The sequence below is a fragment of the Carcharodon carcharias genome, chromosome 1 (genome assembly GCF_017639515.1).
Source record: "Carcharodon carcharias isolate sCarCar2 chromosome 1, sCarCar2.pri, whole genome shotgun sequence".
Lineage (NCBI taxonomy): Eukaryota > Metazoa > Chordata > Chondrichthyes > Lamniformes > Lamnidae > Carcharodon > Carcharodon carcharias.
In genome coordinates, this window is record NC_054467.1 from 184052619 (window position 1) to 184196797 (window position 144179).

The 144179-nt window shown below is 44.5% G+C and overlaps 1 long non-coding RNA gene across 1 annotated transcript; it reads right to left on the bottom strand.

The window, feature by feature from the left end:
- Positions 1-22251: 22251 nt before the first annotated feature.
- On the bottom strand, positions 22252-100947 carry LOC121285266. The gene is made up of 5 exons (XR_005944622.1): positions 100873-100947; positions 90598-90665; positions 86706-86818; positions 31578-31681; positions 22252-22318 (listed from the first exon to the last, which is right to left on the bottom strand). It is a non-coding gene; the product is annotated as an uncharacterized LOC121285266 (long non-coding RNA).
- Positions 100948-144179: the final 43232 nt, after the last annotated feature.

A 144179-nucleotide genomic window follows, 5' to 3' on the forward strand; every position in this document is an offset into this window, starting at 1 on the left:
AAAACTGGTTTGTCGTCGCCCGCTCTGCCCATCAATGGCGGGCCGTGTTTCCTGCCACCGCACATCGGGAACCTAATTTCAATACTTTAGCATCTCATTATAAGCCCTGCCCGTTGGAATCATCCCCCCGTGCTGAGTCATCAAGCCGACATGTTTCACAACTGTACATAATTGTACCTGATAAGCTGTAATTCACTCAGGACTCGAGGTTTGTTTGCCTACCTTGCTTTGGGCAGCACTTGCAGTCATCAGCGCCAGGCTTCACAGGCAGCACCACATCACTTTTAGGGGGGCTCATGGGCAGGTATCTACCTACCAGACCATTTATAAGGCAGGGGTGGCTTTTCAATAGTTGCAGGGCTAGGGCTTGCTTGGGTAAGTGGGATAAGCGGCCTTAGGCAGGGCAATGGCTGTACTGGGGAAGCGGGGTATCCCTGAGTGTGTGTGGGGGTACAAATTGATCTGTAAGTGGCCTCAAGATGGTGAGGACTGAGGAGACAATCTTCAGAGGAGATGAGGCCAGATGGAGATGTGAGGGTGTGTGTGTGAGAGAGTGAGTGGTGATGTCCCATGATCTGGCAGTGACAGAGATGCCTGTGAATGTGTGATGGGCTTGTGAGTGTGTGAGTTTAGATTGATGAAATGTTTTCCTTACCCTGCAGCATGGATGAGATCATCCATCCTCTTCCTGTACTGGATGGCCAACCTCCTGTGTGCAGCATTGGCACTGACCACCGCTACCATTGTCTCCCAAGCCAGAGTGGTGAAATTGCTGGACCTCCTGCAGCCAGAGCAGGAGTGGAGGACATCACGATGGGCCTCCAAAAGGCATTCCAGTGACGGGTCACTGAAGTCTTCTTGGTTTTTGGGGCCATGTTTTCAACTGGAGCAGTCCTGGGCTGCAAGCATTGAGAACTGTGTGGGAGCTGCAGTTTAAATATGGAGCCCGAAGTGAAGAAACGTGAGGTAACAGCGAGGTGGGAAATTCAGAGGTCACCCACCAGGAAGACGGCTACCTGTTTCCCATGGCTGCATAATTAATGAGGCGGGAAGCAGATGACATGGTGAGAAAAGCCGCCATTGCGGTGGGTGGGTAAAATGTTGTTTCTCACGCCGGCTAACTTAATGCAATTCTGGGACAATTCCACCCAAAGTTTCATCAACAACCCTCAACAACACCCAAGAGAGAAGCTAATAAGAGACTGTCAGTGTGTTATAAAATGAAACTTGTAGTATAACCGTCTGGTATACACAGGGTTAATGTGGGGCTAAGTACTGTACCACTCAGTGATGTAGAAAGGCACATGACCCAGACCGAGGGTCAGTATGGTGTTGGCCAGAGATGTGTTAAGACCTAAGATAGAGATAGCTCCTTACCTGTACCCTTTACTATATTGCTGTATACAGTTACAAGTAGTTAATAAAGACCTGCTATTAACATACGGAAGACTTCTTTAACAGGCACATTCTGTAACCAACACCAACTGATGTCAAGAATCCACTGTAAATTAAAACTGCAGATTTTTTTTATTCTTTCATGGGATGCGGAGTTTGCTGGCTAGGCCACCAGGATTTTGACCCAGTGACAGTGAAGGAATGGTGATACAGTTCCAAGTCAGGATGATGAGGTGCTTTGAGGGGAACTTGCAGGTCATGGTGTGCCCATGCATCTGCTGCCCATGCTCTTCTAGGTGGTAGTATTCGGGAGTTTGGAGGGTGTTGTCAATGGAGATTTGGTGAGTTGCTGCAGTGCATCTTGTAGATGAGACAAGCTGCTGTCACTGTGCATCGCTGGTGGAAGGAGTGAGTGTTTGTGGATGCGGTGCCAATCAAGCAGGCTGCTTTGTCCTGGATGGTGTCAACCTTCTTGAGTGCTGTTGGAGCTGCACTCATCCAAACAAGTGGAGAGTATTCCATCACACTTCTGACTTATGCCTTGTAGATAGTGATCAGGTTTTGGGGAGTCGGAGGTGAGTTACTCACCAGAGCCTCTGATCTGCTTTTAAAGCCACAATATTTATATGACTGGTCCAGTTGTGTTTCTCATCACTGGTAACCCACAGGCAGTTCACAGTGGGGGATTCAGCGATTGTAATGCCTTTGATTGTCAAGGGGGGATGTTTGGATTCACTCTTGTGGGTGATGGTCATTGCCTGGCACTTGTGAGATGCCAATGTTACTTACCACTTGTCAGCCCAATCCTGAATATTGTCCAGGTCATGCTGCATTTGGAAATGGACTGCTTCAGCATTTGAGGAGTCGCGAACGGTGCTGAACATTGTGCAATCATCACCGAATATCCCCTTTTCTGACCTTATGATGGAAGGAAGGTCATTCATGAAGCAATTGAAGATGGTTGGGCTTTAGAAACTCCTGCAGTGTTGTTCTGGGACTGAGATGGTTAGACCATAAGACCATAAGACATAGGAGCAGAAATTAGGCCATTCGGCCCATCGCGTCTGCTCCGCCATTCAATCATGGCAGATAAGTTTCTCAACCCCATTCTCCCGCATTCTCCCCGTAACCTTTGATCCCCTTACCAATCAAGAACCTATCTATCTCAGTCTTAAATACACTCAATGACCTGGCCTCCATAGCATTCAGTGGCAATTAATTCCATAGATTCACCACTCTCTGGCTAAAGAAGTTTCTCCTCATCTCTATTCTAAAAGGTCTTCCCTTTACCATGAGACTGTGCCCTCAGGTCCTAGTCTCTCCTACTAATGGAAACATTTTCCCCACATCCACTCTATCCAGGCTTTTCAGTATTCTGTAAGTTTCAATCAGATCCCCCCTCAACCTTCTAAACACTGAGTATAGACCCAGAGTCCTCAAATGTTCCTCATATGTTAAGCCTTTCATTCCTGGGATAGTTCTCGTGAACCTCCTCTGGACCCTCTCCAGGGCCAGAACATCCTTCCTGAGATACGGGGCCCAAAATTGCTCACAATATTCTAAATGTGGTCTGACCAGAGCCTGATAAAGTCTCAGCAACACATCCCTGCTTTTATATTCTAGTCCTCTTGAAATAAATGCCAACATTGCATTTGCCTTCCTAACTACCGACTCAACCTGCAAGTTAACCTTAAGAGAATCCTGGACTAGGACTCCCAAGTCCCTTTGCACTCCAGATTTCTGAATTATCTCCCCATTTAGAAAATAGTCTATGCCTCTATTCTTTCTACCAAAGTGCATGACCTTACACTTCTCTACATTGTATTCCATCTGCCACTTCTTTGCCCATTCTCCTAACCTGTCTAAATCTTTCTGCAGCCTCCCACCTCCTCAATACTACCTGTCCCTCCACCTATCTTTGTATCATCTGCAAACTTAGCCAGGATGCCCTCAGTTCCTTCATCTAGATCATTAATGTATAAAGTGAAAAGTTGTGGTCCCAACACTGACCCCTGCGGAACTCCACTAGTCACCGGCCGCCATACTGAGAAGGACTCCCTTATCCCCACTCTCTGCCTCCTGCCAGACAGCCAATCTTCTATCCATGCTAGTACCTTGCCTCTAACACCATGGGCTCTTATCTTACTGAGCAGCCTCCTGTGCGGCACCTTGTCAAAGGCCTTCTAGAAGTCCAAGTAGATAACATTCATTGGCTCTCCTTTGTCTAACCTACTCATTACCTCCTCAAAGAATTCTAACAGATTTGTCAGGCATGACCTCCCCTTGATGAAACCATGCTGACTTTGCCCTATTTTACCATGCACTTCTAAGTATTCTGAAATCTCATCCTTAATAATGGACTCTAAAATCTTACCACCGACCGAGGTCAGGCTATTGGCCTGTAATTTCCAGTCTTTTGCCTCACTCGCTTCTTAAACAGGGGGGTTACATTAGCAATTTTCTAGTCCTCTGTGACCCTCCCTGACTTCAGAGATTCCTGAAAGATCACCACTGACGCCTCCACTATCTCTTCAGCTATCTCCTTCAGAACTCTGGGGTGTAATCCATCTGGTCCAGGTGATTTATCCACCTTCAGACCTTTCAGTTTTCCTGGCACATTCTCCTTGGTAATGGTCACCATATTCACCTCTGCCCCCCGACTCTCTTAAACTCTGGGGATGTTACTCGTGTCTTCCACTGTGAAGACTGACACAAAGTACTTATTCAGTTCCTCCGCCATTCCATTGTTCCCCACTACTACTTCTCCAGCTTCATTTTCCAACGGCCCAATGTCCACTTTTGCCTCTCTCTTATCCTTCATATATCTAAAAAAACTCTTGCAATCTTCTTTTATATTACTGGCTACTTTACCCTCATATTTAATCTTCTCCCTCTTTATTTCTTTTTTAGTTGTCCTCTGTTGGTCTTTGTCGGCTTCCCAATCCTCTGGTTTCCCACTGCTCTTCACCACATTGTATGCTTTCTCTTTAGCTTTTATGCTGTCCCTGACTTCCCTTGTCAGCCATGGTTGCCTCGTCCTCCCTTTAGTATGCTTCTTCTCGCTAGGGATGAATTTTTGCTGTGTCTCCCAAATTACTTCCAGAAATTCCTGCCATTGCTGTTCCACTGTCTCTCCTGCTAGGCTCATCTCCGAGTCAATTCTGGCCAGCTCCTCCCTCATGCCTTTGTAGTTGCCTTTATTCAATTGTAATACCGTTACATCTGATTCCAGCTTTTTCCTCTCAAATTGCAGGGTAAATTCTATTATATTATGGTCACTGCCTCCTAAGGGTTCCTTCACCTTAAGCTCCTTCATTAATCTACCCCATTACACATCACTAAATCGAGAATTGCCTGTTCCCTAGTGGGCTCCACCACAATCTGCTCCAAAAAACCATCTCGTAGACATTCCACAAATTCCTTTTCTTGGGATCCACTACCAACCTGATTTTTCCAGTCTACCTGCATATTGAAATCCCCCATGATCACTGTAACCTTGCCTTTCTTAGATGCCTTTTCTATCTCCTGGTGTATCTTCTGCCCCACATCCTGACTATTGTTCAGAGGCCTGTACATAACTCCCATTATGTACTCCCTTTGCAGTTCCTCAAGTATCCCCACACAGATTCTATATCATCTGACCCTACATCATTTCTTGCTATCGATTTAATTTCATTTCTTACTAACAAAGCAACACCACCCCCTCTGCCAAACTGCCTATCTTTTCAGTAGGATGTATATCCTTGGATATTTAGCTCCCAGTCCTGATCCCCTTGTAGCCATCTCTCCGTGATGCCCACCACATCATTCCTGCCAATTTCAATGTGCGCCACAAGCTCATTTACCTTATTTCGCATACTGCGTGCATTCAGATACAACACCTTCAGTCCTGTACTTCCGTCCCCTTTCTCATTGTCATTCCTTTATCTGATGTGCTTGAAGTTGGATTCCTAGCCCTTTCCAAACACTCTGTCCTATTTTGTGTTCTGGAGACTTTAATATCCTCTCCTGGGCTCTCCTTTCTTTTCAGTTTTTTCATAATTTTCCATAAAGTTGAATCCACACCACCACACAATAACCTGCTGCTTTGTTCCCCATTAGTCATACTTCTTGGAGTTTTACCCTTCCCTTCCCCCCCACTTTCTAGCTTAAAGTCCTGCTGACCACCCTATTTACCCTTTTCGCTAGAACATTGGTCCCAGATCGGTTCAGGTGGAGACCATCCCAATGGTACAGATCCCTCCTGTTCCAATACTGATGCTAGTGCCCCACGAAATGGAACCCCTCTTTCCCGCACCAGTCCTTTAGCCATGTGTTTACTTCCCTTATTCTCGCATCTCTATGCCAATTTGTATGTGGCTCGGGTAGTAATCTGGAGATTATAACCCTTGAGGACCTGTTCTTTAATTTAGTTCCTAGTTACTGATAATCCCCAAACAGGTCCTCTTTCCTAGTCTTACCTATGTTATTTGTCCCGACCTGGACCACAATGACTGGATCCTCCCCCTCACTCTCCAATCTCCTTTCAAGCTGTTCAGAGATGTCCCGCACCCTGGCACCTGGCAGGCAACATACCATGCGGGACTCTCGATCCTGCTTACAAAGGATGCTATCAATTCCCCTAATTATAGAATCTCCTACAACTACCACTTTTTGCTCCCCCTCTTGAATGGCCTCCTGTCCCACGGTACCGTGGTCAGCTGGCTCATCCTCCCTACAACCCTGTTCCTCATCCACACAGGGAGCAAGTATCTTGTACCTATTGGACAAGGTCAAGAGCTGAGGCTCCTCTGTTCCTGAACACAGGATCTCTCTACCTGCCTCACTTGCAGTCACACCCTGCTGACCCTGACCACTGACCGAATTTGAGGTACTTAATCTACCAGGTGTGACCGCATCCTGAAACAAAGCGTCCAGGTAACTCTCCCCCTCCCGGATATGCCACAGAATCCAGAGCTCGGACTCCAGCTCATCAATTCTGAGCTGGAGTTCCTCCAGCAACCAACACTTGCTGCAGATGTAGTCACTGCGGCTCGTAATGGGATCTAGCTCCCACATCATACAGCTACAGCACATCACCTGCCCAGCCATCTCGATTTAGTTAATTAATTTACTAATTAGCTTTGCAGTTTTTTTTTTAAATTTGGTGCAGATTCCCTACAAATCAATCAGCTCACAGCTTTCCTGTGATGTCACTTTTTAAGTTTTGGCTTCAGTAACTCTGTGCCCTGAGGACACCGCTCCAGTGCTCCTCCCTCTGAGTCTGCTTCCTAGAGACAAGGCTGCGAATCCCTGAGGTAAGCTAGATTTATACTCACCAGAGACAAGGCCACAAATCCCCGTGGTAAGCTCCGGTGCTCTCTGATAGATGCTCTTCCTCCTGGTGAGTGCAAGAGTCCTTCTGTTTGATTCCCTCCTGAGTCGCGGTGGATGCGATGACTTCTCCCAGAATGCTTCAGTCACTTCTCACCAGCACCCTCTGATGGTTGACCTACAATAACCAGAACCATCTTCTTTTGTACTAGATATGACTCCAACCAGTGGAGTCATGACTCCAGTTTTGCTCTGGTTCCTTGTTGCAACACTTGGTCAAATACTGCCTTGATATCATGGGCAGTCACTCTCGCTTCACCTCTTAAGTTTGTGGGACAACTCTCACAATTTTGGCACAAGCCCCCAGTTGGGTGTTTTTCCTCAATGGTTTCATGGACACTATTACTGAAACTTGCTTTTAATTCCAGGGTTATTAATTAAATCCCAATTCCAGCTGCCATGGTGGGATTTAAACCCATGCCCCAAGAGAATCCGCCTGGGCATCTGGATTAGGGTTTCAGTGACACTACCACTATACCACCCCCAGTCATATTTGAGGTCCTGTGATTTTTAACTCAAGAATCCAAAAATAAATGTCTGATGACAAAAGGGCAATAGGATTATTTTCTACCACACAGTTGTTACCAGCTTTATAAATATAATTCCTTACCATCTGCCAACTAAGAAGCAGAAAATTGGCCTGTAAATTCCGTGCTCCCCAGCATTGGATTTCAGGGGTACCCCAAAGATGCGCTGGGCAATCCCTTTGCCAAGTTCCCAGGTAAGGGGGGTTTGCATGGCAATTGCCCAGAATTGCTAACTTCCACTGGACAATTGCACCGCGCTGGGAACCATCCGAAAATGCAACTTACATCGCAAACTTCGATGGTTCCGTCGGGGCAATACTTATGGTTACCCAGAAAAAGTTAGAAGAGTTAAGTTTTTTTTAACTTCTGGGTAACTATTGTAAAGGCCCAGACTGACCCCACAGGACCCTCCCACACCCCGTCCCCCCAAATGGGACTCCCCCCATCCCCAACCTCCGATAAGCCCACCTCCTCACCCACCCCCATGGGCATCGGACCCCGGTCCCCAACCCCCGACCTCAGACCCTAACTCCCCACACTTTGGAATCACTGCCAAGATCTCAGACCCCTGACCTCCGGATCATCCCCTCCCTGACATCCGGACCCAGCAACTCCGGACCTACCCCCTCAACCAACCACCGGAGCCCCAGACCACTGGGACCCCGACCCCTCCACCCGTCCTCCAGACACCACCTCCGCTCTCCCCCAACATCCCGCACCCCCCCCACTCACCTGACCACCAGACCACTCCTGACCTCAGGACACCCCCCCCCCAACCTCTGGACAGCATCCCCCCACACAACCTGGGACACTGCCCACCCCCCCGACCTCAGGACACCCTGCCCTCCGGCCTTGGGACACCCTGTCCCCACCCGAGACACCCCCACCCGACCTCAGGACACCGCCCCATCCCCAACTTAAGGACCCTCCTACATTGGTGCTAGAAAGTAAGGGGACAGGCAGAAGTACCTGCCCACTCCATAATGGAATTTGCTGGCACTTCATGAATAAGGCAGAGAGCCAATGGATTCAGATTCCATGCCAAATTCTGGTGCCACCAACCTGCATGCACCCAAAGTTTGCCTCAAGAGGGAGTGTCTCAGGTTTTTTCTCCTCAGTCAGTTGTCTGACCTGCACGATAGCCGATCACTATGTTTAAGAGTCTCTGAAGAAAGCTGCTGATAATCTGCATTAGTAGAATTTCTGTTTGCCAAATATTACACACACCCTCTCCATAGGAATTTACTACACATAACTAAATCCAAAGTGTTTAAGCTCAGGTTGTCAAAGCCTGTCTTTGCACCTCCTGAGCATGTCAGAGGTGCAGCTTGAAATTGGTTAAAAATCATGTTAAAATTATGCAACATACTGGTACAAAGCACTGGTGAGCTTTCTGTGAGCTGTCTAGCTATGACCATCCTAATCAAAAGGGATAACGTTTCAGTTATCTGAAGCTGCTTGAGAAGTTCACAGTGTCAGCTCTACCCCACCAGGATCCATTGGGGAAACAGAATAATTGGGCTATCATTAACAATGTTCATGAATACTGTGTATCTGCCTTGTTCAGGAATGGATTACTGAGTCTTTCACACATTTAGTTAGGAATTTCTACTGCCAGGGACCTCATCTTAGAACTATATCAGAACCAAATGAGTCCACTTAATTCCTCCAAGGAGGAAGAGAGTTGGTCTTTGGTCATTGAACAGCCAACAAACCTGGGCTTGAGCCCTTGCTAGATGGATAGCAGGTCATGTGTGGCTAGGTGAGCAACATAATTTACCACAAGATCTCTGTGTGCAATGCCAACAGAATCCTAACTCCAGTTTGAGTATATATTATAACCCACCATATGTGTAATAGACCCCGACAGTTAGGCTTTATCTAACTTAAGCAGCAACCGCTTATTCCTATGTAACCCAGTCCTGGCAGGTAATGGATCTTAGACAATGTATGTTCTCATACCAAGTTTCTAGTTTAATGCCTCAATCATCACAAATCTCAGAACTGCTTCATTAGCTCGATGAGATCTATGACTTAAAGTTGCTGGCATAACATAATTAACCTATCTTGTGTAGATCCTTTGAGCCACATTGAAAGCCAAATTAAATTTTCTTCTTATTTGGTAGCAGCTGTAGAAAGTGAATCAGAATAAGTCTGACCAGTTCAAAATATTGAATGAAAGCAAACTTTTGCAAAGTTCAGCCAAGTTTATAATAGTTGCTAGGTTATCCTCTAAGGTCCCAGTTGAAGTCTTTTAGCAAAGCCCTTCCAAAGATACGACACTGAAGCAATTGGTGACAAATGAGTGTTTGAGCAGAGTTTTCCCAGAATTGCACTAAATGCAGTAGTAGGCGGGTAAAATGGAGTCCTACCTGCCGACAAAAATGGCAGGTTTTCTCACTGTATCATCCCGAACCTGCCTCATTATTTATTCACTCCCGCGAAACATGCCATTTCCATGGCAGGCAAGCTCTGATTGACCCGCCCGCCATCACCCCACTGTTGCATCATGCTGGCCGCCATCTTTAAAAAGCAGCCACCATCAAAGTGCTCATCACCACCAGCTCACCACCGCTGTCCGGGAGACATGGCCACCAAAGGCAAAAGGACTGCAGCCCCCCACTTCAACGACGGGTCCCTCGAATGACTGCTGGATGCCGTGGAGACCCGTCGGGATGTGCTCTACCCCCACCATGGCTACAGGATGGGCAGCAAAGTTCCAACCTGGCTTAGGAGGTGGTGGTCAGCGCAAATGCCCTGCAGAAGAGGACAGCCACACAGTGGTGCAAAAGGATGAATGATCTCCTCCATTCCGCCAGGTTAAGTCACTCTTTTCATCGTTCCCAACTCACTCACTCACAAACCCATCACATCCACAGGGCACTCACTCACTGCTAGTGAAAACGGCATCACCATTCACTTTTTCACACACACCGTCATTGTCCCCATCCCGTCCATGGGACCACTCACCATCCACACAGGCCAGGCATTCTTATCATCTGGCCCGGCAAGTGTCCTGATACACTCTCCCCATCTCTATCCATGCAGGACAAACTGGCTCACAACAGGAGGGAAAGGTCGCAGACAGGTGGAAGGATGCAGGAGATCAAAGTTCTGACAGAATTCAAAAACAGAGCCATCCAGCTGTCCGGCGATGACCAGGACCGGTCCTATGCTGACAGTGAGGTCAGCGCTGCTCTACCATTGAGGATCCAGCAGTGCAACATTCATCAGACAACCATGCTGTGAGTGATGTGTCCTCTTTCACAGGCCACTGCCATGCATTAATTATCTCTCCTTGCTTTCTCAATCACATCTGCCGAACAGTTGACAGAGTCCATGAACCAGGGTGGCCAGTCAAGCCCCGAAGAAATATATGAAGAGGAATCTAATGAGACCCTCCATGAAGACCTGTCACAGCGCTCACCCACACCCTCCACCAGAGCAGAGACACACACCTCAGTGGGGCTTAGCTTTAGAGTAGCCTCGGGATCACAGTCTGGTGAGCACATTGCACTTGCTGATTCACAGCAGGCAGAGGCAGGGACTTCCCAGGCTGAAGAGGGTGCCACTGCCAAACAACAGAATCCCTAAAGCAGGTTGGGGCCAGCCAAGTCTCGGCCCTCCGGAGGACACCCACCAAAGTCATCACAAACAGGGCGTCACAGTCAGCAGGCTGCCTCCACCTCTGCTGTGGATATCCAGGAAATACCAAGATGTAGCGGCAGGGTTAGGAAAGTTAGGTGAAAGTAGTTGCACAGACTGGGCACGAGTGTTGATCACTTGTATATACTGTTCCGTATAGTCAATAAACTGCTAAGAATGTCTCCCTGCCTGTGGCTCCTTGTTCTGATGAGCAGTGTTCTTGTCACTCAGATGTGAAACCTTTTTGCACAAGATAAAAGGCAGGTGTCTCATTCCAGGGCCTTTTCGCTGTGCTCTGTGTGGCCTTAAGACCACAGTGATGGTCTAGCCTCGCATTCCCTGGAAACATTACTGATGCCTGCACCTTGGCAGTGCTGCTCATTGCTGCCAGAGTGGAGTGGGCAGGCGCCACAGAGTTCACTCATACTCTCTTTGTGCTCTCAGCATCTTTAAGGTGGGGCTGGCCCCCATCACATCAGCATCTGTGACCAGTGATGCTATGCATCAGCTTCTGAAGGGCTGAGGTGCTAAAGGTGGACAGAGCATCAGATGAGTCTAAAGTTTCATGGCTGCATCTCTGAGATGGTCCTGATCATGGAGTGCAAGCGAGCTGCTCTCGGCCAGACAGGAGTCAGACATTCTCAGAGGCTGTGTGAAGACCTATGGAGTGTCCTCACTGCATGTTGTCATCCTCCCACTGTGATCAAGTGACGATTGGGACCTCTACTGCATCTGCATGACAAGAGCATTCTCACAGAGGGTATTGGTGCTGCGATATGCCAGACTGGAGTCAATGTTCACAACTGCGATGTGAAGATCTATGGGGACACTTCACTGCATGTCGTCATCATCCTCCACAAATCTGGCAGCTATAAGGGTCTGCTGAGTGCGCCTGCCTCATCTAGCCAGTGCGAGAGCCTCGTCTCCATCGTCATCACCACTGAGTACCCCCTGACCCTCATCCCCTTCAGCGTCCTCCTCATCGGAAGAGACGTGCAGCTCCTCCATCTCCTCCTCAGCCAGCTCCCCTCCCCATTGTAGCACCAGGTTGTAAAGGGCGCAGCAGATGATGATGCGTGACACCCTCTGCGGATTATATTGCAAGGCATCCACCAAGTTGCGAGCTGCAGCATTAGTTTCATTATATCATTGTTCTGCTGCAGTCTGAGGCTGCCGCATAAGTGTCATCAGCCATGGCCTCTGCAGGAAGCCATTGTCTCCAAAGTGCCAACCCTGCAGCCCCTGTGGACCCTGGAAGGCTTGCAGGGACCTGCGAGTGACTCAGGATGTAGGCGTCGTGCACACTCCCTGGAAACCATGTGCAGACCTGCAGGATGTATTTCTGGTGGTTGCATACCAGCTGCACGTTCAGTGAGTGAAAGCCCTTGTGGTTGATGAAGTCCACCGAGTGTAGCAACGGAGACCTGAGCAGACAGTTTAGTCAATTGTACCCTGCACCTGTGGGGATCCCGAAATCAAGGCGAATCCAATGGCCCTTGCACCCTGGCTGTCCTGGTCCCGGGCGAAATGCACAAAGTTGTGTGCCATAGAGAAGATGGCATCCATGGCCTCATGGATGCATTTGTCGGTGGCGGATTGTGAAATCCCACAAAGGTCACCTATGGAGTACTGAAAGGAGCCACTGGCATAGAAATTAAGCACCGCAGTCACTTTCACAGCCACTGGCAGTGGATGCCCTCCAAATCCCATTGGCACCAAGTCCTGCAGTAAGCTGCAGATGTGAGCCACCAGCTCCCTAGACATGCGCAGTCGTTGACAACGCTGGTTCTCAGTCATCTACAGGGATGGCAGGTGGTGTCTATAGACCCTGGGTGTCACTAGGCGCCAACCAGCCCCGGCTCGCTGTCACTCCTGGGCAGCATGTGCGGGACCCCCTGCTGCCCCTTCTTCATGAGGTTGCTGCTCCTGCCTTTGCGCAGCCAAGAGCCTGAGTCACTCTCTCATCTGTCTTCAACAGTCTCTGTAGTTCATCAGACATACAGCTATGTCACCAGGATTCATGATCCTGACATGGTCCTCCTGCAGCATGAAAGAAAGAGTGATAGATGTGGTTATCATGGTTGTATTTAGCATCCTTTCCTGGCCCTGTGTGACTGCCCCCTAATGCTTCCCAGAGAGTGCTGGTAAACTAGGGTTGCACCTCCAGCAGTGACAGCCACATGGCCAGCGTTGGTGAGGAGATTGTGCAACATATGCAGTCCAACTGCTCCACAGTCCAATAAAGTGGTGGCTGACTCAAAATCTATGCTGGACAGGGGGTAGGGGGGTAAGGTATAGAGCACTTAGTAGCCCTTTGGTGCCTCCGCATTGCTCGTGTGAGTGGGCAGGCTAGGAGCTCGATCCCAATCATATCACTGTGGCTGCGCCTGATCTGCCTTAGTTGCAGATGAATGGTCAGTTTATACAGATGGCGCTAATGCGTGGCCATTTCCCTCACTTACTCTGCCCCCCACCTCAGTTGCCTGTGTGTGGGATGCAGTACCAGGGCAGCACTTGACATCAGCCGCTTCCAAGGTTGGCCAGCACTTCCCCTGGACACCACCCACCTCGCTCAGCAGTTGCCCCCACCCCGCCGGCGCCCCTGAGGCCTGTAAACAGCAAGCAAGATGTGGAGAAAGGTGCTGCTCACTCACCTCAGTTCCCCCAAAGTGAAGGCCACCAAGTGCACGTCGCCTGCACCCTGTTGTGAAACATGTCGGCGTGTTTTCTCACTGGTGTGGATGAATGATACAGCAGGGTTCTAAGAGCCTGGCAGCATGGCCTTTTAATCATATGCTGATGGATTACAATTAGCTCCCCGCCAACCGATGGCAAGAAACAGGGCCCACTGTTCGTGGGCTGGGCAGATGATCGCACATCGTGCCGTTGTGAAGCAGGTCCTGCCATATTTTCCACGCACACCACCTATCACACCCACCACCAGCGGGCTCAGAAAATTCCACCTTATGAGTGGAAGTAGAACAAAACTGCTCACATCTGTTTCGCTGAGACATGGAACTAATTTCTCTGTTTCTGGAGCTGAGGGCGATTGTAATTGATGTGAGGCTCTGATCTGCATAATAAAAACTATTACTCTATTTTAGCTTTTCAAATGAATTCTTAGTTTGATCTAAGCATTGGGAAGTTAAAAGCAAGCAGTTGCAATGTCAGCTAACTTCATTTCTGAAAGGAGTGATTGATTTCAGAGTCATAACGAGAGAGTGCACAAGCGACTGTCTGGGATCCAAATTTAATTAAGTCAAACCTTGTTTTGCTCGACTCATTGGGACTAATTTTCAGCTTTAGTGCTCTCAATGCAGAACTTCACATGCCTGGAACATTAAGCTCTTTGCTGAGAGAGTACCATCTACCTCATTGGTTACGAAAGTTGTTAACAGTTGCAAATTCTTTGTGTCTCTGGTTGAGCGCTACAGTAAGCCATGAGGCAGTTCTGAGTTTGGTGTCTTGGGAATTCCTGTAATAAGAGAGGTTATTAACTGTGTTTACACCCACTGGGAAGGCCTCGAATATGGGCCCACTCTGGAATAGTGCATCAACCAGGCAGCAGCTGAAGTGCGGCAAAGCACATCAGAGGAGGTGGCATATTTAAATACAGCACAAAAACCCATGACCACATGATGGATGTTTGCTGGATCGCAACATAAATGGGTCAGATGACCAGGCCTGCTGAAGAAGGAGAGAAAAGGGTCATGGCACCACTGGAAATGAAGACCAGGAGGACTGGATCTGGGAGCCGAACTGAGCAGAACCTGGGAAACTGTCATTTTGGTGAAAACAATGCCAATGCAACTCGGGTGGCGTAATGCTACAATCATACGAACAAATGAACAAGGAGCAGGAGTAAGCCATTCAGCCCCTTGAACCTGCTCCACCATTTAATAAGATCATGGCTGATCTGATTGTAACCTGAAATCTGCATCCCACCTACTGCTGATAACCTATCACCCCCTTGCTTACCAAGAACCTATCACTTCTGCCTCAAAAATGTTCAAAGACCCTGTTTCCACCACCTTTTCAGGAAGAGAGTTCCAAAGACTCACGACCCTCTGAGAGAAAATATTTTGCCTCATCTCTGTTTCAAATGGGCGACCCTTATTTTTAAACAATGAGCCCCTAGTTCTAGATTCTTCCACAAGAGGAAACATCCTCTCCACATCTACCCTGTCAAGGCCCCTCAGGATCTTATATGTTTCAATCAAGTTGCCTCTTACTCTTCTAAACTCCAGCGGGTATAAGCCTAACCTGTCCAACCTTTCCTCATAAGACAACCCATCCATTCCAGATATTAGTCTGGCAAACCTTCTCTGAACTGCTTCCAATGCATTTACATCTTCCCTTAAATAAGGTGACCAATACTGTCCACAGTACTCCTAATGTGGCCTCACTAGCACCCATACAACTGAAGCATAACCTCCCTACTTTTGTATTCAATTCCCCTCACAATAAATTATAATATTCTATTAGCTTTCCTAATTACTTGCTGTACATGCATACTAGCCTTTTGTGATTCATGCACTAAGACACCCAGACCCCTCTGCACCTCAGAGCTCTGCAATCTCTCACCACTTAGATAATAATCTTGTCTTTTATTCTTCCTGTAAAAATGGACAATTTCATATTTTCCCACATTAAAGACCCCTCAGGACAGATCTTTGCCCACTCATATAACCTATCTATATCTTTTTGTAGCCCCTTTTGCCCTCTTCACAATTTATTTTCCTACCTAGCTTTGTGTCATCGGCAAATTTGGCAACCATCCCTCCAATCCCTTCATCCAAGTCATTTATATAAATTGTAAATAGTTGAGGTCCCAGCACTGAGCCCTGTGGTGCGCCACTCATTACATCTTGCCAACCTGATAAAGATCCATTTATGCCTACTTTCTGCTTCCTGTTAGCCAGCCTTCTATCCATGCCAATATGTGACCTTCTATACCATGAGCTTTTATTTTCCACAATAATCTTTGATGTGGAACTTAATCAAAGGACTTCTGGAAATCTAAGCGCAGCCCATCCATCAGTTCCCTTTATCCACAGCACATGTCCCTTTTCCCCACTTCCCTTTGCTGGTTTATAGCTGCTTCTAGGATGTTACTTTTATCCTCTGTAGTGAAAACTGATGCAAAATACCTGTTCAATTCATCTGCCATCTCCTTGTTTTCCATTATCAATTCTCCTGACTCATTTTTTATAGGACCAATGCTCACTTTGTTAACTCTTTTCATTTTTAAATGTTTATAAAAACTCTTACCATCTGTTTTTATATTTCTGGCTAGCTTTCAGTCATAGTCGAATTTTTCCCTTCTTCTTAGTCTTTTAATCATTCTTTGCTGTCCCTTATCAGTCTTCTGGCGTTCCACCAATCTTTGCACAATGATATGCTTTTTCTTTAAGTTTGATACTACCTTTAACCTTTCTAGTTAACCGTGGATGGTGTGTCTGTCCCTTGGGCCATTTTTTACAATCAGTTGAGAATTGATGATTGTATCCTTGAAGAAAAGGAGTTGGAATTTTACCTGAGGATGTTCAGAGCTTTGAAGAACATTGTGCCTGGAATTGGTATCATATATGCTATGTGCACTGCCTAAATCTGTGAGGTCTATCTTTGATGTATCTGCTATTTAATGTTTTAAGGAAACTATTATATTTTTCCTGATATTACTATGGGATACTTTAAAACAGGCTTATGGGTTGGCGTCTGTGTATGGTTCTGTATGTGTGACTAATTTAATTAAACTAGAGACAATTGGACTGCAAGGTTTAAACTATCAAAGGAGTTATGTGTAAAACAGGCATTTGAAATGGAGATGAGTAAAGCTAAGGTGAGGTCAATAGATACAGTGTGAATGGAATTTGCATTTTTAGATAATTGGAGAAGTGTTTCATTTTCAAAGGGACATGGAAAATGTTTACAATTTGCAAGATAAATAAAGCAAGGTTATTACATTGATTTTTCCAAAAAATGCTGGCTATAATGAGAACATGAAATATTTTTATATTCTGGAAAAAGTAACTTCTAAAGATAAGTGGAAACAAGGGGATTTTCAAATCAAAAGTGATGAAATATATTTAAAGAAAGGTGGAAGGCTGTGTGAGGTGTAGCCATGTGAAATCTTGAAAGGTCACTGTGTGAAACAGACTTGGGGGAAAGCCTCTGGCCACCCTGATGACACAAAACTAGGTGAGAATGTGAGTGGTGAGGATGTTAAGAGGTTTCAAGGCAATTTAGACAAGTTGAGTGAGTGGTCAAAGATATGGCAGATGCGGTATAATGTGGATAAGTGTGAAGTTATCCACTTTGGTAGGAAAAACAGAATGGCAGAGTATTATCTAAATGGTTATGGATTAGGAAATGTTGGTGTACAAAGGGACCTGAGTGCCTTGTACACCAATCACTGAAAACAAGCATAAAGGTGCAGCAAGCCTAAGAAGACAAATGATATGTTGGCCACTATGACAAGAGGACTTGTGCACAGGAGCAATGATGTCTTACTGCAGCTGTACAGGGCCCTGGTGAGACCACACCTGGAGTGTTGTGTGCAGTTTTGGTCTCCTTACCTAAGAAAGGATATACTTGTCATAGAGGAGTGCAGCAAAAGTTCACCAGACCGATTCCTGGAACGGCAGGATTGTCATACGATGAGAGATTGGGCCAACTCTGCCTGTATTGAGTGGATTTCAGAAGAATGAGAGGGAATCTCATTGAAATGTATAAAATTTTGAAAGGGCTGGACAGACTGGATGCAGGGCTGATATTTCCTCTAGCTGGGAGTTCAAGAACAAGGGGTGACAATCTCAGGATATGGGATAGGTCATTTAAGACAGACATGAGGAGAAACTTCTTCACTCAGAGGGTGGTGAACCTGTGAAATTCTACCACAGAGGGCTACGGAGGCTGAGCCACTGAGTATATTTAAGATGGAAATACATAGATTTCTAGACTCTAATGACATCAAGGGTTATGGGGAGAGAATGGGAGCATGACATTGAGATACAGGATCAGCCATGATCACATTGAATGGCAGAGCAGGCTCAGAGAGCTGAATGACCTACTCCTGCTTCTATGTTTCTATGTTTCACCCTGCAAAGTTTGATGTTCCAGTTGCCAAAGTTGCACTAAAAGCCTTTGCAAGTCCATTGTCCAATGGGTGCGTGTGGTAATATTACTGGGTAACTTTATAAATTTGGAACCTATCTGGACTGTTGCTTTAAATAAGATGTGTAGTTGGGAGTCTGGTTAAGTAGAAATTTTAGGAACTGTTGTAACTGTGTAACGGTAACCTTGTATGTGCATTTAAGTTTCTCTTCTTTTGTTACGAAATGTTTTAATTTAATGTTTAAAATCTCTGAAGATGGTAGTAGACTCATTACTTCTGACTTCAGTGCACAAGCCTTCTCGTAATAAATACAAACTGCAAAATCGTTGTGATAGTGTGGCAAGGATTCCTGACAGGAGTCATGAGCCATATCTGATGACCAAAAGTTAGCCTGTAATTTTTGAGCCTAGATTTTGGAATAAAGGCAACACAGAGGACTGGGGGACAATGAAAAAGTCAAGACTGCTGCTGGGATAGTGAGACCAAGCCTGCATGATGAGCTGACTGGGGTCACAAACCAGCTACAAATAGAGATGCCAGGCTAGTGATAGGGAACACGCAAGGCAGTCAATGGCATCCTGCACCATAGGGAAGCCTGCCAGTTGGTCAAAGCTAAATACTCTCATCCTGTTTCTCCCTAAATAGGATAGGAGACGTAAGTGTTTCTGTCGGTATAAAGACCTTCAGTGACTTCCCTAATACATTGATGTACTGTGACCTCTGAATGTTGCTATTGCAGTCTGGAAGGAGCCCATGTCTAAAAAGTGGTAATCATTATAGCCACAGGCCATGCTGTCTGTTCCCTGGTTCAAAGCTGGTATTGTGGCTACACCAGGTGCCATAGCTTGGGTATGGTCTCTGTTCAAGAGTTTCCTCCTCCTCCATCTTCTGGCCGCTTCTTCTGCTCAGTGATGTTTTCTTCCAGTCTCAAAAGTATCCCTGTGAGACCATTCATTTCTGCATGGAGCAGCAACACTGAGAGACCAACAAAACCTCTCTGTTCAGACAAAGAACTTTCCAGAGTAATATAACACACCAAAAAGCACCTAGAAATAGTCAAAAATACTAACCCATCACTTAACCTGTAAGTACACCACGATACTGATGAGGGGGGTGTTCCTGCCGTTTAGTGCCATGCCGTGCATATGATGAGTAAAGTGCTGTGCCAATCCAAATTTAAGTCAAGAGTTTAGAGCGTAGACAGTGTGTGCTCCTATTGACCAACTTGACCTCCTCTACCAATATGATGGCTTGTGCACCTACAGCCAGATGTGTGCCCGCACATCCTTCCTGCCATATTTGGGGACTTAGTAGGTGCCTTACGTGCCTGAGAAACAGGTCTTTTGTGACTGAATTTTGAGGTCAACATGTTTCAGGAAGCTCTTTACCCTAATCACAGAGCATTTTCCTTTCACTCCTTCCCCAGTTTTTGTTCATTTAATTTGTAGAACAGGTGCTCTATAACCATCTGAGTCCTGAACGTAGCTTTATCCAGTCCTGATGTAGGCAAATGAAGCACTCAGTCAATCCATGGAACAAATTTTTCTCTCAATGGGACCATCTGGTAACTGAAAAGATAAATGTTTCACTGGATGCTTTGCAGGTTTGCCTGCACAATTACCCTTCCTAAATGCTGGCAGTTATAGTGCTATCTCTGTGGAAGTGTCATGATTAGACTAATGTTATTTCTGTAATACTTTTGTCATTGCTTCAGCTCTAGAAATGAGCATTGGTACCTTATCAGACACATGCTGCATTGACTGATAAACGGTATATTTTGTTATTGCGCATCACTGTTTCAGCCTACATTATGTTACTATCTGTTCCATTTTAATTTGTGCCTCAGTTACCAACACAAGAGTGATTTGTTTTTAAAGTGGTTAGTTACTTCTAAAAACATTTGTTCCACCATTTCAACTTAGTACCTTTTCAAGTAAAGTTTTGAAGTACGACTGAAGAAAAGCAGTGATGGTTATTTTTCAAAAGGGAGATAAATATTACAATATTGACCAGCTACATTGCTTTGATTTTTCTTGTTGTTGAAGCAATTTCAATTCAAGAGTTTTGTGAGATTTACAATTTACTTAGTTAGTTGATACCTCCCTGAATGAAATGTAAAGGTGATTTTAGTCAACACCAATCCAGATCCAACATCATTTCTGCAACACTTTATGAGTTAGAGCAGTGACTAACCATTGTGCAGCAGCAATGCAGACACTGGATCAATTACATTCTGAACAGCTATCAGCTGGCTTCTTTGAGCTCTGTGATTAAAATACAGTGTTGAAGGGTTCTTTTTTCAAAGGGAATATTTTACTTTGTGACTGAGGGGGAAGATTTCAGGTGTGATCCTTCAGTGGAATTAAGCATTACTTTCAGAGGTCCAGCATTCATGGTCTTTCTAATAATCTCAGTTTCAAGTTGGTCAGTGCCTATACTTCAACCCTACATCTTGAATATTTACTCAGCTCTAGGAAATAAATTAGTCATACGTGCTTCTGTTGATGCACTGACTGTTGGCAACCACTTTTACCTTCCTGAACAGACAATAGCATTGAGTCAGCAGACTATTACAATCATTAGTGAGAAAACTATTTACATAGCAGATGAAATTGGCCAGAGTTAATTTCTCCTTTACCTCTTGGGTGATATGCTGCAGATCGCCAGTCCATTATAGCAACTACCCAAAATGGGTAGTTTGTTGCATGATATCTGAAATGTGCACTAGAACATATGCTATAAGTTATTTTGATAAAAAGGGTGTAACTTCTATATTCCACTAATGCATAGAGAAGGTTAGGAAAGCAGAAGTAAATTAGAGAATCTACAAATTTAAAAAAGGTATTTGCTGGGCTGTGGTCAAAGAGTAGGGGATTGGGACTAATTGACTAGCTTTTGAAAAAGCCAACACAGAAACAATGGGCTAATTGATCTCCTATGCTATATGATTCTATGCTGCATCATAAGAACATAGAAGAGCAGGAGTAACTATTTGCACCTCGAGCCTGCTCCACCATAAAATAATGACTGAGCTGATTGTGCCTTTAGCTCCATTTTCCTTCCTACTTCTCCTAACCCTTGACTCCCTTGCAGGTCAAAAACCTTTCTAACTCAACATCAAGTACACTGCTGTCTAGGGTAGGGAATTCCAAAACTTAATGACCCTCTAAAAGAAAAATTTCTTCCCCATCTCCGTCTTAAATGGGTGCACTCTTAGTTTGAATCTGTGCCCCTAGTTCTAGATTTCCCCATGCGAGAAAACATCCTCTCAGCATCTACCCTGTCAAGGCTCGTCAGAATTTTATATGTTTCAATAAAATCACCTCTCATTTTTCTAAACTTCAATGAATATAGTCTCAACATGCTCAAAATTCCCCCACAAAGCCAGCCCCTTCATCTCAGGAATCAACTGAGTGAACTTTCTCTGAACTGTCTCCAATGCAAGTGTATCCCTCCTTAAATACACAGTACTCTAGGTGTGGTCTCACCAATGCCCTGTATGGCTATGGCAAGACTCACACACTGTGATACTCCATTGCCCTTTCAAATAAGGCCAAAACTCATTTGCCTTCTTAATTACTCGCTGTACGTACATGCTAACATTTTGTGATTCGTGTTTGAACACCCAGATCCATCTGTACCGCAGCATTCTGCAGCACCTCACATTTTCCAACATTATATTCCATCTGCCAAATTTTTATCCACTCACTTAAACTATCTAGGTCTCTTTGCAGAATCTTTGACTCTTGCTCATAACTTGCTTTCCTACCTATCTTTGTATCGCCAGCAACTTTTGCTACAGTACACCCTGTTTCTTCATCCAAGTTAAACATATAGATTGTAAATAATTGAGGCCCTAGCATTGATCCCCGTGACACTTATGATGGAATCCATGTTTTCAAAACTTGTATTTTTTTAAGGAAACTATGACTGAACCAGAGATTGGAAACCAAAACTTTGGTGGCGACTAAAACTGGTTGAAAAGGACACAGAGTCATCAGAGCTCAGATGTTGATACTAGTGTTACAGTATAGATCGGCTGAAGAAGGCAGAGGCTAGATCCAGAAGCTGAGAATATGCAAATATATATTTGCGGCAGCTGGTTCTATTACTTGAAGATACCATTGCCGGATCTATGCCATCCAGACCATCATAAGCAGAGTTGAAGATGTTCTGCAGACGTGTGCCATTTTTCGTGAAGACTGTGCCCCAGAGCTCGGATTGGCTGTGCTCTGCTGTCAGCTTGGGATCAGGCTAAGGCCTAGAAGAAGAGGAGCTGAAATTATTTATGAGAAAGTTACAGCTTTGAAGGACTTTGTGAATGAGATTGATGACATACACAGAGTGGACTACTGAGCCAATTTGTCAAATCTGCCTTAGTTTTATGTCATTTAATGTGTAATTTGTAGCTTATAATCAACTGTAATTTGCCAGTTAATTCATGTTTAACTTATGTTGATTACAGATTTTAGAGTCAAAGTTGTTACCTAAGACAGTATTTAATGTTTGCTTTGCATGACTCTTGTATAGTAAAAATTCCTTTGTTTTAAACCGTGCAATCTTGTGGCTTCATTCTTTTAGTAAATAACAGGGATTTAGATTTTTTTTTTTCCTGGTCTCAACCAAGATCATAACACACCCCACTAGTTATAGTTTGCCAAACTGAAAATGACCATTTATCCTAATTCTCTATTTCCTGTCAGTTAGTCAACCCTCTATCCATGCTAATATCGTATCCCCAACACCATGAACTCTTACATTTTGTACTAACCTTTTAGGTGGCACCTTATTGAATGCCTTTTAGAAATCCAAATCTACAGCTGGTTCCATTTTATCCACCCTGTTTGTTACACCCTCAAAGAACTCTAAAAATAGTGTCAAGCATGATTTCCATTTTATAAATCCAGGTTAACTTCTGACTAATAAGATTATGAGTTTCTAAATGTCCTGCTATTACTTCTTTAATAATGGATTCTAACATTTTCCCAATCACAGATTTTAGGGTAACAGGCTTAATAATTTCCTGCTTTCTGTCTCCGTCCTTTCATGAATAGTGGTCTTACCTTTGCAATTTTCCAATCCAAAGGGATGGGATTCCAATGGGATCTTTTGAGAATCCAGGGAATTTTGGAAGATTACAACCACTGCATCCATTATCTCTGCAGCCAGTTCTTTTAAGACCCTAGAATGCAGGCCATCAGGTCCAGAAGATGTGTCAGCCTTTAGCCCCATCAATTTCCCTAGTACTTTTTCTCTAGTGATAGTGATTATTTTAAGTTCCTCAACCCTTTTTTCCCTTGATCCTGACTATTCTTGGAATGCTTTTTGTGTCTTCTACCATAAGTCACAATGAGCTGAAATGCACCCCCCCATCCACCCCAGTCTTGAGGGGTTGTGCGGGAGTGGGTGTGAACCCAAACGGTGCCCCATTTTACGTGGGCAGGCCAATTAAGGCCCTCCCAGTGTGACACTCACCTGGAAACGCTGAGTGCTCCCTGTGCGGGCAGGGCGGGTGGGATTCCTTGAGTTGGGACCTGCGCTCTTTCCTGCGTAGCAATTTAAGGTTTTAAAATTTAAATAAAGGAGAAAATAACTTTTAAAACATGACCCCTCATATGACCATGTCACATGAGCTGGGACATGTCATTGAATTTTTAAAATAATTTTTATTGAATTTTAAAACACTTCATGAAACCTCATCCCTCCCGTGGATCAGATTTTATGAAAAATGCGAAGGCAGCCTGGCCTATTCACCTGCCTGCTAATGTTAAGGTTGGACAGGCAGCTCATTTAACTGTTTTAATTCATTTTTAACAGGCCTTAATAGGCCTTTGACAGTTCAGTGGGCACCCAGCTGACTCAGTTAAGCACCCACCGAACTGAAAAGCTAAATGACATGCGGTGATGTCAGGACACACGCCCGACGTCACCGTGTGTCATTTTATGCATTGGCGAGCAGGCCCTGCTCCCGCTCACCAAGTGGAAAATTCTTCCCAATCATTTACATGTTGATATATGTGCTCTGATCATTTTTTGGTTTTGCCATAAGTCATATCACTGACTCCAGCCCATTTCCTAGCCATTTACAAGATTGACTGAAGCCATCCAGAACCATAACATCTTGCCTAATCTTCAAACCTCACATCCTATGCATCACTAAGACCACCTATGTAGAATTGCCTGCTATCACCTCTACATCTATTTCTAGTTGCTGAAATTCTTGTCTATGTTTTAGTCATCACTATATTTGATTATTTCAGTGTCCTCCTCACTGGCCTCCAATCCATCACTCTGCATCAACTCCAGTTTGCTTAAAATGCAATTACTGTATCTAGACCTACAATAAGATTCACTTGCCCATGACTCCCATTCTCAGTGGCATCAAGTGGCTTTTGGTCCCCTGATGTGTTAAATTTAAAATCCTCATTCTCATTTTCAAATCCCTGCAGGGTATCACCCCACCCACACCATGCGACCTCTTCCAATCTAATGTCTTTTTTCCCCAGCCTTCTATTTTCTGCGTACTAAAGACAGAACTGTTAGCAATCTTGGCCCAACTCCCTGCAGCTCTAAACTCCTTCACCTCAACACTTGTTTCTTCCTTTTTAACCTTCTCAAATTCATCTTCAAGCTTTTGGTCACCCATTTAAAGTCCTCTCTTGTGGCCCTTGTTTCTATTTGCGAAGCATCTTTGGATATTTGTAACATGGCTATATAAATGCAAATTATTGCAAAAATAGAAAATGCTGGCCAAACTCAGGGGTTCAGGCAGCATTTGTGAAGAGAGGATCCTGGGGATTAATATGAATCAGAAACTGAACCCGACTAGCCGTGTAAATACTGTGGCTACAAGAGCAGGTCAGAGGCTGGGAATCCTGTGGCAAGAAGCTCACCTCCTGACTCCCCAAATCCTGTCCACCAAGTCAAGTCAAGAGAGTGATGAAATACTATCCACTTGCCTGGATGAGTGCAGCTCCAACAACACTCAAGAAGCTTGACACCATCCAGGACAAAGCAGTCCAATTGATTGGCACCCATCCACCACTTTAAACATCCACTCAATCCAGCATCAACACACAGTGGCAGCAGTGTGTAACATCTACAAGATGCACTGCAGCAACACATCAAGTCTCATTTGACAACACCTTCTAAACTCACAACATCTTATCACCTAGAAGGACAAGGGCAGCAGATACATGGGAATACCACCACCTGCAAGTTCCCCTTCGAGCCACTCACCATCTAGACTTGGAACTATATCGCTGTTCCTTCACTGTCACTGGATCAAAATCCTGGAGCTTCCTTCCTAACAGCACTGTAGGTATACCTGCACCACATGGACTGCAGCAGTTCAGGAAGGCGGCTCACCACCAACTTCTCAAGGGCGATTAGAGATGGGCAATAAATAGGCAGCGATGCCCACATCCCATGAAAGAATAAGAAAAAAAGAGATGACAGCTTGTTATTTACGGGGATTTCAGAGAGAGGGCATGGCGCAAATGGAAGCATGTCTGTGTTCATGGCTGAATACCTGGAGATGCTGGAAACCCTGCCAAATTTAACAGTGAGCCTTGTTATCATTCTTTTTGCTCCATCTCCTGCCTGGAAGTCAGTCTAATTGAGAGACAGCTTCTCTCCCCATTCTGATCTACTTCAGAACAGCCTCAGGGGCCAAATGGTCTACTTCTGGTCCTGATTTGTATTTTATATTTCTGCCAGGTGGAAATAAGGCTGAAATTCTTGTGCTGATCCCCAGAATTTAGGAAAGATCAGGACAAAGCAATGTGGGTTGGAAGATTGTGGGAAGGCAGGCAGATCATGGGGAGGGAAGCAGATCACAGGATGAAGGCAAATCGTGGGAGGGAGGCAGATTATGGGGAGGGAGGCACATCATGTGGAAGGGTGAAGATCAAGTGTTGGGAGGCAAATCACATGGAGTGAGGAAAATCCTGCGGAGAGAGGCAGACTGATGGGAGAGAGGCAGCTCATGGGAAGGGAGGCACATTGCAGTGGGAAGACAGACAGGTTTCGGTGAGGGAGGAAGGTCACACTGACATTGGCCAGTTGCAGGGGGTAAGGCAGATCACGAGGCACTCGGTGAATAGCTGCAGTGGGAGGTGATGGTCTGCAGCAGATTTGCTTGTGAGCTGGATGCAAGCACTCCTGCTCCTTTGGGCCCACAAGCAGTGCTCTAAACAGCTGCTGGAACAGGCACTTCTGGTCTTCCTTTAACTTCCAGCTTTCCCAAGTCCTAGGAAATTCAAATCAGTTCCAAAATCTGAGGAATAAAGCCTTATTTAAATATTATACTCCTCAATGATGGAGGAGCCCAGCACATCAGTGCAAAAGATGAGGCTGATGCATTTGCTACAATCTTCAGTCAGCTAGAAGTGCCGAGTGGCTGATCCATCTCAGCATCCTCTGGAGGTCCCCAGCATCACAGATGCCAGCCTTTAGCCAATTTGATTCACTCCACCTGATATCAAGAAACGGCTGAAGGCACTGGATACTGTAAAGGCTATGGGCCCTGACAATATTCCGGCAATAGTACTGAAGGCTTGTGCTCCATAACTTGCTGTGCCCCTCGCCAAGCTGTTCCAGTACAGCTGCAACACTGGCATCTACCCAGCTATGTGGAAAATTGCCCAGGTATGTCCTGTACACAAAAAGCAGGACAAATCCAACCCAGTCAATTACCACCCCATCAGCCTAATCTCCATCATCAGTAAAGTAATGGAAGGGGTCAACAACAGTGCTTAGCAATAACCTGCTCACTGACACCCAGTTTGGGTTCCACCAGGGGCATTCAGCACCTGACCTCATTATAGCCTTGTTCAAATATGGACAAAAAAGCTGAACTCCCGAGGTGAGGTCAGAATGACTGCCCTTGACAGCAAGGCAGCATTTGACCAAGTGTGGCATCAAGGATCCCTCGCAATACTGGAGTCAATGGGAATCAAGGGGAAAACCCTCCACTGGTTGGGGTCATACCTAGCAGAAAGGAAGATGGTTGTGGTTGTTGGAGGTCAATCATCTCAGCTCCAGGACTTCATTGCGGGAGTTCCCCAGGGTAGTGTCCTCGGCCCAACTATCTTCAGCTGCTTCATCAATGACCTTCCTTCCATCGTAAGGTCAGAAGTTTGCTGATGATTGCACAATGTTCAGCACCATTGCAACTCTTCAGATACTGGAGCATTCCATGTCCAAATGCAGCAAGACCTGGACAATATCAAGGCTTTGGCTGACAAGTGGCAAGTAACACACAAGTGCCAGGAAATGACCATCTCAAACAAGAGAGAATCTAACCATTGCCCCTTAACGTTTAATGGCATTCCCATCATTAAATCCCTCACTACCAACATCCTGGGTTACCATTGACCAGAAACTGAATTGGACTAGCTATATAAATATTTTGGCTACAAGAGCAGGTCAGAGGCCAGGAATCCTGTGACGAGTAACCCACCTCCTGACTCCCCAAAACCTGTTCACCATCTATAAGGCACAAGTCAGGAGTGTGATGGAATGCTCCCCTCTTGCCTGGATGACTGCAGCTCCCACAAAACTCAAAAAACTTGACACCATCCAGGACAAAGCAGTTCACTTGACTGGCACCAGATCCATGAACATTCATTCCCTCCACCACCAAAGAACAGTGGCAGCAGTGTGTACCATCTACAAGCTGCACTGCAGGAATCCCACAAGGCACCTTGCACAGTACCTTCAAAACCCACAAACACCACCATTTAGAAGGACAAGATAGATAAGAACACCACCACCTGGAATTTCCCCTCCAAGCCACTTACCATCCTGACTTGGAAATATATCACCGTTCCTTCACTGTCGCTGGGTCAAAATCCTGAAACTCCCTCCCTAACTGCACTGTGGGTGCACCTACACCACATGGACTGTAGCAGTTCAAGAATGAAGCTCACCACCACCTTCTGAAAGGCAACTAGGGATGAGCAATAAATGCTGGCTTAGCGAGCAATGCCCACATCCCACGAATGAATTTTTAAAAAAGGCCCCACCTTCCAAAGCTCTGGCACAGTTAAACCATAAGACCTTAAGACATAGGAGCAGAAGTAGGCCATTCAGCCCAATGTATCTGCTCTGCCATTCAATGAGATCATGATTGATCTGATAATCCTCAACTGCACTTTCCAGTCTTTTCCCCATAACTCTTGATTCTCTTACTAATTAAACATCTGCCAATCTCAGCCTTGAATATACTTATTGACCCAACCTCTACAGTGCTCGGCGGTAAAGAATTCCACAGATTCACTACCCTCTGACAGAAGAAGCTCCTCCTCATCTCTGTCTTAAGTGGACACCCTCTTACTCTGAGATTATGCCCTCTGCTTCTAGACTCTCCCACAAGTGGAAACAACTTCTCACCATCTACCCTGTCAAGCCCCCTAAGAACCTTATATGTTTCAATAAGGCCGCCACTCATTCTTCTCAACTCCAGTGAGTACAGGTCAAACCTACTCAACCTCTCCTCATAAGAAACTCCCTCCATACCCAGGAACAACCGAGTGAACCTTCTCTGGACTGCCTCCAATGCCAGTATATCTTTCCTTAGATAAGGGGATCAAAAGTATTCCTAGTATTCTAGGTATGGCCTAACTAATGGCTTGTATAGTTTTAGCAAGTCTTCCCTATTTTTATACGCCATTTCCTTTGAAATAAAGACCAACATTCCATTTGTCTTCCCTATTACCTGCTGAACTTGTATGCTAGCTTTTTGGGATCCATGCACAAGGACATCCCAAATCCTTTTGTACTGCAGCCTTCTGCAGTCTTTCTCCATTTAAATAATATTCAGCTCCTCTATTCTTCCTGCCAAAGTACATAACCTCACATTTTCCCACATTATATTCCATCTGACAAGTTTTTGCCCACTCACTAAACCTACCTATATCCCTCTGTAGACTTTTTGTGTCATCCTCACCACTTACATTCCCACCTATTTGTGTCATCTGCAAACTTGGCGATAGTGTATTCACTTCCCTCATTCAGGTCATTAATATATGTTGTAAATAATTATGGTTCCAGCACTGATCCCTGTGGCACTCTGCTAGTTACAGGTTGCCGTCCTGAAAATGCCCCGTTTATCCCAACTCTCTGTCTTCTTTTAGTTAGCCAATCCTCTATCCATGCCAATATGCTACCTCCAACACCAGGGGCTCTTATCTTGTTAAGTAGCCTCATGTGCAGTACCTTATTGAACACCTTTTGGAAATCCAAATATATTACATCTACTGGCTCCCCTTTATCTATGTTGTTTGTTAGCTCCTCAAAGAATGAATTTGCCAGGCATGATTTCCTCTTCATGAACCCCTTCATGATTCTGCTTGATTGTATTATACATTTCTAAATGCTCTGCTATTACATCCTTTTATTCAACTTCTTTGCCATTTCCTGGTTCCCCATTATAATTTCCCCAGCCTCATTCTCTGAGCAGCCTATGTTCACTTTGGCCTCTCTCTTACCTTTTATATATTTCAAAAAGCTCCTACTATCCATTTTTATATTACTTGCTGTTTACCCTCAAAGTTTTTTCCTCCCACTTTATTATTTCTTTTGGTCATCTTTTGTTGGCTTTTAAAACTTTCCCAATCTTCTGGCTTACCGCTAATTTTTACCACATTGTATGTTTTTCTTTTCAAGTTGATACTATCCTTAACTTCCTTGGTTAACCATGGTTAGTTTATCCGCTTCCTAGAATCCTTTTTCCTCACTGGGAAATATCTTTGTTGTGAATTACAAACTATTTTCTTAAACATCTGCCATTGTTCATCAACTGTCTTTTCTACTAAGCTTCTTTCCCTGTCCACTCCAGCCAGCCCTGCCCTCTTTCCTTTGTAATTACCCTAATTTAAGTTTAGCACAGCTGTTTCCAACCCAAGTTTCCAAATCTCAAACTGAATGTTAAATTGTAACATGTTATGTTCACTGTTTCCTAGGGGATCTTTTACCTGAGATCATTTATTAAATGTGCCTCATTACACAATATTACCCTTGCAATATTACTCTCACCATTTACAGTTAATAAACTGACATCATTTGACATCATTATTATAGAGGTTCTTGTTGTTATTGCACAGTGTGTTGAGTGTATAGTTCCACTTCACTTACCTATAGTCTCTTTGTAAATGAAAATTTTAAGACCTTACGAGAGTAGGGGGCAGAATTACCAGAGTTTTATTTGTTTTAGAGTACGGGTCTCCTGCTGCCAAGCTCAACTGAATCCAGGGCACGAATACTGATTGACTGGCTCATTGTTCTGTCACACATCACAACAGAGGACTGGATAGGGTGGATACTAGAAGTATGTTCCCTCTTGTGGGGGAAACTAGAACTCAGGGACATAGTTGAAGGGTAAGAGTTCTCCCTTTTCAGACAGAGATGAGGAGAATATTTTTTCTCTTATGGGGTCATTAGAGTGTGGAATTCTCTTCCCCAGACAGTAATGGAAGCTGAATTTTTAAATTTATTCAAGGCTACGTTCAATAGATTTTTGTTAGACAAGGGAATCAAGGGTTATGGAGGGAAGACAGGAAGATGGAGCTGAGACCACAACCACACCAGCCATAATCTTATTGAATGGTGAAAGAAACTGAAAGGGCAAAATGTCCTACTCCTGCTCCTAAGCTCTATGTTCCTATTTTGCTATGTTCCTATAATTCCAGGGATAGGATTTGCTGCAGAAAAACATGATTTTCCACTGGAATTGAACTACAAATGGTAAACACTGCTGATGGCACACCTTAAGCATCTTGACAGTCTTATTAAATTTCAATTCTGATAATTGCTGCTAATTGTGAAATGGGTGCATACTTTACCTGTTTAATTGTGCTTCTCACCAACGCAGGAGCAGTCAGGTTCACAGTTTTCAAATCACAAATAGAACCCTAAAATGGATATTCATATTATGGTAATAAAATGACTCCAAAATTATCAGTACTTCTTACTGTAATGCTTTTAATCCAATTTTAATTAAAAATGAAAAAAACATTTAATTGTGTTTTCTTCTTTTCTTTCAGGTACTTTCCCTCTCCTATTTTTTTATTTTGTACTTTAATTTTGCCCTCTACCCAATGAGCACTATGCTATATTTTTGAACATACTTGTTTCTGAGAAGTTATTTTCATGTGTTTTATTTATTTCTTTAATCCTGCTCTGATTTCTACTGTGCAGTTCGCAGGTTGGAGTAAGATTTAAAATGTCAGATTTCATTGGTTGATTTAGAAGCTGGCATTGTAACTGATCAGAAGTCCATATTCAGAAGATTTACATGTTTGCATCATGGATTTGGCAAGGTCAATTTTGATGCATTCCTCAGCATCCAATGGGAAGATGCTTTGAGGTTGAGTAACCTTGACAGTGGCAACCCCAATAATCATAACAAGGAAGTTCATAGCAGTGGTGAAAGGTAAATGCATGAAAAATAAATTCATTCAAACAGCATTCTTCCAGCATTTTGTATTTTTATATATTCAAAGATTATTACTGGAAACCTTTTCAAAGGATTTGAAAGGTGCTTCAACATGAATGTGGCTCCCTGTTGATCAGCAAGAATTCCGAAACCTTTGTTGATGTATCCCATCAGCAGTTAGCGATGCTGCAATTAATAAAATAATTTCACAAGAATAAGTAAGTAGTAATTTAAAGATGGTTTGAGAGCAGTGTACAATAAATTCAACATAGCTTTGATATTGAACCTTTCTTAATAACATTCCAAAGATGTTGACAGAGGTCAAGTCTGAGAAAATTGCGCGTAAGATAAAATGTGCACTGTGGAATTGCTGTTTATTGGATGGAATCTGGTCAGTGCTTTTTTGGCAATAATGTGAAACAATTATACAAAAGAAGACATTTAAAATTTCCCTATGAAGCTCGGTAATAAAGCCACATTTGGAGTATGAGGGTGGATTTCCCTGAGCAGGGACCCCATTTTCCTCTACATAGCAGCCATTTTTCAGGTGCCATTTAGGTATTTAACCCAAGAAAATCCACTGTCCTGTGTCTGAATTTTAACATTTTACCTTCAAAGTTCATTGACAATTCAAAGAAGAGTGATAAAGATGGTTCCAAGGCTTAAAATTCTCCTCAATGGAGAAAGGCAGGCAGCAATTAAATCCTTGCCATTCAACCTAGCTAACCCACTCAAATTATCATGGCACATGAATCTTTTAAAATGCTAAAACATGGAAATAATAAAGCCATTTAATCTAGCCTACAGGTTTGCTATAGCTGCCGGTCTCTGACTGTGGTTTGTACTGAAGTAGGTGACAAAGGAACTAGAGAAAAAGCAGAAAATGCTGGAACCAGCAAATCAAGTAGCATTTATGGAACAAAGAACAAAAGTTTTCAGGTCTTAGACGTGGCTGCTTTCTTCTAACTTTAGATGGATTGAACAATAAGTACATAACATTTTTCAAATGCATTTTGTCCCCAGAATGGAATTGCATTGTACCTAGTGCTAACTCAAGCTTCGTGTGAGACAGCCTCTGGGGGCTATATTACACCGCTTAGAATTTTTTCTCTGCACAAGTAATAGATACATGGTGTGGAGTTCCATCAAAATGACTAGTGGAGGATAGGATTTAAGGTATAAATGCCAATTGTGAACATAGGTAAAACATACAATGAAAACCAGATTTTTAGTCATCCTGACATCAATTAAGTGTCACTTGTGAAATGCAACTGGCCAGAGTGGAATGACATAATTCCTAAGTATATTGATATCCTCAGATTACAGGGGCAAAAGAAACATTTCAGAGATCTATTTTGTGTGTTTTACTTCACTGAGGAGATTAAGTCAACTGATAACAGTTCACGACATTGTAAACAGTTGTAAAAAGCCATGTACTGCACCAGGATAAAAGGGTCTTCAACCTATTGCACATTTACCCCAGGCAGGGCTACATACAAAAGACCGTGGATTGAATTTTCTGGTTCTGTTGTGGCGGGACAAACCACTGGAAATTTGGCAGCCCACCCAAAAGCCCATTGGCTTTTGACAGGACCAGTAGTGGGCAGAAAAATCCCACCCATTGCTTAAAAATAAACAGGAACAATGGTGACGCATCTTCTGGGTGTTGCTTTATGTAGCTAACTTCATCCTCCAGTTTGCTATAGTAGACGAGTCACAGCTCCATCATCCCAACATTCACTTCCTCGGACCATTATGTCTTGGAGAAGGGGTGGTTTCTATGAACTAAATGATCTTTTCACATCTATACATCCTTACGCCCTTGTATACTTTTAAGATAAGATAATAGAAACTTGCAGGAACAATTTTCTAATATGCACACCCAGTTTGCAATGTTCTCCATTGGGACTGTGCGTTTATAAAATTAGCTCTTGGGGTAGAATTTTGCCCTCATTGAGCAGGCTTGGTGGAGGCGAGCAGGAGTGGTTGGGAAGCCAACAGCTGCCCGCGCTTGGGGCCTGAGCTCGATTTCACGCTGGCACGCCAATTAAGGCCCACCCAGCATAAACGCCAGCTGCCGAATGTCCAAGAAGGGGTGGGCGGGGGCAGGTCCAATGGCGACTCGTCGGCTGGTTCAAAAACAGCGCAGGCAGCCCCAAGGAAGCTGCCCACGTTGGAGTTGCAGCCCAGGTGAGCAGCCATGACGTGGTGCGTTGCACCAGGGTGCAGTGCTGGAAGCGCTTCAATGACCTGTTGCTCTCAGGAAGGGTGAGTACTGTGTTGGCATGGGTCAATGTGTCCAATTGTTTTGGGCTGGCCATCCCCCTCCATAGAGATCAGGGGTGTTATGAGTCTGAGTGCCAACTGTCAGTCACGCTGGAGTTGGCCAAGGAGCAGAGCCTTGGCTGCTTGGACTGAGTGCCTTGCACCTTGAGAGCCATGTCTTGGGTCTTCCCTGCAAGGTGATCCTCAACTGGGGTTGGTCAGGCTGCAATGGCGCTGCAGGCAGAGAGTGGACTAATCAATGCTACCCTGTCCTTTCAGGTGGTACATCCCATAAAAATATTGAGAGGTCACGGACTGGCAGAGGACCCCCACACCTCCTCATACTCTCCGGGTACAAGCAGGAGGCCTTGGAGCTCGAGAGGCGCCATGCACCTCGGTCAACAGGCCACATTGAGGCTGGGGTGTCAGATGAATGTAAGAGTGCAGTGCACAGAGGTGAGAGTTTCAGATGCTGCAAACAATCTTGTTCAGCCTCATCATTGATGTGAGCTTCCAGACTAGATTCCCCATTGATCATTGAAAGACAATGGCACTATGATACAGATCTCTATTGCCTCACCAGAATGCCTGGCATGCATAGTGACAGTGTGATGACTTAAACTAATGACATGTCCTCCTTCTCCCCTAGATCTGCCACCAAGCAGCGAAGCACAGAGCCTCCAGGAGCCACCCTGACATCAGAGGACTACCATGCTCCCCAAGCACCTTTCCTTCACACTTGCTCTCTGAAGCAGGCATCAGCACAAATACCAGCACCTCAGTGGGCATTAGTTCGGTGGCTAGTATCTTGGTGCACATTGGTGAGAGCACTTCACACTCGCTTGAGGTGCAGGTGGAGGCAGAGAGTGCCCAGGGCGCTGGCATTCAGAGGACTGCTGAGGACCAGGATGATGCTCGGTTGAAGGCTGATGATGGGTCTCTGGAGTCGTCCATTAGGCAACAGATGCTGGATGTCCAGTGGAATGTGCAGGAGGATCTGGCGAAGATCCAAGAGGGTATGAATGCCATGGAGGAGTTCCTGTGGAGCATGAGCACTGCATTGACCCTCATGGTTGGGCGCAATGCCTCCTCCATGGAGAGAGTGGCGACTCTCATGGAGAGGCTGTTCCAGGAGCAGAATCAGAGGATCCTGGGGTTGGGGTTGAACCTGCAAGCCCTCACACAGGCACTGACCTCAGCTGGTCAGTGTCCATGTGTGAGATGGATAGGATACTGGGCATCCAGTATCACAGTTAGGTGCCCATCCTTCAATGGCAGGCAGGGAAGTCCACAGCGACCTCACGTTGGTGCGCGACCTGCTTGTCGTCTCTGAAGGCTTCTCTCAGGGCGCACTGGGTGGCAGCAGCAGCTCCTCTGCCCCCCTATCAGTGACCGTCACATCTGATGAGACTGCGATTTCTGTGGAGATGCCAGATGTGGCACTGGCCACTCCCTCCTAAGCTGGCCAGAGGATGACCACCAAGGTTATCCATGCCAACAAGACAGCAGAGTCAGCAGGCTGTCTCCAATGCTGGTGCCAGCGAGGCGGGAGCACCTAGATGTAGCAGCTGTAAATGTAAGTTTAAATCACCTTAAGCACAAGAGGGGCTGATCACAGGTTATCTTTTGTTCCCCCATTTTGTTTTTCTTTTTTTAATGGTGTGACCACTAACACTGGATATTGTTCTGTTCAATAATATGTGAGTTCCAGCTTTTGCCTTTGCGTTATTTGCCTGAGTATGCTTCATTTATTTTGTAGGTTCAGTGTAAGCCTTTATGTAATGCTGGATGTGGGTGGCTCGAGCCTTTATTGCACAGGCACTGAGTGTATTTTGGGGGACAAGGAAATGATCATTTCTGTGATCCAAGATGGGGGCAACAGCCCTGTCTTGAGGTGGTAGTTCTTACTTGGCAGCCTAGCTGAAGGAGCATTGGATCAAGGCGTCCCTGGTGTCCCTGCCCCCCTGGAGTTTACTGAGGTCTGGCTTCACACCCTCAGTGTTCTCCTCACCATGCTCCTCTTCCGACTCACTACTGGATTCATCCTTTGTGCCCTGTGCAGCTGCATTAAGGTCCTCTTCCTCCAGTAAGTTCCCCCTTAGCAGTGCCACATTGTGGTAGGCACAGCATACAACCACTATCAGTCACACCTGCCCTGGATGGTATTGCAGTGTGCCCCCCAAATGGTCCAGGCATTGGAAGGAAGACCTATAGTACTCTTTATCACCGCCCATGTGGAGGCATGACTCCTGTTGTACCATTGCTCCGCCTCTGTTATTGGGTGGCGGTGAGGCATCATGAGCCAGCTTTTCAAGGATAGCCCTTGTCACCCAGAAGCCATCCATACAGTCGGGATGGAGCACTAAAGAGTCTCGGCACCTGGGAGTGTCTCAGGGTACACGCATTGTGGGAGCTGCCAGGGTACCTTGCACAGACTTGCAGAATCTGCATCCTGTGGTCACACACCATCTGCACGTTCATGGGGTGGGACCCCTTCCAGTTGATGAAGGCACCTGACTGACCCGCTAGTACCTTGATGGTCACATGTGTGCAGTCAATGGCATCCTGGACGTGGGGGAGCCCAGCAATCGCTGCAAAGCCTCTAGCTCGCTCAGCTTGGCTGGTCTCTTCCATACCATAAAGAATAAAGGTCCTGAACAGTTTCTGTCGCCAGCTTGACACAACCATGGATAGCTATTTGGGAGATTCCACGCAGATCCCCCACTGACCAAAGAGCCAGAGGCATAGAAGTTGAGGGCCACTGTGACCTTCAGGGCCACTGGCATGGAGTGTCCACCTACATAGTCAGAGCTGATCTCAGGCTTGATCATCTGACAAATGGAGGTCACAATCTCCCTTGAGAGGTCGAGCTTCCTTCGGCATTGCACATCAGGCATCGCTGCCTGTAAACCCTGGCAGCAAGGTAGTAGCATCTTCTGAGGCCCCTGCTGCCTTGGACTTCCTGCTGGCCCTGCACGCTTTGTGCCAGCACCTCGCCTCCCACAGGCCCCTCACCTGGAAACGGCATTGGAACACCTGGCCTCTTCTCCCTTCTGCCCCTCTTTTCCTCCTCAGAGGATGTCCCTCTAGCGGAGACCCCTATCCCCATTACCAGGGTAAGGGAATGATGTCTGATACCTGGAAAGGTCCATGCGGTTTGAATCCTCATGGGGTCTGGAAGACACCAATGAGTCCAGAAATAATGCATGGAAATGCTAAGAATGAAGACCCGATCAGAGATTAAGCTGACAAGAACCAATTAGCAACCAGCAGTAAGTTATCTCTAAAACTCCTCACTACTCACATTGACAATGCTGCTGCCCCTTCTTATTGTGCCTGTGGATGAGGTTTTGTAAATTGTCAGCTGCCTGTCTGCCCATTTTGCCCATGCGACAAGCAAATACTCGCATGGGCAATGTTAAATCATCATCAGTTGGGTTGTCAAGGCAAGGCCTTAACTGGCCTCTTAATTAATGGCAGGCATGGGTTTGACTCCTGCGCATGCTTGCCAAATGAAATATTGCGCGAGTGTGCGATGACGTCGGGACACTCACCTGACATCATCGCACTTCATTTTACACTCGTTCAGGTTGGGCGCATGTTGATGGTATTGGATGCCCACAACATGTGGAGCCGTTGGAAGACTGATTCTGCTGTGATGATCCTTGTGTGGAGGTTGATCTGTACATCACCCTCCCTGGAGGTGTTGCATCCTAGGTAGGGGAAGTTGTTGACGTCATCGATGTCCTCTTGCTTGAGGGTGATGGGAAGGCCTTGTTGCCATCCAGTTGTCATTGCCTTGGTCCTCTAGCAGCTGATGCACCACTGCTCTCAAATCCAGTGGTCATGTCTTTGCACATGAGCGATTCTTCAGCAAGGTGATGTCAACTGAACAATCACATAACCTTTGATCTGGTTGCAAACTGCACTAGTTTCTGCTCAAACACAATTACTTCTTCACCCAGACGGTGGTGAGTCTGTGTGATTCTCTACCACAGAAGTCTGTGTAGGCCAAGTCACTGAATATATTTAAGAAGGAAGTAGATAGATTTCTAGCCATCAAGGGGTATGGGGAGAGAGAAGGAGTAGAGTTGAGATAGAAGATCAGCCATGAACATATCGAATGGCGGAACAGGCTCGAAGGGCCGAATGACCTACTCCTGCTCCTATTTTCTATATTCTTACATCATCAAACATAAAATCTGGAATGCACCAGTATAATCAGGCAGCATGTTAGAATGTTAATTACAAAAAAAATGATTTGCTTCAAACCAAATTCCTTGATGTATTTAAGAGTAGTAATTTGGTACACTTTGATTAATACAGCTGAAAATGAGTTTAGTACAAAAAAATAAGCATTTTAATCAGAAGGTCCAGTCTACCACTTGTGATTACCCTGATTTTAAAGAACTCAAAATGACTTTAAAAAGCTATACAGCAACATTTGTTAATTAGATTTGTGTACAGTAGCGAGTTTTTCAGAAATAGACAAATTATATTCAAAAGATTTTAAAAGGTGCTTTTTAACGCCCTCACACCTCAAAATTTCTTAATCATAAGAGCCTCCTCGAAGATTCAGCAAACAAGTGCAATTAGCAAAAACCCACGGTGGTGATTAATTTGATCTGGAGGCATGGTCAGTCTTGTGAATAGGACCAGCTTCGAGCATGATTTTTTTTTAAACTAGCACAAAGATATTGGAAAGTCAATTTGCATTGAACATAATTTAAGCTGAAAATTACACTATCTTTTGTGCTGGTTTGGCTGACTTTAAGCAGATTGTGCTGAAAGAACCAGCAGAACGGAACTGAAACTAGGCCACGGTATTTTTGAATTTAGAGATTTAACTATTTTGTTCTCCTACTTACTCCTTTATTGCAAATACTTGCAACACGATCCCTTCAGTGCAAACAACAGATTAGTATTTTATATCGGAATCGTTATCTGTGATTAGAGGATGGGAACAAGGATATTGCACAAGGATATAACAGGCCACAATTTGCTGTAGGGATCTAATAGCATCTGAAATTAGTATTAGTTAGGCTTACCCTTATATGATTAGATCTCTAATTTTTGTTGCAAGACAAATTGATGAAAGTGTGAGTTGATAATCTCATGGCAAGGGAAATCAGGCACATGGCTCTTGAGTGAACAGGGCAATTAATTGTGTATCTCAGATTGAAGGATTATGAACACACCTTGCCGTATGCCTCACCATTAAAAGATATTGGCCGGGATTGTCCAGCCCCATCATGGGCAGGACCCGCCATGGGCAAGGCAGCACCCCAGCCAGAAGTCCACTGACTTGCAGCAGGACTGGAAAATCCCAATGGCAGGCGGGTGTGGAAAATCCTGCCCATTGAATGGGATGAAGTTGCCATTATTGTGTGGTAGATACAAATTAAACTCGCTCAGAAAATTCAGTTCTGTCCTTTTCAATCCAAGTATTCTTTTTACAATGTGATAAATGAAGTCCAGTTGTTTCCAGTTTTATCTGTTATTAGAGGCTCTTAGAGATTTTTTAAATGGACGATTATTTTTTCTTACAATTTTCTTCCTGTCTCTTTTTTCTCTTTCTCTTAATCCAATCTTTCTTTCCCTCTCTTTATCTCTCTCTTTCTTTACCAGATTTGACATTGACCCACCTTAATTTAACTTCTATTGTCCCACCCGACGAAGAGAAAACCCTGCCCCTAATTTTATATTTTCTACATTGAAACTGTTCAGAAGCGTTCTTTTTGGGTTCAATTACAAAATGATATGGAAAAGGAACTTCATTTAGGTTCTCTATTACACAGAGAACAATCAATAAAAAGCATTAAATCAGGAAATGCATCAGCAAAATAAAAATCTTCTAGGTGGCAAATGGGTGTGGTACTCGGACATCGCTGAAATACCATTCTTATGTTTGCAGTGCCCCTTTGTTGAAGCATGATATTTGTTCAATGTACCTATCCTTAATGAAAAAATAGGACTGTTTGTTTAACTGATTTATTGGCCAATAATACAACAGAGCTCAAAGCCTACTTATTGTTGATTTATTACTGAAACAAGCTTAAGATTTAATGCCACAACAAACCTTTTTGTTCTAATAAAGCTCTGGGGCATGGTATTTCCCTTCACTTGAAAGTGAGGATTTGCTGCTTACGGTTTCTGTTTCCTGGAGCAAACACCTCACAAATTGATGGATCTGTCCTCTGAGCTTTTCGCTGAAGCATTACAGCTTTTTAAAATATTAATATGTGAGTACATTTAGCAGAAAGTAGCTAGTCTGAAAGTCTCCTGTGGATGCTATACAGGTCACCAGAGACCTTCTGCCTCTCAAAGCGAAAGGTTTAGTCTAAGTGTAGTATTAAGCCGAGCTTTTGGATTTTACAAAATGACATTCTTTGCAGTCACATTTTCAGATGAAACTGCAGTAGTATTTTTCTTTTTTTTTTCATTTTGTTTCAGAATTTAGTTTTAGTTGGGAACAGAGATAATGCAGGTTGCGCTATAGCCTCAGATCTTAGCTGAACACTGATTAGGTAGGACTGGACGTCACATCTTGTTACAGAGTTGTATAGTTGCAGGATTCCCTCTGAGAGTTGGATTAGGACATGCACCGATTCCATGGAGACAAAATAACTTCAGATGCAGAAGCACTTGCAGGCAGTGATCAAGGGTCAGGTTATCATTATATTTAACACAAGAACTGATAAAGTTTAAAATTCCAGCGCAGTCAACCTGCAGAAAAGAGCTGTATATTTATTATACAAGCTAGTAACACAAAAATATTGCACTGAGGAATTGAAGAGCTCATAACAGTTGCAAAATACAGGTCATTGGCAGGATTTTCTCTTTGTCAGGTGGGCACGGCAGTCGGGCTTGGGAGCGACGGCAAAACTGACTGCTGCCTGCGATTGGGCCCCAACCGCCGATTCATGCTGGCTGGCCAATTAACGGCCATGCAGCGTACAAGGCGCGCTGAAATGCTCAGTGCTACCGGAGTGGGGGCAGGCGTGGAATTCTGCGCATGCACGGGGGAGCACGTATTGATAGCTCCCTGAGGGCACAGAGCTGTCTCAGGGAGCTGAAGAATTGGGCACTAACCAATAAAGATTTTAAAGGTGATATAAACATGTCCCCACATGTGACTCAGTCACATGAAGGGGGACATGTTTGAAATGATGGTAGTTTTTTTTTACTGATTTTATATTTGCCTGTGGAAACCTCATCCCATCCGTGGATGAGGTTTTGTTAAAAATGCAAAGGCCTATTCGCCCTCCCGCCAACCAAATGGTAGAGCGGGCAGTGAAAAATACAATTTAATGACTTACTCAAGTGCCTTAATAGGCCTCTTAATTGTCAGCGGGCACGCTGCCAACTCTCGGCGCGCCCACTGACCGAAAGATCACGAGAATGTGCGATGACATCGGGGCACTCACCTGACGTAATCGTGTGTGATTTTACGCCCAATTGGGTTGGGCGTGCACCTGCCCGACGAACATAAATTCCTGCCCCATGTTTGCAATCACAACCTGAGGGCACCTATTTTAAAAGCTTTTTCCGGCCAATCACAGTTTTAGATTTGGGTTGTTATTCAGTTGGCTGCAGTGAAATCAAAAGAGTTTTGCATGCACTTGGGTACCTGCCTGTTTAGTTGTTTGTTTTTGTTTTAAGCAATTTATTTATCCTTTTTTATCTAGCGTTGTGGGAATAATTTTAGACCATGCTGGAGCTAAGGCAAATTTAACAACACTTTTAACCAATTTACATCTAGAGAAGAATATCCAATTAAAGTGGTTGTTTTAGGGCGACAAAAAGTGGCAATCAAGCCTGTTGCATATTGTGTGAATATGGCTTGCACTGATCCATATTGGAAGTGGTGCAAGAAGTAACAATTGATTGCCCCTAACTGTCTTGAGTAACAACAAAGGTGATTTGTTCAGCCTACTCTTGCAAAATTGAAGTTGCTTTTATTACTGGAAAAAAATCTAATTATCCAATATTTTAAGTTAAAGCACTTAAATAAAACAGTAGAGAACTTTTGCTTACAATAATTAACATGATCTAAATGAAGTAGCTTTGAGCTGAGACTAGAAAGTAACAGTATTTTACTTTATAAAAAGGTGAGTTGCTTTAGGAGAGATTGGGGATCATTCAGAACTTTGACACCTGGCAGAGTTGAATTCCAATTGTTGATAGAACAAAAACAGAATTACCTGGAAAAACTCAGCAGGTCTGGCAGCATCGGCGGAGAAGAAAAGACGTTTTGAGTCCTCATGACCCTTCGACAGAACTTGCGTTCGAGTCCAAGAAAGAGTTGAATATTGATAGAACTAGTTTGATTTACGTTCCATTGAGGTCTAGAATGAAAATGTCGTAGCTGCTATAAAGGGCTGGCATTCATTCTCTTAGATGCTGCCAGTCAGCGCAGTTGAAAATTATCCACACTACGTCAGCTTGTTTTTTAACTTTATTGTAGAAAAATCTTTTACTTGTAATGCAATATTTTGGCAATGTTATTCAACACTGCCGAAAGACTTCTACAGCACTGACACATATTAATATTAAGTGAAACAAATTGTATTGCAAATTCAAATTATGGTTTAAAATAATAATACCTTTTGGTTTCTCTTGAAACTATTAGTGTGAATACAGGACTGTTTTTATTTTTGGTTATTGGCCCTGAACCTTCTTCTTTCCCTCTTTGCTTGGTGCTGATGATGTCTCAAACGCTGCAAACTGTGCTTATACCAACTCCAGCCGTACAGTACTAGACCCAACCACTTTGCACAAAACTGGAGTGTCGTAACGAGTAGAAAATTTTAAAAGTTTGAGGTCAGGTTCATATTTCTTGTCTGCTGTCCACCCTGCTCAGTCCACTACTTTCCCTGCTAAAACATTAAAGATGTCACAAAATTTCACTCTCATTTCTCTTTGTCACAGTTTCAGTAACCAAACCACCATTCCCACATCCATTTCACAGATCAGCACTCTGAATACTTCCTATAATGTCACTTCTGCCCCTGATCTAGATCTTTAATCATGGTTTTCTCAGCTATGTCATTTCTTCAGATTAACTAAAATTGCCTCTCAAATGTTTCTATCCCTTTCAGATATACAGAATGTCACACTTTGAAAATTTCTGTTCCAACAAATGTCTTCATACTGTAACAATCTTTACATCCAAGATCTCAACTGATAATAACAATGTAGCAATACAAGAATTGCTAGACAAAAAAGATCAAGGTCCATCTAGTTGGCTTTAAACCATGCCAGTAGTCACATGATACAATGATAACAGAGTTGTTGATTAATCATAGCAATCAGTTAGTCTGTGACAGACCCAGGCATGAAGTGAGGAACACCCAAAGTGCTGGAAGGATTTGAGAGACTATAAACCCAAAGTCACCTATTAATCCAAAGTCCCTTGAAGGGCATGTAGATTTAGGTGTGGATGGGGGGCTTAAATGTGGCTAAAGTTGTTTGGAAGCTATCTCTAATGCTCCCACTTCCTGGTTTAACTCAGGTACGTTCGGCATGCAACTCCTTCTGTAGAGGCAGGTTAGCAATTTCAATATTAGTATATTCCAATGATATTTTAACAAGGATTTAAATTTTACAGTGCATGCCTGGATATCCTGAAACATACCATTGAAATGAAAGAAAGAATACTGAACCGCAATTCTTGGGGCTCATTAAAAGTCAGGCAAATGGAGCATTAACACTCAGCCTGCACAGTTGCTTTCTTATGTACCACTGGGAAACGATTTGTTGAGAGTACATTTGGCTAGAGTTTAATTTCTGCACTTTGGAGTTATTGAGATTCAAGATCAGGATGGATTGTACCTTGGCTATTTTGGATTGGCTCTCAGACATGGAACAAGATGACCATCAGCAGCAGCACCAGCCTGCTTGTTAGAGGCCTGCAGGTAGTCCACAGTGAGGGGAGCTAAAGAGGTGTAAGACTTGCAGTAAGTACCACCCATGAAACAGGCAGTTGCTTAACTTACATGACTGATTGGAAGAGCAATATTTCTGTAGGCTCAGATTGACAAGTCAGGTGGGGGCAAACATCTCCAGCCTTTTGGATCTGCAAATTGTGCATTACCAGTGGTTGTGAAAAGGATCACCACCGTGATGGAATCTGTGATTTCAAAGCTTGTGTTTTTTGAGATTTTTGGGCATTGTCTCAGATGGTGTATTCTGAGGAAGAATCAGAAAGAGTCCTTGAATGCTAATACCTAAAAATGACATATTGATGAGGAAGTAGAGAACTCCGCAGAGACCAGCAGATGATAATAAATTGTTGTCCCTCCTGGACACCGCAGGGAAATTTTAAGAATTGCCCATGAGATTCCAATGGCAGGCCATTTATCAGGAATAAGAAAGACTCAAACTAAAATAATGAAGCACTTTTATTAACCAGGATTGTATGGAGATGTGTTTGAATTCTGCAAGACATGTCACACATTTCAACTGGTTGGAAAGCCCCAGCCATCAGCTAAACCCATTCCATTAATCCCCACAGCAGCTTTCAATGAATCACATGGTAGAATTCTAGTGGATTGTGTGGGAACCCTACCCAAAACCAAAATTAGGTATCAATATATATGGTATTTTGGTAATAAAGAACTTGAGTATTGCTGAAAAAAGAGACATGTCCAAGCTTTACACCTTGCACTCATCAGGACACTTGCAAGAATGTCAATATAAGAGGAAGGCAACAATTTATACTGTATGTGAAGAGGTTGCTGGCATTGCCATGGAGAATGCACCATTGATGGTGACTGACAGTTAACTGTCAAGCATTGTTTGAAATTTAAACCAGGCAGCTTGACCCTGATTGGTCAAGGCAATGATGGATCAATCAGGAATGAGTCAGCGAATGGCTGTCACTCATTTTGTGTAGCTGAAACAGGCGCAATGTATGTACATGTTCTTTCTGTCTGCAAATAACAAGGCCCTATGTATTAATATATGTTATTTCCAAATGTGCTACAATGCAAGCAAAATTAAATTTAAGATTGTCAGTTGGGCTCACAGTGTGGCAGAACCCGTGGTTTCAAAGCTTGTATTTTTTGAGACAGATCCTAATTGAAAAGGGAAACGAAGAAAGGAAACTGAGAACAAAACTAAGATTGGAAACCAAAACTTCTGGGAAGACTGAAACTGGTTGAAACTATAGAAAAAGGGCACAGAGTTGTCAGAGCTCAGATGGTGATGATGATCCCAGTAGTGCAGTACAGGCAGGCTGAAGAAGACAGAGGCCAGATCCAGAAGCGTAGAATAGGCAAATATACATTTGTTACAGCTGTTTCTGTCACTTGAGGATAACTGTGATGGATCAATGCCATAAAAACCATCACAAGCAGAGTTGAGGAGCTTCTGCAGACATATGTCATTGTTGGTGAAGACCCTGCCAGTGGAACTCATGGTGGTCACAAGCTGCTGTCAGCTGGCAATCAGTCTAAATCCTAAAAGAGGAGCTGAAATTCTTTGTTAGGAAGAGAGAATGTTGAAGGGCTTTGTGAATGAGATTAATGATGTATATGCTGAGTGGACTGCTGAACTAATTCGTAAGATTTGTCTTAGTTATATCTGCTATCTAACACGTAATTTATAGTTTATAATTATCTGCAATTTGCCTGTTGATTCATGTTGAAACTTATGTTAATTCTGAGTTTTATAGTATAGGTGGATATCAAAAATAGTATTTAGTGTTCGCTTTGTTTGACTCTTGTAGAGTAAAACTTATTTTGTTTTAAACCATGGAATCATGTGGTGTAATTCTTTCAATTAATATCTGGAATTTCAGATTTCTTCTTCCTTGAAAAAAATATTACTGGTCTCGACTGAGATCATAACACCACCCTTAACTTTTTTTGCCTTTGGATCTTTCTATATCTACTGGAGATGTATCCAGGATCTCCCTATTGGCTTCACCTAAATGCATAAGACAGATCGCTGATGAATTGTTTGCAGGGCCGGCAACTGTGTTAATTTCATCTGTCATGATGATATTCAGAATGACTGGGCACTCAGATATGAATCTCTGGCTAGCTCTCCACAGTTACAGCCTCCAACTGCATACACATGTCAATCCAGGAACCCACAGATGACCTGGGAGTATTCATAAACTGCAAGGAATTCCAGTCCATCAATGTGCAGCTGGTGTGCAACCACAAGAAAATTTTCACGCATGCCTGCAGCTATCCAAGCTCCTTGAACTCTATGGATCTAAAAGCAGATTTAAGGGGTGGACGCTTAGAGACCAATGCCAAAATTTTCTGTTTGGCAGGCGGGTGGAGCAGGAGTGGATGTGGGCAGGCACAGACTTAATTGGTGCCCGCGATCATGGCTGCACCGCCATTTTGCATGGGCATACCAATTAAGGCCTGCCCAGCACATTTCTGACTCCCGTGGATAGCGGGAGTGTGCAGGCTGTGGCGAGCATGCACAGACCACCGGGTTCCATGGCAACCTGGCAGTCTGTTTAAAGGAAGGCCTGGAAGCCTCCTGTGGGCTGGTGACAATGGCCATTCCGAGATCAAACCACAGGGGGTATGCTGAGCAGAACGCTATGGAGGGACAGGCAGAGGAGCAGGGCAGGCTGCAGGGTAGGCCAGCGGGGGGCCAATGTGCCTTCACTTTTCTGATGAATGCCTTGCTGCCCTCCTCGAGGACGTGGTGGCACGGTGGGAGGTGCTGGTCCCCCAGGATGGGAGGAGAAGGCTTCCCCCACATGACCAAACATGCCTGGGAAGAGGATGCAGAGGTGATGAGCTCCTGCAACGTGGTGCAACCTGGATCCAGTGATTTGTTGCGCTCTGGAAGGGTGAGTAGCATGTTGGCATTGGGCATTTAAGCCAGCAGGTAGCCTCAGCCTTTGAGGCCCCCCTCCCCGCTAGGTCTTACTGTCGTGACTGCATTGAATCATGTTGGGCATTTCTCATACGCTGGGTGGCCAAGCAGATAGTGGCCATTCTTACAACAGCCTGAGTGGTTCATGAGAAGATGAGTTCTCGCCTGCACCATGTGTTGCTCTTAGTCGCACATGAGTAGCCTGGGGGCAACCTGCACGAGATGCAGCTAGGCATGTACTCAGAACTCCAACACATATCCTATTCACAGTGACAAGATTGTGGAAGGGGAGCCTCAAGGTCTTGTGGCCAAGAGCCATCTGCTGCCCTTGACGCTGTACCTAGTTGCGCCTCCTTGCTATGGGAGCAAAGACCGTGTGTTTCCTAAAGTGATAGACGTAGAATGTGTCCAAGGCGGCTGTTGGGGTGCGGCAGGAGGTATTGGGAGCAGGCGTACTACCTTTGCGTGAATGATCAGCAGTAGCATGGAGAGGAGGCACTGGAGGCCTGAGATGGGTCACTGTGGTTGGGGTGCGGCATGCACGTGCAGAGTCCATGTGCGATCCACCACAATGAATGGTCTTCTCTGCTTTTCAGGAGAAGAATGCTCACAATGCCTCTGGGTGTTCGCGGACTGAAGTCGGCCAGGCCCAATTGCTGATTTTGAGCTATTTCGAGCAGGAGGCCCTGGAGCTTGAGGCGCCATGCACCCAGGTCACAGGTGTCAGTGAGACTGGGGTGGAATGGCCAGGTATTTGAGGAGAACAATGACATCTGCTCTGTCTTCCCACCATCCAAAACACTGATAATTGTTTGAATCATTATTGTAGCAACACTGCTCATTCATAGACAGATAGAGTCAGAGGTATGAGTCATAGACAAAGGGCCCTCGGCCCTTCGAAGATGCACGTGCCAAGAACCTTCCAAAGTTGCCTTATCCCATTTCTAACTACTATCCCCATGGCTTTGTATGCCATGACATCGCAACTGCACATCCAAATACTTATTAGATGTTAGGAGGGTTTCTGTGTCCACCACCCTTTCAGGCAGTGTGTCCCACATTACTGTGTACAAAAGTTCCTCATCACCTCATCTGTCAACCTCATGCCCCTTACCTTAAATCAATGCCACCAGGTTACTCATCCCTCTGCCAAGGGGAAAAGTTCCTTTCTGTTGACCCTATCTATGCCCCTCATAATGTTACAAAGCTCAATAATGTCACCCCTCAATCTCCTCTGCTCCAGGGGAAATATCCCCAGCCTATACTATGTCTCTTCATAAATCAAACACTCCAACCAGCCAAAATCCTGGTTAACAACCTCTGCACTCTCTCCACTCTAATCACATCCCTCCCGTGAAGCGCAGATCACACAACTGCATGGAGAATTTTAGCTGTGGCCTAAGCAGCATTTTCTACACTTGCAACATGACCTCCCTGTTCCTATACTCTATTCCTCAGCTAATAAAGGCAAGTATGGCATTTAGCTTCTTAAACGCCTTTTGTAACTGTCTCGCTACCTTAATGGGCCTGTCGACATGCCCAGCAAGGTCCCTCTGATCTTCCTTACTTTCCACGCTCCTACCATTCCTCGTGTAATCCTGTACCTTGTTTCTCCTGCCCGTGCATCACCTCATACATATCTACATAACATTCCATTTGGCATTCCTTAGGCCATCTGACCAGCCCGTCTGTATCCACCTGTAATGTTAGGGTCTCCTCCTGCCTATTTGCCACCCAACCAATATTCGTCTCCATAGGTTCTGGAAGGTTGAGCGCATAACGAGCCAGGGGGAAAGGGGTGAAGTGTGTCACTGTGTGGACGCTAACTGATCCACTGCCCTTCTTGTTAATTTCAGCACCATCAGAGCCTGTCCACCAGCAGCAAGTCCAGATGCCCCCTCTCACACCTGAGGGCCCTCAAGTCTCACCTGCGTCACACCATTTCTGCGAGGCAGGCACCAGCGCAAATGATAGCACATTGGTGGGCATTGAAACATCAGCTAGCGTCCCGGGGCACAGTGGAGAGGGCACTTCACAGTCACTGGAGGAGCTGACAGAGTCAGAGAGTGCCGATGGCACCAGCAGTTGGAGGACTGCAGGAGACCAGGCACATGCTCAGTCAGGGCGTGATGATGTACCCCTGGAGTCGTCTGCGATGCAGCAGCTGCAGGAAATGCGGCCGGGTATCCTGGAACACCTGGGAGTATTGCATGGGACCATGCTTCGCTTGGTGTCCGTGGTGGAGGAGCTCACGGGGAGAATGAGTGATGCCATGAGCCTCATGTCAGAGCATCATGAACCTCCATGGAGAGAGTAGTGACGCTCGTGGAGAGGCTCCTCCAGGAGAACAAGCAGTGCTCCTGGAGTTAGGTTCAGACCTGCAAGCCCTCACAGCGCCAGTGGTCACAGCTGGTCATTGCCAACGTGGAAGATGGTGTGGGCTTCAAGCTTTCCAGCTCAGTACCCAACTAACCATGGTGAGCAGGGAGGCCCAAGGCGACCTCATGTCGGTGGAGCAGCTGCCTGTCGTATCTGTGGGCTCCTGTCACGGCACTCCGGATGAGGGCAACAGCTGCTCCGCCCCTCGCCCAAATATCGCTTCATCAGGTAAGGTTACGACGACTGGGGAAATGCCAGCTGTGGACCTGACAGATCCCTCCCAGGCGGGGCCAGCTCAGGCTCCATGGGCTAGAGGACGGCTGCCAAGGTCATCGAGGCCAACAGGACAGCAAAGTCAGCAGACTATCTCAGATGCGACTCCGAGCGATGGGGCAACATCAAGTAGCACCCATAAGACCATAAGACATAGGAACAGAAATTAGGCCATTTGGCCCATCGAGTCTGCTCCACCATTCAATCATGGCTGATAAGTTTCTCAACCCCATTCTTCCGCCTTCTCCCCGTAACCTTTGATCCCCTTACCAATCAAGAACCTATCTATCTTGGTCTTAAATACACTCAATGACCTGGCCTCCACAGCATTCTGTGGCAATGAGTTCCATAGATTCACCACTCTCTGGCTAAAGAAGTTTCTCCTCATCTCTGTTCTAAAAGATCTTCCCTGTAAGCATAAGGCACCTTAGGCACACCACGGGTTTCTAACTGGTGCTTTTGTATAGGCCCTAGATTAGGGGATTATTATTTGTTTATGCTTGAAAAACTTTTTGGTCTGATTATGTTGGTGAATTAAAACCAAATGTGTTACCATGGCTGAGTGTGGCTCCTTTGTTCTGCATTTGTATGCTTTACATACATGTCATGAGTGTTTGAGTGGATATTGAGGTTTATGTCCAAAGCCCTTAGTTGCAGCAAATGAAATGGAAGATATAGCACTTAAGTTCCATGTATGGATGCGCCAGGCAAGGCTGGTCCTCATGATCCATTTGTGTGGAGCTAGCTAAAGGTTTGTTGGATTAAAGTGTCCCGGGTATCCCTACCTCCTTGGTGTAGTCCTGGGTTAGTGTTTAGCCCCTCATCATTCCCCTGTACATGCTTATCCTCAGAATCACTGCTGGACTCATCATGTGCAGCCGCATCCACTGCATTGATGTCTTAATCATCCACTGCGTCCCCCCTTTCCAGCACAAGACTGTGGAGAGTGCAGCATGCTACCACTATCACCGAGACACAATCTGGGGGTGTACTGAAGTGTGCCCCCTGAGCAGTTCAGGCATCGGAAACACATCTTGAGAAGACCGATGGCTCTCTCCACCACAGTCCTTGTGGTGGCGTGGCTCCTATTTTACCGCTGCTCAGCTTCTGTTCTTGGATGGCAGAGAGGCGTCATAAGCCATCTTCTGAGGGGATAGCCCTTGTCAACCAGCAGCCAACCATCCAGCTGAGCCAGGACACTGAAGAACAACGGCACCTGGGAGTATCTGAGGATGTAGGTGTTGTGGGAGCTGGCACAGACTTGTAGAATCAGCATCCTGTGATCACACACTATCTGCACGTTCATGGAGTGGAAGCCCTTCCTGTTGACGAAAGCACCAGGCTCACCTGCTGGCGCCTTGATGGCCACATGTGTGCGGGCTATAGCACCCTGGACGCGCGGGAAGCCAGCAATGGCTGCGAAGCCTCTGGCTCGCCGTGTCTGGCTTGCCTGGTCGCAGCAGAAGTGGATGAAGGCCAATGCACGAATAAACAGAGTGTCTGTAACCTGCTTGACACAAGTGTGGACAGCTGATTGGGAGACACCACAAAGATCACCCACCGAGCCCTGGAAGGAGCCAGAGGCATAGAAGTTGAGGGCAACTGTGACCTTCAGAGCCACTGGCATGGGGTGTCCAGCGCCAATCATCTGACAGATGTAGTTGACTGTCTCCCTTGACAGTCGGAGCCTCCTTCGACACTGCACCTCAGACATATTGAGGTAGCTGCTTCACCGTCTGCATACCCTGGCAGCAGGATAGCGGCATCTTCTGCGGCCCCTTCCACCTTGCACTACCTCTTGGCCCTGCACCCCTTGTGCCTGCATCTGTACTCCCAAAGGTGGCTCCCCTGGAGGCTGATTGTGCACTCCTGGCCTCCTTCCCCTTCTAGCCTTCCCTTCCTCCTCTGAAAAGCTGCCTCCAGTGGAGATGTCAGAACCCATACCCAGGACATTTAGTCTCTTACCCGCCTGCCTGTTGTGCCTATATGCTGACCTGAAGATCGCAGGGGAACCTGAAAATCAGCTTCAATTACTGATTTAAGGGCCTTAACTAGCCCGTTAATTAATGGCAGACATGTGTCGAACTTCATTGTGCGCCTGCCCAGCGAAATATTGCGATGGCGCACAGTGATGTCGGGACACTTGGCCCGCCCCCTGCACGTCGAGCAGAAAATTCTGCCCCAAGGAATGGTGGATGACAACCATGAGAATCCCCACCAATAAAGTCTGTGGGTGGTACAATGGCAGCCAAATAACAACCAGATGTGTCATTGGGCGAGTAATCAGCAGATTCAAGATATGCTTCAGGTGCCTGAATAGTTCTGGAAATATCCTCCGGTAATCGCCAGGCAGGGTCTCCAAAATAATCCAGTTAATCTGAACTTTGCACAACATTGCACAACGGTAATGATTAGAGCTACAGGGGTATAGTAATCATAGTTTTGATAAACGTAGGACTGTAGCTTTAAGAATGATCCTGTGTTGTTAGATCACATGATCTGTGTAAAGCAATGGGTTAGCAATGCCTCCACTCTGGGAGGCAGTTCTTATTTAATTATAGAGCTGGATGCACACATGTAGCTGCTGCTGTTGCCTTGTACATAAAGTTCAATGGCTCCATAAAGAAAAGTTGCCTGTAAAATCAACTCTATTACAAACTGGCAATGAGGTCCGGTGCTATCCCTCACCCAGCGATTGTTTGTATCTAAGATAATTAAAAAGAAAGGAAGATTTATTCATCCTAGATGCCACATTTTGGCAGAATTGATCCCTGTGAACTAGCCACAGACGACTGGTCTCAATATATAGAACGCCTTGCGTTCTACTTTCAAGCCAAGGAAATCATGGGGGAGAGCGATTCTCATGAGTATTTGAGGGATCAAGACCAACAGTTTAATCTGAGGCTTGATGGCCGCCGGTGTCCCTGATTCAAAGACCTACAGTGAATTAGAAGACCTCATTAAGCGACATTTTCAACCCAAGTCCACAGTCATAATGCAGAGGTTTAGTTTCAATTCACGGAATAGAGCCCCAGGGCTACCTACGTGGCAAAATTAAAACAACTAATGGAATATTGTGATTTTGGTGAAATCCTGAATGACATGCCTAGGGATCATTTGGTCTGTCGCATGCAAAAGGATGCTATTCAGCGAAGATTGCTAGCTGAAGTGGATCTTGATTTTAAGAAAACGTTAGAAATAGTGCTTGTGATGGAAAGCTCTGCAAGGGATTCAGAAGCGATTTAAGGAGCGTAAAATGGCACCTTTTTCCTAATTGGGCAGAAACAGTAAGCCGGAAGAGGCATGAATAGCTGGGACTCTTCTGCAAAGCAGGGAACAGCCCCCACTAACCGAAAATTTAGAGGAAACAGTTTAGCAGCAAACTTGAAAATTAATTTTTATCGATGTGGAAGCAATCATACTCCTAACAATTGGCAATTTAAAAAGTTGGAGTGTTATTTTTGTCACAAAAGAGGGCACTTATTGAAACATTGCAAAGCAAGATTAAAACAGGCTTCCAGGCAACAAAGTCCAATGAAGTATATAGTGTGGAAGTGCCAGAAACAACCAATTCTGACATTTATTCCTTATTCAATATGAAATTTGGGATGACAGAGCCAATTACTGTCACATTGCAAATGAATGGTAAACCCTTAAAAATGGAAACACGCACTGGTGCTTCTACCACTGTAATAGGAGAACACACTTTCAGATATTTAAATAAAAACGCTCAGCAATTAAATTTTGGACAAACCTATGCTAAGTTAAAAATATATACAGACAAAAAAATCCAGGTAAGAGTTATCCCCAGTGTGCCTCGTTATTATAGACACCAAACAACACAACTAGCAGTGATGGTATTAGAAGGTAGAGGACAAAGCCTTCTAGATCAAAACTGGTTGAAGGAAATCAACCTTGATTGACCAGTGAGATTTCAAAAGGAAGCAGGAAGAGTTCCTGAGCTGGAAAAGGAACAAAACAAGATACTTCAGAAGGAACCTGCAGAGCCCAAAGACAGCAACTGGATGAAAAAGGAGTGTGTAGCCATTCAGCAGCCTGAAGAAATGAAGACTGTTTTAAACAATGACTTGGAAGAACAGCAGATGGAAGTCAAGTAGACTCTGCTGGATGACAGAATTCAAGGTGAAGCGAGTGATTTTCGCAAAGAAAAGGGAAACCTTTTGAAAGACTTTTACATACTACAAGGATCCCTCAGGTCAAAGCTTGCACCTCTGGAAAATTACAAAGAGAAACAGGGAGAATGTAATGTCCCTGAACAAACTGAAGAAGTAGCTGGCTGAGAAATCGCAGTAATGTTCAAGGTACCAGGAGAAACCAACAGATACAAGGAGACAGAAAAGCTGAAGAATTAGCTGAATGAAGCTAAAGACACTTTGAAAGCAAAAGTCAAAGAACTTTCCAAGATGTGAGCAGGTAATGAACTAAGACAAGTTGAGATTTCACCTGAGAGAAGTTTGTCTGACAGTGAAGTAAAAAAAAAAGGCAGAGACTAAATTCTGTGGTAGAAAGAAGACACATAGGAAGAGGATTACTGATGAGGTGCCATCTTTGAACAAGACTAAGCCTGATGCTTCCCAATTTGGAGGGGAAGGTGAAGAAAAGTCAAGGGAACCAAAAAGCATCTCATGATTTGTATAGTCGTGGTCGACAATTTACTATTGGAGAAGCAGTATATTTAAGGAATTTTGGTGGAGGACCAAAGTGATTACCTGGTAAAGTAAGCTCTGTGACCGGACCATTGTTGTACCATGTGGAAGTGGAGGGCCAGATTACCTGTAAGCATGTGGATCATTTAAGAAAAAGGGAGATACTCCAACAAAATGATGTTCCACCCGTAACCATTGCTTAACCTGTGGTTCTTGTTGAAGTTGCTCAGCCAAGGATAGACATGCCTGATGTCTCTGTTGGAGTGGATGACACTGTACTGTCCATGCCTTATGAGGTACCTGATGTTACTGCGGTTCCTGAGAATGTTGTTCCTGCAAAAGAATCATGGAGCAGTCATGGAGTTATGAAATTCCACATGGATCAGGAAGCCACCTGAAAGACTGAACTTGTAATTTCATGACCTGTGTAAATATTGCAATGTCTTTGGATAAATATCCTTGTAAATGCAAAATATACAGAAAAGTTAAAGGGGGAGGAATGTAGTAATTAGAGTTTTGATAAACGTAGGACTGTAGCTTTAAGAATGACCCTGTGTTGTAAGATCACATGATCTGTGTAAGACAATGGGTTAGCTGCACAGGGAACATCTAGTGGGGAGCTCTTCTTTAGTTCTAGAGTTTGATGTACACATGTAGCTGCTGCTGCTGCCTTGTAAATAAAGTTCAATGTTTCCACCAAGAAAAATTGCCAGGAATATCAACTCTATAACAAGGAGGAACTGAGCACACATTGTGGATTAACCCAATTAATACAAAGGGAGGAAGAGGATGAGGATGTAAATGACGATCCCATTGCAGCATCAGCTACTCCTACTGCTGTGTGTGAATCTGTGATATCTGTAATGTTCGGCTAGTCAGTACCACTAAAATGAAGTAACAGTAACATCTATTTGTCACTCTCCCACATCCCCCTGATGCAAACCAGACCCGAATCCACCCATCCACCCATTGCACAAACCCCCTTTTCCCAGTCAATTCAGGTCTTCTTATTCATCAACAAGCAATTGAAAGGGCAAGTTGCCACCAAACAACCTAGAATGGGCTGACAGGATAGTGATGCAAAGTAACTAATTGAAGTGCTTATAGTAAACAACAGAAATTTAACAATTCAAGAGTTTCTCATACATTCATGTGCATGCCCTTGTGCAAATTCAAAGCATTGCTCTTTCTTTTCCTTCCACACTTACATGGTACCACACCTGTGGCTTCAGCAGTGATAGGGACAGGCTGCTCACATCCCTGCTGTGACTGCTGAGATGTTCTTGGCTGACAACCTCTTGGTGTTGTAGCCAATGAGGGCCCTGACAAAGATTACTCCACCTGCACCTGTGCTGGGACAGACTTGGCCATCAGGAAAGGAGGCAGCACGTCAGCTATTGTCTGAGGTGGGATCAACAGAGTGGTAACATTTTATGTTAAGCTCTCACTTCCATGGCTTCTTTTGCCATTATCCCTCTCATGGGTCAGCCAAAAATCACTCCTGCCACTCTGCTGGAGGCCAGTTTTGTGCAGATAAGCAATACGCTATAAGACCAAGGGTAGAAGATCAGTCATCCAATTTACAACATCAAACATGCTGGCATCCAGAGGTCCCACCATGATTGTCACAGACTCATTTAATTGTCACGATTTATGTTCCCTGGGACACTCTATCCATGTGAAAAGATACCCTCATAAAACTCTGCAACATCAACCTGCTCATGCTTGAGATGAACTCTTCCATTCTCCCTGCCATCATTGCAGGTGTGCATGGAAGACCTGCGAGATTGGGAAAAATGATATAGAACAAATCCCATAATTTAGAGATCCTGAGAAAAGAGCCAGTTAAAGTAATATATAGTGTCATGAAAAGAAACCTGCACTTAATTAATACTTTTCATATCTCAGAAATATCTCAAAATCGTTTCACAGGCGAATTAACTACTTTGAAGTATAGTGACAGTTGTTATGGGTCCTGATTTCAAAAAAGTGTATGCAGGGAGTGAGAATAGCATGTAGGATACAGAAGGAACATGAAAGGAAGGTACAGAGAACTGATGAATATATTGACAAAATAAAAACAGGAAAGATTGTGACAGACAGAGAGTCAAGAGGTATCTCTAAGGGACCACTAACAGGCAAAAAAGATCAAAGTTAAGTACTTACGTATTACCTCACATACATTTCTAGCGGAACCTGCATCGATTTTTCCCATTTGTATATATTTGTGTATTTGCATATCTGTGAGATCAAGTTCTTACAGATAAATTTATTATTGAAGCCTGTTGACTTTCATCATAACATTTGGAATCCAAAGGATAAGGGTGTGAAATTCAGCTCTGTAGAGCCCATAATTTTGATGCTAGAGGTGCTGTTTTAGTACCAAAAGGACACTGATGCTGGGCGCACATACACATTTCTGACTTGACATGTGCTGGTGCCATTTTAGTGAAGACATTAACATGGGCATTAGGGGCATGAGCCAGAGGAATCCAGAGTAGGCAGGTTATGATGTCAGTCTGCATAACACTGATTTGGTGCTAGCAGTGCTATTTTCAATCTCAAAGCACCAGCTAACATCCTCTCTTACAAATACACAACTGAACATCCATTCAACAGCACTCAGAGCTCTCCCACGTGCAATATTTAAAGGGGCCTTTAACATAAAAACATAAAAACATAGAAACTAGGAGCAGGAGTAGGCCATTCGGCCCTTAGAGCCTGCTCCGCCATTCATTACGATCATGGCTGATCATCCAACTCAATAGCCTGCTCTCATTTCTCCACATGCCCTTTGATCCCTTCCACCCCAAGGTATGTTTACCTTGAAAACATACAGTGTTTTGGTCTCAACTTGCTGTGGTAGTGAATTCCACAGGCTCACCACTCTCTGGGTGAAGAACAATGTTCAGGAGAGTTACTGATTGATTTCTACTGGTTCTATCTGAGTAAGTGAAAGCTCTGTGAGTTTCCTAATGCTATTGAAAGTTGGCGAAGTCAACAGGGAGCGGTGATGCATTTTGCTCAGAGCCTTTGCTCCCACCTATGGCAGCTGTTCTTACCACCCCACTTAGCCTGCAGCATGACAGGAGATTGAACAGGAGGCGACATAGAGCAGGAGAAGCTGCTTGCTGAGGGAAAGTGCATTCAGCAGGAGACCTTATCCATCCAAGTCTTCAAGGAGCAATTCTATTATCTCAACCTCAGCAAGAAGTATTGTACCTAACATTTCCATTTTACAAAGGAGGTGCTCAGGGAAATGTGCCATCACTTGCACGCAGGCCAGCAACCTCAGATCAGGGTGAGGACAACATTGTCAGTGGTTACGAGGGTAACTGTGGCCCTGAATTTTTTCACATTGGTACCCTTCCGGGTGACATTTGTAACATCTCCTAGGGTAGAATCTTCGGCTCAGCAAGCGGGGGCGAGGCCCGCTCACCGACGCCTAAAATGACACACGGTGATATCGGGTGTGCATCCTGACGTCACCGTGCATCATTCAGATTTTCAATTCGGCAGGTGCGCACCCGAGTCAGCTGTGCGCCCTCCGAACTATCAAAGGCCTATTAAGGCCAGTTAACAATCAATTACAACAATAAACTGAGCTGCCCATCCAACCTTAAGGCTGGCGGCAGGTGCAGAGCCCAAGTGGCCTTCGCATTTTTCATGGAACCTCATCCACAGGCGGGATGAGGTTTCATGAAGGTTTTTAAAGGCTTGAAGACATTTTTAATAAAATTCATTGACATGTCCCAGCTCATGTGACAATTTCACATGAGGGGACATGTCTTAAAAATTTTCCTTTTCCTTTATTAAAATTTTTTAAACTTAAACTAATCTCCCTGAGGCAGCTCCATTCAGTGTGAAATTGCCTTCTGGGTCTGATCGTGAGCGACAATTGGCTTCCTGACTGCCCCCACCCGCCCCCACCGAGCCCGCACGCCAAGGGCTAAATTCTGCCCTTTGTCTCACTAGCGCACCCACACACAAAAAGATAAGATACGGAAAAAGGTCATGCATTTTACAGCTTACAATTACCTCAGTCTCTGATTTACAATCTTCAGTCTCTCATGTGGCAGGCCTATGGTCTTTAGAATGGATTTAATGGATGGAATGATGATTTAAAGTTGGAGTGACGTCCTGTAAAGCAGAGGGTTCACAGCATTTTGTGAGGTTTCTTGTCGTCGGATAGATAGGAAGCTGGTTCTTAGGTGAACTTTAAACAAGAAGAGGTTGAGCATTCTGGCTGCCTGAAGCCTCGCTGATTGTTTCCAAATCTGGTACACAGATGCTTCTAATGGCATTGGTGGAAATGCCTGAAAACAGCTCTTAGCTGATCTTTCAAACAGACGAAGGAAACATGACTGTATCTATATAATTTCTCACAAGTTCGTGGTCTTTTCAAATAATGTTGATTCCACATCCTGTGTTGTGGATTAACACCTCTGAGGTCCACCTAATCCCTTTTGGATGGGAAAACCATCATGATACAATGGGAAATTGATAGTAACCATTACTTCCATCTGTTAGAAATTGAGTTTTGCTCTTTCCTTTTTTCCATTATGAGACATGTAGACAGGCAGTCTGGAAACTCCATAGTCTTTTGTGTTGGCCTATTCTTAAACAAGGAGGTGTGCGAATTCCTCAGATGGCTATGGATTTCCATATTTAATTAGGCATTCAACTGAGACTTGCTACTGTCTGTAGCCCAAATGTCAAAAGTCACATGATTTGCAGCAGCCATCTTAACAACTTGTTTGTGTCCAATTTTTGAAAGTATTGACTAAAAATTCATAATATGACATACTTGTACTGGGCATAGCATACAGGATCTCAGTCCTCTTATCCTCCTCCTCCACCAAGGCCTCCAGTGCTACATCAGAAGACATCAGAACACACTCTCTGCCCTGTTGCGGCATATTCCTGGAGGTCTTCCAAGCAATTGCAGCACTTAATGCATCCAGAATGCATCTGGAGCCCAAATGCAGGCTAGCTTTAAATGGTGCTAACCTCACATGGGCTCAGGCCCTCTACTGGGGCAACGTAGCATGCCTAACGTTGAGTCACACACTATTGACATTAGATTGAATGCAGTCTACGTCAAAATGAATGGACATGGTTTAATCACACATTGTGATCCCTTTGTCCATTTTCAAGCCTTTTTCAATTTTCCCCCTATATATTTAGCAATTTTGTGATAGGTCGCATCATCTTCAAGACAATGTGGTATAATTAGCAAGATATTTTTATCTAACTTCTTTTTTATTCTTTCATGGAATGTGGGTGTCATTGGCAGGACCAACAATTGTTGCCCATCCCTATTTGCCCTTGAACTGAGTGGCCATTTCAGAGGATAATTAAGAGTCAACGCCCTTACTTTGAGTCTGGAGTAACATGTAGGCCAGGCCAGGTAAGGACGCCAGATTCCCTTCTTTATAGGACATTAGTGAACCAAATGGGTTTAATCAATAATCATTTCAAAGCACAATTACTGAGACTAGCTTTAAATTCCAAATGTTTTAATTTATCAACTGAAATTAAATTCCACTAGCATAGTAGGATTTGAACCCATGTCTTCAGACAAATAGCTTGGGCCTCTGGATTATGAGTCCACTGACTTTACCCACTTACTTTGCCACCATTTAAAATAGGACAGTGTCCAGAAATCCAAGGTAACATAGCTGGAAACAAAATGCTATCCATCTATGCCTAGGGGGCACTGCATTCTAGCATTGGCAAGCACTCAACTGGAGAGAAGCTGTTTAAGGGAATGATGCTTAACAAGTATGTTTTCTCTGGTTTTCTTTAACCAGTCTGGTGGCTATTAAGGATCACATATCACTTTCAAATTTTAGAAAGAATATAGCTGAAGCTTGTTTCCCTGCCATTAAGCTAGATAATAGAATGCACTATTACTAAATATAATGATGCCATAATGGATCACTCCGTGTTGCTAAATTGATGTTTGTATGATGTTAATCCCTTTAAAGGTTCCCTCCTCCCTCCTCCTTCCCTTAGAAAGACACATGCTAATTAACAAAGGAAAAGTGCTGATCTTTGTTTAGTGAGAAATGAAATTAAACCATCATGGAGGAGAAAGGTTATAGGTTACTGGTGCATTCAACCTATTCAGTTTCAGTGAAAGTATAGGCATGTGTACACAACAAAGCAAGCACAAAAAAACACCCAGTGGAAAAGGGAGAACAAATCCAGGAACGACCTAACATTAGTGAACATCATGTGAGAAAAATAATAGAAATTTATGTAAACACATAAAAGATCTGAGGACACTGTTGCAAAAAGAAGCCAAGAAAAGGAAATCGATAATGAGGTGAGCAAAATAAGCGCATTATACACAGGTTCACCAAGTCACAAGCACTAGGTCAGTTAGGGATAGGCAATGTAGATGATCAGTTTATGGGTTGAGGGATGATATAGGAAATGGGGCGATGACGGGAGGCAGTTTTAGATTACTATAGTATAAGAATTCTGGCACTGGAGAAAGCAGTACAGATCAAATGGGCTTAATCAAAACTGAAACACTCTCTTGCAGAGAGAGTAAGTCGAGCAGTAAGCTGGAGCATGTGCTGGCCCTGCCTGGGAGGAAGCAGCCAGTTCCATGGCTGGCATCTCCCCAGTCACTGCAGACTCATCGGATGCCACAGTCACTGGCATAAGAGCGGAGGAGCTGCTGCTGTCATCCAAAGTGCCCTGAGAGGAGCCCGCAGAGAAGACAGGCAGCTCGTGCGCCAACATGAGGTCGTTCCAGATCTCCATTGATGGATGTGCACCTAGCTGGGATAATGGGTGCCTCATCCATCTCCCACACGGGCACTGACCACCTGAGGTCATTGTCTGTGGGAGGGCTTGCAGGTCCAAGCACAACTCCAGGAACCCCTGGTTCTGTTCATGGAGCTCCCTCTCATGAGAATCGCCACTACCTCAATGGAGGAGGCTGTGCGCTCGGCCATGAGGGTCAATTCAGTGCTCATGCTCTGCATGGAGTCAACTACAATGGAGACTATGGCAAGCATACCCTCATGGACCTCCACCAGATCCTACCGCACATCCCGCCTAATGGACGACTCCAGAGGCTCATCATCAGCCTTCGACTCAGCATTGTCCTGGTCTCCAGCAGTCCTCCAACTACTGGCGCCCTAGGCAGTCGCTGGCTCCGCCTGCACCTCAAGCGAGAGTGAAGTGCCCTCACAGCTATGCACCAACATTCTAGATGAAGATCTAATGGACACCGAGGTGCTGTTATCTGCACTGGCCCCTGGTTCAGAGAGCAGGTGTGACACATGTGCATCTGGAGTCTGGCGGTCCTCTGGCATCAGAGATGGCTCTTCAGGGTCCTGTGATTGGGTACGTGGTGGCAAACCTAAGGGAGAACAACGACATGTCATTAGTTTAAGTCATCACACTGTCACTGTGCATGCCAGGCAACCTGATGAGCCAGTGGAGATCTGCATCATGGCGCCATCATCTTTCAATGAACAATGGACAATCCAGTTTTGAGGCTCTCATCAATGATGAGACTACACAAGAATGTTTGCACCATCCGAAACTCTCACCTCTGTGCACTGCACTCTTACCTTCGTCTGACAGCCTAGCCTCTCCACGGCCGGTTGACTGAGGTGCACAACGCCTCTCCAGCTCCAAGGCCTCTTGCTTGTACCTCGTGAGGATTAGGAGGTTTGTGAGGCATCTGCCGGTCCGCGACCTTTCAGTGTTGTTATGGGCCATCTTCTCTTGAAAGGACAGTGGAGCATACATTAGCCCACACTCTACCTGCAGTGCCATTACAACCTTGCCAACCCCTGCATGGCACATCTGAGTCATGGCCCTCGAACGACAAGGCCCTCAGTCCAATCAGCCAGGGCTCACCCCTTTGCCCAGCTCTGGCATCATTGACAGTTGGCATTCACACTGTAACATCTGAGCCCCACAGGGGGAACAGCTATCCCTTAACACTTCAACACCACCCCCCCCACCCCCCACTTCTTGAGCGCAGCAGATCATTAACCCATTGCAGCACTGGACCCAGGTACGCTGTACAACATCATGGCTGCTGACCAGCGATGCCACCTCTTCCCAAGCTCTTTTTGTAAGATGGGGTAGCCTCTTCCTTCCATTCCGGGGACAAGGGGGTCCCTCCTGGCAGCTGCCTCCTCCAGGAGGACAGCGAGGCACATATCAAAAAACCGGGGGGGGGGCACGGGGGAGGGGGTTTGCCGGGTGCCCACCTGACCTGCCCTGCCACCTGGCAGCTGCATTTGAATCCATAATTTATAATCTGTTGACAACACCAAATATATCTTCATCTCTGGCAACCTTCCAGGGCCTGACTTCATCGGTTTTAAACCAGCCACCAGGTCACCACTGGACCCAGTGGCCGACAGGCCCCCTCCCCACCCGCCCCTTCACCACCATTGGGAAGCTGCTGTTCATGTTCAGTGGGACTTAATTGGTCCGCCAGTGTGAAATTGTGGTCGGCGACCAATCGCGGGCAACGGCACCTTTCCCGGCTGCTCCCAGGCCCGCCGATCGCACCTACTCGCCAAACTTAAAATTCTGGGAACACCACCACCTGGAAGTTCCCCTCCAAGCCACGCACCATCCTGACTTGGAAATATATCACCGTTCCTTCACTGTTGTTGGTTCAAAATCCTGGAACTCCCTCCCTACAACACAGTGGGTGTACCTACACCATATGACTGCAGCAGTTCAAGAAGGCAACTCACTACCGCCTTCTCGGGGCAATTAGGGATGGGCAATAAATGCTTGCCTAGCCAGTGACACCCACATCCCGTCAATGAATTAAAAAAAAGGGTTGAAATGCAAAGGTACGCAGGAGTTTAAGACATGCCCACTCTTCACACTGGATGCTGGTGACAATGAGTTTGACAGGTTTGAAAATGCTTTGAATGCAGTTAAAAGTATCATTATGCAGTTAATTTATTCGATAAATGGTGCGACATTAATTTAATATGAATTACCGGTGTTATCTTTTTTCACATTTCAAAATGGTGACCACCCACACCCACGCCAACAGTTCATTTTTATACTCTGCGTATAAGTTGGGCCCTGTTTTTTGAGGGATTGTTTGCGTCTTCAAAGGTGGACTTAAACACCAACAGCTATGGTAATTTTAATTTCCACAATGGTAAAACATTCAAGCGGTATTAATATTGGGTGGCTGATTCACAAGTTCAGTTCTAGGAATTGAGGCAAGCCAGATAGATCAAGAGTCAGTAGGAGAACATTTAGGGGACAGTGATCATGTATTGTAAGATTTAGGTTAGTTATGGAAAAGAAAAAGGAGGAATTCAGAGTGAAAATAATTATTTGGGCTTGGCCAATTCCAGTGGGGTGAGAACTGACCTGGCCCAGGTAAATTGGAATACAAGGTTGTCAGGCAAAACTGTACTGGAACAATGGGTTGCATTTAAAGAGGAGATGGTTCAGACACGGTCAAGGTACATTCTCATAAGGGGATAGGCAGGGTAAACCAGCAGAGTTCTCTGGATCATGAAAGAGATAGAGAGAAAGATGAAGCAGAAAACAGGTGCTTATGACAGATGTCAGGTGATTATTCAAGTAAGAACAGAATATAGATATTTCAGAGGAGAGGTGAGAAGAAGAAATAAGAGCAGCAAAGAGAAAGTATAAGGAGAGACCAGCAGCCAACATAAAACAAATCCAAAAGTCTTCTGTAGGCATATAAATAATAACAGCATGTTAAAAAGAGGAATGAGATCAATTAGGGAAAAAAGGGACTTGGGCATAGAGGCAGAGGGCATGGCTAAAGTAATAAATTAATACTATTCTTCAGCCTTAAACAAGTAAAAAGATGCAGCCAAAGTCACAATGAAAGTGGAAGTAGTTAAGACAATGGGCAGAATTTAACATAGGCAATTAGGGTCTCACCCATCAGCTCGAGAACTGGCAAGAGCCCCAGATCACCTCTTTTCAAGAAGACCCATCAAATTAAGTGCCAATCAGGCATTTAGCTGGGCAGTGTCGGGGCTTTTCCCAGGATCAAGGACCCCAGGGCAGAAGTACTACACCCTGAGATCTGCCGGCCGAGAGCGGCAACCCAGCCGAATCCCAGGATCGCAGAGAGACCCAGGCAGAAATGAGAGATGGCAGGACTAATTGCAGGGTGGGGGTTGTGGGTGAGAAGGAGAGGTAAGGGTTACCAACAAGGGCAAGGGTTAGCTCTTAGCAGGACCCACCCCTTTCCAATACATTGACCTTCTATCAGGCACAAAGTGCCTTTGTGTGAGGGAAATCCCTCCATCCCCAGAGCCCACAAACAACCTCAATAGGATTGTTTTTTTGGGGCCTCCTGCATGGTTAGTCTCCCACCCACCGTCAAACATTTACAGATGCAATGTGAGGATCTATGGGATCTCCTCAATGCATGTCATCATCATCCTCCAGGAATCTAGCAGTTATGAGGGCCTCCCCAGCACGCATGCCTCATCTGGCTAGTGCGATGGCCTCATCACCATGATCTTCATCGCCTTCAAGGACCTCCTCATCCTCATTCTCATCAATGTCCTCACCATCAAAGGAGACGTGCAGCTCCTCCGTCTCTTCCTCAGCCAGCTCCTCTGCCCCATTGCAGTACCAAGTTATAAAGGGCGTAGCAGGTGACAACGATGCATGACTTGCTCTGTGGACTATATTGCAGGGCTCCTCCAGACCAGTCCAGGCACCAGAACCACATTTTCAGCATCCCGATGGTTTGCTCCACCAAAGTGTGAGTTGCAGCATGAGCCTCATTATATCTTCAGTCAGCTGCAGTCTGAGGACACTACACGAGTGTCATCAGCCCCATCCTCTGCCCTTGTCCTCGAGGAGCCATCCCTGCAGCCTCTGTGGACCCTGGAAGACATCAGGGATCTGAAACTGACTGAGAATGTAGGAGTCATGGATACTCACTGGGAACCATGCACAGACCTGTACAATGCATTTGCGTTAGTCACACACCAGCTGAACATTCAGCGAATGGAAGCCCTTGCGATTTATGTAGTTGACCGCTTGTTGTGATGGAAACGTGAATGCCTTGAGTGCATTTGATGGCACCCTTCACTTGTGGGAAACCTAAGATCTGGGCAAATCCAATCGCTCTTGCATCCTGGCTTTCCTAGTCCCAGGTGAAATGCACAAAGTTGTGTGTCCTTGTGAAAATGGCATCCGTGACCTCATGGATGCATTTGTGGGTGGAGGCTTGTGATATCCCACAGAGGTCACCTGTGGAGTCCTGAAAGTAGCCACTGGCGTAAAAATTGAGCACCACAGTCATTTTCATGGTCACGTACAGTGGATGCCCTCCATGCAGCCATGGTGCCAAATCTAGCAGCAGTTGGCAGATCTGACTGACCAGGTCCCTAGACATGTGCAGTCTTCAGTGGCACTGGTTCTTGATCATCTGCGGGAATGAAAGGTGGCGCCTTTAGACCCTGAGTTTAGCTAGGCATCAACCAGCGATGGCTCACCATAGCTCTTCAGGTAGTGTGTGCGAGAGCCCCAGCCGCCCCTTTTTCCTGAGGGTGCTGTTCCTCCCTCGGTGCAGCCAGGCCCCTCAGTCACTTTCTTCTCTGTCATCTCTGCTCCCTGTAAGCCATGAGGCATACAGTTAGGTCACCAGGCTCCATGCTTCTGATGTACTCCTCCTGCAGGATGAAAGATAGAGACACATGGGTTAGCATGGGTGTACTAAGAACCTCTCTTAGTTAAGTTTGAAGGCCCCTGAATGCATCTCAGAGAGTGCTGGCCACCGCTTGGATGGCCAGAGTTTGGTGCACTGCATGACTCCCCAAGGCCACACCCACCTCTGCCCCAATTGGTGGCAGCTTCGCCGACTGGACTGCATGCTGTGCTCTCAGCTCAGGTGCACGCATTCTCCTAACTGCACTGCAAGGCTGCACTGTTAGCTTGAACCATGTGGGAAACTGGTCAAAACCTGAATGACAACATTGCAAGGAGCTGTGAGCGCCTCCGCCAGTGACTGCTCCATGGCTAGCTTTAGCAAGGAGATTGTACAATGTGTCCAGTCATCCAACTGTTTTGCTGTCCACTAAAACGCTCATCAGTTTGCAGTCTCTGCCCGAGGGGTGAAAATTTCAGAAACACTTAGTGTGATTTCATGCCCCTGCGTTGCTTGACTGGGCAGATAAACTAGAAACCCGACTCCAATTACGTCAATGTGGCTGTGTCTGAACTGTCTCAGCTGCAGAGGAAAGGTCACTCTATTCAAGATTTCCTTGTAGCAGCTTTCCTCACCCACACCCTGCGGTGCTTGTGCGCCACCATCAACTGCAGGGCAGCCCTTGCACCGGCACCGCACTGTCAGCCCACTGGGAAAACGTGACTTGCCTGTGCCCTCACCTGAATGCACAGTGCCTCAATCTTGAAATCCAACAGGTGCACAACATTACTGCGCACTCACTTCCGAGTTCCCCTCGATCATCCAATGTGGGGGGATGATTCCAGCAGGCTAGGCTTATAATGATTTGCAGATTTATTACAATGAGGTTCCCGACGTCCGGTAATGCAACCCGCCACTGACGGACAGTGCAGATGATTGTAAACTAGTTTCACGACATCTGGAAGTGGGTGCTCATCATATTGTCCGCTCACACCCAATGCCAGTTGGCAGCGAAAATCCCACTCAAAGAGTTATAGTGAACAATTTTATTTTAGACTGGGGGAAGATATGGGTTTTCCAGGCATCAGTACTTTTATTTTTCCTTTATTCATTCATGGGATGTGGGCATCTATGGCTAGGCCAGCATTTATTGCCTGACCCTAATTGTCCTTGTTCTGGGAGCATTTAAGAGTCAACCACTTTGCTGTGTGTCTGGAGTCACATGTAGGCCAGACCAGTAAGGAAGGCAGATTTCCTTCCCTAAACGGCATTAGTGAACCAGATGGGTTTTTACGACAATCGGCAATGGTTTCATGGTCATCATCAGACTTTTAATTCCAGATTTTTTATTGAATTCAAATTTCACCATCAGCCATAGCATGATTCAAACCTGGGTTCCCAGAGCATTACCCTGGGGTTTCTGGAATACTAGTCCAATGAAAATGCCACTATGACATCGCCTGCCCTGGACAAATGCTTTTAACAAATGTTTTTCTTGATCATGGGGGACTTTAATTACCCGAATGTAGACTGGGACAATGGTAGTGTAAAGGGCAGAGAGAGACAAAAGTTCCTAGATTGTGTTCAGGAGAATTCTCTACAGCAATAGGTGTCCAATCCAACAAGAAAATACGCACTGTTGGACCTGGTTCTTGGAATGAGGTAAGCCAAGTAGATCAAATGTCAGTGGGGGAACATTTAGGAGACAGTGATCATTGTATTGTACCTTTTAGATGATAGAAAAAGATGATAGGGAATCCAGAGAAAAAAAATAATTGACTGGACAAGAGCTGACTTTGATGGGGCAAGAACAGAGCTGGGCCAATTAGACTGGAAGGAAAGATTGGCAGGGAAAACTGTAGCTGAATAATGGGCTACCTTCAAAAAAGAATTGGTTCAGGCACAGTCAAGGTATATTCCATCAAAAGGGAAAAGTAGGACAAACAAATCCAGAGCTCCTGGATGAAAAAGGAGATTGAAATTAAGATCAAGAAAAAGTGCACTTATGACAGGTGTCAAGTAGGAAATACAATTGAGAACCAAGAAGAATACAGAAGGCTCAGAGGGGAGGTGAAAAAGCATATTAGAGAAGTGAAGGACGATTATGAGAAAAGACTGGCAGCCAACATAAAGGGGAATCCCAAAGTCTTCTATAGGCATATAAATAGTAAAAGGGTGATAAAAGAAGAACTGGGGCTGATTGGGGACCTAAAGGGGAATTTACACATGGACAAAGGGGCCATGGCTGAGGTACTAAATGAACACTTTGCATTCGTCTTTACCAAGGAGGTAGATGCTACTGCCCAGGTCATGGTGTCAGACGAGGAAACTCTGTCACTAGAAGGGTTCAAAATTGATCAAGAGGAAGTGTTGAATAGACTGTTTGTACTTAAAGTTGACAAGGCCCTGGGACCGGATGAGATGCATCCAAGGATATTGAAGGAAGACGGAGTAGAAATTTCAGGGGCACTGGCCATAACCTTTCAGTCTTCTCTAGACTCAGGGGTGCTGCCAGAGGACTGGAGAATTGCAAACATTACATCCTTGTTCAAAAAAGTTTGTAAGGATAAGCCCAGCAATTACAGACCCCAATCAGTTTAACTTGAGTGGTGGGCAAGATTCTAGAAACAATTATTCAGAATATAATTTGTAGTCACATGGGAAAATATGGGTTGATAAGGAAGAGCCAGCATGGATTCTAAAGGGGAAATCATGTTTAACTAACTAGGGGTTTTTAAAGAGGTAACAGAAGAGGTCGATAATGTGGTGTACAAGGACTTTGAAATGGCATTTGACACAGTACCACACAACAGACTTGTGAGAGGAGTTATTATTTGCTCATGGAATAAAAGGGACTGCAGCAACGTGGATACAAAATTGGCTGAAATATAGTAAGTAGAGAGTAATGGTCAATGGATATCTTTCGGGCTGGAGGATGGTTTGTAGTGGAATTCCCCAGGGGTCGGTATTGGGACCTTTGTTGTCCCTGATATATATTAATGATCTAGATCTCAGCATGCAGGCAACAATTTCAAAGTTTACAGAAGATAACAAAGCTTGGAATGTTGTGACCTGCGAGGAAGACAGTGTAGAAATTCAAGGGGACATAGACAAGTTGGTGGAGCGGTCGGATAGGTGGCAGATGAAGTTCAATGTGGAGAAGTGTGAGGTGATGCATTTTGGTAAGAAGAACATGGACGGACAATATAAAATAAGGGGTGGAATTTTGAAGGGGGCGCAGGAGCAGGAAGACCTTGGTGTATATGTGCATAGATCATTGAAAGTGGCAGGACAGGTGGAGAGAGCAGTTAACAAAGCATATAGTATCCTGGGCTTTATTAATAGGGGCATAGAGTACAAGAGCAATGAGGTTATGCTGAATTTATATAAGACACTGGTTAGAACTCAGCTGGAAGTTGAGTACAGTTCTGGGCACCCTATTATAGGAAGGACGTGACCACATTGGAGAGAGTGCAGAAAAGGTTTACAAGAATGGTTTCAGGGATGAGAAACTTTAGCTATGAGGATAGATTGGAGAGATTGGGACTTTTTTTTATTCATTCATTCATGGGATGTGGGCATCACTGGCTAGGTCAGCATTTAGTGCCCATCTCTAGTTGCCCTTGGGAAGGTGATGATGAGCTGCCACAGTGCTGTTAGGAAGGGAGTTCCAGGATTTTGACCCAGCGACAGTGAAGGAACAGCGATATATTTCCAAGTCAGGATAGTGAGTGACTTGGAGGGGAACTTCCAGGTGGCGGTGTTCCCATGTATCTGCTGCCCTTGTCCTTCTAGATGGTAGTGGTCATGGTTTTGTAAGGTGCTGTCAAAAGAGCCCTGGTGAATTCCTGCAGTGCATCTTGTAGATGGTACACACTGCTGCTACTGTACGTCGGAGATGGAGGGTGTGAGCGTTTGTGGATGTGGTGCCAATCAAGTGGGCTGCTTTGTCCTGGATGGTGTCAAGCTTCTTGAGTGTTGTGGGAGCTGCACTCATCCAGGCAACTGGGAAGTATTCCATCACACACCTGGCTTGTGCCTTGTGGACAGGCTTGGGGAGTCAGGCGGTGAGTTACTCATTGCAGGATTCCAAGCCTCTGACCTGCTCTTGTAGCCATAGTATTTGTATGGCTAGTCCAGTTCAGTTTCTGGTCAATGGTAACCCCCAGGATGTTGATAGTGAGGGATTCAGTGATGGTAATGCCATTAAACATCAAGGGGCAATGGTTAGATTCTCTTTTGTTGGAGATGGTCATTGCCTGACACTTGTGTGGTGCGAATGTTACTTGTCACTTGTCAGCCCAAGCCTGGATATTGTCCGGATCTTGCTGCATTTGGACATGGACTGCTTCAGTACCTGACGAGTCATGAATGGTGCTGAACATTGTGCAATCTTCAGCGAACATCCCCACTTCTGATCTTATGATGGAAGGGAGGTCATTGATGAAGCAGCTGAAGATGTTTGGGCCGAGGACACTATCCTGAGGAACTCCTGCTGTGATGTCCTGGAACTAAGATGACTGACCTCCAACAACCACAACCATCTTCCTTTGTGCTAGGTATGACTCCAACCAGCGGAGAGTTTCCCCCTGATTCCAATTGACTCCAGTTTTACTAGATCAAATGCTGCCTTGATGTCAAGGCCATCACTCTCACCTCATCTTGGAGAGAAGACTGAAAGAAAATTTGAAAGAGATATTCAAAATCATGAGGGAGCTAGGCAGAGTAGGTAGGGAGAAGCTGTTCCCCTCATAAAAGGATCAAGAATGAAAGGGCACATATTTAAAGTGATTTGCAAAAGAAGTGAGTGTGATGTGAGAAAAAAAAACTTTTTCACACAACACGTGGTTCAGATCTGGAATGCACTGCCTAGAAGTGTGGTGGAGGCAGGTTCAATCAAGGCATTCGATGCTTATTTTATCTAGAAACAATATACAAGGGTACAGGGAAAAGGCAGGGCAATGGCACTAGGTCATAATGCTTATTTGGAGAGCTGGTGCATACACGATGGGCCGAATGACCACCTTCTGTGCCATTAATATTCTGTGATCCTGTGATTTGGTACTACCAAACAACTAATTTTATTCTATTTGCATCACCTTTGCTGCATAATTTGTGTTGCCTGTTTCAAGCATTGGGAAGGGGAGCCCACTGAGAGCAACCCCCTGCCCTTTCTTCTAACCTCCTCCCTCCTGCTAGCCAGTAACCCTCTACCCACAGCCCCATCCCGCTCTCATTCACCTGTGGAATGGGTCCCTCATTGATCCTCTGCCTCTGAGAGTGCATTACCGGTAGCTGCCACTACTCCTGGTGGCGCTGATGGGAAATGGAGAGCTGTCGGCCTCTGATTAGCCAGCAGTGCTTGGAGTCAGGATTTCCGCTCTGGGATCCTCAATCCCAGGGAAAGCCTGCAACTGGTCAGTTAAGTGCCTTCTATGAGTGGCCTTCTCCAACAGCAACAATGCAGGGCTCCCACTGGTTCTCCAGCCAGGAGGCAATATTCCTTTCACTAGCATTAAATTCTGCCCCATATTCCCATGTGGCTACTTGTGCTTGTGGCTCAGCAATCTTACTCACCATGCTTCGTGCATTTACATAAATGCTTTTTAAACCTGTCTTCATTATCCCCTTAGTCCTTCCTAGGCTTCTCCTATCTAAAATGGTACTACTCCCTTCTCTAGCACTGTCCAACAGTCACTTTATGCACCGTAGAGCGGGACTCTGTAACCACCTCTCTGTTGATCCAGAGCTTTATTGGTCATGTATGTATGACAGGGTCTACAGATACATTTGGTTACATGCAGACAATCCAGCTCTGATGTTTGTTGATATCACTTGCCTGCCTTATTTTATCTCCTACAACCTCAACTATAAAATACCCCACAGTTTGGGATAATTTAAAAGCAATCCTATCATTAATTTCATACTAACCTGCCAATTGGCATGGCATTTTCTAGGTTTCATTTCGGTGCCTTGTATTTATCTGAGCTGCATCTCATGACAGTTTGTATTGTTACTTATCCCATCATTTTTAGAATCTTCCTGCTCTATTTATTCTTGTAAATTATTCAAATTGGGCATTGCAGTGGTCTGGCAGGCAATACTCAGCTACAAGTTTTTAATCTACATAGATTTCCTACCCTTTTAGATGTCTAGGAGAGCAAAAAGCATTGGAAAGTCACAGAGAAAAATAAAAGAAAAAAGAAAAGGAGCAATTTAAAAATATGCCTCAAAAAATCCAATGCCCTTTGAGGGTTTTCTTGCACAAGATTTTAACACTTTATGTTCACTTCAAATGGATAAGCAGAATGCACAGTATAGACCCACCCTAAACAGGCAAGAAATCACACTTGCGATCATTTTTTATTTGTTACCATATAACAAGACTGTGTGGAAGGTCACATGTCATGTAGATCGGGCGGAAATCTACAAAAAAGGATCCCTGTCTAAATTTCCAGTCTTCGCTCATCTTACAGGACCATGCTGACAGGACCAACCCTGCAGGCCATAAAATCAATTCCATAGTGCTTTTTTACAGTTCTAAAATGTTTAAAATTTACTTTGAATTAGGGTGACTGCTGCCTTGGGGGAACATAATAATAATTTGTCCACATTACAGCAAGATTCCAGAAGATACATGACTACTTAATCAAATTTTTGTTGTGGCTTGGTTGAGGGAAGTCTGAAGGCCAGAGTATGGGTGAATTCCCATCTCTTCTTTGAATGGTGCTTCAGAATCTTTATCATCTACCTGCATGCTTGTAAGGGCTATAACCTCAGTTTAATTTCTCATCTGAAGAGTGGCACTTCCAGCAACACAGTAGTCCCTCAGTATTACCATGGCATACCAGCTAGGATTACAAAAGAATGGATACATTTCCCTCTTGCATCCTCTCAAAAAGTTAGATGGAAAATCATGCGCTGTGTGCTCAGCTCCAGGTCAGGGGAATGCAGGAGGAAAATTTATACTTTCATTTGTTTTTCAGTAAACAATTACATACAAGTTGTTAAATCTGCTTTATACCACAAGGCTGAGTAGTACCGATAAATAGATCCAGGAATGCTACCTGAGAGACAAAAACTGCTGCTTATTGTGTAACATTGGTAATCTCCAAGAAGGCAAACATAAAATGTTGCAATTACACACAAAGAAATACCCTAGCAGACTCCGCAACAAAGAAGGTCATTTATTTCAACTCAGGTGGGAGATATATTGGATTATATGGTTGTGTGTTTTAGTGAAGGGTAGTACTGAAAGGGGGGTAACTGGCACAATCATTGTAATCTGTTCCTCTATAAATCATAGTGCATTCGACTGAACCTTACATTAACTTCAAAATGTTTGTATTGATTCTGTATCTATCAATGAGAATCCACAGCATACATCTATTATCAGTAATGCTAAGAGCAAGCACTTGTGTTATGAAAAAAAATGGGCCTGTCAGAAGGAGGGGCGCAAGGCAATTAGAAAATCAATGGGAAATTTACTGAGACAAACTAGGGAAAAAGCGCAAGACCTCACTAATTTACCCTTACATTCAGAGGACCATTTGTACCACATAACTTGTACAAGAAATGAAACTCTTACTAGTTCTGGAAGCTGCTCGCTTTTATTAGGTGATTTTATCATCTCTTTTCACACGCGAAGTCAAACTGAGGGCCCCTGAGATGGGTATAAAAGATCCCATGGCATGATTCAAAGAAGAACAGGGAAGTTATCCCTGGGCCAGAATTTTCGGGTCAGCAAGCAGGGGCGGGGCCCACGTGCCGATGTGTAAAATGATGCGTGGTGACGTCGGGTGTGCATCCCAACATCACCGTGTGTCATTCAGATCTTGAGTTCAGTGGGCGTGCACCGGAATCGGCTGCGCGCCCACCTATGAAGGCCAATTAAATACTGATTAAGCTAATTAACTGAGCTGCCAGTCCAACCTTAAGGTCTGCGGGCAGGCAAAAGGCCCAGGTGACCTTTGCATTTATCATGAAACCTCATCCAAATACAAATTTTTAATAATATTCATTGACATGTCCCAGCTCATGTGTCTTAAAAAATTGTTTTCTTAATTAAATTTTCAGATATCAAACTGAGGCAGCTCTGTACCTCAGGGAAATTTCTGCGCTCTTTCATGCACATGCAAAAGAGCGCAGGCCCCAACTCAGCCTACTCCCCCTGCATGCACAGGGAGTGCACAGCGCTTCCGGGTGCGCGTCACGCTGGGCGGGCCTTAATTGGCTCACCCATGTAAAATGGCAGCACGCAGCCGATCCCGGGCGGCGATCGGCTACGCACCTGCCCACTCCCGCCCAACCTCGCCCCCCCAATGGGGAGACAATTCTCCCCCTGGTGTCCTGGCCAATACTTATTCCTCAATTCCGTTTACAAGATTATTAGTTGGTGCTACATAATCTTTATCATCTCCCAGCATGATAGTAAGGGCTATAACAGACCCTCAGTTTAATTTCTCATCTGAAGAATGGCACTCCCTACAACACGGTAGTCCTCCAATATTGTACTGGCATACCAGCTAAGATTACAAATTGAAGGAAAAATCTCCCACTTGCATCCTCCCAACATCACAAAGTTATTACATTGCTGTTTGGGAGAGTTTGTGGTACCAGTTTGTTTGCCACCTTTCCTACAACAGTGACTACTCCATACTTCATTGGATGTAAAGCGCTTTGGGACATCTTGTCCTCATGAAAGGTGCTATATAAATGCAAGTCTTTTCTTATACTAAGAACTCAAAATTAATCATTGTTCTTGTAAACAGGCAGCAACTTCTAGAAAGAATGTACTAATTTTCAGATTTTGATAAATGCTAAAGAATCCTCTGTTCAAGGAATTACGGAGGAATTTAAAAAGCAGGACCTTAAGGTAATAATCTCTCGATACTCCCAGTGCCATGCACTATTGAGAATGTAACTAGCAGGATATGGCAGGCTAATGCATGGCTAGAGCCTTGGTTCATGAAGGGCTTGAAATTCTTGGGACCTTGGAACCAGCTGTGTGGCAGAATTGGACCTGTTCATGATGCGCAGGTCACACCTGAACAATGTCAATATTGAGGCCAGCAACCTTGCGAGGGAGTTAACTTGTGCTATGGTGGAGGGCTTAAATGAATTTAGCAAGGGATTGGTCACAAAGATGTCACATTTAAAAGTAAACAAGAGATACATAGAGGACTAGGTGAGGCAACTGGGGTTAAAATAGAATTAGGTAGAATTGTAGAAAATACAAAGAGGGCCATGTTGGATTTGAAGTGCACATATGTAAATTGCAAATCAGGTTAATAGGGTTGCTGGGTTCCAGGCACAAATTGTCACATGGCAATATTATGGAGTGGTGATAATTGCAAACTGCCTCGATAGAGGGAGATTGAATATTCCAGGTTACAAGGTATTCAGGAAAAAATATGGAAAAAAAACCATTAGGAGGAGTAGCAGTTTTGAGAAAGGAAAATATGACAGTGCAGGCAAGAGAAGTCAAAGACAGATTCTATTCAGTTAGAGTTAAGAAACAAAAAAGGAGGTATTGCAATACAGCATTTTATAGACTAACAAAGAGTCAGAAGGTGATAAATGAGCAGATTTGCAAATAAATTACTAAGAGTCGCAAGAACTTTGAAAAATGGGGAACTTTAACTATCCCAATATTGAATGGGGCCATGATTGGGTTAATGACAGAGAGCAGAATTTTCTCTGTGAGATTCAGGACCCTGCCATCAGGCTCAAATTGGGGCTCAGTAGTCCACACTGTGTGGGGAACAGTCATTCATCTGTAATTTTCTCCGAATTGGTCAATTTGTGGCCAGAGGGCAGGCTCGCCGTTCACTGGACAGCTAGAGGGCTCTTGAAACCAGAGGACCAATAGGAGATCCTCCAGCTCAGAAGCAGCAGCAGGATATCTTTGCCGCAAGTAAGTAAAGGAGAGGGTGCCCCAAGATGGAGGCACCTTTTCTTCAACTTTTTTTAAAATTTAAACTGAAAAGGCTCTCAACAGCCTGGTCACCATTGTGTGGGAGGGGAGGAGGGCTGTGTAGGGAGGAAGGGCGGTGGTGTGGCGGGTGGGAATCCCTCCTCATAGCAGCCTCTGGCTGCAGCTGAAGCCAGGCTGGCAGGGAGGGTCTCTAAGCCTGCAAGCAGCTGCCTTTTTCCCTGCCACCTCCAGGGATCTGGAGGCCAACTGGCAAATTCCATTTGGCTTCTGATATTAAGACATTAATTGGGTGAATCAGCTACCCACCACTTGCTGGTGGGTAACCCAGCCACCTCTTATCCTGCCTTTGGGAAAGTGGTTGGCAGATAGAATGGATTTTTCATACCTGCCTATCTCTATGCCCATCCCCATGCCCACCGCCTTAAATATCTTCCAACTGAAGTGTGTTCAGGAGGCTAAGTTCACTCCAGCAACATGACAGTATAACCCCTTACTCATCTTCAGCAATGCCATGAATGGTCTTCTAGTACATGCATAAAAACAATCCATCTACAATGTATTTGCCACTCACATTACACTTTCTGTGTCACACTTCAATGTCATAGTTCAGCAGTAAATGAAAATGTCATATAGTAACATCACAGGTACAGCAAGTAATTAAGGAGGCTAATGAAATGCTAGCCTTTATGATGAGAGGAATTGAACATAAAAGTAAGGATGTTATGCTTCAGTTATACAAGGCATTGGTGAGACCACATCTCAAATATTGTGCGCAGTTTTGGTCTCCTTATTAAATGAAGGATGCAAATATGTTGGAGGTGGTTCACAGGAGGTTTACTAGATAGATACCTGGAATGAGTGGGTGGTCTTAGGGGAAGGGTCGGATAGACTGGGCTTGTTTCCACTGGAGCTTGGAAGAGGTAGGGGTGACTTGATTGAGGTATAGGGGATCCTGGACGATATTGACAAGGTAGGCATGGAAAGGATGTTTCCTCTCATGGGTGGGTCTGGAACTAAGAAGCACTGCTTTAAGATTCGGGTTTGCCCTTTTGGGACGGAGATTGGGAATGATTTTTTTCTCTCAGAGGGTTGTGTGAATTTGGAGGTCTCTGCCTCGGGAGGCAGTGGAGTTGGGGTCATTGAGTGTTTTTAGGGTGAGGGTAGATGGATTCTTGTTGGGGAAGGAAATGGAGAGTTATTGGGGTAGATGGGAGTGTGGAGTTCGAGGCACAAGCAGATTGGCCATGGTCTTGTTGAATGGTGGGGCGGGCTCAGGGGGTTGGGGGGGTCAAAGGGCCTACTTCTGCTCTCATTTCGTATGTTCCTAAAAATGGGTTGCAACTGAAAGGATAAAGAAAAGATGAATCAGATGAAAAGAAAGTGAATCCAATGAGAAACTACGAACGTTATATGAAAACAAATAATCAAGCACAAGCAGCCAGCAAATCTGCCAATTAAAGAAAGATGGGGAGCTGCATATTATGCTGGGGTGGGGGGGGTGGGGGGGGGGCGGTGGCGGGAGGAACCTTTGCCACTCCTCCAGAAGCCGCAGGAAGCTGACTTGCTGAACACCAGCCCACTCTGCAGCCATAACATGCTACAGGTGGGCTAAATTGCCCACTGGGTAGGAGGTCCTGCCCTTGGTGGCTTCAGGCCAATCAGGTTGGCTGGCAGCTGCTGCAGCCCTGGCAGTACCAAGAGCACATTAGTTGGCACTGCTGAGACAGCAACCAGCCCTGAGAAAGTCCAATGCATCCTGGAGCAAGGTAAGTCTGCAGTATTGGGCGGGGGAAACGGCCTGCCTACTCCTGTCTGAGTACCCATGTTAACCGTATCATGGCATGGACAATGTGTTATCAGGAACAATTGACTCATTAGCAAGTTCAATTGACCCTTGACTATTTATTTAAATATGGCGGGCTGCCAATTTTGGCACCCACCAACCTACCGTGTTATGGGGGTGGGCGGGAAGATGATGGGGTTGGCAACCGCCTTACTTCATGTGTGCCCCCTCAATTCTCCTTTCAGCTGTGATCCATTTTTACAAAAATACGAAACAGGGGCAGAAGTAGGCCACTCGGCCAGGGCACATAAAATCAGCTCAGGGAGTGAGTCAAATTGGTCCGGCCAAGCTTTGGCCCACCATCTTAGTTTCTTCACCAAGTTAAAAAAAAAATCAAAAACTTAAGCCTGCATGGACAAGTCTAACTAATGGCAAATGTTGTTAGATTATCTGCTACAATAAACCAAGGCCCAATGTTTTATAAATAATTATGTCAGTTTCATTTTGTTTACTTATGTTTATGCTCAGAATATAAAGTATCCATTGATCATATAAATAAAAATAACTTCTGAAAAACTTTACATCATTCAAATACTATTCAAATTATTCAAGGCAGAGGTAATGTGTTCACTCTATTTATTAGCTTGTTTGTAAAAAACAATATATCTCAAACACTAATGAACAGATTTCAACAATACTTGGTAAAAAAAAAAGATAGGGCACAGCCCAAAGAAGAACTGATTGATTTTTGGTGAAGATGTGGATCCGGATACTGGAATTTTTTTAAAAAGATCCACTAACATTGGGAGATAGGGCAACTTGACTTTTTTTTTGAATGTGGTGTGTTGTTTTATTTAGAATGTTATTGATTGTTTTAGAATGTTATGGGTTGTCTCAGCTGCTGTGGTGGAATTTGTCACAGTAGTCAAAACGCAAGCAGAGTTTTCAGAGCAGGTTGCTGGATATGGATTGGCCTGAAACCTCCTCAGTGAGTCAGAAGCTCTTAATAAAAAGATTTCTTTTTCTCAGCATTTTACAGAGGAACAAACTCAAAGAAGAGTTGAGTAATTGTAATGTTTTAACACAACATGGCAGAGTTATGCCCTCTTCACTTGTTGGACTTATATTTGAAAAGAATAAACATGCAAGATTAGTAGGAAATATCTGTGGTGTGGGATTAAATTGGACAGCTCTTTCATAGAGCCAGCACAGGCATGAAAGGCCAAATGACCCCTTCTATGCTGTAGGATTAAATGATTTTAAATTTTGAGACATTTTAAATAAATGTCCTAAATTGGAAAACTTACTTAGTTTCATTTTGCAAGGATATTTGGTAAAGTAGGAAGGGTGAGACTTAATTAAATCTTTTTATCACTTATAATATTTCTTGTCAATCACTATAAAACCTATGTCCTAAATAGATGGGCTATAGAAGTCAACAGCTACTCACCCATATTATATGCAAAGATTTGATTATCCAAGTCCAATGAGTGTGAACACACTTACTTATTTACCTGCAGTGGGCAAGGGAAATGCTGGATCCAGAACTAAGTGAATGAGTTCCCACTTGCTTGGAGCACAGATCAGATGACAGAGTACAAAGATCAGAGTAGCAACATAACAGCACTCCCATTTCTTATCCCATTTTCAAAAATGAATGGCTAAAAAATCCTTACTTCCACATTTCTTGCATTGTGCGTGTCTCATTAGGGACATAACCCCCTCTAAGGTTTGCACTTCCCCAGAGAATGCCAATGTAATAAGATCTCAGCAGGCTTGCTACCTGACTCTTTCAAGGCACATCCTGGCCCCCTTTTTGATGATCAAGGGTCAGTTAGAATGTTGGAGGCAATTGTGTACAATAGAAGCAGTTTATTGATACTGAGAACTAACCGGCATTTAGTGAAGCAGAACATGTGACACATTGGCACCATCAGGCTACCAGGACAGGCTGAATATCATTTCCTTTGCTTTGCTTTTACTCCCAAAGTTGAATGTCATAAGAATGCTGTGGGGGAGGGGTTAGAAAAGTAGTCTGCACTTCTCTATTTCAGAGCTTTCTTTGCAACACTCATTTGCCTTTCAAATTTCCCAAGGAGATTGCAATTATATACATTGCAATATATATCACCTCTGTAGCATTTTGTCATTAATAAACAAGTTAGCTAGCACATTTTTTAAATGGCTATTTCACTGAATTGTTAACTCTTATATTGTAACATTTCACCATTTATATGCTCAGGCTTTCCAACTTTGCATCTTTAATAAGTGTACATTTATCTTATTAATTAGCTTAATGGTATATATAGCTTCAAAAGAGATAAATGAAGAGTTTGTGACAATTGGTAGGTGTGAAGGTCCTAAGATAACCAAAGGAACCTCAGTTAATTTGACTGCAATTTTGGCACTTAGCTGAGATTCACCTTCATAAAATTTTCCTCTGATTGAAAGATCTGTACATTCTAAGGTTTTTTGGTAATCGAATACTGGCAGCTGCAAACGTATGTTCTTCCACAGCAACTGCTCTCCATAGTTTTAAGTCAGTTAACCTACTGTAAAGAGTGGTATTGTCGATAACAATATTGTTGGACACAAAAATGGCATTGAAAAGAAAGACTTGGATGTTTAGAATTCCTTTCATGACCTCACAATGTCCCAATGTGTTTTATAGCCAATGAAGTAATTTTAAAATGTAGACTCTTGTAACGTAGGAAATACAACAATGAATGAAATGATCAGATCATCTCTTGGCCAGGACACGACGAGAACTTCCCTCCTTTTCTTCAAATAGAACTTTTATGCCCAGCTGAGATACAGCCAGCAGTTTAATGAAAGTAAAGACAAGGAACTGGTCCTGCAAATTTAAAAAGTGAGTCTGCATGTCAACAGTGGAGCCCAGCAGCAATACTGGCTTCTCATGATGGCATCCGAACATCTCAGGAGATGATGGACTGTGCCCGAGGTGTATATCACTTCTGGATTGAACATCATCTGTTTTGGTTGTAGAAGCTGATTCATGAGTGGCAGCCTCTTCTGCAGCTAGCACAGATGAATACCTTGGGCTGAGGTCGACTGATGCTTTTTCCTTTCGCAGGTTCTCTTTTCCACCGTCTGGACATCCAGTTTTATACTCTGAGCTGGACAAGTAGACAAAAGCATGGACTTCCTGTGCATCAGCTCTGATCCTCATCAACTTGAATTCTCACTTGCAGACAGTCTTTTTTCACAGACCTGGGCAACCTGTTAGTTTCATGCCAATAAAAAGCTTGCCATACAGCATGTCTATGGGGATGCAGCTGTCATCCATTCAGCTCACAAGACTAAGCCAGTGGAGTCACCACTGACTCAAGAGTGAAAACATGCTGGGGATTCATGCAAGCTGCCATACTCTCACAACCGGTGCTCTGAGTTGCCAGGAGATGTCCAATATTCGCCTGAGGCACCACTTTCCATGGCTTGGATATGTTGTCTTGTGGCTTCTCAACATGAGGAATAAAAAGTGAAGAGCAATGCACAAACGTACCCTTCAGGAGGAAACTTTTTATGATATAGAAAAGCAGTTTTATACTCTTAGATGGACAAGTAGACTAACTCGAAGTCAAAATAAGGGTTGTTTCTCTGCAATGATTGTCTTTGCTAACTTTCAAGAAACAGTGACAGATTTGCAAGGGAACAAAACTATCATTGCAAAGAATAATTTTTCAAAGTACTAGGTAAATCGCCAGTCAGTGTGAATGGATCATCAAAACCAACTGCAGTCTTCAAATGAAGCAGGTTTCAAGAGCACTGGGCAATTGGTCCAGGGCACACAGACTTAATTCACACGATGCTTTAAAAGTCATACATTCAGTCTGTATTTTATGTAATACTTGAATAGCAAAACATGTTGCAATTGTGGAAACAGAGAAACAGGGTGGAATCGACCCAGATTTGTACTAAGGGTGGTAGCGGGCAGGGAAAACGACATTTTACCCGCCAGCTGCAATGGTGGATTCTCACGTAATACTGTCCCAAACATGCCGCATTAATTATGCATTCTTGGGAAACATGCCATTTCAAATATATTATTATATATTATTCAAAAATATTATTACTTTTATTATTATTTTTTATTTAATTTATTTTTTAATTATTTTTTCCAATAATTTATATAGATTTTTCTTTTCCCACCTATTTCCATTACTTTTAAATGTATTTCCATCCATTGTTTTATCTCTACCTTTTAGCCTATTTCGACTCCTTCACCCCCAACCCCACTAGGGCTATCTGTACCTTGCTTGTCCTGCTTTCTACCCTTAATTAGCACATTCCTTAGATAATATCACCACCTTTAACACCTCTTTGTCCTTTTGTCTGTGACATCTTTTGGTTATCTCCACCTATCACTGGCCCTCTATACAGCTCTACTTGTCCTAGCCCCCTTAAACCAGCTTATATTTCACCTCTCTTCTATTTTTCCTTAGCACTGTTGAAGGGTCATTCGGACTCGAAACGTTAACTGTGTTCCTCTCTGCAGATGCTGCCAGACCTGCTGAGTTTTTCCAGGTATTTTTGTTTTTGTTTTAGATTTCCAGCATCCGCAGTTTTTTGCTTTTATGCCATTTCAATGGCTGGCGGGCTCTCATTTGCCCACCATGCCATAAACTCGCCACTTCCTCACACCAGGCACCATATTTAAAGTGCAGCCACACACACACCTCTCAGTGCTTCCAGCTCAGGACTACCGCATGGAAGACTTGGCCCCAAAAGGCAAAAAGACTGCAGCCCCTGGGTTTAATGATGGTTTCCTCAAATGCCTTTTGGACGCAGTGGAAGCCCGCTGTGATGTCCTCTAACCCTCCTCTGGCCATAGGGTGGTTAGCACCATCACCAATCTGGCCTGGGAGGCGGTGGCAGCAGTGGTCAGTGCCAATGCCCTGCAAAAGAGGACAGCCACCCAGTGCCGCAACAGGATGAATGATTTCCTCCATTCCACCAGGGCAAGTTACACTTCTCATCACTCTCAACTCATACAGTCACAAACCATCAGACATCCACAGGACCCTCACTCACTGCCAGTTCAAGGGACATCATTCACTCTCTCACACACACTTTCATTGTCCTCATCCGGTCCATGGGACCACTCACTACCAACACATGCCAGGCATACTTATCATCTGGCCTGGCAGGCATCCTGCTTACACTCTATCTCAATTCATGCAGGACAAGTTGGCACATAACATGAGGGAGAGGTCGCAGGCTGGTGGAGGAATGCCTGAAATTAAGGTCCTCATGGACCTTGAAAACAGAGCCACCCAGCTGGTCAGGGAGGATCTGGACTGTTCCTGTGCTGACGGTGAGGTCAGCGATGCTCTCCCGAGTAAGGATCCAGCAGTGCAACATCCATCAGACAATTAGGATCTGAGTGATGTGTCCTGTTTCACAGGCCACTGCCATGCACTAATTATCTCTCCTCGCTTTCGCAGCATATCTAGGAAACAGCCGACAGAGTACATGACCCAGGTCCTCCAATCAAGCCCCAAAGAAACCTCTGAAGAGGAATCTGCAGGCACCTCCTTGAAATTGCACACCCTCTACCAGTGTAGAGGCACACACCTCGGTGGAACCTAGCATTAGAGTAGCTGCTGGACTACAATCTAGTGAACACATCACACTTTCTGATCCACAGCAGGCAGCGGCAGAGACTTCCCTAGTGTCCGCCACTCAGTGGACTGCTGGAGGCAGGAGATTTGCTGAGTCAGATGACGAGCCTCTGGACTTGGTCATGTCGCAGTTTCTGGAGCTGCAAAGGCAAGCTCGGGAACATGAGGAAGGGATGGTCGCTGCACTCCTCAGATTGCAAGGCATGATGGAAGAGTGCATCCGTCTTCAGGCTGAAGCAATAGCGCCCACATGCCAATGCACCAAGGTCAACATTGGTAGGATGGCGGCCGCCATGGAGACCTTGGTCCAAGATTTCGCTCCTGCACTGCTGATGTCATAGTTGGCCTCCAACAGTATGTTCGCAAGAGGGGTTCTGGGCAGCTCGATCTCACTCCAGCTTCCCCTTCTCCTCAAATACTTAGCCGGGGGCCCTTGGGCACCCATAATGAGGAAGATCAGCAGGTGCACACCAGGAACCACCCACCAATGTGACTCCGGGAGTGTCCAGCCCAACCGAATCCCCTCTTCATGTGGCCCCAGCAGCTTCAGCTCCACAGCTCGAGCAGAGTGCCATTGCCACACAGCAGGCCGGGGTCCTCCAGGTCTCAGGCCTCCAGAGGATGCTATCAAGGTCATCACAGACAGGGTGTTGCAGTCAGGAGTTGCCTCCACCTCCACCATGGTTGTCCAAGGAGCACCAAGACAGGGTTAAGAAGGCTAAGAAGATATAGTTGCACAGCCTGGGCAAGGGTGTTAATCACTTGTACATAGTGTTCACTATTGAAAATAAACTCTCAATGATGTCTCCCTGCCTATCGTTCCTTGTTCTGATGAGCAGTGTACAATGTGCCCAATTGCCAACTGTTCTGCAGTCCACTAAAACACTTATTGCTTTGCAGTCTGTGCCCAAGGAGTGAAAAGCTTTGGTGCCACTTTCATGACTCTGCATTGCTTGAGTGGGCAGATAAGCTAGAATACTGATATCACGCATGTCAATGTGGCTGCGTCTGAACTGTCTAACCTGCAGAGGAATGGTCACTTTATACAAGGTTTTCCTAATGTGTGGCCTCCCCCTGCACTGCACATGCTTGTACACTACTTTCAACCGCAGGGCAGCCCTTGCCCTCCCCCCCAACGTGCCTCAACCGCAAGAGCTGCCCCCCTTCCAATGTGCCTCCATCTTAAAGTCCACCAGGGCAACCCTCACAAGCTCTGTGCAATGTTGCTGTGCACTCACTTCCGAGTTCCCCTCAAATTGCAGCCCACCAAGTGCACGCCCTATATATGCTGTTGTGAAATACGTTGATGTAATTGTGCGTCGTCGTGGGTGGGTGGAAAATCCAGCGGCGTGGCTGGGGGGGTGTGTGGGGGGGTGATTCCAGCAGTCTAGCCTTATAATGATATGCAGATGTATTAAAATGAGGTTCCCGACGTCCAACGGGAGGAAACGGCGCCCGACATCAACGAGCTGAGCGGACGATTGCAAACTGATTTCACAACATCGCGAAACCGATTTCTGGCCTTCTCGCCATACTGTTCACTCGCCACCAAGAATGCCCAATGTCAGCAGGCACAGAAAATTCTGCCCATAGAATGGCTGGAGTACAGGAGTTTTAAAGCAATACAGGTTGAAGAGCTGGGAGCTGCAAAACAGAGACACCATAGCTCCAGCATATGTGGGAGGGTATAATGTACGGTATTGAAATTTACATAGGCAGTGCCCATTACAAATATGAAGATGTGGCTGAATGGTGGGAAAGTTGTCAGCACTTTGTGCAACCACAACAATAACAACTTTCTTTTGTATAAATTCTTTAATAAAGAATAATTTTCCAAGCTAGAGTTTAGAGGAATGAGAGGTGACTGCATTGAGGTGTACCAAATTCTTACAGGGTTCAGCAGGGTAGATGTAGAATGATAGGATGTTTCCCCTGGTTGGCGGGTTCTAGGACCAGGGGACACAGTCTCAGATAAGAGGTAGGCCATTTAGGACTGAGATGAAGAGGAATTTCTTCAGTCAGAGGGTGATGAATCTTTGGAATTCTCTGCCCGAAAAGGCTGTGGAGGGTCAGTCACTAAGTATGTTCAAAGCAGAGGGCTATAGATCCCTGGATACCAATGACATCAAGGGGCATGGGGCTAGTATGGAAAGATCACATTGAGATAGAAGATCAGTCATGATCGAGTTGAATGGCGATGTAGGCTCGAGGAGCCCAATGGCCAACCTCAGCACCTATGTTCCTATATTTCTGTGTTGCTAAGCTGCTTCACAGAATCAGACAAAAAAAAAACAACACTGTGTCAAAGAAGAAAGTATTAGCAGTGATTACAATCTCACTCAGAGCTGTGAGTTTTAAAGCAGATCTGAAAATAAAAGAGGGAGTTGAAGAGATCGATGATTTAGTGAACAAATTCCAGAGCTTAGGGTTTGGATGGATAAATGACATACTGGGAGAAGGGGTTGTGGATGCACAAGCGACTAGAGTTGGAAAACAGAAAGTTGTCAGAGGAAGGTAGAACCAAAGGAGAATGTAGAAATATTAAGCTGCAAGACTTGAAGGAACTTGCACATGAAAATTATAATTTTATATTTGAGAAAATGGGGGACTAGGGGTGAACGTGTGTCAATGGCACTGAGGTGATGGGTAAGTTGGACTTGGTGTGGAGTAGGGTTTATACAACCAAACTATGGGGAGATGATGGTGTAGTAGTAATATCACTGGACTAATAACCCAGAGGCCTAAGTTAATGTCTTGGGGATTAGGGTTCAAATCCTGCAGCAGTTGGTGGAATTTAAGTTTAGTTGATAACCTGGAATTGAAAAACTAGTCTCAGTAATGGTCACCATGACAACTATCATCAATTGTCATAAAAATCCATCTGGTTCACTAATGTCCTTGAGGGAAGGAAACCTGCCATCCTCACCTGGTCTGACCTATATGTGACTCCAGACCCACAGCAATGTGGTTGACTCTTAACTGCCTTCTGAAACATATGGCAAGCCACTTGGCTCAAGGGCAATTAGGGATGGGCAACAAATGCTGGCCTTTCCAGTGATGCCCACATCCCATGAAAGCATAAAGAAAAATTTTGGATGAGCTGAAGGCAGAAGTTGGAGGCCAGCCAGGAGAACAATAGAATATGCAAGTCTGAAGGTGATGGGGGCATAAATGACAATAGATAGAAAGGGGTGATGTAACAAAAGTGAAGGTAGATGTTTTTGAGGTGGAGCGATATAGGGTTAATTAGGAAACTAAGATTGAAAACGCTCTAGCCAGAGAGCTAGGGTGATGGCATCGATGGTAAATGAAAGATAATTAATACATTGAAGGAGAAATGAATAGGCAGATATAGAGTAGGTTGTCAAGAGGTAATTAGAGTGGGGTTAGGCTCACAAGAATTATAAACACCAGTATTGAACTTATTGTGCAGCAGGTAGGGAGGAACTTGGAGCCAGTGACAGCTCAACCCGGCCCAGCCTCCTCAACAGACACAGGCTTCTGGCATCACGTGAGCCTGAAGGAAGCCGCATGTGATTTATTTCGGGTATAGGCTGAATGTTCTGTCCCTCTGCTATGAATTCTATAGGGATAATTTTACTTTTGGGAGATGGTGTACAGAATTAATGCCTCTTGTACATCATGCTTGATTTCCCTTACCTTTGAAGTGAATACAAGAGAATATTGGGTGGGGTGTTTAATAGCCAGTCAGTCCAGGATTGCTTATTGTATACCATTTTCCAGAGTTAAAATTACCTGCATTGTGACAGTGAATGCAAAACAAGGTGAATATTCCATTCTGCAGCAATGGCACCCAAAAGGAGGAGTGTGTTTATTTGGTGGCCTCTACTTCTATTGCTGATTTTGTTCTGCAAGAAAAAAACACTCTGCATGATTTTTTCAGATAATTTCAGTTAAAATAAAAATGTAAACTGCCAAATGCTTCAAAGTTTGTTATATATTTTTTCAGCAGTTGTTACAGTGTTTGACCATTTTTCTGTGAACTTTTTCATTTTTAATTTAAACTATACAAGACCTTTGAGCCTAGCCCTATAACTGGCCTATACTATTCTGACTATCCACCCAAACAAACTAAATTCTGTATTCCAAATGCATTCCAGTGGACAGCCCAAGCACTTTATTTACCGAACTGGAGGGACGGGATTACAGCAGTGGCTGGGGAAAATACATAAATATTGATTTCACAACTTAGAAGATACAGTAAAAGACTGACCCTCCCTCACCCTTTTAGTGAAACAATGCCATAAATAAATTTTATCTTCGCTTCCCTAGTAGTTCAATTGCTGTTTAATTCATCCAGTAAAGTATCTTCATTATCACTTTGCTTGTTGGGCAGGATGATGTGACAAGGATAATACAGGAGATGTACTTTTTTGTGCAAATCACTACACTGGATGCTGTGCTATGTCAACTAAAGTCTTTATTTATGGTGCACTCCAAAAAGGCCGTTTGTAACAAGTAAACATTATTCAAGAGCTAAAGGCCACAGCTGACAAACGTTGTTTATATAAATTCCTACCCACAATGAAAACAAAATCAATAAATGCAATTCTGGAATTAAGGAAAAATGTCTTTCTGCCATTTTGGGTCATGGCCAACTCATTTATTTACTCCCTTTTCTAAGGAAAAAGACTTTGTTACCTACAATATTAACAGGATTTTGTTTTATAAATTAGTTCATTGCAGAAGTAATTTTCTTTTTCCTAGAGAAGTTGGTTGGGATGAAATGGGTTATCTATTATAGACATTCATTCCAAATCACAATGTGATATTAATCTTTCGACTGTCTTTCAAATAAAATCTACTGGAAAATTTAGTGACTGCAGGTTCCAAGTCACATACTTTTGCAAATAGCTGTTTTATACAGTGAAATGAATGCCTTTTCCCTAAAGAATTGTAAAAATATGAACAAGTAATATAATTTCATGGGCTAGTCTTAGGTAGAGAGTCACTATTCTATTTACTTAGTTAGTGTTCCATGTTTCCCAATGCTACTTAAGTAATCATGTATTCGCATACATTTGCCTTGTGGTATAATTAGTTTAAAAAATATGCAGTCCATAAGCCAGTGAGGAAATCTGGTCATTTTCAGGCATTCTTTTAAAACTGCATTATTATTCCCTGAGGTTGTTTCCTTCCAATTGTTAAAATGCTGACACATAAATTAAAGAAACAGAGAAAACCGCCTTGTTCACTGCTTCTCAATATTTGCAATTGTTTAATAAACTTTGCTCAATGCAAACAATTGGTACTTGAAAGATTTGGGGGAAAAAAGAACTTTCATTCAAATAGTATATCCTCATGACCTGTGTTCCAAAATGCTTTTTCAATCTGGGGAGCCAATGGCAATGTGGTATTGCTGCTGGACTAGTAATCCAGAGACCCAGGGCAACGCTCTGGGGACCCAGGTTTGAATCCTGCCATAGCAGATGATGGAATTTGAATTCAATAGAAATCTGGAATTAAAAGTCTAATGATGACCAAGAAACAATTGTTGCAAAAACCCATCTGGTTCACTAATGCCCTTTAGGGAAGGAAATCTGCCTTCCTTATCTGGTCTGGTCCTCCATGTGACTCCAGGCCTACAGCAATGTAGTTGACTCTTAAATACCCTTTGAACAAGTGGGCAACTAGGGATGGGTAATAAATGCTGGCCTGGCCAGTGATGCCCACATCCCATGAACAATTTTTTAAAAAGCTAATGCTTTCCTTTGTGGTGCACGTTAATTCTGCTGAAAAGCACAGCCAGTTTCAGTACTGCCAGGTCCCACAAATGAATTGCCAGATAATATATCTTTTGGATATGTTAGACGAGGTAACAACATTGGCCAAGACAACTAGAGAGCTCCCTATTCCTCAAAATAGTGCTATGATATGTTTGACATTGACCTGAGCAGACACGGCCTAAGTTAACATCTTAGCTGAAAGACTGCAAGCACACAAAAACACAAGAAACAGGAGCAGGAGTAGATGACAAGGCCCATCGACACTGCTCCGCCATTCAATACAATCATGGCTGATCATGGGCTTCAACCTCATTTTCCTGTCCACTCCCCATAGCCTTTGATTCTCTGAGAAACCAAAACTCTGTCGATCCAGCCTTAAATATATTCAATGATGGAGTTTCCACATCTCTCTGGGATAGAGAATTCCAAGTATTCACATCCCTTTGAGTTAGGTAATTTCTCCTTATCCCAGTGCTAAATGATCGGCCCCTTATCCTGAGACTGTGCCCCCGTGTTTTAGATTCCCCGACCAGTGGGAACAATCTCAGCGTCCATTCGATCAAGTCCAGTCAGAATATTGTAGGTCTCAATGAGATCGCCAATCATTCTTCTAAACTCCAGAGAAAATAAGCCCAATTTACTCAGCCTCTCATCACAGCACAAGCCCCTCATCCCAGGGACCAGTTTAGTGAATCTTTGCTGTATCGCTTCCAATGCAATATATCCTTCCTTAAATGTGGAGACCAAAACTGCTCACAGTATTCCAGATGTGGTCTCACCAAAACCCTGTTACAATTGTAGCAAGACTTCTTTAATCCTATACTCCAATCACCTTGCAATAAAGACCAATATGCCCATTTGCCTTCCTAATTGCTTGCTGCACCTGCATGCTAACTTCTTGTACTCCTTGTACGAGCACACCTAAGTCTCTTTGAGCATCAACACTTATAAATTTCTCTTTTAAAAAAATACTCTGCATTAAAAGGTGAGAAACTTGTACTTCCAACAATGCAGCATTCCCTTAACACCATACTGAAATGTCAACCTAGATTACGTGCTTTAGTCTTACATGACTCTTAAATTTAAACCTTCTGACTCAGAAACAAGTATCTTGCCAATGAACCAAACTGTTACAAGAAGAGTAACAATTTTGTCCAGTCAGCTGATTTCAATTTGTTCTCAGAGGTGAAGCTCTCCAAGGTTATTTATTTGTCTGCAAAATATCTATTTCATATCATAAGCCAATGAAAGTATGAGTTAAGCCTGGTCTTCTAGGTAGGGTAATGGTTTAGGAAATCATTCAAGAGGCAGTTAGAAGCTGCGATGAAGGAAGTATAAGTTTATATGGGAGGATAAGCTAAGGGGATGAATAGCATTTATCATTTTTGCAATCTTAAATGCTCCCCTGTGATTGCAAGAAGGTTAATAATTCCAGCTTGTGAAGCTCAGGTAATGGCAAACAGCTGAATATTCCCTACTCTGCACTTACTTCGATCGACTAGCCCCTTCCTTTTTTGCCCCTTTCTCAACAGCTAACCCTTTCCTTACCATGGTGCAGTAGTTAGCCTGGCACTTCATGTATGTGGTATCTCATGCAATGTGCCGATGGCATTCTGGGTATGTCTTGTATCCTGCCCCATCCCCTGTAGAGCGCTGAAATTACAATTACAGGTACATTGTCATACTTTGCTAATTGACTACTGTTTGTAAAAGTAATGATACAGAAAACTGACATCCTCTGTGTCAACAGGATTGATCTGTTGATATTAGCTGCTCTGTAAGTGAAAAGAAGGTAGCAAGAGGTTGGAAATTGCCAACTGATACCCTCCTACCTCCTCACCATGAATGCTTTCCATTGTCCCTGTATTAATGTAGGTCAGAAACCTATCTTCAAAGCTTACCGCAGTCTTCATTGTATTACTGTGCTATTGGTACCACAGTGGATCTTGTTGTTGTACACTACGAATTTCTGCAAAAAGTATACAAATAAATATTATTGCCTGGTTGTATTTAGCATGGCTCGTAAATTGCTCTATTAGGTCTTTTGTACGATCAAAGCCTGCACAACATCACTGTTACGAGATCTTTTTTCGAAAAAAAAACTTATTTTTGGTGGTATTTTAATGGAATTTTTCTTACTTGTTTTTCATTTGTTCCTGATGCCCTTTCCATGCCTGTGGGCTCCTTTGCCAGTATTGGTACACTCAGTAATCTATGTCCAAGCAGCCTTGATCCAAACGTGATAATTGGACCTAGGATCTATTATTAACGATGAGGTAATAGGGCACTTCGAAAATCATAATGGCCCAGACCTTCTGGTCTCCAGATAATTGGAGAGCAGGTGTACCCCCCAAGACGTGTTACGGGATGCCTTGGAAGTCCAGACTTGATGACTCCATGGGAATTGCCCAGGATATTTAAACTTCTGATAGTAAATCCCCTGCATCACAGAACCCTCCAAAAAAATATCTAACTCTGAGTTGGAGTCAAAGGATGGAATTTTAAGGACCCTCCCTCTGGCAGGATTTTCCGGTCCCACTGAAGTCAATGGACTTTCAAGTGGCTCGCCACATTTTATGGCTCCGCCCCGCCACGATGGGGCTGTAAAATTCCGCCCAAAGAGTTCAGACAGTTCTAACTTACTCCACCCCCTCTAAAACAGTATAAAATCCATCACGTTTCTACGTCCCTTTAGCTCTGAAGAAGTCATAAGGAGTTGAAGTGTTAACTCTGTATCTCTCTCCACAGCCGCAGACAGACCTGGTGAGTTTTTCCAGCATTTTCTGTTTTTATTTCAGATTTGCAGCATCCACAGTATTTTGTGTTTATCTTAGTGTTTAATTCACTGTCAAATCTCTTCCAGAAATGCCCACCTTGAAGAAGTACCACTCTTCTCTCTGACAGGATTTTCATTTGTCTCTTTTACCCTGTTCACCTTCACTGCTTTCCATTTCCCTCCTGGTGTTTGACAAGGTGTTTACTAAAATTCCCTTTCACAGCCATATTTCCTTCCTCAGCGATTGCCTCCATCTCTGACTTACCCTATCTACATTCATGATTCCTCTGATGCCCTACGTCATATCAACAATTTCCAGTTCCCTGGCCCTAATTGCCTCCTCTTCACCATGGACATCCAATCCCTCTACACCTCCATCCCCCACCAGGATGGTCTGAGGGCTCTCCGCTTCTTCCTTGAACAGAGGCCTGAACAATCCCCACCCACCATCACTCTCCTCCACCTGGTTAAACTTGTTCTCTCATGGAACAATTTCTCCTCCAACTTGGTTGCACTTCCTCCAACTAAAAGGTGTGGCTATGGGAACCCGCCTGGGCCCCAATTATGCCTGTTTTTTTGTGGGGTATGTGGAACATTCCTTGTTCCAGACCTACTCAGACGCCCTCCCACAACTCTTTCTCCGGTACATCGATGACTGTATCAGTGCCGTTTCATGCTCTCATGTGGATTGGAAAAATTTATCAATTTTGCTTCCAATTTCCATCCCTCTATCACCTTCACATGGACCATACCCAACACTTCTCTTCCCTTCCTTGACCTCTGTCTCCAGTTCTGGTGATAGACTGTCCACCAATATTCATTACAGGCCCACAGCTACCTCGACTACAGCTCCTCACACCCTGCTTCCTGTAAGGGACAAAAGGGTGTGAGGCAGGGATGGGGACCCTGGGGTAGCGTTTGAGGAGCCTTGGCCCTGCAACTGTCCAACAGTTAGAAGATTCTTGCAAGTTGTGTGATAAGAGCGGGGACTGCAGGGAGGATGAGCAAAATGACCACGGCACTGTGGTACAGGGAGCCATTTAAGTTGGGGGAGGAAATGGGTGGGTAGTAATGGTAGGGGCCAGTATAATTAGGAGGATAGATACTGTTCTCTGCAACTGTGAGCATGATTCCCGAAGGCTGTGTTGCCTACCCAGTGCCAGGGTTAAGGACATCTCCTCAGGGCTGGTGAGGAACTCGGATTGGGAGGGGAGGGATCTGGTGTCGTTGTCCACGTTGGTACCAATGACATTGATAGAACTAGAAAGGAGGTTCTGGTAAAAGAATTTGAATAGTTAATTAAATTAAAAAGCAGAGCCTCCAAGGTAATAATCTCAGGATTACTACCTGAGCCACAGACAAACTGGCACAGGGTAAATAAAATCAAGGATTTAAATGTGTGGTTCAAAGATTGGTGTGGGAGGAATGGGTTTCAGTTCATGGGGCACTGGCACCAGTACTGGGGTAGAAGAGAGCTGTTCCGGTGGGATGGGCTTCACTTGAACCGTGCTGGCACCAGTGTCCTGGCGAATCGAATAACTAGGGCTGTAGTGAGGGCTTTAAACTAAATAGATGGGAGAAGGGTTCTGTAGATGGGATATGTAGGTTAAAAAACAAAAGAAATACGGCATAATTGCAAGGCAGCTACTTAGGTAATGATACCCAGAGTGTTACAGGAAGGGACAGAGTGTACAAACATAAAAAACAGCAGAAAATAGGGTCAAAGGAGGAAAACATGGTAAAAAGGCAAAATTAATGGCTCTTTACCTAAATGTATGTAGTATTCAGAACAAAATAAATGAATTAATGGCACAAATAGATGTTAATGGGTATGATCTTATAGCCATTAAGGACACATAGTTACAGGGAGATCAAAGCTGGGAACTAAATAATGATGGGTATGTGACTTTTCGAAAGGACAGGCAGGAAGGAAAGGGTGGTGGGGTAGCTTTGTTAGTACGAGATGGAATAAGTTTGATAGCAAGAAATGATCTTGGATCAGAAGATGTGGAATTCATATGGTTGGAGGTAAGAAATAACAAGGGGAAGAAGACACTGGTGGGAATAGTCTATAGGCCCCCTAACAGTAGCTATACTGTAGGACAGAAAAAAAATCAGGAGATAATGAGGGCATGTAAAAAAAAGCAGTACATTAATCATGGGTCACTTTAATCTTCATGTAGATTGGGAAAATCAAATTGGCAGAGGTAGCCATGAGCAAGAATTCATAGAGCGTATTCAGAACAGTTTCCGAGAACATAGGCTGTGGATCCAACCAGGAATCAGGCTATTTTGGGTTTGGTAATGTGTAATGACACAGATTTAATAAATGATCTCAGAGTAAAAGATCCCCTTAGGAAATAGTGACCATAACATGATAGAATTTAGCATTCAGTTTGAGAGGGAGAAGCTTGGGTTGGAAACAACTGTGCTAAACTTAAATAAGGGTAATTACAAAGGAATGAGGGCAGAGTTGGCTGCAGTGGACGGGGGAAGGAGTTTAGCAGAAAAGACGGTTGATTACAATGGCAGATGTTTAAGAAAATAATTCATGACTCATAATAAAGATATACCTCAGTGAGGAAGAAGGATGATAGAAAGAGGATAAACCAGCCATGGTTCACCAAGGAAGTGAAGGATAGGATCAACTTGAAAGAAAAATCATACAATGTGGCAAAGATTAATGGTTAGCCAGAGGATTGGGAAAGTTTTAAGACTAAAATATAATAAAGAGGGAGTAAATAAACTTTGAGGGTAAACTAGCAAGTAATATTAAAACAGACAGTAAGAGCTTCTTTAAATATATAAAAAGGAAGAGAGACCAAAGTAAACATGGGCCCCTTAGAGAATGAGGCTGGGTAAATAATAGTGGGGAACCAAGAAATTGCAGGGGAGTTGAATAAATACTTTGCATCAGTCTTCAGGTTAGAAGACACTAATAGCATTCCAAAAATACTAAGTAGTCAAGGGGCAAAAGGGTGACAGAAGAGGGGGGAGGAAATAAATATAATAACTATCACTAAAGAAAAAGTACTAGGGAAACTAATGGGGCTAAAGGCCAATAAATCCCCTGGGCCAGATGGGTTGCATCCTAGGATATTAAAGGAAGTAGCTACAGGGATAGTGGATGCACTGGTAGTAATCTTCCAAGAATCCTTAAATTCTGGAAAAGTCCCAGAGGATTGGAAAACTGCCAATGTAACACCCTTATTCAAAAAGGGAGGGAGACAAAAAAAACTATAGGCCAGTTAGCTTAACACACATCATTAGGAAAATGTTAGAGTCTACTATCAAGGATGTAATAGCAGAGCATTTAGAAATGCATAATATAATCAAGCAGAGTCAGCATGGCTTCATGAAGGGGAAATCATGCCTGACAAATTTATTAGAATTTTTTGAAGAGGTAACAACCAGGAAAGATAAAGGGGAACCAGTAGATGTAATATATTTGGACTTCCAAAAGGCATTCAATAAGGCTACTTAATAAGTTAAGAGCCCACGGTGTTGGGGCTAATATATTAGCATGGATAGAGGATTGGCTAACTAATAGAAGACAGAGAGTTGGGATAAGGGTGACATTTTCAGGATGGCAACCTGTAACTAGTGGAGTACCACAGGATTTAATGCTAGGGCCACAGTTATTTACAATATATATTAATGACCTGGATGAGGGAAGTGAATGTACTATTGCCAAGTTTGCAAATGACACAAAAATAGATGGGAAGGCAAGTGATGGGGATGACACAGTCTACGGAGGGATATAGGCAGGTTAAGTGAGTGCAGAAAAATTGGCAGATAAAATATAATGTGGGAAAATGTGAGGTTATGCATTTTGGCTGGATGAATAGAGGCGCTGAATATTATTTAAATGGAGAAAGACTGCAGAAAGCTGCAGCACAGAGGGATTTGGGGGTCCTCATGCATGAATCATAAAAAGCTAGCATACAAGTTCATCAGCTAATAGGGAAGGCACATAGAATGCTGGTCTTTATTTCAAATGGAATGGAGTATAAAAATAGGGAAGTCTTGCTAAAACTATGCAAGGCACTCGTTAGACCACACCTAGAATACTGTGAACAGTTTTAGTCCCCTTATCTAAGGAAAGATACACTGGCATAGGAGGCAGTCCAGAGAATGTTCACTAGGTTGATCCCAGGTATGGATGGATTTTCTTATGAGGAGAGGTTGAGTAGATTGGGCCTGTTCTCGCTGGAGCTTAGAAGAATGAGAGACGACCTTATTGAAACATAAGATTCTTAGGGGGTTGACATGGTAGATACTGAGAGCTTGTTTCCCCTTGTGGGAGAGCCTAGGGCCAGAGGGCATAATCCCCTCAGAGTAAGAGGTCACCCACTTAAGACAGAGATGAGGAGGAATTTCTTCTCTCAGAGGGTAGTGAATGTGGAATTCTTCACCGCGTAGGACTGTAGAGGATGGGTCATTAAGTACATTCAAGGCTGAGATGGACAGATTTTTAATCAGTAGGGATTCAATGGTTATGGGGAAAAGGCAGCAAAGTGGAGTTGAGGGTTATCAGATCAGCCATGATCTCATTGAATGGTGGAGCAGACTTGATGGACCAAATGGTCTACTTCTGCTCTACACCTTATGATCTTACGGTCCTTCTCATCATACTTTCCCATGCAATCGCAGAAGGTGCAACACACGCCCTTTTATCTCCTCCCTCCTAACCATCCAAGGGCCCAAACATTCCTTTCAGGTGAAGCAGCCCTTCACTTGCACCGCCTTCAATTTGGTCTACTGTATTCGCTGCTCTTAATGCATTCTCCTCTATTTGGGGAGACTAAATGTAGACTGGGTGACAGCTTTGCAGGACACCTTCACTCAGTCTACAAGCATGACCCAGACCATCCAGTCACTTGCCATTTCAACACACCATCCTGCTCTCATGCCCACATGTCCATCCTTGGCCTGCTGCAAAGTTCCAATTAAGCCCAATGCAAACTGGAGGAACAGGACCTCATCTTCCGATTAGGCACTTTATAGCCTTCTGGAGTTAACATTGAGCTCAACAGCTTCAGATCATGAACTCTCTCCTCCCTCTCAGCCTCTTTTTTAATCCAATTTTTATTTATTTATTAAATTTTTATTTATTTATGTTTATTTTTTTTAAATTGTGTTTAATTCTTTTATTTATTTGCTCATTTTTTATACTTTTTCTGCAAACACCCCCTCCCCCACAGGGCCATCTATCACTTGTTTTTATGTTTTGCTTTCATAGAGTCCTGTCCCTTGTGCTGCCAATACTTCTGCTACATTACCTTTGTGCTACTATCAGCACCTTCTTTAATCTTTACCGCTACCATGAACACTCCTTTTGTCTTGCGTCCATGACATCTTTGTCAATCTCTCCTGAGCTCCCAACTATTCCCGACCTTCTATCTCGTTCCACCTGTCCCATCCTCTCTTGAACAGTATAAATTCCATCGCATTTCTACTCTTAATCTCTGAGGAAAAGTCCATCGGACTCAAAACATTAACTTTGTTTTTCTCTCCACAGATGCTGCCAGATCTGCTGAGTTTTTCCAGCATTTTCTGTTTTTATTTCCAACTTACTTACCTGGATAGTTACCCAGGAAATGTTAGACAGATTAAAACCTAGTCTAACACCTGGGTAATCACAGAACTGACCCCCCCAATCACATACTGACCCTCCCGATGCCCCTTCCAACCTCCCTAATTCCCCCAACCCGACCTGACTAGCCCCCACCAGCCAACTACCCCCGATGCTCTGACCTGCCTTGACCCACAAACCTCCAGGCCCAGCCCGATTACTCCCCACACCCAACTCCCCACTGGTCCCCTGTCGCTCCCCCGATCTGACCTGACCCAACCTTACCACCCTACCCAACTACCACCCTGCCCCCTCAACCACTCTACCCTCTTGCCCATCCTACTCCCTTATCCACTTATCTTACCAACTCTACTCCTTCAACTATCCAACCAGCCTATCCATACCCATCCTACCTACTCTATCCCCTTACCAACTTTCCTTATCCACACTACCCCATCACCCACCCTACCTCCTTACCCACCTCATCCCTTCCCCACCCTACTCCCTTCCCCACCCTACCCCTTTACCAACCCTATACTTTTACCCACTCACCTTATCCACCTACCCCCTCAACTATCCAACCCCCATACCCATCCCACCCCTTTACCCACCCTACGCCCTTACCAAATTACCTTACCAAATTAACTCATCACCCACCCTACCCCCTTACCCATTTTACCTCCTGCCCCCTTACGTACCTACTCCCTTACCCATGTTATTCTCTTACCTACCTTGCCCCCTCACCCACCTTATCCCTTAACCCACTTACCTTACCTACCCTTTCCCCTGACACACTTATCTTACCCACCCTACCCCCTCACCCACCCTATTCGCCCACTTATATTCTCTCTGTAGCGTTTGAAAGAATCTTTGGGACATTTAAACTCTTTCTTACCAGAACACAATAGCCTAGTGCCGTAAAAAGGGGACATGGCTTCTGTGTGGATTCTCTCCGCTGCTCCCTCTGAAGTTTCCTGCACTGAGTCAGTTCTGCAGGGTCCTCCATCAGAAGATTGCCCAGAAAAATTGGAGGAAGGTAAGTGTGTACTTTTTCATCTGATCAGAGTCAGAAATAAGAGCTTCATGCCTCTCACTGCTTACTTTCCCACCTAACTTTATAACATCAGCAAACTTGGATACATTATACTCAGTCCCCTCATCTGAGTCATTAATATGGATTGTAAGTATCTGAGGCCCAAGTAGTGATCCTTGGGGTACCCCCCTAGTTACAGGTTCAGGCCAATAAAATAAAGCAGATTCAACACAAATTTACAAAAGGAAAATTGTGCTTGATAATTCTGTTGAAACTTTTTGAGGATGTAACTTCCAAGATGGATAAGGGGAAATCAGTAGATGTAGCTTGTTTAGATTTTCAAAAAGCATTTGACAAGATGCTACACAAAGGGATTTAAGGGATTGAGGATAGTGTATTAGTGAAGATCGAGGATTAATTAGTCAACAGAAAACAGAGACTAACGGGTGGGCTCGGCAGGGGTGGGCAGGGGCGGACAGGAAGCCAACCGCTACCCATGATTTGAACTGGACGGCGATTTCACGCTGGCGGGGCAATTAAGGCCTACCCAGCGTGAAATGTGAGCGGCAGTGCTGCCTCAGGGAAACGAAGAGCAGTTAAGAAAATGAAAATAAAAATGTAATAAAACATGTCCCCTCATGTGACTCTGTCACATGAGCAGGGACATGTTATTAATTCAATTTTAAAACTTTTATTTTATCGTTATTTGCTTTTCAAAACCTCAACCCGCCCGTGGATGAGGTTTCCAAAAAAATCCCTTTTCGTCTGCCCGCCAACCATTAGATTGGATGGGCAGATTACTTAAAGGCCTTAGCAGGTCTTTTAATTGTTGCAGGCACACTGCCGACTCTGGTACACACCCACTGACCGGACTATCGCACAGCCAAGTGTGCCGACATCAACGCGCGTCATTTTATGCTCGAGTGGGTCAGGCGTGCACTAGCCCACCGAGCAAAAATTTCTGCCATAGGAATAAACAGGACACACCTAGGCAGGCAGGTTGTAACTAGTGGTGTACCAGAACTGGCACTTGGGCTTCAGCTACTTACAATCATGACTTAGATGAGGGGACAGAGAATAACGTATCCAAATTTGCTGATGTTATCATGTTAGGTTGGAAAGTAAGCAGTGAGAGGACGTGAAGGGGATGCAAAGTGATATGGACAATTTGGGTGAGTGGGGAAGAACATGGCAGATGAAATACAATGCTGGGAAATGTGAAGCTATCCACTTTTGTAGGAAAAGTAAAAAAGCAGAATATTTTTTGAATGGTGAGAACTGGGAAATGTTTGTATTAAGAATGACCTGGGTGTCCTTGTACATGGAACACAGATGGTTAACATGAATAATTAATAAGTCAAATGGTATGCTCACTTTTGTTACAAAGGGATTGAAGTCTAAGAGCAAAGATGCCACCTAGATTACTGTGTGCAGTTTGAGATTCAGTTTTGGTCTTCTTACTTGGTCAATATATGCATTGGGATTCCTACAGCTCCATATGCTGTAAGATTAGCGTTTTTTGCAATCTCGTAAATAGGGTCTGAGCCATTTGCTCACCATGCAAGCTTTTCATCGAAATATGGTACATCAAAGCCATCCCTGCAGGATAATGGCTACCCCGATCAGATCATTGCTCACGGTGTATCGTGCGTACTCATGAATGGGCCTAAGGCCACCAATTTTGGACCTGAAAAGTGCCCAGTCTACCTCAGGTTATGCTGGAAGGGTAAAGTATGTCAAAAATTTGAGCAAAAGGTGAAGCTAGCCATTGCAGTAGCAGCACAAGTGGTGTTTTCCACTAACAGGATGCTGCCATCAAGCCAAAAAGATGTTCTGCCTACCACACAAATGAGTAATGTAGTATATATAGATTTCAATACCAGTGCAATGCCAGATACATAGGCCATATGTCCCTATGACTGGCAGATAGTTTTGTTCCTTTGGCTGTTTGCAATAGAGTACTGACCATAGTCAGCTAGCCCGTGCTTGCAAAACTCAGAACATAATGTCTAAAGTTAAATGCGATTCTGCAATTGGACAGCACTTGCTGAATAATCTCAAATAGCTAAGAATTACATGAACAACCAATTTAAGATTATCAGTCGGGCTTGCAATGTAGTTCACTTATGCTTTTAGGAAGCTTTATATTCATGCGCAGGAACCAGTCTTCTGCAGGCAAAAGGAACATGTATGGGCATTGCACCTTTTTTGAATTAAACAATAGCATGAGGGACAATAGTTCTATGGTGTATTCCCCATGACAATGCCTCAACCAATCGGAGATGACTTGCCAATCAGCTCCCCTTTCTTATGCAGCATAAATTGTTGCTCCCTTTGAAATTTGGCATCCTTGTTTCTCTCCTGATGAGTGCAAGATGAAAAGCTTCGACAATATGTCTCTTTTCTCAGCAATAATCAGGATTGCCGAAGAAGCCAAAATTAGAGGACCACAAATATCTCAGAAGGTTGTGGGACTGGAGGAGATTACAAAGAAAGGGAAGGATGAAACCATGGAGGGATTTCAAAACAAGGAGGAAGATTTTAAAATCAGAACCTTGCTTGACTAGGGGTCAGTGTAGATCAGTGAACACAGGAGTAGCAGGGAAACAGGACTTGGTGCGGTTAAGACACAAGCAGCAGAGTTTAGATGAACTCAAGTTTACAGAGGGTGGAAAGTAGGAGACCAGTTTACAGTCAGTCTAGAGGTAACAAAAGTAGAAAATAATCTCTTAAATATTCAACCATTCAGGTTACCAAGAAGCACAGTTAAAAGTTTTCCCAAACATCTGTACCCAAAGCATGAATCTTTTTTTTTTTTCTTTTCAGATGCTGAAGGCCTTGCAGTGCATTTCCATTTGATTTTATAGCCACATGTCAAAACTGACAGGCCCTAGAAACAGTAAACAAGTGTTAGGACATGAATGTTTTTATATAAAATTGCTATAAATGAAATGTTATTCCAAAATATTAAATTGTAAGCAGTAAGACTTTTTACTTTTCTTCAGGACTGAAAACAGTTTAGAAAATTCTGATATTTTATGGCCAAAGATGTTTTCTTCAGCATGCCTCTTGAAATGAGCCAGTACTCTGTTCTGGTGAGAGCTAGTAAACAATTCCCTTGCCAAGCCGTTCATTATGTAACCCCCTTCCAATATGAATATTGATATAAAAGCAAGCTGGTAAAGTGCTGGACTGAAACCTTTGAAGTATCCTGTTAATTTGATTAATATGCAGTCACATCCTGCTATGATGCACTCTGCCTTATGCATTTGAAATAGCAATTTGTGGAGCAGCTCGCTGCTTGTGATCTGTGAAATTTAGACCCTGAATCCAGGAAACAATGAAAGAAATTATATAGAGGGTATAACAACAAAGAGCCTAATTAATTGTTTTAACTATTGTTTTTGTTTTCAATGATATTTCATGGCAAAGTTAAGTGGTAAAGTGTAAGACAAATGTTGAGGTGAAAGTAATGTTGTAGGTAAGTATCAACACCTACCCCCATACTCAACCCGTTTATCTATTTTCACATTTAATTTTGTTTATTTCACATTTTGGAGTGAATGTTCTTCAATGTGAAGAATTTTAATTTGGAAACTGGAACTCTTTTCAGTTTTAACCAACCAATATGAAACATTTCACAGTTAAATACGAAATTTGAACTATTCTATTTTAACCCAATCACACAACACTCCACTTCATGGGAAGAATGTAATGCCCTACCCTAAGGCAAATTTGGAGGCGGGGGGCACTTAATCAGGTAGGATGGTACCAGGTGGGCACCCCGCCGCCTTCCCCTCTCTGCCCTGATTAAGTCCAGGGCAGGAAGGTTTGAGAATCACCTTCCCAGCCCGATGCCAATTGAGGCCCTTAAGTGAGCAATTAATGCCTACTTAAACACTTATCCAACCATCACTGGAATGCACCCAGTGGCGGGTGGGGCTGTTGCCTGAAAAGCAAAACCAGCCCTTTCTTCCTACTCTGCCCTCTCCTAGCCAGCAATCCCCTCCCCAGCCTCACTCACCTATGGTCTTGGCTCCTCGCTGATCCTGGGCCTCGAGTGGGTACATTGCTGGCATCTACCACTCTCTTCTCATGGTGTTAATGACAATGATGGGGAGGTCATGGTTTTTATCTCCAGAGTCCTTGATCCCAGGGAAAGCCTGCCCCAGATCACTTAAGTATCTGAGTGTTTTATGTCTTGGGTAAATGAGTTCATTGGCCATCCGAACTCTAACTGCACACCTTCCTACATTCCTGCTTGCAATCAAAAACAGGGAGAGACTAATGTAAGAATAAACAGTGATGATTTATTGAGAAATAGGGCAGAACACCAGATAATGTTTGCTCACTCAGAAACCTCCAGAACTAGACTTATAATTTCCTGTATAGTGTGTTGCCACATGATCAGCACACTTGCATTCTCTTAAAGGGACAGGGTACCTCACTTTACCACAGAGAGGCACTTAATATGGCAGGCCTTCCCCAAAGGAGGCAACGTAAGGCTCTTGCCAGTTCTCCAGCCAGTGGGCGAGACCTCTTCCACCTGGATTAAATTCCCCACATGAATGTGAATGTTTTCATTCCTGATACAGGTTTCGGTATGATTTCCCTAACGTGCTAAGACTACCAATTAATGCTAATTTGTATCCAAATTATGTGGGCTAGTTAGTGCCAAAATTTAGATTTACACTGCTCAAATTCATTCCATTTAAGGTGCATAGGACAAACAGGCAAAGCAGATTTATGGCCCATTCATGTAGACCAGATTTACCTCAAATTTAAGAGTTAAATAGGCCAGTTTTCTATCCCCAACTGAACCAGAGCAGCATTGAACAGAATTTGAAGTGGTTTGTTAACGGTAAAAATGAAATGACATTGCCAACTTTGGCAGCCATATGAGCAGATATTTCAATGGGATGAAAACCAGGTGAGAGCAGGCAATCCTCTCCATCAGACTGTCCAGTGAAGATGCAAGCTATCCATATGATTCCTTATGTCTGCAACATGCTGATGTAGATAAATTGGTGATTAGAATTGAAAATTATGGCTGCACATCGTGACAGCACAGGCTGGATTTTCAAATGCCGGTAGGATGGGAACAAGCACAGGAGCAATTTGCAAATCACATTCTTGGGGCTATGACACTGGATCCTGCTGCCTCCAGAATGGGATACAATTTTCAGTGTCTGGGACACGTTTGGGTGCAGTTGGCATGCACACAGCGGGGAGCCATCAGGGTGAATGGATACACTGATCAACTCATTTTAAAGAGGGAGAATAATGCTCAGCTGCACAACCAGTGGCCACAGAGTTGTCATCACTGCTGCTGAGAGTCTTGCATTTGGGGACAGTGAGTGGTGGGACTCATGAGATGGACATGAGACTTCTGGCATCACTTGAGCAGCAGAAATTGGCAGAGTTGGCCTTGGTGAACAAACGAGTGTCAAATGAGAATGTGGAGATGGGAACAGGCCATTGTGACATTGACAGAGTAGTGAGGAGGAGCTTCAGCAGATGTATCTTCCTGGTTAGGATGAGGCCAGAGGAGTACAGAGAGGACCTAAAAGGACACTACACAAGATATCAGGTGTACCACCCTTGAATCAGCTACCTGCAAATGACAGAGCACCAGTGCCATAGGAGGCTGCCCCTGGGTCAATAATGACCTGAGGCTGGTCAATAATGACCTCTGTCAATCCCTCAAGAGAGGCATCAAAAAAGCTTGGTAGTGCCCATGGATGGTGTCAGTGCTGGCCTGATCAGCACCCTCCTGTGACAGGTCCTCGTAGAAAGGTAAGCCCAGTCAGGGTTACTGCTCACCTTTTCAAGGGGCCCTTGGTTTCTATGTCCCACCTTCAGTCTGCTCCTGGTGCTGCTGACTGGGCAGCAAACTCACCCCTGGGCCGATTGCATTGTTTACATTTGAAGCTAGTGTCATATAGGGGAGATGGTAGTGTCGTGATAATGTTACTGGACTAGTAAACCAAAGACCCAGGCTAATGCTCGGGGACATGAGTTCAAATCCCACCACAGCAGCTGGTGGAGTTCAAAATCAATTAATAAACCTCGAATATAAAACTGGTCTCAGTGATGGAAACAATGACAATTGTTGTAAAAACCCATTTGTTTCACTAATATGTCTTTTAGGGAAGAAAATCTGCTGTCCTTACCCAGTCTGGCCTACATGTGACTCCAGAGCCACAGTAATGTAGCTGACTCTTCATTGCCTAGCAAGCCACTCAGTTCAAGGGCAATTAGAGATGGGCAACAAATGCTAGACATGCCAGTGATGCCCACATCCCATGAAAGGATAAGTTAAAAAAAGCATGAAGCTGATGCAAGACAGTGTCAGGACTTGGAAATTACCCGGGGGTCAGGTTTGGGAAGAAGGCAGCACATTCTTGATGGGCCGAATGGCCTCCTTCTGTGCTGTAACAATTCTGTGATCATGCGATTCTGACCCTGGAATGAACATCCAGCTGCAGAAGTCTCAGCCAGAATGGAGATAGAGGTTCTCCTATTCTCCATTTTGAACCTCTTTCATTTAATCTTATTTCTATAACCTGTCAATCTAAATTCTTCGACCCCTTGGAAACAATTTGTTCCCAGGGCACAGTAGAAAAACTGGTATGAAAACTGGTAACAGCATGCTGCAGTTCAGTAAAAGAGCAAACGACTCTTCTAAACTTACTGCAACAAATTATTTTATCAGGTATGTTTTATACTTTTCTGCTTATTCATTATGTATAATGGAAAACAAGTTGGTGAGCTGCCAATTTATAATAAGATGTATATATTTGTTAGGACAAAGCTGTCATTCTGGATACAAAAGCATAATACTGCGGGTGCTGGAAAAATGGTGGAAAAACGCAGCAGGTTTGAGCAGCATCTGTATAGAGAAACAGAAGGTCATTGATCAGAAACATTTCTGTTTCTCACCACTGTTGCTGTCGGACCTGCTGAGTTTTTCCACCGTTTTCTGTTTTTCTGTAATTCTAGATGTTATACATTGATAACTTTTAAAAATATTTCTTTTAACTTAAGAGTTCACTCTCTTTTTCTACCACTCAAGCTCCATTATAGCTCTGTATCCACAAATGGATAGCTCCATTCTATTCTGTCAATTTCATCACAATCTAACCTATAATAATCGTAATACAAGAAAGAGTCAAACCAAATCTGAAAATTATAGATGGAGAGCAAGAACAGTAAAAAGACGAGGAAAAGGTATAAGGAATATCAAGAGAAATAGTAAAGGGATTTATTAATGCTTAAAAGCTAAAGCAATGTCAATTAGAAAAACAAAGTGTAAAGAAAGTGGCTTTCCAAATCACTGCAGCCAATCTGGTCCTGGATACCACATCTCTCCCTATCTAATTAACCCACTTCCTGAACAAATCACTTTCCTTCCCAACATGGTTGCCTCCTGATCACCTTCCCTCTGCTTTGTGGGTTTACCTGAAACTTGCAGAGCACCAATCTTCAATTTGACTGTGGAAGTCCATGAAGTGTCCACAGCTTTCAGGTTCAATGATAGTGAAACCCAGGTTCCAATATCATGTGCTCATCAGCCTATATTTCCTCCAATATATGTAAATCAAAGTTGGGTAGACCTCAATCTTAGCCTGTGTAACTATTAATTTTCATCTGTAAGAAATTTCTTAAATTGTCAGCATTTTGGGGGCTATGTTAGCTTTTACACAGCAGTTGGTCAGATTTTCCTAATATGCCAGATCATCAGGTAGGCAGAGAGGACAAGTATGAGTTTATAGGTTTGGTACAATCATCCAACAAGTATGTGCTATTTGTTATGATCCTTCATGCATTAACTTATTTCTTATGAATGTTTAGAAATTAAGAAATGTGAATAATAAGAATAATAATGATAAGATTCACAGCAGGGCCTTTGTCTGCAGAACAACTGCATGGCACATTGAAAGTTGTGTAATCTTTGCTATCTTAGAGAATGTTCTCACTAACACTGAGAGTGGTGTCATTAAGGGTTTGACCAGTCCACTGTCAGATTGGAAAGTCTGGGAAACCACTTGGAAAGAATTGCTTCGGTGGGTTGTAGCCACCCCACAGGGAGTTTTCATCCAGCTCTGGTGCCCATGCCTAGCTGATCTTATTGAAATATATACGGTTCTGCAAGAGCTTGTTGGGGTAGATACTGAGAGGCTGTTTCCCCTGACTGAAGAGTCTGGAAGGAGGGAGCATGGTCTCAGAATAAAGGGTCAGCCATTTAGGACTAAGATGAGGAGACAGTTCCTCACTCTGAGGGTTATGAATCATGAAATTCTCTCTCCCAAAGAACTCTGAATTCTCAATTATGGAGTACACTCAAGACAGAGATGGATAGATAAGGGAATCAAATGGGAAAATGAAGTTGATGTTAAAGATATACCATGATCACATTACTTGGTGGAACAGGCTCGCAGGGCTGTATGACTTACATCTGCTCCTGTTTTTTTATATTTATGTTACAACAACTTGCATTTATATAGCACTTTTAATTTAGAAATAAGTTGTAAAGTCCCTCACATCTACAAGAGGAAAGTGGCGGCTGAACATCCTCCCACTCCAGCCAGGCTTCCCGGTTTCCAGCTGGAAAATTGCAAAGCCATTCACCCAGAAATATATGACTATAGCCACTCCAATAGAGTGGTAACACCCAGCCTCAAGATGCACCGCAGTTGTTTCTCCTGCTCAAAGAAATATAGACAAAGTGTGAAGTAAGAAACAGGAGGAACACAGTTTCTAAGATCACCATGAGAAGCATGGGCATTAGGCTTATTCAACATTAGCTACATGAATAAACTAGATAAATATAAATCATTTTATTCCCCTTTTGAATGGGCAGCATGTGTTGGATAAAGCCAAGTAAATTTAATACAGGTATGTACTGGATGGGGACCGAAAGATGGCTGTTAAGCTTCAGTGAGCAGACTGTGCATGTTCTGACAAAGTGAGTGAATTAGTTAAAAAAGCAAAGGTCAGTAGCAGGAGGTGTCCATTAATGACTGAACACAGAGTCTCACTTCACTCTCCCCACCTATACGTCATCTCTGTCAATGTCACCCCTCCTGTTTTCCCTCACCTTCTTTCTCGCTTGCTTTAACCTCTACTGTGGACCTGTTTCTCTTCTTGTTTTATTCTCACTCTTCATTGGGTAGAGTAATTGCAGTAGACAGTTATGATTTTCGAGACTTTGACTGAACTGTAAAGCAGTCCCTCATCTGAGTTCTTCAAATAAAGGAACTATTGCTTCAGCATTCATATAGTGAGCTCTACTGAAACATAGATGGCGATAGAAGCTTCACTACCTGCTGCTACAATGTGATTTTCTAATTTGGGTCATCAGCCATAGTTACAAAGAATCACCTCCCAAGGGCCATGTGTTCATTCTCTCAAGACAATCAAGTTTTGTAGGCATGGTGGACTGCTGCATAATGAAAAATCATGGTTGCTTCATGGATAATGGGCATGAATGTGCATGATCACACCTCTATGTTCTGCAACCACTTGCACATTTATGGAGTGATAATTGCATCTCTTGATGGATTTGGGTTGGTGTATGGAGTTCTAATGACTACATTGCATGATGTCCTGATGGACTTTAGGAAATAAATAAGCCATCAAGAAAAAAGGCTGTTTCTGTGGAGTTGTTGCTACAGCCATTTACACTAAAAGTTTTCCAAGTTGCTGGCTGAAACAATGTGATTGTATATGTCCTATCAAGAGTTTAAAGAACAAGGGATTGTAACAATATTTTAAAGTCAGGTGAATGTATTGAATTTGATAAGATTGTAAAATAACTGACCGCAATTTTCTGTCCCTATTGGCGTCGGAAGTCAAGGTGGGCATGAGCGGACAATATGGCGGGGAGGCCAAAAAGCAGTTTCATGCCGTCATGAAACAAGTTGGCGATCATCCTCTCCACCCATAAGTAGCTGCCTTACTCACTGCTGCACGTTGGGAACATCATTTTAATACATCTGCATCTAATTATAAGCCCTGCTCGCTGGAATCATCCCCCCACATCAAACCTACTGCCCACATCGGCAGCAAAACAAGCCAGCCCAGAACACATCTTGACAAGTGTGACATGCAGAAGTTAGGACTTATTCAGGCCTTGACGACATCACAGACTTCTGAGGAGCAGAAGATGCTAGAGCCCTGCAGCTATCAGACCCTGGAGGAAAATATGCATCTCATGCTGGGTGGATGCTGATGGACATGGCTCTGCCGTGAAGCAGCTCACAGAAGATAGAAGGTCACCAATGTCCAGGTGGAATGTGCAAAAGAGGGATCTGTGGAGTTGATGACTGCCTCCTAGGGAGCGAAATGCGGGTGGACGTGATAGAGGGTGATGGTGAGTATGAAAAAGGACAGTGAGCCGATCAGGTAGGAGGGTGAGGATGCATCGGTAATCTTAGAGGGAACTGTGAGGGTGGTTGGCGGGGACTCAGAGGCGGACTCAGAGGCAGCCACAGACCCTGGGAGTGGGAAGGAGGAGTTCAGAGAGGTTAATGTGGATGAGGGGGGGATTCTCGAGAAGGTAGGGAACCTGCACATTCACCTGGACATCCCGGAAAGAACAGGGTTGTGGCTGGTAGGTGACGGTGGGGAGGTGGAAGGTGATGTCGGGGGCTCAACAGTGATGGGGAATGAACATGGGTGACTTAGGGAAAGAAAAGGACAGAGGAGCTGAAGACATACTTAACAGCCACCATGCTTCTAAAACCAAAAGTGAAAAGATCCTTATGTCGGGCTCGCACAGGTGCCGCATGGGAGTGTGATCAATGGGTGGGCAGAGATGCAGGTCAGCTCAGATGGTCAACTGAAAGCAAACCCCAACCGGCAGCATTGAAAATGCTCAGGACATTAAGGTAAGCATGATGGAGGAAGGCTCCACATGTGTGGGAGAGTGCTTGCATGACGCTCCAGAAGCTCCTGCCCCACACACACACACCTCCCTCCAGAATCACTCGTGGGTGGCTGCGTACAGCTGAACTGCTATTGGTTGGGGGTGGATCATCCTCCTTTCGGATGCCCAAGGGCCCTGGCCTGGCTCCTTGAGGGCCCTGCTTCCTTCTTGCATTGCCACTGCAGGAACTCACCCAAGGCTACCGCGATGGAGTGCAGGCCTGCACACATCTCCACGTTCTGCTGGACCAGGGTCTCCATGACATCCGCCATCCTCCCCATGGAGATCTCCAAACACGCACATGTGGGCACCATTTCATCAGAGAGCAAGCAGACACACTACCCCGACTAGCTCTGTTGAGGGCTTCCAACAGCTCTGTGTGATGTCTCCTGCCTTCTGCTAACTCTCCACGATGGATTGGAAGGCCAAATCCAGAGTCTCATCATCTGACTCTGACCTCACAGATGACTGTTCCCCAGCAATTCTCCGAGTGCTGGGGAGCTCAACTGAACCTGCTTCCTCCTGCTGTGGAGAGAAGTCCATGGGTGATCACCAGATTGTGAACCCAAGCCTGTTCTAGATCTCAGTCTCACTGGGGAGTGTGTCTCTGTGCTGGTGGAGGGTGTAGGTAAGCAGTGTGATAGGTCTTTGAGGCTGCTTATTCCCATCTCTTCAACAGAGGTGGTGTGCTCTTGGCTGGAGGTGAGGACGTGGATGGAGCTGAGGGACTGGCTGGCTAAGTGTGTTGGTCACTTGGCAGAGCTCCCTGTGAACCAAAGTAGAAATAATTAGTGCATAGCAGCAGAGTCAAAAGCAGGAGAGAGAGCACTCACAGTTGTGTTGAGGGAAGGATGATGTGGTGCAGGATCCTCATGTGGGTGTTTGCCGCCAACCTCACTGTCGCCACAGGCAGGGTCCATGTCCTCACCAGTCACAATGGCACGCTCCTCAAAGTGAGTGAGTGGCCTAATGTGGGCCACTCCACCCCCAGTCTCTCCCTGCTGTTGTGAGCCAGCTTCTCCTGCATGAAAACAGATGGAGAGAATGTGAGCAGGACACATGGCACTGTGTGAAATGTTTATGTGATGAGCGGAGCCATGGATGGGATGACAATGCGAGCTCCAGAGGATATGAGCCTGATGGAGATGTGAGGGTGTGTGTGAGAGTTAGTGGTGTTGTCCCTTGAGGTGTGAGGTCCCTGTGGATGTGTGATGGGTTTGTGAGTGTGTGAGTTGGGTGTGATGAGAAGAGTGACTTATCCTGGCAGAACAGATGAGACAATTCATCCTCTTCCTCTTTTGCAGGGCATTAGCACTGACACTGCCTCCCATGCTGGATTGGTGACCTTACTTGCTGGCCTTCGCCCAGAGCTGGGGTAGAGGACATTGTGACGGGCCTTCACTGCCTCTAGTAGGCGCTTCAGGGAGGTGTAGCTAAATATGGGGTAGCATGTTTCCTCCCTTTGACAGCCATCAGTTCCCAGCAGCTTTCTATCCCTTGAAGAGTGCTGGGGGGAATTGTACCAGATTTGCACTAAATGTGGTAGCAGGCGGGAATGCAGGTTTTTGGCTCTGTATCATCCCATTCCCACCTCATTAATTATGCAATCATGGGAAACACACCAAGTGAAGAGTGCTAGTCTGTGCAAGGGTGGCCTTTAAATATGGTACCTAGTTTACTGAAAGCCTGAGTTGACAGCCAGTCAGACGAGTCAGAGGAAGAACTGGCAGTGACTTGGTGTGTTTCCCGTGATTGCATAATTAATGAGGTGGGAATGGGACAATACAGAGCCAAAAACCCGCATTCCCACCTGCTACCACATTTAGTGCAAATCTGGGACGATTCCGCCCTGTGTGTTTATAATGAAGCTTGTTTTGTAAACACAATGTATCATTGTTGTTACCTCTGTAATATGTAATACACTATTTGTTAAAGTGTTTAGGATGTTAAGAACTTGCTGTATTTCGAACATTGCTGTAGTAAAGTTTTCTTTTCCCAAGAGAGAAATTGTTATGATCTTTGATGGGGAAGCAGAAAGGAAAATTTGTAATTGCTTTCAAGTGTTTGGGGAATCTGCAATTGATTCTTAATATTTGAAAAGGACTTTTAAGAGTTTGTACACCTGTAAAGAGATCAGTTATAATTTTTGGATAATAAGAAATACTAGTCCATGTGGCCTGATGACCCTTGACCTGGAAGCAGTACCAATAGAAAGCAAATGTGGAGGCCATGTGACAGATAGAAAGAGGAAAGGGAAGAGCGGTTCTGGTAGTTCCACACTACCATGACTGACAGGAGCTGAGAATTGAAAAGAATTCAGGAAGAAACGAGCAATTGTGTGGAAGATTGCACCCAGGCAAAACGCTGTTTACGCAGATGCTGCTTTCTGCATAGAATTGGTTACATCCTTCAAGGATAGAGACTGGAATTCTGCCCTAGGAAGATCCAAACTTGGAAGAACATTGTGGCTAAAGATGTTGGCCATACAGGAGGAGTGAACTGCCTAGAAACTTAATGAGATTGTCTTTGTGATAGCTGCTATTCTATGTGTAATTTATAGTTCATACCAACCATGATTTGCCTGTTAATTTATGTTTAATTTACATTGACTCTGGTTCGTGTTAAAGTAAAAGTTACACAAAGTGGAATCTTATTAGATAATTCCTTCATTTTGGGGTCATTTGGTAAATTTAGTTCATTTAGTTTACAGATCCCCACTGGGATCCAAACAAAATTTGCTTGTTATGTGGCATTGCGATATTCAGAAATCTTGGGCTGAATCATATGTGAGGGCAGGATCCCCACAACCCAGCATAAATGTTGGTGGAGAGCCCACCTCACTCAGCCGGCTGCCCGGCTTAAATTTTTCAGGCGACAGCCTTTTAATTAGCATAAGGCAGGACTTCCATCTACCGCCAGGAGGTGGTCCTGCCTCATAGAACTGCCAGGCAATTAGAGGTCAGCAGCTCGGTACCACAGCTCTACTGGTGACCTCTGCTGGTATTGCACAAGGACTGAGAGGAAGAGAAAACATGGGTGCCCCCAAACCCAGATAAGTTCAGGAACTCAGTGGGGTTGGGTTGGTAGGTCCTAGCAAACGGTGCGAGGGGCATGTTGGACAAGGAAGCTGAAAGGGTAGAAGCAGGGAGGCAAAACTGTGGAGACCTCTAATTGGTGCAGCTGGCCTGGAAAGGAGGCAGCTCCCTTTCACTGACCAGCAGCCCACAGGGTTAAATCTGCTGTGTATAGTGCAGGCCTCTCCTGTCCATTAAATCAGAGCAGCGGAGGGACAGGGCCCTTAATTGGTCTCGATTCAGTCACAGATGAGCGTGCAAAATTGTGACGGGGCTGGTGGGCCCCAGTGCCTTAATTTACAGGTCCACTGGCATATTTCCCACCCATGGGTGGCTCATAAGATTCAACCCCTTGTTTCAATGATGCATGAATCGTACATCACAATATGAAATACAATAACCAAAGGTTTCAAATGAAATGATTTGCTTTAGTAAAAACAGAAAATGATGGAAATATTCAGCAGGTCCAGCAACATCTATGGAGAGAGAAACAAAGTTAACATTTCAGATTGATGACCTTTCATCAGAACAGGGAATAATTAGGGATGTAAGACGTATAAAACAAGTGAAAGTGGGGAAGCTGGGAAAAAGCACAAAAGGGAAGGTCTGTGATAAAGTGGCAGTAGACTCCTAACAGTTTCCTACCTACCTCACTTACTATTCCACTGGACAAACATCTAGCTGACCATCTAGAAACATTTCTAGAGCACAGCAATCAGACATTGACACCAAGGGGAAGCATCAGGGCAAAAGAAATAGCTGCGTAATCGAATCGTTTACAGGAGATTATGGTATACATGATAAGCACATTGTTTTAGTTATGGTCAGAGAATTTTCTTCAGATGAAATAATTACTGCAGGTGAAAAGTGTATAAGCATGGTAATTTAGTTTGTGTAGACAGGATTGTTGACGGCTGCATTGCTCACACATGGATAGGACTGTTGACTGACTCCGTGGACGAGACACTTGAGTGAAGGGTTTACCTATGGGACCATGCATGTGGTTTTTGTTGCCTTCAAATGTTTTTCAACAGGAATCTGTTTGTGATCATCTATCTATGCTCTTGCATTGAAATTAGTATCCTACCCCCTCATCTGTTCCATCATTAGCTTTCTCCTTGGATTGGAAAGAAACAGCCTCTTCCTCGGGCAGGTTTACATGGCTTTTTCATTGAATTTCAAAGTAACGGAAAACACAGCACACCATGAGCAGAATTTAATGCCCTCCCCAAAGTGTGTTTGGAGGAAGGGGGGCATTTAATCAGTCATGAGGATGCCAGGTACCTTCCTGCCCATCATGCCAATTGCCCACTTAAGAGACTCATCCTGCCACCACTGGTATTCACCCAGCAGTGGGTGAGACATTCACCACACAGCAAGCCCAAAAAGCAAACCCTAGTATGTTTGCTTGCGGGCTCCTGGGGAGCCCCTCATTCAAAGGCACTCATTGCCTGATCGTGGGACCTGGCATCAAGAAGCGGAGTCCTGCTGAGAGCCAACTCCCTGCCCTTGCTGTTGACATCCCTACCCCATCTCCCACGATGCCCACACTGCACCTCCTATATCGTCCTCACTCGTCTGAGACCTGGGTCTCTGCTGGGTGCATTGCTGACAGCAGTCAACGCTCCTGATGGCACTGTCTGCAACGGACAGCTGCCAGTCTACAACTGGTCTTCTCCAAAGGAGACGAGATGGGCTCTCACTGGTTCTCCAGCCAGCGGGTGAGACCCCGTCCCTTAGTTTAAATTCTGCCACATGGTGTTGTGAAAGTATGGTTGGGCTGTGCTGGAAGATGCGCTTGTTCTGTCAAGGAAACCTAAATGCTGCTTGACACATCAATGTACGTTATGATGGTTTTTTTGCATGGATGCATCCCATCATACCTGTGCATTACTGTTGCAGGGGTCATGAATGGTGGGGAGGAGGAGGCAGCAGACATGCTGAGTCTCTCAGGATAAATCTTGTATTTTTATTTTGACCAGGAGCAAATGATGGGGAATGCAATGCAACTGCTTCCTTTTGCAAACAACGTATCAATGGACCAGACATTCACCTGCATTATCCTGTATAGAGTGAAGGGTTAAGATCAAGAGCACCTGATACTGATGTAACTATGATGCAATATCACATTATTAAGTTTTTAAAAATTTGTTCATGGAATGTGGGTGTCTCTGGCTAGGTCAGCAGTTATTGCCAGCCCTGATTGCCCTTGAGAAGGTGGTGGTGAGTTGCCATCATGAACTGCTGCAGTCCATGTGATGTAGGAACACCCAGAGTACTGTTAGGAAGGGAATTCCAGGATTTTGACCCAGTGACTATGAAGGAACGGTGATATATTTCCAAGTCAGTATGGTGTGTGACTTGGAGGAGAACTTGCAGGTGGTGGTGTTCCCCTGCATCTACATCCCTTGTCCTGTTAGATGGGAGAGGTTGTGGGTTTGGAAGACGCTGTTGAAGGAGCCTTGGTGAGTTGCTGCAATGCATCTTGTAGAGGGTACACAGAGGAAGGAGTGAATGTTGAAAGTAGTGGATGTGGTGCCAATCAAGCGAGCCGTTTTGACCTGGATGGCATTGAGCTTCATGAGTGTTTTCTAAACTCATCCAAGCAAGTGGGGGATATTCCATCACACTCCTAACTTTTGCCTTCTAAATAGTGGACAAGTTTTGGGGAATCAGGAGGTGATTTACTCTCCACAGAATTCCCAGCCTTTGATCTGTTCTTGTAACCATAGTATTTATATGGCTAGTCCAGTTCGATTTTTGGTCATTAGCAACCTCCAGGTTGTTGATAGTGGGAGATTCAATGATGGTAATGCCATTGAATGTCAAGGGGGCGATGGTTAGATCCTCTCTTGTTGGAAATGGTCATTGCCTGGCACCTATGTGGCATGAATGTCATTTGCCCCTTGTCAGCCCAAGTCTGAATACTGTCCAGGTCTTGCTGCATTTGGACATAGACTGCTTCAGTACCTGAGCAGTTGCAGATGGTGCTGAACATTGTGCAATCATCAGCAAACAGCCCACTTCTGACCTTATGATGGAGGGAAGGTCATTGATGAAGCAGCCGAAGATGGTTGGGCTGAGGACACTACCCTGAGGAACTCCTGTCATGATGTCCCAGGACTGGGATGATTGATCTCCAACAAACACAACCAACTTCCTTTGGGCCAGGTATGACTCCAACCAACAGAGTTGATGGCAGGCTTTCCCCCTGATTCCCATTGACTTCAGTTTTGTTAAGGCATCTTGATGCCAAATTTGATCAAATGCCGCCTTGATGTCAAGGGCAGTCACTCTCACCTCAGGAGTTCAGCTCTTTTGTCCATTTTTGGACCAAGGTTCTAATGAGGTCAGGAGATGAGTGGCCTTGGTGGAACCCAAACTGAGCATCAGTGAACAGATTATTGCTGAGTAGTGCCATCTGTTAGCACTGTCAATGTCACTTCCCATCGCTTTGCTAATAGTCAAGAGTAGACTCAAGGGGCAAGGTCTGGTGGGAAGCAGAAATACAGCTCCGTGCAGTGTACTGAGATGCACATAGATCTGTAAATAAACAAGATTTTTTTTTACGCATAACAGTTTAAGGTAGCATTCTTAGGGTAACAGGCAAAAACTAAAGGAACCACAAATCCAGACCCTAAACACAAGATGAAACATGGTGGCAGAAGATAGAGTATGAATGACCCAGGACAACTCCAGATGAAGACTGAAGATCTGAAAGATTTACAAATCCTTGGAAACAGGACTAAATGAAAGAAGATTGAAGGATCACCTGAGAACAGAGCATTGTGGGTGCTGCAGATGTAAGCTGATATACAGACCTGGAGTCCAGGCAGCAGTAAGTACCGATCACAATCTACAAGCCAAATCACTGAAGCAGAAATGGGTCCAGAGGCTAAGACAAGCACAAAGTTTACATTTCCACTTGCAGGACCTTCCCAAAGTACTAAAGGCTCACAAAAGGCTCAACAATTAATCAATTGGAGGAAGTCATTCTTCAGATACAGAACAACTTCAGGTTTGCATAAGAAGGAAGAGAGGGATAGGTCAGTACTTTACTCTGTGCAGTAGGGGCTATTGCAGATGACATAATAATGAGACAAGGGATGGTTCCAAGCCCATTGACAGTGGGCATGATAGGTAGCATGTGTGGAAAATATGGCACAACCTGTTCCATGATGGCATGAAGGCAGGTCACGATCGTCTGCTCAGCACACTGATGGCAGGCCGTGTTTCCCGCCATCGGTCAGCGGAGAGTTAATTTTAATACATTAGAATATAATTAAAAGGCCATCCCGCCAAGCTCTTGGAATCCTGCTGTATTGTTCGTCCACATCAACGGGAAAGCACGCCGACATGTTTCACAACAGCATGCAGACGACATGCACTTCACTTTGGGGGAACTGAGGTGAGTAAGCAGCAGCGTTCTCCACAGCTCACCCATTTTTTACAGGCCTCAGGGGCACCGGACAGGGTGGGGGCAACTAATGCCTGGCCCCTGAGGCAACTGTTGAGGGGTGGGGATGGTATCCAGGGATAAGGGCTGGCCAGCCTCAGAGGCGACTGCTGAGGGGGATGATGTCCAGGGGCAAGTTCTGGCCAGCCTTGGACACGACTGCTGAGGGGCAAGGGGGATCAAGTGCTGCCCTGACACTGCATCCTGCACACAGACAATCGAGGTGGGGAGCAGGGTAAGCAAGGGGAGTGGCCACACACTAGGGACACCTGTATAAACTGATCATGCCTCTGCAACTAAGACAGACCAGGTGCAGCCACAGTGATGTGATTAGGGTCAGGCTCCTAACCTGCTGCCCACGCAAGTAATTCAGAGGCACCAAAGGACCACCAAGCGCCCCATACCTTACCCCCCCACTCCTCCCTCCCCACTTCTTCACCCCCCGGCACAGACTTTGAGTCTGCCACCACTTTATTGGACCATGTAGAAGTTGGACTATACGCGTTGTACAATCTCCTCACCAATGCTGGCCATGTAGCAGTGACTGCTGGAGGTGCTCACAGCCCCTTGCAATCTCAGCATCCTGGTTTGGAGCCATGTCCCCCATGTCGCAGGTTGACAGGTCAGTCATGCAGCCCACTCATCTCTGGCCATCCGAGGGGTGACCAGCACTCTCCAGGAAGCATTAAGGGGCAATCACACAGGACCAGAAAAGGTGCTAAGTACAGCCATGATAACCATGTCTCTCTCTCTTTCATGCTACAGGAGGACCACATCAGGATCATGGATCCTGGCGGCCTAACTGTCTGCCTGATGAACTACAGAGACCATAGAAGACGGAGGAGAAAGCGACTGAGACTCCTGGCTGTGCAAAGGCAGAAGCAGCAACCTCATGAAGAAGGGGCAGCAGGGGGTCCCGCACACACTGCCTAGGCGTGACAGCGAGCTGTGGCTGGTTGGCGCCTAGCAACACCCAGGGCCTATAGACACCACCTGCCATTCCTGCAGATGACTGAGAACCAGTGTCACCAATGACTGCTCGTGTCTAGGGACCTGGTGGCTCACATCTGCCGCATACTGCAGGACTTAGAGCCAAGGGGACATGGAGGGCATCCACTGCCAGTGACTGTGAAATTGACCGTGGTGCTCAATTTCTATGCCAGTGGCTCCTTTCAGGGTTCCACAGGTGACCTCTGTGGGATTTCACAATCTGCCACCCACAAATGTATCCATGAGGTCACGGATAACATCTCCTCCATGGCACACAACTTTGTGCATTTCGTCCGGGACTGGGACAGCCAGGATACAAGGGCCATTGGATTCGCCCTGATTTTGGGATTCCTACAGGCACAGGGAGCAATTAACTGCACTCATGTGGTGCTCAGGTCTCCGTCGCTACACTCAGTGGACTTCATCAACCGCAAGGGCTTCCATTTACTGAATGTGTAGCTTGTGTGCGACCACCAGAAACACATCCTGCAGGTGTGCGCACGGTTTCCAGGGAGTGTGCACGATGCCTACATCCTGAGTCGCTCATAGATCCCTGCAGTCTTCCAGGGTCCACAGAGGCTGGAGGGTTGGCTCCTTGGGGACAAGGGCTACCTGCAGATGCTGAGGCTGACGACACCCACATGGCGGCCTCAGACTGCAGCAGAACAACATTATAATGAGGCTAATGCAACAGCTCGCAACTTGGTGGAGTAGACTTGTTGAAGATGCGGTTCCAGTGCCTGGACTGGTCTGGTGGAGCCCTGCAATACAGTCCACAGAGGGTGTCATGCAGCATTGTCGTCTGCTGCATCCTTTACAACCTGGCACTGCAGCGGGAGATGAGCTGGTTGAGGAGGAGCTGCATGTCTCCTCCAATGAGGACGCTGCCGATGGGAATGAGTTTGAGGGGGTCCAGGTGATGACGATGACGGGGATGAGGCTCTCGCACTGGCTAGATGAGGCAGGCACACTCGGGAGTCTGGCATAACTGCCAGATTTGTGGAAGATAATGACAACATGAAGTAAGGTTTTCCCTTCGATCCTCGCATCGCAGTTGTGAACATTTGACTCCAGACTGGCTTATCGCAGCACCAATACCCACTGTGAGAATGCTCCTGTCATAGAGATGTAGTGAGGCCCCTTTGGCCACTCAATCGAAGGAAGATGATGACAACATGCAGTGAGGACACTCCGTAAATCTTCACATAGCCTCTGTGAATGTTTGACTCCTGTCCGGCCGAGGGCAGCTCGCTTGCGCTCCATTATGAGGGCCATCTCAGAGACGCAGCTATGAAACTTTAGGCGCATCGGATGCTGTGTCCACCTCAGCACATCAGGAGCTGGTGCACAGCATCACTGGTCACAGATGCTGGTGTGATGGGGGCCAGCCCCACCTTTAAGGTGCTGAGAGTGCACAGAGAGAATGAGAGAACTCTGTGGTGCTTGCCCACTACATTCTGGCAGCAATGAGCAGCACTGCCGAGGTGCAGGCATCAGTAATGTTTCCAGGGAGTGTAAGAATGGACCATCACTGTGGTCTGAAGGCCGCACACGGAAGAGGCCTTTGGGCTGAGACACCTGCCTTTTATCTTGTGTAGAAAGGTTTCACATCTGAGTGACAAGAACACTGCTCATCAGAACAAGGAGTCGCAGGCAGGGTAACATTCTTAGGAGCTTATGGACAATAGTGAACAGTATGTACAAGAGATCAACACCTATGGCCAGGCTGTGCAACTACTTTTACCTCACTTTCCTAATCCTGCCGCTATGTCTTGGTGCTCCCCGGATATCCACAACAGAGGTGGAGGCAGCCTGCTGACTGTGACGCCCCGTCTATGGTGACCTTGGTGGGCATCCTCTGGAGGTTTGAGACTTGGAGGGCCCAGGCCTGCTTTCGGGGTCCTGTTGTGTGACAGTGGCACCCTCCTCGGCCTGTGAAGCTGTGGGGGTCACAGGAAGATAGGATTTGGATGAGCCAGTCACTCCTAGAGTCACCTGGGTGGATGGCCCCAGAGGGTGCATCTGCTGATCCTCCTCCCTATGAGTGCCCGAGGGCCCCTGGCTGACTCCGTGAGCAGAAGGCATAGCTGGAGTGAGATCGAGCTGCCCCATACCCCTCTTGCGTACACAATGTTGGAGGCCAACTATGGCATCAGCAATGGAGTTAAGCCCACTCAGCAATGTAGGAGCAATGTACTGGACCAAGGTCTCCATGGCAGCCACCCTCCTGCCAATGTTGACCTCGGTGCATTGCAATGCTGGCGCTACCACCTCAGCCTCAAGATGGATGGACTCCTCCATCATGCCTTGCAATCTATGGAGTGCATCTGACTCAGACTCAACTCAGTTCTGGCCTCCAGCAGTCCTCTGAGTGCCGGGGACTTAGGAATTCCCTGCCTCCACCTGTTGTGGATCAGAAAGCGCGATCTGCTCACCAGATTGTGATCCCGAGGCTACTCTAAAGCTGGGTCCCACCGAGGTGTGTGTCTTTGTTCTGGTGAAGGGTGTGGGTGAGCGCTGTGATGGGACTTCAGGGAGGGTGCCTCCAGATTCCTCTTCAGAGGTTTCTTTGGAGCTTGATTGGAGGCCCTGGGTCATGGACCCTGTCGGCTGTTTGGCTAATGTGCCTGCGAAAGCAAGGGGAGATAATTAGTGCATGGTTGTCTTATGGATGTTGCACTGCTGGGCCCTCACTTGGTAGAGCAGCGCTGACCTCACTGTCAGCACAGGACCGGTCCGGGTCATCACCGGCCAGCTGGATGGCTCTGTTTTTGAATTCTGTCAGAACTTTGATCTCTGGCATCCCTCCACCTGTCTGTGACCTTTCCCTCCTGTTGTGAGCCAGTTTGTCCTGCATTGATAGAGATGTGTATCAGGACTCCTGCTGGGCCGGATGATAAGCACGTCTGACCTGTGTGGGCGGTGAGTGGTCCCATGAATGGGATGAGGATAATGACGGTGTGTGTGAAAGAGTGAATGGTGATATCCCTTGTACTGGCAGTGATTGAGGGCCCTGTGGATGTATGATGAGTTTGTGACTGTGTGAGTTGAGAGTGATGGAAAGAGTGACTTTCCCTGGCGGAACGGAGGAGATCATTCATCCTTTTGCGGCACTGGGTGGCTGTCCTCCTCTGCAGGGCGTTCACGCTGACCAGCGCTGCCACCGCCTCCCAAGCCGGGTTGGTGACATTATTACCCATCCTGTGGCCAGAGTCGGGGTACAGCAAATCCCATCAGGCCTCCAAGGCATCCAGCAGTCACTTGGGGGACCCATCGTTGAAGTGGGGAGCTTTGCTGGCCACGTCTCCCAGGCAGCGGTGGTGAGCTGGTGGCGATGAGCGCTTTGCTGGCAGCTACTTTTCAAAGATGGCAGTCGGCATGATGCAACAGTGGGGTGATGACGAGAGGACGAATGAAAGGCTGCCTGCCATGAAGACAGCATGTTTCCCAGGAATGCATAAATAATGAGGCAGGCTCGGGAAGATAGGGCGTGAAAACCCGCCATTTTTTCGGCAGGTAGGGCTCCATTTTACCCGCCTGCCACCGCAATTAGTACAAATCTGGGAAAATTCCACCCAGGGAATCAATGAGGCTTCAAGCTCATACAATGAAGTCCTCCAAGTATTCAGTGTTTGAAAAAATCTGTTTATTGTGTGCATACGTTTAATAAGAGGAAAGAAAGCTTAGTCAATGCATGGATTCATTCATAGATGACCTGGACAGGCTAGCAGGAAATTGTGATTACACGATCCTCAGAAATGAATTAATACGTGATCATAGAGTAGTTGGGGTTTTAGATTAAACTCTAGCAGATCTCTTGCAAACAAGGGAAGATTTAACTTTCACAAAGGCAATGTAAGTAGTGAATAGAGCAAGCTTAGGAATGAAAACAGAATGGTTGGTTATGGGAAAAGTGATGTACCTTGGGAAAGAATGAGTGGAGCCATTAAATATGTCAGACAGAAAAGAGAAAGTGCATTGAAGCAAAAGCCCGCAAAAATCAGGGAAAGGCGCACCAACCACCATCTTGAAATGCTCTCGATATGATGGGAAAGCCCTGCACAACAAGGAGGAATGCCCAGTAGAGGGACCAGAGTGCCACAACTGTGATAAGTTAGGACATTTTACAATTGTCCGCTGGTCTAAAAAAGTAGTTCACAGAAAGAAAGAGAAAATAACAAGGCCAAGTCAAATCCCAAAAGTGTAAGTGCCACTGAAGAAACAAATAGTCTTCCTCCGAGAAGTTGACAAAATAGAAAATCATTGTTGGAGCATTAATTTAGAAGTTGATGGTCAGCCCAGAATTCAAGCAAGATACTGGTGCAGGTGTTTCAGTATTATCCAATGAAGTAAAGAGGCTTTGATTTGACATTCTTCAAAACTCCATCAAGGTCACTTGGGAATAGTGAAATGCTGAGCAAGAGCCCAACAGTCAGTGTGGTGGCCAGGCATCAATCACTCTACTGAAGATTTAATCACACATTGCTTTACATGTGCAGTGCAGAGCCAGCAGTAGAGTGAAAAACTTGCATGATCTACCTTTCCTACGAGGCCATAGGAAGGCCTGGGAATGGATTTATTTGAGTTTTTGGCAAAGTTTTCATCATCGTCATTGATTACTACTCGAGATGGTTTGAAGGGAGTAGACAGCAGAACACCACGGCTGAGGTAGTCATTACATCACAAAGAAGAATCTTTGTGACACCTGGCATTCCAGACAATGTGGCATCAGACAACGATCCCCAGTTTTACAATGAGCTGTTCCATAACTTTGCGAAGGAATGTGGTTTCATGCATGCGACTTGTTCACCTTGATATCCTCAGTCAAACAGAAAAGCAGAAAAAGGAGTTCGAACAATCAAGGAATTGATGTAAAAGAACAAAGGTATTAACTTAGCCCTTCTTAACTGCAGAAAACGGGTTCCGACTGTCAGAACTGTTGATGGGAAGATGACTGTGAACACAACTTCCAGCTCTATACAAACATTACAATCTAACATTACCTCAGCTGAGTGTGAGAAAGTTAGGAAGCCTGAGGAGCAACAAAGAGACAGTCAAGCTCATAATTTCAACTTCAGCCACAGAGCACAAGGCTTGGAAGTGCTACAGACCAGAGAAAGAGCATGAATATGAGATCAACAGAAAGAAGACACTGTAATAGAAAGAGCTCCACAACTGAGATCTTACTGAATTGAGATGGACCAGGGAAATATTGAGAGGAACCAAAGAGCCATGATATAATTAGAAAGGAAACCAATGGAACCTTGGACATACTATTTAGATCCGGGTGGAGACAAGGAATCAGAAACAAGTAGAAATTCTACAACCACCCAGGTGGAAGACACTCCCATCAAATGAGGAAAGAATACAGTCCATCCTCAGCATCGAAACAAAATCAGGATCATGGAGATTGGTCAAGGCACAATGGGGACTAACCCTGTGAAGTCTGAGACTTTGCAAGGAGATGCAGGAGTATTTCTATAGTTGGGGTAAAGACTTGGGGGGAGATGCAGAGTAAGGGGTTAACATCAGGAGCACCTGATGCTGATATAACGTAATGTCACATGACTAAGAGACTGAGATCTGTGGGAAGCAGAAACATAAAAACATAAAAATGAGGAGCAGGATTGGCCATTCGGCCCTTCGAGCCTGCTCTGCCATTCATTATGATCATGGCTGATTATCCAACTCGATAGCCTGCTCCCGCTTTCTCCCCATATCCTTTGATCCCTTTCACCCCAAGAGCTATATCTAACTCCTGCTTGAAAACATACAATGTTTTAACCACTTCCTGTGGTAGTGAACCCCACAGGCTCAACACTCTCTGGGTGAAGAAATGTCTCCTCATCTCAGTCCTAAATGGTCTACCCTGTATCTACAGACTGTGACCCCTGGTTCTGGACTCCTCCGCCATTGGGAACATCCTTCCTGCATCTACCCTGTCTAGTCTTGTTAGAATTTTATAGGTTTCTATGAGATCCCCCCTCATTCTTCTGAACTCCAGCAAATATAATCCTAACCGACTCAAGCTCTCCTCATATGTCAGTCTCGCCATTCCAGCAATCAGGCTGGTAAACCTCAATAGCACTCCTTCCTCAGGTAAGGAGACCAAAACTGCACACAGTATTCCTGGTGTGGTCTCACCAAGGTCCTGTATTATTGCAGCAAGACATCCCTGCTCCTGTACTCGAATCCTCTCACTATGATGGCCAACATATCATTTGCCTTCTTTACCGCCTGCTGCACTTGCATGTTTACCTTCAGCGACTGGTGTACAAGGACACCCAGGTCTCGTGGCACGTTCCCCTCTCTCAGTTTATAGCCATTCAGATAATAATCTGCCTTCTCGTTTTTGCTACCAAACTGGATAACCTCACATTTATCCATGTTGTACTACATCTGCCATGCATTTGCCCACTCACTCAGCTTGTCCAAATCACACTGAAGCCTCTCTGTATTCTCCTCACAGCTCACCCTCCCATCCAGCTTTGTGTCAGCAGCAAATTTGGAGATATTACATTTAATTCCCTTTTCTAAATCATTCATATATATTGCGAATAGCTGGGGTCCCAATACTGATCCCTGCGGTACCCCACTAGTCACTTCCTGCCATTCGGAAGAAGACCCGTTTATTCTTACTATTTGTTTCCTGTCTGCCAATTAGTTTTCTATCCATCTCAATACACTGCCCCCAATCCCATGCACTTTAATTTTACATGCTTTTCTCCTTTGTGGGACTTTGTCGAAAGCCTTCTGAAAGTCCAATTTAACCATATCCACTGGCTCCCCCTCATCAACTCTAAAAGTTACATCCTCGAAAAATTCCAGTGTGATTTCCCTTTCATAAATTCATGCTGACTCTATCACTATTTTCCAAATGCTCAGCTATTAAATCTTTTATAATGGATTCTAAAATTTTCCCCACTACCGATGTCAGGCTGACTGGTCTATAATTCCCTGCTTTCTCTCTACCTCTCTTTTTAAATAGTGGGGTTACATTAGCTACCCTCCAATCTGTAGGAACTGTTCCAGAGTCTATAGAATCTCGGAAGATGCATCCACTATTTCTCGGGCCACTTCCTTAAGCACTCTGGCATGTAGATTATCAGGCCCAACACCATTTCCTTACTAATATTGATTTCTTTCAGTTCCTCCTCTCACAAAACCCTGTGTTCCCCAACTTTTCTGGTATGTTATTTGTTTTCTCCTTTGTGAAGACAAAACTAAAGTATGTATTTAGTTGGCCAGTCATTTCTTTGTTCCACATTATAAATTCCCCTGTTTCTGACTGTAAGGGACCTACATTTGTCTTCACCAATCTTTTTCTCTTCACATACCTATAGAAACTTTTACAGTCAGTTTTTATGTTCCCCGCAAGCTTACTCTTGTGCTCTATTTTCCCCTCCTTAATCAATCCCTTGGTCCTCCTTTGCTGAATTCTAAAGTGCTCCCAATCCTCAGGTCTGCTGCTTTTTCTGTCCAATTTGTGTGCCTCTTCCTTAGAAATAATACTATCTCTAATTTCCCTTGTAAGCAATGGTTTGGCCACCTTTCCTGTTTTACTTTTGTGCCAGACAGGAATAAACAATTGTTGCAGATCACCCATGCACTCGTTGAATGTTCACCATTGCCTATCCACCATCTTCCATTTAAGTAACGTTTCCCAAACCATCATAGCCAACTCGTGCCTCATACCATTGTAGTTTCCTTTATTAAGATTCAGGATCCTAGTCTCAGAATCAACTACATTACTCTCCATTTTGATGAAGAACTCTATCATATTATGGTCGCTCATCCCCAAGGGATTTGCACAACTAAATTGCCAATTATTCCTTTCTCATTACACAATATCCAGTCCAGGATGGCCCTTGGTTCCTCAACATATTGGGCTAGAAAACTATCCCGTTTATACTCCAGGAATTCCTCCTCTATGGTATTGTTACTAATTTGATTTGCCCAATCTAAATGCAGATGTTCCTTTATAGCATGAGTCTATAATTTCCTGTTTAAAGCCATTCCCAACATCACCACTACAGTTTGGGGATCTATATACAACCCCTACTAACGTTTTTTGCCCCATACTGTTTCTCAGCTCTACCCATACAGATTCCACATAATCGGAGCTAATATCTTTATCTCTATTGCATTAATTTCCTCTTTAACCAGCAATACAACTCCACCGCCTTTTCTTTTTGTCTGTCCTTCCTAATACCCCTGGATGTTCAGTTCCCATTCCTGGTCACCTTGCAGCTATATCTCCGTAATCCCAACTCTATCATACCTGTTTACATCTATTTCCGTGGTTAATTCATCCACTTTATTGCAAATGCTCCTCGCGTTAAGGCACAAAGCCTTAAGGCTTGTCTTTTTAACATTACCTGTCCCATTCCCATTATTTTTCACTGAGGCCCTACTTGATTCTTGCCCTTGATTTCTCTGCCTTTCCCTTTTCTTATTCCCCTTTCTGTCTTTTGTTCTTGTCCTTGATTCCCCTTCCTCTGACTCCTTGCATAGGTTCCCATCCCCCTGCCATTGTAATTTAAACCCTCTCCAATCCCTCTAGCAAATATTCCCCCAGGACATCAGTCCCGGTCCTGCCCAGGTGTAACCCGTCCAGTTTGTACTGGTCACACCTGCCCCAGAACCGGTCCCAATGTCCCAGGAATCTGAAACTCTCCCCCTCCCACCATCTCTTCACCACGTATTCATCCGATATATCTTGCTATTTCTACTCTGACTAGCACGTGGCACTGGTAGTAATCCTGAGATCACTACCTTTGAGGTCCTACTTTTCAACTTACTTCCTAACTCCCTATATTCTGCTTTTAGGACCTCATCCCTTTTTTTACCTATGTCGTTTGTACCAATGTGTATCACGACCGTTGGCTGTTCACCCTCCCCTTTCAGAATGTTCTGTAGCTGCTCTGAGACATCCTTGACCCTAACAACAGGGAGGCAACATACCATCCTGGAGTCACGTTTGCAGCCACAGAAACACCTATCTATTCCCTTTACAATTGAATCCCCCATAACTATTGCATTCCCATCCTTTTTACTCCTTCCCTGTGCAGCTGAGCTAACCATAGTGCAACAAATTTAGCTGTTGCTGCTTTCCCCTGGGAGGCCATTCCCCCCAACAGTATCCAAAGTGGTATATCTGTTTTGAGGGGGAATAGCCACAGTAGATTCCTGCACTGCCTGCCTAGTCCTCTTGCTCTACCTGGCGGTCACCCATTCCCTTCCTGCCTGTGGACTCTTAGCCTTAGAACTTTGTACTTAGAAGTACAACCTCATTTATATACATCTGTCAATGAACAAGAATGGATTTTACAAATAACAGCTTATGGCAGCATTCTTAGGATAATAGGCAAAACTTAAAGAAACCCTGAAACCAAGATGAAATGTCCCATTCAGATGGTCACCTAAAAGTTGCAAATTGAGTGGTATTTCTTCTGGCACATGTATGTCCCACTATTGTGTGCAAGTGAACGTAGGACTACATGCATGCAATCTAACACCTACTGGAATCTGGAAAATCCTGTCATTCTGCATGGAAAAATCTTAGGATTATTTCCTGCTGTTAGCTTTGTCCATGGGGAATGCAATGTAACTGCTTGGTTTTACAAATCAATATCAGTCACCTTCTTAATGCAATTGTGAACTACAGGCTGACTGATGTTTTTGATGTTTCTGCTGACAGCCTATTAAAAAAAAGTTCAGATTTGCAGATAGCAACCTGCCCATCCACTGGCAGTGCAGTGCCTGCCCTTGAGTTTCGCTAGAGGTCATCCTGAAGAATGTGGCTCAACTCTTTCATTGCTTCCCTAATGAAGTTGGATGCATTGCTTCATGGTCAAGTGTGGACGATTATACTAAAGCTGATAGGTGTGATTGACAGAACAATGGCAATTGGGAGTACTCATCCAGCACTGCAGTATTGTTTCCTGGCATCCATTTGTTCCTCCTTATCCTCTTCTTCTGCCTCCAAATAACACATTTAGAGATGTGAGAGCATTGAGCACCTCCACCCAGGCCCAGGAGCACATTCATTGCAATGAAATGGTGCAGTGGGACAAGCTATTCCAGTTTCTGCTTTAACTGACTATGTGGGTAATGGCACAGCATTAGCAACTATGAAGGCCTAGTGATTTGGGCAGGATGGAAACCACTATGCACTTGGCATTGTGGCCAGCAAAATGCCTGGAAAGCATTAGGTGGGATTGTACAGCCCCTCCTGCTGCTGGGATTTTCTGGTCCTGCTGAAGTCGATGGAGCTTTGAACGGCTCGCCACATTTTATGGCCCCGCTCCCACTCCAACAGGACCATAAAATTCTGCCCATTATTACAGCACTCCCAGATTATCATAAAATTATATGAAGCTCCTATAGTGTTCAACTGTTCTGTGTTCAATTACATGAGCCTGTCTACTATTGATGCACTTTAATCTTTGATGGGTTAAGCCTGGGTGTGGACTCAGAGAAAGGTAAATCAAGATGCAGGAAGTGGTGGAAGTCAGAGCTGAAGCATGGACTTGAATTTTACGTTTGACGGGTGCACACGATCGACGGGTCCAGGAGTGGTTGGGAAACAAGCGCCCAACTGCAATCGGCCTCCAGCTGTGATTTCTCACTGGCCAGCCAATTAACGGGGCAGCCAGCGTGGAACGTGCGCTGAAAAGCTCGCTGCCGGTGCGGGGCAGAAAGAGGGTGGGTGATGATGTTTCCGCAGGCCCGGGTGATCACAGCGAGAAAGCTCCCTGAAGGCAGACAGCTGCCTCAGGGAGCTGAAGACCTGAAAATGCTCAGATAAAGGTTTAAAAAGTTGCAAAAAAAAATGTCAATGCATCACAATTAATCACCTGAAAATATAGCTGATAAAAATGCTATACTTATTTTTATTTTATTTCATAATGGAAATTCCATCCTGCCCTTGGATGAGGCTTGATGAAAAATGCAAAGGTTGCCTGACTAATTCGCCATCCGCCAACCATAAGGTTGCTCTGGCCAGGAAAAATCAGAGACAATTGCACCATTAATGGGATTAATTGCCATTTTAATTGCTGGCGGGCGCACTTCCAACTTTTGCGTGTGCCCACCGAGCAAAATATCACACGGGTGTGCAATGACGTCAGGACACTCGCTTGACGTCTTCTCACATGATTTTACGCCAGATTGAGTCAGGTGCCTGCCCACCTGCGGGATGTAAAATTCTGCCCATGGGGCAACCTTAAAGTTGGAGGGCAGGTTTTTAGGAAGCCTCATCCACGAGCAGGAAGAGGTTTCCTAAAGTTTTATTAAATAAATTTTAAAAATTCCCAAAATATAAAAACATGTTCCATTTCACATGACACAGTCACATGAGGAGACATGTTTAAATAACATTTTAAATCCTTTATTTAATTATTTTAATATTGATTCAATCTCCCTGAGGCAGCCCCATGCCTCAGGGAGATTTCTGCGCTGTTTCATGCGCATGCTCCATGCCCACCCCCCGCCCCCCACTCCCACCGAGCCCACCCGCTATATGAAAAATTTTTCCTATGGAGCAGACATTTTAAAGCACTGTAAATAAAACCTGTTAGACACATAGGCCAGAGTTTTATGGCCTTGTTGCAGTGGGAATGGGGACGCAAAATGTGGTGAACCACTCTAAACTCCACTGACTTCAGCAGGACTGTAAAATCACACTGTCATAAAATTACACCCATAGAAACTAATGTCATCTCTGCATAGATCTGAGATATAAAATATACATTGGCTCCTAACTCTTTCAGCTGGGAACATTCTGCACTCAAGCCCAAACCCAGGAGCAACTCATGTCATTTCCAAAAGGTGTGGCAAACTGATTTAGGAGATTTTGTCCTTTTCTCTGTGCCATGACAAGAAGATACAAAGTAAGAATCAATCAGCAGGGATTTAAAAAATAATAGAACAACTATTTGTTTTGCCAAAGATTATTGAGAAACTAATGGAGACTATTGAGAAGCCTTGACATTATACATGGTCTTAAAAGATTGCTTTCTCTCCCACCAAAGAAATTTAGGTTAATTATGTACACTTTAATGGCATTTTTATGCAACAAGGCATTCCAAGATAGCACAGTGGGGATAATTTTAACACACAAAATGGGTAGATCTGGGTCAGGTGGAAAGTTAAAAGTATAAAACCCTTAAATCTGCCCATTTCCAGTTTTACTGGAAGCAGGATGAGGGGGCAAGTGAGCAACGTATTTATTTAAATATTTTAAACAGGCTGCAGGCCTCATATTTTATCTGTCTTCCAGCTTTAACACTGACTGGCCAGATTTCCCAGATATATGGAAACCTGGCAGCTAAAGGGAGGTAAAGCTGCAGTGTGAAACAGGCAAGTGCCTTAGGAGAACAGCTGGTGGACTGGGGGAAAAGAGAGCACATGTCCCTGTCCAATCCAATGCCCCACGCAAGAAAAGCTGTAATTCTCCATAATGATCAGACACTTCCAGCAGACCACCGACTTCCCCATGACCAGCAACTCCCCTGTGACCCACCACTCCCCTGTGACCACCCACTCCCCCATAACCACCTACTATCCCGTGACCACCCACTCCCCCGTGACCACCCACTCCCCTGTGACCACCCACGGTGACCATGAACTATTGTCAATTGTTGTAAAAACCTCTCTGGTTCACTAATGCCCTTCAGGGAAAGAAATCTGCTGTCCTTACCTGGTCTGGCCTACATGTGACTCCAGACCCACAGTAATGTGGTTGACTCTTAACTACCCTCTGAGCCACTCAGTTCAAGGGCAATAAGCGATGGGCAACAAATGCTGGCCTTGTCAGCGATGCCCACATCCCATGAAAGAATAAATTTTAAAAAGTATACTATTTCATCTTTCACCAAAATTGGACAATCAGGAGAACCCTATGAACGTCACTTCAAAGTCTTTAGGTCTAGAAATGTTGAAGCTCTCAAGCACATTAACATTTTGGGTAAAAATAAGCAAACTGGGTCTGTAAGGGACTGAGAGCTTAACAATAGTAATGTGGTTAGGGTGACATCAGGGAAAAAGAAAAAAAATCTGAAGCTTTGAATATTTGGATGTGCAAAGCATTTGCAACAAAGTAGATGGATTAATAGCACAGATAGAAACTAATGGGTTTGATCTACTAGCCATTACAGCGATGTGGTTACAGAGTGACCCAAGTTAAAAATTAAATATTTCAGGGTACTTGACTATCTAGAACTAGGAGTCAGTCCCAGAATAAAGGAGTGGCCATGGAGGACTGAGATGCAGAGAAATTTCTTCACTCTAAGGGTTGTGAACCTTCGAAAATCTCTGCAGGCCTGTGTTTGTTCAGTCATTCCGTATATTCAAGATAGCTGAGCCATGATCTTTATTGAATGGTGGAGCAGGCTTGAGGGGCCAAATGGCCTAGTCCTGCCTCATACTTATGCTTTCCCTTTCATCTCTTCCTGCTAAAATACTGATACCTCCTCCTGTGGATTCAAAGTTGTCTTTTAAGCATATTGTCATCCTTCTACCTGCTTTAACTATCTCTTCTGTAGGCACCACAACCTGATATTCTAACCTTTCAACTTTTTGGCATGGGATGTTGAGGAAACCCAATAAGAAAGAAACCCAATAAGAAAGGAAATAAAAACAAACACACTGGAAATATACTGTAGGTTCAGCAGCAACCAAAAAAGAAAAGGCAATTTAATGTTTTGGAGCTAGGCCATTTGCCAGAACCAGAACCTGGAAGATAAGCAAGCCCCTTTACAAAATTGAATTAAAAAAAAAGAGGAGTGCATACACAACATGTCCAGGCAAAGAATCAAGTGTGCTAATTCCTGTCAAATAGAAGTACATGTGGCTAAAACAATTTTTCTACAACATGGTTCTAACAGCAGACAAGTTACAAAGAGAGTGACTAAATAGACATCAGACATTAACAGAAGTCCTGTCATACTTCATTACACACTTGGCCAAATAGTCTCGGCATCTCTTACCTGTATGGAGCTCCCCCAACAGCTGAAGAAATTGTTGGAACAAAAAAAAATGTATGTTTTAAATCTTCTTTCAATACAAGTGCACATGCACAATTTTCCTGCTGATTGGTGAAGATCTGCACAAGCTTGTAATGAGCAAACAACTTCCTTGTTGCATCGGGAGGAGCAGCACACCTCCAGTCACTCAAGTTGGGTAATGACTATGCTCCACAGCCTCCATTTTCAGCATTGTTTCTGTTCATTTGATGCAGAATTAAAAGTAACATTTCAGTTTCACTTCTGTATTCAGGCACCTTATTTAAAACAATCTGATGTACATATCTTCTTCTGACAGTGAAGTCAGCAAGAAATTTGTACTTTAAATGGACTATTCCAAGGATATTGTACACAAATTGAGCATACATACTTTACTTTATATAACGAGTGGGGATTACACAGGGACACGTGGAAAGGCTATGTTCTGAGCATTTATTTCCAGGGAAGATTGATCAGGTCACATTTGTTAATACTTTGAAGGAAGTGCTATAGCCTATCCATAACATAGGCTTGTCAATGTGCAATATATTTAATGCTTTTTTGAACTTTTTTCTCACTACTACGTCTGAGAATTATGTGATGAAGTACGTTGGATATGACATTATCAACTGTTTAAAAATAGTTCTGACTTACAGATAAACCACTGAAAATAAACTGTCACTGCTCTATACAACACATGTGTGGTATAAACACAGCTGGTTCTTGTTCAACACACGTGTGCACACTTTGATAATTGCTGTAATTCCCCTCTCTGAAGGTTTTACAATTGTCACCGGGGTTTAAATATCTGAGTGAGAGGTGTTAAATGACAAGCTTATGCATGAGCAGTTTGTATCTGATTAACCCTAGCTGAATGATGAATGGAACTGTAATGAATTCTTGGTCAACAAGTAACCTTATATTAATAAAAACTTATTTCAGACCTGATGCATATTTAGAGACCAGTAGTATGCTTGTCAACAATCACTAATGCTTCTCATACTTATGATTCCATGTTGTTACCCACTCTTATGAGAATGGAAGTTGAAGAAGTTATAGGATATGTATATATAATGTATTATAAATGATAAAATTATGCCAGCTCAATTTAATGTTTGGCTCTCGAAAAAAGTCTAAATTTAACTGTAAGAAGAACATTCCAGACTTTTTTTCTGGAATGTTCTTCTTACAGCTAAATTTTAGATAGCGGTAGGAAGTTACTGCTAGTGCTGAACCTGTGTGTCTATTGATGCCTTTTCCCATGTTGGCAGTAATCAACAGATTAGGATATTCCAACGATGAGCCAGCAGATGTCTGCTACAGCTTCTGCTGCAAAAATATTCACTTTAGTGGTTCAGCAATGGGTAGGAGGCTGAAGTACAACAATTTTTATTTATTATTGATGGCCCCTTATCACTGGACTTCTTTCCCTTATCCACTTTCATGTTGACACAAAGCAGTTTCAGATATATACCAAGGTAACATAGAAACTTAGAAAATAGGAGCAGGAGTAGGCCATTCAGCCCTTCGAGGCTGTTCCCCAATTCGTTATGATCATGGCTGATTATCCAACTCAATAGCTTTTCCCGCTTCCTCCCCATATCCTTTGATCCCTTTCACCCCAAGAGCGATACCTAACTCCTTCTTGAAAACATACAATGTTTTGGCCTCAACTACTTTCCGTGTAAGTGAATTCCAAGGGTCACCACTCTCTGGGTGAAGAAATTTCTCCTCAACTCAGTCCTAAATGGTCTAACACCTATCCTCAGACTGTGACCCCTGGATCTGGACTCCCCCACTATCAGAACATCCTTCCTGCATCTACCCTGTCTAGTCCTGTTAGAATTTTATAGGTTTCTATGAGATCCCCCCTCATTCTTCTGAACTCCAGCAAATATAATCCTAACCGTCTCAATCTCTCCTCATAAGTCAGTCCCGCCATCCCAGGAATCAGTTTGGTAAACCTTTGCTGCACTCCCTCTATAGCAAGAACACCCTTCCTCAGAAAAAGAGACCAAAATTGCACAGAATATTCCAGGTGTGATCTCACCAAGGCCCTGTATAATTGCAGCAAGACAGCCCTGCTCCTGTACTCGAATCCTCTCGCTATGAAGGCCAACATATCATTTGCCTTCTTTACCACCTGCTGCACCTGCATGCTTACTTTCAGCGACTGGTGTACGAGGACACCCGGGTCTCGTTGCACATTCCCCTCTCTCAATTTATAGCCATTCAGATAATAATCTGCCTTCCTGTTTTTACTTCCAAAATGGATAACCTCACATTTATCCACATTTTACTGCATCTGCCATGCATTTGCCCACTCACTCAGCTTGTCCAAATCACACTGAAGCATATCTGCTTACCCTCCCACCCAGCTTTATGTCATCTGCAAATTTGGAGATATTACATTTAGTTCCTTTATCTAAATCCTTGATATATATTGTGAATAGCTGGGGTCCCAGTGCCGATCCCTGCGGTACCCCACTAGTCACTGCCTGCCATTCGGAAAAAGACCCGTTTATTCCTACTCTGTTTCCTGTCTGCCAACCAGTTTTCTATCCATCTCAATACACTACCCCCCAATCCCATGCGCTTTAATTTTACATGCTAATGTCTTATGTGGGACTTTGTCGAAAACCTTCTGAAAGTCCAAATAAACCGCGTCCACTGGCTCCCTCTCATCAACTCTACTGGTTACATCCTTGAAAAATTCCAGTAGATTTGTCAAGCATAATTTCCCTTTCGTAAATCCATGCTGCTTCTGTCTGATTCTGCCACTACATTCCAAGTGATCAGCTATTGAAGCTTTTATAATGGATTCTAGAATTTTCCCCACTACCGACGTCAGGCTGTCAGGTCTATAATTCCCTGCTTTCTCTCTACCTCCCTTTTTAAATAGTGGGGTTACATTAGCTACACTCCAATCTGTAGGAACTGTTCCAGAATCAAGAGAATCTCGGAAGATGACCATCAATGCATCCACTATTTCTTGGGCCATTTCCTTAAGTACTCTGGCATGTAGATTATCAGGTCTTGTGGATTTATCAGACTTCAATCCCATCAATTTCCCCAACACCATTTCCCTACTATTACTGATTTTTTTTCAGTTCCTCCCTCTCACTAAACCCTGTGTTCCCCAACATTTTTGGCATGTTATTTGTGTTCTCCTTTGTGAAGACAAAACTAAAGTATGTATTTAGTTGGCCAGCCATTTCTTTGTTCCATATTATAACTTCTCCTGTTTCTGACTGTAAGGGACCTACATTTGTCTTCACCAATCTTCTTCTCTTTGCATACCTATAGAAACTTTTACAGTCAGTTTTTATGTTCCCCGCAAGCTTACTCTTTTGCTCTATTTTCCCCTTCTTAATCAATCTCTTGGTCCTCCTTTGCTGAATTCTAAAGTGCTCCCGATTCTCAGGTCTGTAGTTTTTTCTGGCCAATTTGTATGCCTCTTCCTTTGATATAATACTATCTCTAATTTCACTTGTAAGCCATGGTTTGGCCACCTTTCCTGTTTTACTTTTGAGCCAGACAGGAATAAACAATTGTTGCAGTTCACCCATGCACTCTTTGAATGTTTGCCATTGCCTATCCATTGTCATTCCTTTAAGTAACGTTTCTCAATCCATAATATCCAACTCGCAACTCATATCATCATAGGTTCCTTTATGAACATTCAGGACACCAGTCTCAGTATCAACTACGTCACTGTCCATCTTGGTTAAGAATTCTGTCATATTATGGTTGCTCATTCCCATGGGGCCTTGCACAACTTGATTGCCAATTATTCCTTTCTCACTACACAATACCCAGTCTAGGCTGGCCTGTTCTCTCGTTGGTTCCTCAACGTATTGGTCCAGAAAACCATGCTGTATGCACTCCAGGAATTCCTCCTCTATGGTATTGTTACTAATTTGATTTGCCCAATCTAAATGCAGATTAAAGTCACCCATAATTACAGATGTTCCTTTATTGCATGTGTCTGTAATTTCCTGTTTAATGCCATTCCCAACATCACCACTACAGTTTGAGGGTCTATTTACAATCCCCACTAACATTTTTTGCCCTTTAGTGTTTCTCAGTTCTACCCATACAGATTCCACATCGTCAGAGCTAATATCTTTCCTCACTATTGCGTTAATTTCCCATTTAACCAGCAATGCAACTCCACCGCTTTTCCTTTTTGTCTGTCCTTCCTAAATACTGAATACCCCTGGATGTTCAGTTCCCATCCCTGGTCACCCTGCAACCATGTCTCCGTAATCCCGACAATATCATACCTGTTTACATCTATTTGCACGCCTATTTCATCCACTTTATTGCGAATGCTCCTCGCGTTAAGGCACAAAGCCTTAAGGCTTGTCTTTTTAACATTAATTGTCCCATTCACACTATTTTTCACTGAGGCCCTGTTTGATTCTTGCCCTTGATTTCTTTGCCAATCACTTTTCTTATACCCCTTTCTGTCTTTTGTTCTTGTCCTTGATTCCTCCTCCTCTGACTCCTTGCATAGGCTCTCATCCCCCTGCCATTTTAGTTTAAACCCTCCCCAACCACTCTAGCAAATATTCCCCCTAGGACATCAGTCCCGGTCCTGCCCAGGTGTAACCCGTCCAGTTTGTACTGGTCCCACCTCCCCCAGAACCGGTCCCAATGTCCCAGGAATCTGAAATTCTCCCCCTCACACCATCTCTTCAGCCACGTATTCATCCAATATATCCTGCTATTTCTACCCTGACTAGCACGTGGCACTGGTAGTAATCGTGAGATCATTAACTTTGAAGTCCTACTTTTCAACTTATTTCCTAAATATTATATTCTGCTTTTAGGACCTGATCCCTTTTTTTACCTATGTCATTTGTACCAATGCGTACCATGACCACTGGCTGTTCACCCTCCCCCTTCAGAATGTCCTGTAGCCGCTCTGAGACATCCTTGACCCTAGCACCAAGGAGGCAACATACCATCCTGGAGTCTCGTTTGCAGCCACAGAAATACCTATCTATTCCCCTTACAATTGTATGCCCTATAACTATTGCATTCCCATACTTTTTACTCCACCCCTGTGCAGCAGAGCCAAACATGGTGCAGCGAATTTGGCTGTTGCTGTTTTCCCTTGAGAGGCCATTCCCCCCAACAGTATCCAAAGAGGTATATCTGTTTTGTTGGGGAATACTACAGGTCTATGCGATCAAGACTGTTGTGAAGCAAGATAAGGAAGTTCTGCAGAAGTGTGCCATCTGGGTGACGACTATCTCTGGAGAACTTGGAATGAGTGGAGCTACTGTTCTAGGTGACTTAAGGATCAAATCCATTGAGTGGAAAAAGTGAGAAATCCGACGTACCATAGGCCAAGTTGGAAAGACTGTGAGATTGAAGGTGGTGCCGTCTGTGGCAAGTGATGCAAATTCTTGTCATTTTCTGAAGTAGCCTTTTTGTATCTGCTTTTCCATGTGCAATTTATATTTCCTACTAACTGGATTTTCCCTGTTAATTCATGTTTATTTTGCATTGGCTCTGATTTGTGTTAAAGCAAAAGTTTCAAAAAGTGAAGTCATATTAGTAATTTCATTTAGGGTTGTTTGTAAATTTGGTTTACGTTTCCCCACGGGAATCATAACAAAATCATGGAAACTGAAATTTCACCTGTCTTCAGTCATAACTCCTGTGGGAAACAGAGAAGCCTCTGCCATCTCTGAAGTCTACAACAGTGGGATATCTGGGTGGCTCCTCTGTAGAGTCAGGTGTAAATCTTTAAGCCTGGAAGGCAATTGCTGGGGAGTGAGCATTAAATGACCAACGATGGGCAGGAATAGTTTTGTTGGACTAGGAGGAGCAAATTAATGGCATAGTTTTTTTAGTCGGGATGGGTGGGGGGAGCTTCAGAGTGACTCGTACAGTCCGATGGTTTATTTTTCGTCTGCTTACCAACCTGTTTTCCAAGCAGTTGAAAGCCATCTTCTGATGAGTATTGTACGCACACAGAAAAGTTGGGTGGTTGCACTTACTGAACAGGAAGATACAAAATGGAACGTACAGATATTTTAATGTAGAGGCAACACCTGAACATGAACTTGAATTCTGGGCCTCAGATTAAACGCCCAACTTTCAACTGACTGGGCTATCTGGCGAGATGCTGTTGGAGTGGTAATGTCATTGGACCAGTAATCCATGGAAGGTCGAATAATTTAAAAGCAATAAATCTGGGATTGAAATGTATGTCAGTAATGTTGACCATGAAATTGTCATAAAAACCCAGTTCTTCACTGCTGTCCTTCAGGGAAGGAACGCTGTCTTATCCTTACGCAGTCTGGCCAACGTGACTCCAGACCCCACGGCAATGTGGTTGACCCTTAACTGCTCTAAAGGGCAGTTTGGGATGGCCTTGCCAGCAATGCCCACATCCCATGAACAAATAAAAATAAATTAATTAATTTAAAATCTAATAAATAAGGGAGTTGATGTTGTTAACGTTTCCTGTTATATGACTCAGAGGCGATTAAATGCTCAGCAAGATTGTACAAATATGTTTTCTCCAAAGAAATCCAACTATTTATAAGGCATAAAAGAGACAGGATGAAATTTAGTCACCCTTGTGAGTGACTTGGAAGGGAACTTCCAGGTGGTGGCGTTCCCATCTATCTGCTGCCCTTGTCCTTCTCGACAGTAAGTTTGGAAGGTGCTGCCTAAGGGCTACAAGGCAGCAGTTTCATGTTTCAAAGGCAGATAGAAATCCAATTCCTGACCAAACATCCAGATTCAGCCTTTTCCTCTGTCACTGAAATCCAAGATCATCACCCTGAGCTACAGACTCAGCCTTAGAACATGGAAAAGTTACGGTCCCAAAAGAGGCCATTCAGCTCATCATGTCTGTGCTGGCCAGAAAAAAGATGAAAAAGAAACTAGCCGCTCATTTTAATCCCACTTTCCAGCACCTGGTCCGTAGCCTGGCAGGTTACAATGCTTCAGATGCAGATCCAGGTACCTTTTTAAATTTCAGCCTCAACCACCAACTTAGGCCGCGAATTCCAGATGTCCGCCACCCTCTGTGTGAAAAGGTTTTTTCCTCATGTCCCCGCTATCCTTCTGCCAATCACCCCAAATCTAGGCCCCCTGGTAATTTACACCTCAGCTAAGGGAATCAAGTCTTTGCTGTCTATCCTATCCAGGTCCCCCATAATTTTGTATACCTCAATTAGGTTGCCCCTCAGCCTCCTCTGTTTTGAGGAAAACAACCCTAGTCTATCCAATCTTTCCTCATAGCAGCAATTTTCAAGCCCTGGCAGCATTCTTGTAAATCTTCTCTGTACTCTCTCTCCAGAGCAATAATCTCCTTCCTGTAACGTGGTGACCAGAACTGTACACAAAATTCCAGCTGTGGCCTAACTAGCATTTTATACAGGTCCATCATTACACCCTGCTTTTCTTTTCAATACCTCATTCAATAAAGGAAAGCATTCCATTTGCTTTCTTGACCACCTTATCCACCTGTCCTGCCACTTCAGGGACCTGTGGACACGCACACCAAGGTCTCTCACTTCCTCTCAATATCCTTCCATTTATTGAATATTCTCTTGCTTTGTTTGTCCTCCCCAAATGCATTACCTCACACCTTTCTGGATTGAATTTGCCACTTTTCTGCCCACTCAACCAAACCATTGATATCATTCTGGAGACAACAGCTATCAACTACATGGCCAATTTTTGTGTCATCTGCAAATTTCCCAATCATACCTCCTCTAGTTATGCCCAAATCATTAATGTATAGAAAAAACAGCAACGGTTCCAAAACTGAGCCCTGTGGAACACCACTGAAAACCGTTTTCCATTTGCAGAAACATGCATCGACCATTATCAAACCAACGCAAACTGGAGGAACAACACCTCATCTTCCGACTAGGCATTTTACAGCCTTCCGGACTGAATATTGAATTCAACAACTTTAGGTCGTGAGCTCCCTCCCCCATCCCCACCCCCTTTCTGTTTCCCCCTTCCTTTTTTTTCCAATAAATTATAAAGATTTTCCTTTTCCCACCTATTTCCATTATTTTTTTTTAAATTTTTATTTTAAATTTTTTTTTAAAAAAAATTTTTTTAGATCTTTTATGCTCTCCCCACCCCCACTAGAGCTATACCTTGAGTGCCCTACCATCCATTCTTAATTAGCGCATTCGTTTAAATAATATCACCAACTTTAACTTTAACACCTATGTGTTCTTTTGTACTATTGTTGTTGACATCTTTTGATGATCTGCTTCTATCACTGCTTGTTTGTCCCTACAACCACACCCCCCCTCCACTTCTGTCTCTCTCTCTCTCTCTCTCTCTCTCTCCGCCCCCCACACACACACCTTAAACCAGCTTATATTTCAACTCTTTCTTGGACTCGAACTCAAGTTCTGTCGAAGGGTCATGAGGACTCGAAACGTCCACTCTTTTCTTCTCCGCCGATGCTGCCAGACCTGCTGAGTTTTTCCAGGTAATTCTGTTTTTGTTTTTGTCATCGACCATTATCCTTTGTTTACCATTGCTGAGCCCATTTTGGATCCAATTTGCCACCTTCCCCTATATCCCATGGGATCTCACTTGTGTGACCGGTTTTCCATGTGGGACCTTGTCGAATGCCTTACTAAAATCCAAATAGACAACATCTACTACACTACCCTCATCAATCCTCCTTGTTACTTCTTCAAAAAATTCTATTAAGTTAGTAAGACATGAAATCTTCCCCTAACAAAACCATGCTGACTGTCCCTGATCATCCTGTGCCGTTCTAAGTGACAGTTTAACCTGTCTCTCAGAATTGATTCCAGTAATTTGCCCACCACTGAAATCAGACTGACTAGCCTATAATTTTCTGGCCTATCCCTCGCACCCTTTTTAAATAATGATACAACATTTTTAGACCTCCAATCCTCTGATACCTCATTGTATCTAGTGAGGATTGGAAAATGATCCTTACAGCATCCACAATTTCCTCCCTGGCTTCCTTTAACAGCCTGGGATACAATCCATCTGACCCTGGTGATTTATCTGCCTTTAAGGATGTCAGTCACTCCAGTACTTCTTCTCTCACTATGCTAATAGTATCTAACATTTCACGCTCCTCCTCATTAACTAGAATGTTTGCATCATCCCTCTCCTTACTGAAGAAGGAGACAAATTACTCATCGAGAACCCTGCCCACATCTTCAGCATCAATGCACAGGTTACCATTTACATCTCTGATAGGCCCTACCCTTTCCTTAGTTATTCTCTTGCTCTTAATTTACTGGTAAATCATCTTTGGGTTTTCTTCAATTTGTTTATCCTGATCGTGATTGGTCTTGATAAGGGAGAGTCCATCTGACACACGGCTCACAGCAGAGAAAGGGTGGCCCTGTGGTTTAGTGATTCCTCCCTGCAGGTTCTCCTTCAGGGTGCCTGGGAATGACGGGAGCTGCGCTTCCTCACCTACTGCATCAGGAGGCCCTCCCACCTGAGCAAGGAAACCCGAATGGAGATTTCAGGGGAGTTTAGCAGCCATGGGGTCCACAGTCACACCTGGATGCAATATAGAAAGTGGATCCATGACCTCTTCCAAACCGCCAGGGTGAGTATAACAGAAGCATTAGAATAATGTGGCTGCCCTGAGGGCAACAAGCAACGTGTCTCAGTGAGGGGGGGGAAAGGTGGGCAAAAAAAGTGAAAGGTTCAGCAGCCAATGTATTCTGAGGCTTGTATTGCATATTTTATACCTCAGAGCTGTGCAGAGATGACACATAGGCCAGACTTTTATGTCCCGTGGGTGGGCGCATGCCCGATCCAACGGGTGTAAAATCACAAGAGATGATGTCGGGCGAGTGTCCAGACATTATTGTGCACTTGTGCAATATTTCGCTCAGCGAGCGCGTGCAGCAGTTGGAAGACTTCCCGTAGACAATTAAGCAGGCAATTAACAGCCCAACTGTAAGCGATTTTTCATGGCCTATCCAAACTTACAGTTGGTGAATGGGCCAATCGGCCAGGCAGCCTCTACATTTTTGATGAAACCTCATCCAAGGGTGGGATGAAATCTCGGTTAGGATACAAAATAAAAAGGTATATCTGGGGACTTTTTTTTAATGAGGTATGCTTTCAGGTTCTTTATTGTTCTGGAGGCACATTTTTTGCAGCTTTTTTGTGCTTTCTTTTATTATTTGGAGGTTTGGCAGCTCCCCGAGGCATCTGTTGGCCTTCGGGGAGCTCAGTGGAAGCGCTCACCAGCATCCGCAGTGACATTGGCACCCACCCTCTTCCCAGCCCCACCGGCAGTGCTGAGCCTTTCTCAGGGCGCATTCCACGCTGGTTGGCCATTAATTAGCCAGCCAGTGTGAAATCGCAGACTGGGCTGATTGCGGTTGGGGGCCCATTTCCTGTCCACTCCCAGGCCTGCCAATCATGCACGCCCAACAAGCGCAAAATTTAGGCCGTAAAAACTACGGACAGGATTTTCGGGGTGGCAGGCGGGCCTGGGAGCAGCCGGGAAACAATCCGCAGCCTGCGATCAGCCCCCCCGACCACGATTTCACGCTGGCGGGCCAATTAACAGCCGGCCAGCCAGCATGAAAGGCGCGCTGAGAACCTCAGTGCTGCTGGGATGGGGACAGGAGGAGTATGAGCGCATAGGTCTGTGCCTGAGCAGGGGAGCATGCACGGAAAACTCCCTGAAGGCCAGGGAGCTGCCTCAAGGAGCTGAACAATTTTAAAATCAAAAATAAAGATTTTTAAAACCTGAAAAAAAAATGTCACAACATTGGACTCACAATATCAGCAGAATAAAAATTCTGTCCAAAAATTTCTATTTATTTTTTATTTAATTGTGGAAACCTCACCCCGCCCGTGGATGAGGTTTGCTAAAGACTCCATTCGCCCACCTGCCAACCGTAAGGCTGGACGGGCAGCGAGAAATAGGTTTAAATTAATTGATTAAGGGTCCTAAAGGGCCTCTTAGTTGCTGGCGGGCGCGCTGCCAACTCTCATGTGCACCCGCCAACTGAAGTATCGTGCAAGTGTGTGATGACATCGGGACGCTCACCCAACATCATCGTGCCCTATTTTATACCCGATCAGGTCGGGCACACCCCTGCCTGCAGGACGTAAAATCTTAATCTATGTGCGTAGCAGACTTTATTCACAGTGCTTTAAAATGTATGCTCTGCAGCTCTTAATTTACAGCAACTCCAACAGTTTATTTACTTCTCTGAGACCACACCCATGCTTAACTAATCAAGTACAGTAAGCATCAATAGCAAACAGGCTCCCATAATCAAACACAGAACAATTGAACGCTACAGCTTGGCTGCACATGAGAGCTAGAGTGTGAACGTGATAACTGAGAGGCCCTATTATCTGTCAGATGAATGCATGCTGATAAGGGGGTTAGTTGTCCAAGTAGCAGAGACTCATTCTTCCCTTCTGTCTGCAGGAGGAGGCTCACACATGCAGCAGAGCAGGTGGCAGAATTGGCTGGAATGCAGGGTGGCCAGGCAATTGTGGATGGTGAGGCAGAACTGCAGAAAGAAGAGAGTGAGGAGGCCTCGAGCTTGGTGTCAACCTCTGGGCAGAAAGGAGATGCATGTCAGACAGAGATACGTAGAGGGATTGTGAATAATTCTTTCTGTTCTCACATTCTGGAGGGAGAGCCTGCTTCATTGTCTGTGACCCTTCAGTCCACCTCTGAGAAGGACAACGTCAAAGGGTTAGAGGATGCACTATCAAATCTTCCCCAGCACCAGCACAGGAACAATCACCTCGGCAAGTACATGATCACGTTTAGACTCCAGGAACACAGGGTGGATGACACTCACGTTACTTCTAGAGTCTCAACAGTTGTCAGGACCAGGACAAGGGTGTATCTTCCAGAGATTCTGCAGCCTTCAACAAACACCTGGCATCTGTGGTTGATTTTCCCCTCCCACAGCCAAAAATATCCAGCAGCCAGCCTGAACGGTCCTCAACTCCACCAGTTGCTATGTTGGGATTTGAATTTATGCCCCCAGAGGATCAGCCTAGGCTGCTGGATTACCAGTCCAGTGACATCATCACTACCCAACTGTCTCCGTGGGTGTCACTGGCAAAGCCGACATTTATTCCCGTTGTATAGGTGCTACAAAAGACCAGTCAATGAGATCACCCTTGTCCTCCCTGAGATCACCCTGACCTCCCTGAGATCACCCTCATCCTACTTGATATCACCCTCGACCTCCCTGAAATCACCCTCGACCTCCCTGAAATCATCCTATTCTCCGTAAGACCACCTTGTCCTCTCCGCAGTGCCCCCTCTCCTCCCTGCAGTGATCCCTTTCCTTCCCATAGTGACCCCTATCCCCTCCACAGTGACCCCTATGTCCCACTGTGACCCCCGACCTCTCCACACTGACCCCTGTCCTCACTGCAGTGAGCCCCGTCCCTCCGCACTGACCCCTGTCTGCTCCCCTTTTCCAAGAAAATCTCTGAATAATGGCAGGCAGTTTAAACTGGCTACCTTCACTTCATAGACTGACTCTCCTGCTCTCCACCAACTGGCTGGGAAACTGAATGTTTGTGGTCCCCCTGCGCCTGACACTTAATTCCAAAAATTACATTGAGTTGCTAAAAATTACATGTTAATAAGTGA